We start from the raw sequence: 127,739 nt of genomic DNA on the forward strand, positions 1-127,739 counted from the left end.
AAGATATTATATGGATTACAAGCTTAAAGTCTTTTTAAGAGGATTTTATTTACATAAGGGAATAATTTCTAGTGGATTGGGCAGAAGAACAAAGATATTAAGAATTATTAAGTATGGTAGTCTTGTAGGAAAGTGGGTGGAGACAGGTTAGTTTTTTTATTGTTTAGTTAAAGAAAAGGGATATTATGTTTAGATATGAATATATGTAAAAGATTTGAGTTAAGAGATATAACGATGGGGGTGAAGGAAATGGGTAGATTATGAACTGAATAAATGTTAAATTAGGATTTATTATATAGTTTTATAGCGGAAGGTCGTTTTGAAATGTTAGATTAATATACATAAAAGATTTGATTTACTATTATGCTAAATTAGGAGTTATTATATAATGTTATAGTAGAATGTCATTTTGAAATGTATAGTATAAGGGGCAGATAATAATCTTATTAGAAAGAAAGGGTCAGCATATGGGGATGGAGTAAGGGGATGGTAAAGTATTATATAATCTGTTATGTATTTGGGTTTTATTATGAAGAAGTCACAGGGGGAGGGGAGGGGGAGGAGGGTTAGGGAGGAGGGGGGAAAAAAGGGGGAAAATTTGTATTTGAAAAACTTTTTCAATTAAAAAAAAAAGGTAGTAGAGGGTAATAGGAAAAAATGGAATCAACAATTGCAAGTTCTGCACATACATGATGAAAAATAAAAGCAAAAGGATTAATTTGTTGACCATACAAAATGTTTACTAAAGATACCTCTAACAAGACAGTTACACTGTCTGAAATCAGAGTGCCAATAGATGCATCACTGGAAGAACTGAAGGACCACATTGGGAATAGAATGTCCTGGAGAAAATCTCTCAATGTTGTGACCAAAAATCATCAGTAACTTGATGGCACACAATTAGATATACACAGCTAAACCTGTAGGTTGGAAGACTAGAAATTTAAACTTCTACCTCCAGAAGCCCTTTTGTTCTCCATATCTCGGTCCCACAGTTCAGTTCTGAACTGAGTCAGAACTGAAAAAACTCCTTGGATGAGAAGTGAAATGTTTTCAAGAAAAAAATCCAATGCCTTTTGAAAAAAGCACCTTTGGGATATTGCATCTAAGATAATCTAAAAGGTTTTGAAGTATGAAAAAGTAACCATTTATCCCTTGAAGATATTGTTTAGATTCCACCTTTCCAAAACAATAACTTTGAGATCCGCTGAATTTCCTGGGAGGCTGAAATGTCCTAAAATTATTTTGTCCTTGTTTTGAATATAGATGTCAAACTTTAGATTTGATTATAGATGTCAATATTTGTTTTATTTATCTTAAATAGAATCCAGAGGAGTGTTGCTGGCACATGACAATGCCTATCACAATGGAAGAAAATAGTAGAAGTTATTGAGGTCATTTAATAAGACATTTATTTCTAGGATCCAGTTGATTAAAATTTCATAACAAACTCTCAAGTAAAAGAGGGGCTTCAGGGGGTGAGAGTTAAGAAAGCGTTGTTCTAGGTCAGCCATGAAATTTTTGGTATATTTAGGAGCTGTATGTGCCATGGCTATGTCTCTGACTTGCAGATACAAAGGCAAAGTAGATATGGGCAAATAAACAATCACATTATATACTATGTTGCCATCAATGATGTTATTGATTGCTTGAAATCCATGTTTTTAGGAAATGTTTTTTAATATATTTTTTTATTTTTAAATATACATCAATATCAATACATGAACAGTGTGGTCCTTGGGTATGATTCATTTTGATACAAACATCAGTAATTATAATTGTAATAATGATTATATTAATCAAATTTATATAATCCTAGAATTGATATACATGATTTTTAAAGGAAATTTTTCAATATTTCATTTTAATGCCAATAATGTTATAAACGTACATGGTAATACCATCTTTCACCCTCTAGTCTTTCCCATCGAATTGTTACTTATATTCTATTATATAAAAAGAAGGGGGGAAAATTATATCTGCTAATATTCTCCCTAAATCAGATCACTATTACTAATCCTAATATATAAACGTGTGTATTCTTATTTCTTCCTCTATAAAATTCTAATCAGGCCATCATTATATTAGAAAAAAAAAGAAGAAGAAAATATCTATAATAATTTCTTTCTATCCATCGTCTCTCGCCCGTTTTAATACTTTAATTCTTATTGTTTTTTTGGCTTGCCTCCCTTGGTCCTGTCTTGGATCTTTATCTCTATCAACATTTGTACCTTCACCATTTAGACTAAATATTTCTCCCATCTCTATCCTCCTAACTGCCAGGTTTCCAGAATATCCACCCAAATCTCTTAAAGTGCTTTTCCCTTGGTTTATTTCATCAGTCATTATTGTCTTTATCATCTTCTCCTTCCCATCTTTTGCTTTTGTTTGCTGGTTTGTCTGTTCTGTCTTTTCTTCCATTCTTTCTGCTATCTCCTCTTTTTCCTGGACTCTTTGATCTTCGTTTATCATCAGTTGTATTTTCCCATGTATGCCTTACATTAGGTACTTTATCTCTCTGTGATTCTTTTCCATAGTACTCCTAATGCTTTGAAACATCAATGCAATTTCTCTTGAAATCTCACCTCTTTCCCCCGATGAAGCATCTTGTCTTAATTTAATGTCCCGCTCTTACTCAAATCCAAAAGCAATATTTTCCAGTCCAATATTACTCCTCAGAAAGTTCAGTAATCATAGCCCTTTACACCTCAGAGTTGTTAATCAGTTCCATTTAAGTAGTCCAGGAAGCTTCTGCAAATCAAAAATCACTTTGCTTTACCTCTTATTCTCATAATAGGATCTCCAGTAATCATAAAGCAACTGGTTATAAAACAGTAAGTGTCACCACAATCCTCCAGATGAATGTTATTACTCTCATCAAAAAGTTTTTCTAGACTTGTAGGGGTCTGATATATTCCATTCATCAGTAGATGAAACCCTCAGCTTAGGTTTCAGTGTTGTTTCATGTCTTATAGATATAACTGATCCAAATTTGGTTCAGTTTATGTGAACAAAGTCCACTATTCAAGTAATTTCAAGTAGACAGTCCAGCATTTTTATGCCTTTCCAAAACAACGCCTATCCAATTAAAAACCCATATTTTCTATGTTTTAAAAGGTATTTTGCTTTTCTCCCCTTAGTTCCTTTCTTTCGGGTCTAGGATTTTTCTTTCTATGGTAGTTTGCCACTTTAAAAATAGTTCTAAGAGTCTCTTTTCCTGGATTTTCCTCTTTCTTTTTTTCTTTTCTTTAATTTTTAATTTTCTTTTAATACCATGTTTCCCTGAAAATAAGATGCTTTCTTATTTTTTTGAACCCCAAAATAAGCACTTTCTTTGTTGCCTTGGCTCCCTCTTCTTTTCATCGAGGGAAAGGGAAGAAGCCCTGAGTTCAGCAGGAGAATTGCTGCTCTCCCTGAAGTACATGGTGCCCCTCTTTTCTCTACCACCCCTACATGGTGGCTTTATCTCCTTTTGGAGCCCTCCAACAAGGATAAGTCAGTGTGGGAGTGCGGAGACCTGCTCCTCATGTCCGATACCACGGTAATGTCAACCGGAAGTCATTTTTGGGAAATGTTGATATATAGCCATGATGGTGAATCTATGGCATGCATATCTGAAGGACACATTCTGGCATGCAAGCGCACATGACGATCAACTAGCCTTTGTGCGTGAAGCAGTGCTGGAAACTGGAAGAGCTGGTCTTCTGTTTTCCTGCATGAGCATGCACGCTGGCCAGGTGATTGTCACACACGTATGTGCACTAGAAACCCAGAAGATTAGCTGGCTGGTACAAATGCTCATGGCGGAAACCAGAGGTTTATTTTTGGGCATGCGCATGTGCCCTAAGGCAGGTTCTCTTTTCAGTTGCGGCCCAGACAAGGACATGCACGTGCTCCTTTTTCGGCACTCAGTGCTGAAAAGGTTCACCATCACTGATATATAGTGTTTCAATATCCACAATGACTAAATTGTATTTATGAAAAAGTATACAGGTAATGCTCAATTTATAGCAGTTTGTTTAGCAATCGTTCAAAATTTCAACAGTACTGAAAAAAGTACTGTTTTTACAGTTATGACCAGTAGTGGGATTCAAGTAATTTAACAACCGGTTCTCTGCCCTAATTATTTCTTCCAACAACCAGTTTGCCAAACTGCTCAGAAAGTTAACAACTGGTTCTCCCGAAGTGGTGCGAACTGGTTGAATCCCACCACTGGTTATGACCATTTCAGCATCTCCATGGTCATGTGATCAAAATCAATGGGGAAGCCAGATTCACTTAACAACCATATTACCAACTTAACAATTGCAGTGATTCACTTAACAAGTGCAGCAAGAAAGATCATAAAAAGGGGCAAAACTCATTTAAATGTTTCATTTGGCAACAGGAATTTTGGGCTCAATTGTGGTAATAATTTGAGGACTATCTGTAGTAGTTTGATATGTTCATTGCTATCTGTACAGTTCAATATGGGTGCAACCATAGCACATCATTCACTAGGGATATTGAGGCATTACATATATCAGAAAGCCTATATTAAACACCGGATTTCATAAATAACTACAAGATGAGATTTGGCATCAGTCAGAAATGATGCAATGTTGTGTGTTTTTTTTTTACTTTTTATAAAAAAAATCCAAACCCTGCAAATTTAAACCTAGACATTTTATCTCTTTCTATAGAATAAAAGTCATCTGAATAAAATGTCCTTCCACTTTGATCCGGTTTCTCCAAGTTCCAAGGAGATTACAAGGGCAAACTATGCCCTTTTTTTAGCCTCAGTTCACACGTCACCTTGTCCTCAGTTTGTTTTAAAACCCTAACCCCTAGGGCAGTGGTGGGTTTCAAAAATTTTTACTACCGGTTCTGTGGGTGTGGCTTGGTGAGCATGGCATGGCTTAGTGGGCATGGCATGGTGGGCATGGCAGGGGAAGGTTATTGCAAAATCTCCATTTCCTTCCAATCAGCTGGGACTCGGAAGGCAGAGAATAGATGGGGGAGGGGCCAGTCAGAGGTGGTATTTACCCGTTCTCCAAACTATTCAAAATTTCTGCTACCGGTTCTCCAGAATTGGTCAGAACCTGCTGAAACCCATCTCTGCCCTAGAGGGGTAACCCAATTTGCATGTGACCATGAGACAAGTCTCAGTCTTGTGGAGATCTATAACATGTACAGTGTGATTAAGCCTATATCCAGGAGTCAGGCAAACAAGTACATTCGCATCAATAGGAAAATGGACAGAGAAATGTTAGGGCAAATAATTTATAGACTACTTACTACAATCTGTTGAAAAAGATGGATGCTTTGAAACTTACCCTGAAGATTAGCTGTTGTGGGATAGGGCATTTTGCCTAGAGAATTTTAACCCATCTTGTAACATATTTTTATCCAGCTGGGTCCCCCTTTTCCCTTTCAAGTGCAATTGTTCCTTTACCTTAGAACATCTCAGTTCTCAAACAGAACTCCCTCTCCTTTCTTTCTGCTAGAAAAAGAAAGGAAATTTGTGCACATTTCTGTATGTAAGAGTTTTGTACATGCTTGAGAGAGAGAGAGAGAATGGTTGACAGATGGAAGATCAATTAATTTTATAAAAAGGTACTTTTTAACTACAGGCACTTTATTATAATCAATTATTCATTTTCCCCCTTCTGACCCTGGCCCTTTCTAGAATATAAATTTTGCAGATATGTGAAACAAACATACAAATATGATATATATGTTAAGTGTCAACACATTTACTGGATGAAGAAAATCTCACTGATTTGTTTCAGCTGGAATTAGCAACCTAGATTGTAGAGATGGATACTGTGCAGAATTTTTTTCTGTATGTATGTATGGTAGGTATGTATGTGTATATCTATCTATCTATCTATCTATCTATCTATCTATCTATCTATCTATCTATCTATCTATCTCTGTCTCTGTGTGTGTGTGTGTGTGTGTTGTATGTATATGTATACATATACCTATATAATTTCTATGAATGGAAAGATGGTTGTAAATTCAGGGTCATCGTTCTTTCAGGTACTGTGTTAGCCCCAGAATTTGAGATGTAGATTGAGCAAACACCTCCCCCTCCCAAAGCTAAAATAACAGATAAGAGAGCACAGTTCTTGCTGGATGTAGCAATGGTAGCTGTCTCCCTCCCACTCCTTTGCTATTTGTGAACACTTGTGTTGCCTAAACTCTCTCTCTCTTTCACTTCCTAACACCTACTAGGCATCCAGATTCAGTGTCTACATACACCAACTGCCAAGTTTATATTCTATCTGGATCTTCCCTTGTTCTCCACCAGCTGCTCTTCTGCTGGACCTTCTTTCTTCCACACTTTGTCTGTACCAGGGTGGAGACTCCCTCTCTTAAATAAATGTGCCCAGATTCTATCAGCAGCTGATCCTTTTCAGGAGTGCTGATTTATTTGCTGGTGGCAAGGTGCTCTGAGTACCATGGGAAGAAGGCATCCTGTCATTTTTGTACCTCTTTCTGAATATGTGCTTTTCCTGGTAGCTATGATTGTGAAGATACCAGCATAGCAGCAGTATCACTATTTCCTACCTCAGTATTATTAGGTTGCCCTTATGTCCATACTGGGATTTCACTCATTGAAATTTGATTTGTTAACTGAATTATAATACACTATAAATCTGGACAGTTTATTAGTACACTCTTGTTGTGAATGCCAGCCAACGTGCAAAGTAACATAGAGAATTGTTTAATAAACCAACACCTGTAGTCACTTCAGATGGAAAATATACTTTCTCTCTTTTAAAAGGAATCAAAATGTTAAAAAATGTCTGTGTCATTTACAGCTCCATCTTGTTTTCAGATTTACTTAATCAATTAAGTATAAACTAAAGCAAAAAGGGGATATTGGAGGTTGAATCATTTTCTATGAAAGTGGGAATTTGGTTGGAGCAATCCATGCTTTATAGCAAACAGATTATTTATTTACAGGATATAAAGTATAGGAACGGGCAAAGCATACCACCTATCTAATGATATCCTCTCAGAAAGAAAGTCTGTTTGTGTGGAGGGCTCTACTATTGGTTAGCAAACTTTCTCAGAGAGTGTGACTTTTGGGAAAAGACATTTGCAATTATGTTTCTGTGTCTTTGAAGGGAAAGATTTTATGGCTGGTTGGTGAGACGGTTTCCCAGATATGGTAGAAATATAGCTCAAATCAATAAAGTTACATTAAGGTTACCATTAAGATAAACTAAGATACATAAATCGCTAGCATACTAGAGGAAAAACTGAATCAAATACCTGATCAGAAAGGATCAGATAGATATAAGGGCTATTGTATTTAATCAAGGCACATAGTGGTGTAGTTGCTTATTAGTAGAATATCACACAGCAAAACAACTGAATAATGTCGCAGACATGAGGCTTTTGTTCCTTGTTATGTTGTTCATATGTCCTATCAGAGCTTTTCATACTGGTTGAAGTGCGTATATCTATCTCACTTGATAAGTATTCTGGTGTGAGCTGTAATTATGATAAAATCCACAGAGCTGGAGTGTGCTAATTTGGGTGAGCTGGTGGTGGTTATTTTAATTTTAATATATTGTAATTCAACTTACAAATAAATTCAAATTCCATTTCTTGTCTTGTTCCTCTACACTTATTTTAGATTGTATAATTTTAGATCATAAATGTCCTGAGCCAGGAATATATCTTATATTCTTGTATTCAGTTAATGTGATGGTAAATTTTGGAGAAATTAGACAAGTATTCCCAAAGGTGCTTTTTCAAGAGGCAACTGGACTGATTTTTCTTTGAAGACATTTTGCTTCTCATCCAAGGAGCTTCTTCAGCTCTTCTCTTGGATGAGAAGCAAAACATCTTCAAAGAAAAACCAGAAAGTCCAGTTGTCTCTTGAAAAAGCACCTTTGGGACAACCATGACCTCAATGATTGAGAATCTCCATAGACATACACAGGTATTCATTCTCTGAACAATCCATTTTTCTATTGGATTTCAGAGATGGTGGAAAGACTTGTGTTGTGCATTTTTACTTGTGTTGGTAAGCGATTTCTTTTACAAATAACTGGATTTTTATAGACAGCAACAGACTTTTAAAAACAATACAGTGTAGTGGTAAAGGTGTTGGGCTAGGAACAGGAAGATCCCGATTTAAGCCCTCCCTCAGTCATGGAAGGTGATTGGGTTGCAGGGTGGGGAAAAATTTGGAAAAGGATGTGCTAACTGCATATATTTCCTTGAGCACCTGAAAAATATCAATGAGACTATAAATCTAACAAAATAAATAAATGAGAAAAGGTTACAGGACAGTGATTAAAAGTCCTGGGTATCATGTCCAGAAGGAACTGTTTGGAGACTCCCAAAGGATGCACCTTTAGTGAGACCTATGGATTGAGCAGCCACTGGATATTGTAAGTCAACAGATAAATCCTTTGAAATAACCTGTTCAGAGAGACCGCAGCAGGCGATTTCAAAGCATTAGATGCCCCACTCCAAATCCTTGCTGGGCCTCCGCTCTTTGTTGGGGAGCTTCTCCAGGGAAGGGCATCTGATTGACCAGATTCGGAGTTGGACTTCAAGAACTTTTGACTGCCACCACTGTTTCTCAGAGCGACATTTGATCTCCACGACAGGCAACCAAAACGGTTGGTTGCCTATCGCGGGGATCTCGATCTCTCTCACGCATATACACACTCAGGCGTATCCCCCGACCGCGTCCCCTTTGAAGCTCCGCGCCCTCGCATTGATGGAGGAAGAAGAAGGCAATAACCAGTGGGGATTCAGCGGAGCCGGAGGGGAGAGACAGAGGTGGGGAGAGAAAGAGCGAAGTAGGATGGGAAGCTCGAGGGGCTGAGAGATTGCTGCGCGCGCACTCGCACACAAAGGAGACGAAGGAGGAAACAAGCAGTGCCGCGCTTTGTGTGTGCTGAGGGGGGCGAAGCGCCGGCGTCTCCCACTTTCCTTGGAAGCAGTAGCGAGCAGAGGTGCGCCGGGAGATCGGCCTCGTTGGGACAGTTGGGGTCTCGGCGCGCAGCGACGCCCTTTGGTAAGTGGCGAATGTCCGATTGCAGCGGCCAGATGCTCTGGGCTGGCGGGCGCGGCGGATGCAGAGAGGGCAAGATGCAAAAGAGGCCTTGTTTGGGGCTGGTGGGGCAAAAGGCTCGCCCGGTAGGCTCCAGGTTTCGGGAAAGAGAGCGGACCTGTAACTTTGGCTTCGTTCGCCTGCTTGCGTGCACTAGCGCAAAGAGGTGTGCCTACTGGTGCGCTGTGGAGAAGGAGAAGGATGGGAGAGGTGCTAGGCTAAGAATAACTGTTGCATTTGTGCTTTCAAAGCGAAGAGATGGCGGCACCCCGGCTGCTGAGCCCTATGGTTCTTGAATGACTTGTAAAGTGCTCGGTGCTGTACAAAAGCCCGGCGTTCACTCTAAGACATCTGGTCCTTATCTTAGGAAGCGAACCGTCTAAGTCAAATGAATGACGGTGTTGGTAACAGGGGGCACGACATCAAAAGTAGTTTCCTGGGCTCCTTTGGGATGGAATTGGCCTTTCTAAGGCTTGATCCCGTTATATTTCACTTGAAGAAAAAACTCCGTGGGAATTTTGCTGTAGTTTGGTGATTCGGAAACAGACTATTGGCTGCTCAGACTTGTCTTGAGTGCCAGTATTTGGTTCTGAACTGGAATCCCTGCTTCCCAATTGAAGCCTAGGATGGGGGATTTGGCTGTAAACAGGATATCCTATGGCTATAGTTGTACAATATATTGAAACTGGCCAGCCACATTTTACCCTGGTGTGTTGCAACGTCTTTCCCACTTGATTGATTTAGTATTCAATGAGTATTTGTAGGTTTGCCCAACCACCACATTTTTAAAAGCACAGGTACACAAAACAGATCAAGTAATGGAATCTAACAAGTCAAAATACTAGCATTTTAAAAAATATCCAAAAATCTGTTCAACTTCATACTTTTTTTGAGGAGTCATATTATTGCATGTTTCTATTTCAAATAAATAGAAAGGTTCTGATCTGTACAAAACCAATTTAATCTGATAGTTATGGCACCAGGCAAGAAATCAGGAGACTGAGTTCTAGTCCTGCTTTAAGCATGAAAGCCAGCTGAGTGACTTTGAATCTGTCATTCTCTCTCAGTCCAATTAGTCTCACAGAATTGTTGATCTCACTCCCTAGTGCAGTGGTTCTCAACCTTTTCTTCATCACAGACCCCTTTAAATATCTTTTGTGGCCACAGACCCAAGATTTAAATCATAATATTTCTTCAAGCCTCTGCGGACCCCCTGTGATGACATTGCAGGCCCCCCCAGGGGTCCATGAGCCATAGGTTGAGAATCACTGCCCTAGTGAATTCCCTTGTTTCCTAGAGAGTGTAGGAGCAAATCCATATTCACTAACATTTTATAAAATATTTTATTGATACATTTTTCTTTAGTAAACATAAAAACTCAATATCTATGTGAACAACGTTGTCTGAGTACAGTTAGTTTTGAAAAATAATAATAGTAAAAATAACAATAATATTCATATCATTGATAATAATCATAATCATAATATTAATATTAATAATAATAATAATATTTGCTTAGCCATACTAATAAACCTTCATTGTATAGTTAATCATTTTCTTAAACTTTTGAGTTTCTAACTTCTGTTTCTGTTAACTAGCTATTGGTAAAATGAATCCCATGTTAAAAAAATATTATGTTTCTTCCTTCTCCTTTATTTTGAGTGTTAATCATTAGCATTGATGATGTTACTTAGTTGAGTAAAGAAACGTTTGCAGGCAAACAATCAAATTGAGAGATCCAAAGACTCCATAATAGTTTTTTTTCTGACAAGAAGGACAAGAAAGAACTGAATGTAGAGTAAAGCAAATGAAAAAAATGTTGACAGTTTTCAATATTTAACATTAAAAAATCTTGCTTAGTCAGAGACAATAAGCAAAAACTTTAATTTTTGATCAATTAGCAAACAAATATTCTAAATATAAAATTAGTTTATAACTTACTTAGTTATAAATGACTTATAGAGAGATGATGTTACAGGATCCTAGAAAGATTTAGCTGCAAAAAAAAAAAAATTGGAAGTCAATTCTGTTTTGTAATAATCAAGGAAATTCAAAATACATGCTAGTGTATATATAATCTACCTTAGAATAAATGGTTCTGCAAAAATATTACAGGAAATTGGGAGAAATCATGTGATAGCACAGTTGTAGTTAAAGGACAGTATTGATCAGGGGTCCTCAAACTTTTAAAACGGGACCAATTAATGGTCCCTCAGACTGTTGGGGGAGGGGCAGATCAGCTGGGTGGGTGTGGCCAGGAGGTCATGTGATTGGGTGGGTGTGGCTAGGAGGTCATGTGACTAGGTGGGCATGGCCAATGTAACAGTTCATTAAACAATGCATACAAATTAAACTTCAATTTGTTTTGCTCCTTAGGGGTGTTTTATTTGCTTTTGTTTGCATGTTGCTCTTTTGGATTACTTTTGTTTTTAATAGATTGCTTTTTCAATTGTTTAGGACTCTAGTAGTCCACTTCAGGAAACTCAGTTTTGCAGCAGTTCTTCTCAGCCCCAAGGAGCTTACAGTCAACAAGTTTCTCTCTCTCTCTCCCTCTCTTGTCTCTTGTCTCTCTGCCTCTTTCCCTCTCTCCCTTTCTGTGTCTATCTCTTTCTCTCTCTTGTCTCTCTTTCTTTCTCTCCCCCTCTCTCTGTCTCTGTCTCTCTCTGTGTCTATCCCTCTCTCTGTCTCTCTCTCTCACTCTCTGTCTCTCTCTCTCTCTCTCTCTATTCTGGAGGCAGGGGAGGTAAAAAATGGGACAAGGGGACACCCCGTTTTTGGCCTGCAGAGTGCTACTGGAGGTTCCCCCCAAAACAGGCCCATTTTTGGCCTCCCAGGGTGTTGGCACACCCCATTTTTCACCTCCCCTGCCTCCAGTAGCATTTTGCAGGCCAAAAATGTTGGCCTTGCCTTCTAGTTCCAGCCTGTGGGGCTCTTGAAGGTAAGTCCTGTGCTCGGCCAAAAGGTGGGGGCTGGCAGGTGGGCAGGGCAATGTGGGCACAGCAGCCTCATGGTCCTGCACAGGCCAGATTAATTGCTTCGGCAGGCCATATGCAGCCGGTGGGCCTTAGTTTGAGGACCCCTGGTGTTGATGCTTAGAAGTACTAGCTTTTTTCTCTATGACATAATATTAAAAAAATTGTAAAATAAAAGGCTCTCATTTCTGAGGCTATGAATGGGATTCTGGAATTCAGCATTAGTGAGTTTAATTTTAAAGAAATTCTGAAATGTTGCTCTCTTTGCTGGCTCCCTTGGGATGTCTTGCAAGATTATGGGCATCCACGGAAGAGGAAGGGAGAACATATGATGCAATATGTCATGATGTAAGCCCCATGACATCAGCTATCAGGCTTTAAGAACATAAGCATAGTAGTTATAACAATTGTCATTTGAACGTCATTGTGATTGGTGAGGTTGCTATGAGTAATATCACTGGTGAAGCCAATGAACAGGCTATTTGTCTAGAGATTAAAAATATGCAAAACAGTTCCTATGAAGAAAATTCAAATTCTCTGTTGACAAGAAGAATGAAAAAATAAAGGAAACAACAAAGTCCTTACTTCTTGAATCTCTGCACTGTGTTTCTTTCCAGTAACTCTTTCTTCTGTTAGAAGAATGCACTTTAGTAGTAGTATCTTTGATAGTCAGATATTTTTTCTGCTCCCTTGGTAGGGACCAGCTTTTCATTGCTTTTGAATGATTTAACTTGGAGCATTTATTTGGCGTTGTAATCCTTTACTTGTAAATGTTTTTATCTTTTTAGGCAACTCTCTGGCCACTTATTTGATGGCTAGAGAATCAGAATAATAGCTTTTGGGCAAGTTATCATATAACAGCTAAGCTGTCACTTCCTCTTTAGCCTTACATTGAGCAAAAAAGGTTCCTCTGCCAAAAATTGACCAGAAAAGGGATTATCCCAAGGGTAATAGGGTCCTCGTGAAAGGTTAGCTTTCACTCCAGTCAAGTTTTAGCCTGGAAAGTCTCCCCTGACTCAGGTCACTAGAGATACCATGCCATGAATATTCACAGGGGAAAATGGTTTGCTGGACATTGTAATCTATTCAGCAATGTGTCTACAGTGGTATCGAAGGGTGCTGTGTGATCAGTTCATCTTATAAATTATTGATATAAAGTAGTTACCATATATTATTTTGGATAGGCTTATTGCAGATAAATTGGCCCTCAAAACTTCAATTAAAGTATCATGAAAAATATACCTCTTGTGGATAAGACGAGCCTTGAATTTTTAGCCATAGCGACAGGCGGGAAACTGCAAATTGTTATAACGTAATTTATAAAAACCACATAATTTTAAGGCTGTGATGGGCTTTAAAAAAAACTGAACTCTGAACTCTGATAACCTGAACCCAATTTTGTGGGTGTATTTTTGAACCTATTTTTTTGGGCTTATCTATGAGTATATACAATACAATATTGTTGTATGAACTAGTCAACTGAGGGTGTTGTAAACCTATACATGATAAGAGTGCTAGATTAGGGAATTCAGCTAGTATAATTCTTGTTCTTAGGAACACCATTTAGATTTAAGTTTTTTCACAATACTATGTGATGGAGGTGAAGAAAAAACCCTTGCAGAAGACATAAAAAGAATCTTCACTAGTGAGGAAAATAAATTATTTGGGTTATCCAATATCTATCTCAAATAGGGATATGTAATAGGAACTTGTAATTTTGTGCCTTAAATTTCAGAAAAACTGTGGTAATGAAGTCGTTGCTTCCCTTTACTTAAGGGAGAAAAGAGAAAATGAAAGAGGCTGATGGCAGCACACATTCTCATACTGATCACTCATTTAGTGACTATAGTTGGAACTGGCAACTCCATTGTTAAGCAAGTGCTAAGTGAAACTGTGATTGCTTATGAATTTATTTCAACTTTCCTTTGCTTTACAGACCTGCAAAGATAGTAAATGTGGATTGGCTGCAAAGTTACTTTTTCATCACCATTATAACCGCGAATTCTCATTGTATAAGGCAGTCCCTAAATGAAGACTACCTATAAAATGCCTTTAATAATAAAATCTGGATTTTGATACTTTAATTTTATAACAAAAGCTAGGACTTCAAAGGGTTCAACAGAAAATGAATAATTTTCTTATAAAGAAGAAAACCTTCAATCACTATTATCAAAATTGAATGCCTTTATATCTGGGGCTAAAGCCACATAGGAGAATGAACAGACACTTCTTTTAATGGAAACCTCATTCAGACCATCCCCAATTATATAAATTGGAAGGTACAATCTGAAATTCAAGTATATCAAATGAAAGTGAAATATCACTCGCATAGATACCAGTACAAATACACAAACAAATAGGTACCAGTTTGCCCAAGTTCTCCGTGAACCCTAATTTGAGAAAAATTGACACGAACAGATCATGGAAAAAAGACCATTTATCTACATACTATTATACATGAAATTGTTGTCAGTTATTATAAAGTTTAATGGTTATAAATCTAAAACCTGGAAAAGAGCAATTAAACTCAATTTTATCTAATTATCTAACTTCTATCTAAGACTGAAAAATTTAAGCTATGTAAATTCAGGCTATGTACAAAAGGAAAAAAACACTACCCTTCAGCTGAACAACACAAATGTCTTTGAGTTCTTGATAACTAGCTATGTAATTACATTCCTAGGAAGTCCACAGTAGCAGTTAACGAGTGACCCAAACCTTGGCAGTTTTAAGTCAATGTAAATTCTGCAATGTATGTTAAAAAGGATAGCACATTACCTTGTTGTGCCCGTCATTTTGACATCACTGAGTGTCACTGCTGGAGGCCAGCCCCCCAAAAACGGGCTGCGGGGGGGGCGCATGTGGCCCATTTTTGCTGGCAGAGGCACCGCGGGCCAGTCTTTTGATATTTCCAGGCCGGCCCCTGGGCTGAATTTAAGTACCCCGCCGACTGGATCCAGCCCACGGGCCTTGAGTTTGACACCACTGTTTTAGAGTCTCAACATCTAATATGTTTAGGATAAGCAAAATGCTAAAATTCATAATGTATTTGATTTTTATTGAAATGGCACAAAAGGGAAAATCGGCCGTGAAAAAAAAAAATTAATTGTTTGGTCGGAACCCGATTTGGTTGTGGTCAGAAGCGTTTGAACCAGAGGTTCTTCTGTATTTCTGTATCTTTCCACCTTTATTCAAGTTATGGTGAAAGTAATATTTAGTTAGATTTAGTGAAAGAATCCTTTGGTATATGTAATACTGATTGTTTTTGGGCAGTGAGATGGGCAACATATAAATTTAATAAATAAAGTGCATTTTTAATATAATAAAAGAACAGAGTGGGTTTGTTGAACTGTATTATTTAATTGTTTTGTGACTCCTTTCCCATACTTTTCTCAGTTTTCTTGCCTTTCTGCCATGTCTGAATGTGTGGTTTGTTTGTTTATTGATAATATGTTGACATATACCTTCCTGATAGCAGAAGAAGTTGGTCAGCACCTTTTTAAACTAATATATTTTATTAAAAGCCATACGCTTTTGTGAGCTGCATCTTACTTCATCAGATGAATAAACTAATTTAACTGATATAGAAGTTAAGTTGGGATGAGATGGAGAGAGAAAGGCGGGAAAGACAAGTTGGTTATGCAATCCTTTGTCGATCAACAATTATAATGAGTTAAAAACTGATTGTGTGTCTTGAGACCTTCTGAGATTGCATGAAACCTTTGGATGTATTTGAGTTTAGCACTCTCTTGTTCAACAATGTACAGGAAGTCTAGTTTTTCCAAAACAGTTATGTTGGGATTTATTATATAGAACATCTTGGAAGACAGGATTGCTTTATATACCAATGTGTCCTTGGTTTGCCCCATATCTGCACCAAGACCACCATCATACACCCCAACAAAAATATATACAAGATTAGAGATACTTTAAATTCTTTTTGTCCAAAATGATATAAGTCAGTTTCCAGCAACACTTTTCTGGATTCTATGTAAGACAAACTTTGTTCTACATTGTACTACGACAAACTTTGCACAAAGGAATTAATGGAGACAAATTTGACATCAGGACTCAAAACAAGGGCAAATCATTTTAGCATCAAATCATTTCAACTTCCCAATACACTCAAGTGATTGTTTATAACAAAATTATCATTTTGCTCTATTTTAGAAAACCTAATTCCTGATGCACTGTCAGTTTTCAAAATAGTTTTAATGGTAGTGTCAGTGGCCAGATATCTTGCAGTGGCTGCCTTGGTGCGAATTCAGGCATGTCAAATTGGGGAGGACATTTTGCCCTTTGCTTATATGGTTCTAGAATCTAATATGAAAATTTTAACTCTCTTATGGGTACCTGGCATGTCCTTAAATGGAAAAAGCAGGAAATAACAAGCTAACCACAAAGCGGAACGGAAATGAATCAGGGCCATTTCTTTAAGCAGCACACAGGGTTTGCAGAACCAAGAGGCAAGAGTGTTCTAGCAAGTGTAAATGTCCATGAACAGGAGAGATTCGAGTGGCAGTGAAGACGCAAACAAATTGAAACTAGGTAGGAGAATCCAACAGTTTTATTTTTCTGGGCAGACAGAAGGAAAGCTTTGGGGAGAATTGTCTATGGAGATTCTGTCATCTCGGTCACAGTTGTCCCAAAGGTGCTTTGTCAAGAGGGAACTGGACTTTCTTGTTTTCTTTGAAGATGTTTTGCTTCTCATCCAAGAAGCTTCTTCAGCTCTGAGCTTTAGGGGAAAATGTGAATCTCTCTAATACACATGTACAATCCTCCCCCACTGCATACGTACATATCTTATATATATTAGTGATTTAAAGAACATAGGTACACTAATTTATTTTGTCAAATTATATTGATTATTAAGTTATATTGATAGCTACTATTTCAAGAATAGTTTTTGTAAAATATGTTTGTTAATGACTGTATTAAAATAGATAAGTTACATACTGAGGTAAATATATTCATGTTCTTATGTTTGCAAATATACTAAAAATAATGCCATCTTAACACATTTCTACTATGTATGAGATTGCATTGAGAATTGTTTTTTTATCTCTTGATCTGCAATTAGTCTAAAAAGTACAATAAAATAGTGTGTGTGTATGCTAGCAGTATTTGTGCACGATGTTTTGGTCATCTGGAATTTACATTTCAGAAAAATGAGAAATATTCTAGTATAGAAGACTTAATTTTTCCCTTTTCTCCTCAGGTATAAGCCATATCCATATTGAAGAATTAGCCAGCCCAAACAAGTGAAGATATAAGCCTGTGTGGGTGATAATATAGCACTATGTTTCAAGCTAAGGGACAATCCAGTACAGCCTCTTCTAATGTACGTACAGAAATGAGTATCTTTAAAGAGTTACTGCTACTTCATAGGAAGTAGCATGGGGAAATAATATTGTTTGTACATTGCACCATATCATTTATTTAAACTATGCTTTTCAGACAGGATTATTAAAGCAATGGCTGGGATTGCATGCAGCAATAAATTGCAGTGCTATTGGTGAACTTTTGATTTAGCATTATATGTGAACCAAGCAAATTTATGTTACTTTTATCTGAGTGATGATATTAATTATGCAGATAACAAACTTCTCATGGTACCTTAAATAACAACATGTTCATCATGGCAGAAAACTTAATGTATACTGTAGAGTCTATTGAAGAAAATACTTTTCTCATTGGGAGGAATATAGGTGTAAAGAAAAAAAAATTACAGGATCAAATCAGGGTTGACCCTGGGACCAGAGGTTTTTCTTTTTCAGACTCATGCAGGAGCCCATCTTCAGGGAACTTCTCTCTAGCAGAATGTGTGCTGTTCTGTGTGTGGTATTTATAATGCCTGTTGTAAGTGGCTTTTTAGATGTTGGTTGGGGTGTACTGATGGCTGGCTTTTAAGTCATTCTCTTTCATTTGCTTTTGCTGCTCAGCCCTCGCCTTCTAAGTATTTGATAGGCTGGTGGTAAATCAGCACTCTTGTTGACTGACAAGGGACCTGTTTCCCAGGCTTCAATCACTTTCCTGACTGTTTCTATACCTGCTCATCCAACAGTCTTAGTAGCTGCAAAATTGAGTGTGTGTCCTTGTTCATTGCAGTGTCAGGCTACCAATGGGTATGGGTCTCCCCATCTGACTACTTGCTTGTGTTCTTGCAATCTGGTGGTTAGTTTTCTCCTTGTCTGTCCTTCATAGTCACAGGGACAATCCATGCAGGGGATTTGGTAAATTACATTGGAAGTATATCCCACCTCCAAGTGATCTTCTGCAATGCATAATTTGTCCTCATATGATAGCCCCTAGGCGGTGTGCGATGCCCACTTGCAGAACTCGGAAACTGCATTCTTCAGCTTCCAAATACTTTTGATGTATGGCAGGGTGTGCCATGTGGTTGATCTTGTACTGAGTTTCTTCCTTTCTCTCCCTACCGTGTTGGGCAGATATCTTGTGACAAATGATTATGGGTACCCATTCTGCTTGAATTGTTAATGTAGGTACCAGCTCTCCAACTGTTTGGCTTGCTGGATACTGCAGTGGATTCTCTCCTTGCCATATAGTGTTCTGATGTAACTCTTTTTGTGTGATCATCCACTGTCACGCATAAAGAGTTGCATCAGAACGCTATACAGAATATATCACAAGAGACTATCGATTTAATTCCATGTATTTTGTTGAGTTATTTGCAAACAATTCATTTGAAAATAATGTGATTATACAGATTCACCTGAATACGTTCTTCCACCTTGTAATTTGTGGATATAGTAGCTTCTTTCCCTTCTTTCTTTCTTTTTTCTTTTTTCTTCATATTTTATAAAGCAGTAGAATGTCTCTCTGAAGTTCCTGAATCTTTTTTTTTTGCATTATTATTGTTGTAGATTGATTAACAATATTCAAACAACTAAAGAAAGAGTTCAAGAAAAGTACTAGCTTTCTAACTTTTATCAGTAAATATAATACAAGTAAACTGCAGTTTGTATTCAAATCTATAAATATGATTTGCCATGCAAGAACAACATTAATTTTTATTTCCCCTCCCCCTCCTTTTTTTAGGAAGCAAAGAGCAACACGGCGACATCTATTGTACAGAGATCCAAGGTATTTATCACTCCTTTTTCTTCTTTCTGGCTTCTGTTACTTGAAAAAATTGTGACTACAGGTAATCCCAAGATTACGAGCGTTCCTTTAGTGAACATTCGAAGTTACACAATCAGCGTCCCCTAATGTTTATGAACAAGCTCTGAACCTATGAATCTTGCAGCACCATGGCAGTTGTTCGCCCTTATGAACAACCACATAGACTCTGCAACATTCGTCCTGCACTTTGCCAGCCAAAATGGAGGTTAGAAGGGGCGAGTCTGTCCCTCCGATGCTCCGTTTAGGCCTGCGCAGGCCTCACCTGGCAGTTTGAAGACCAAAACAAAGGTTTGGAAGGGTGGGATTTCTACTTGGAAATCCTACTTGGAAGCCAAGTAGTTCTATTAGGGTGTTTCTCAATCTAATCAATTTTAAGATGTGTGGACTTCAACTGCCACAATTCCCTAATTAGCATTCTGGAAGGAGACTTTATGCTGGCTGGGGAACTCTGAAATACTATAGGAAGTCCACACATCTTAAAGTGTCAAGGTTGAGAAATACTGCAATTGATCCTTGGATATTCGGTGTATTAATGAAATTGTTTCTGCTAACTTTTCTTTAATCCTAAACTGAAATATTTAAATAAACACAGATATTAAAGAAATAACCAGAGTTTTGCTTGAGTCAAAATACAAGTGAGAAGATTGCCGCTAACTGCAGTTTCTCGTTCTAACTGCTCTTCTTTAAGAACAGTGCCATGTACGATACACTGCAGTGGTTTAACTGTGAAATGATAACTCTGTAAATCACTGAATCACTGTTACTAGGCTATCCTGATCCTAAAAGACTGAGAATTAATGTACCTATCAAAATTGAGCAGAGCTGTCAAAGGCAATGCCTATCTTCTCTTCAGAACGCATTCTTGTATTCTGGGGTGCAACAAATTTATAGAACATACGAAAATAGCAATAAAATAATTCACCCTCAGATAGAAACTACATTTTATGTAGAATTTGTAATCATTCTCTTTATTATTTTTAAACCTCAGTTTTGAAAAGCAAGTTGATAGCTCTCTTTTTAGATGTATTTCAAAAGTATCTTCCCTAAATGCCAATTGAATTCAGAACGTGGATTTCCATGTGTGTTTTAAAATTAAAAAAAAACCACAATGTGTGAAAATTATGGTTGAGGATTATGCTTGTGATAAGTCCTTTAAAATGATTTTCAATAACATTTTGGTTTCTACTAAGTAAATATTTATAGTGGATTATTATTAGTCTGATTATAGGTTGGAATGCAGTATTTCAGATTGACTCTGCCCACCACCAGGAGTTCGATCCTGACAGGGCTTGAGATTGACTCAGGCTTCCATCCTTCTGAGGTCAGTAAAATGACCCAGATTGTTGAGGGCAATATGCTGACTCTGTAAACCAGTCAGAGAATACTGTAAAGCACTGCAGATTGATATATAAACCCAAATTCTATTGCTATTGTTAAATATTTCATTCTGAATTCCGGTGTCCTGAAATTTTTAGATTTGGAACATTCTCCGTAAGCTACTGCTTATTCCAGCTATTAAAGTACTTAATATTAAACCAGGGTGCCTCTTAAGACTGCTTTTATTTATTAGTAGCTAAACATAGCTGAAGTTAGGAAGCTTGGCAAACGAGTCAAGTATGCTGTATTCAAATTGCTTTGAAATTGTATCTTCACAATTAAATCACTGGTAATTGTACATTGTTCTTTTTCCCTTTCTGCCTCCTCTATTGGAATTTACTTTAACCAACATCACCTTTTATTCTTGTCACCCAGTCATTCAGCATGAAGGCCCAGGTGAAAGAGACATGCAGTGCCTGCCAGAAAACTGTCTATCCTATGGAGCGCCTGGTGGCTGATAAATTTGTCTTCCATAACTACTGCTTTTGCTGTAAGCATTGCCACACCAAGCTAAGGTAAGGGAAAAGTGAGAAGCTTTCCTCTTTTGCTTCAGGGAGGAAGCAACGCAAAGGGAATATATGGGTCTATCTCCTGGTTGTTGGCTCTGTATCATTCCCAATTGGCATCATTAATTACAATTCCACCCATCCCATTTAGCAGCCTAATAAAGAACTGAGAATAGATTCTGTTTTGATACGACATCTCATATTTTTTTCAGCCTTTCTACCATGTACTGAATGCTACCCAGACTGTGCAAAATATGGCTGGCTTGAATCAGAGCAGTGGGGTTTTTTTCCCCCCTTAAAGGGCAATCATATCAAAGTTCCTTAAGGTCCCAATTCTTCAGCTTTAGACACTGTTTAACATTTAAAGCACAGGGAGAAAGGCATTAATCTTTTCTCAGTCTGCTTTTAAAACAATTGCAACAAGAGACTTCACTATAAGAAAAAAAAAGATCCACTTGCAAATAATCTCAGCTGATCTTGAAAAAGTTAAGAAGCAGAGTTGGGCATGCTTTGTACCTGAACGGAAATCGAAGTTGAAAATTATCTCAGAAAAAAGTAATGGCAAAGTAGTTCTGTGCTGTTGCCAAGAAAACCATTTGGACGTTGAGCTTGCATCAAATAAGTCTTTACTAAGTTTAGTAGGAATTGTAGAAAAAACAGGACTAAATTAGGCTTCTTTCTGCATTCTGTAGAAACATAAGCACTTGTGGCATTTAAACATTTAAATTACTTCAGCTGTTTTGCCTGGGTACAGTACAATAATTATGCTTCCTCTGTGGGGTAGGTCTCATGCTCCTATTAGTACACAGGATGGCAAAATTTGAAAGATGCCATGTTGCAAATTCTCAGGAAGGACACAGCAGTAAACTCATGGCTTTGTTTTCATAATATAACTGCCATTATATTAGTTTTCTTCCATTTTTCAGCCTTTTCCTAGTAAGCCCTAACATGTTCTTGTTTCTATTCAGCTTGGGTAGTTATGCAGCTCTCCATGGGGAATTCTACTGCAAGCCACATTACCAGCAGCTGTTCAAGAGCAAAGGCAACTATGATGAAGGTTTTGGGCGCAAGCAGCACAAGCAACTCTGGCTGCAGAAAGAGGTGGAAAATGGTACAGATACAGCATGACCCATAGCCTGTAGTTCCCCACTTTGAGATCTTTGATATGGGGATGAACTGAGCTGATGGAGAGCAATGGTAATTGCAAGATGGCTAGGAGCAGGAAAGACTAAGCAAGAATGAACCACAGTTTTAATGGGCTGTGGAAAGAATTAAGCATCCAAAAAACTACACACGTTGAAAATGGGAAATTTTGCTTTACTCATGGAAAAGCAGGAATGCTATAAAAAGGTCATACTAGTTCTAGGCTATACTAGGTCATACTAGTAATGGAGTTGCAATCAGGATTGTAGCTAAACAGTTTGACTAGCAAGCTGTAAATGTGATATTTCACACCTCTACATTTCCTTGGTTAAAAGTCTGACTACACATTATTCCATACAACATATTAAGATACAACCAGTCACCCTTTTAGGAAGTCAATCAGCATCCTAATAGGTTGATCTAGATGTTGCTTTCCTTGCTTTTGACGTTCAAGTAGAAGAAACTTTTTCAACAGGCTTTAACCAATTTTTAGAAATTATTTTTACATCCAGTTTTGAAGGAGACAAAGCATTATCTATTCCCAATATCTGGCCATTTGGATGAACAAATTGTGCAAATAGGCAGCAATATGTTGAATTCCGACTGTGAATTTACTTAGAATCCTTAACGTAGCCTATTACCCCTTTTCTTATGGGGAGGCTGTGTGCTTCTGCTGCAAACACCATAGACATATCTAGGGTAAAGATGCATATATTTAAGCTTTAGAAATTCTAAACAATGAAATAGAAAATACAACTTTTGGAATTTCAAGGAGGCATATAAGAGATCCTGGACATTAAGGGTTCTGGGGGTAGAATTGGTTTAAGTTACAGAAGCATGTATATTAGTCCAAAACCATGACGAACGTGGGTCTGAAAGGGAATAGCAAACCTTGCATCCTAGTTCTCATCAGCTCTGTTCTATCCATTCAGCCTTAAACTCTGGGGAAGAATTCAGTGTCTATCTTTTATATCTGCCTTTTCAGTGGTACGTGATAAGCTGAAGTACACTTGTGGTGTTTGTGTCCAGAGCTGCACTGTCTTATTTTTGTAATATAGGTTTTCTGAGCTTTTCTTCTTTGATGTCGTTTATGAAAGTTTTGAGAGATGAAAATGTGCAACTTCTATTTCAGTTTCCAAAAGATTTCTTGCTGAACAAGAAACATGTTCTACATGGGAGAACAATTCAGTCATCATTGTATGCATTAAAAAACCAGGAGTTTAATATCACTGGCTAGAAGAAAAGCTGTGGTTCACACACAATTCATATAGAACATGTCAGATGGCATGTTCAGCAACTTTAAAACATGTCTTCCTTAATAAAAGGTAGTGTGTTTGGTGCCTACATTCCAGAATATGCAGAAAAATGTGCTTAGCAGGCTATGAGAGATGATAAGCATCTTTTAAAGTGCTGAGTGTACCTTTCTCACATTTAAACAAATCCCACAATTCACAGCCATATAGGATTGCTTCACTTCCCTGGTTGTGGATTTCAAAGAGAACATCTGATAAAATAACTTGTTATTAATTGAGTTTAAAAAGTGTGAGACAATTTTCACTATCCCACTATGGCTATGTTGAGAATTCATAGTGTGTTTTTGCAAAATGGAGCTATTGAAACTTTCACTTCAAGCAGCCTCCAATAATACAAGATATAGTAGCACACGTAAGTAGCTGAAAATTATATTTTATTGTAAATAAAAGTTACACATTGGCCTGGCTTTGCACTGCAAGCCTCAGTCATTATAGAAATTCATAAAAATTAGAAACAGACAAGTACTTCAAGGTCTTCTGTATACTCCAGGTCCAAATGATAAATCACAGAATGTTCTACAAAGCTCTCTGAGTTAAATTAAAATTTTTGTTCTAGCACTGGCAGTGAAAAATATACAGAAGGCTGCAAACTTAATTACCCAATCTCAGTAATTTCTTGGGTAAATTTGGTAAAGTCAGACATACTATCACATTCAAAAGTATAAATTCAAAGATCTGATGTGATCTCAGATTAGCCGTGAAATCTTGCAGAAATATATCACCAAACAAGACAATCTATATTTTTTGCTATCTGTCAAACTTTCAAATCATATATTAAATTAGCCCACATATAATGAGGCAATTCAGGAAAGATAATAAGATATATGTTGTCTGAAGGCAATAGCTTCTATACAAAAGGTATTTTAAATGTATGCTGTTTAGCAGAAAAGTGGCTGGTGAAGCTGGAGTATACAGAATCGTCGTACCAAGCCTAAACCCATCTTTGTTTCCTTGCTTATAATTACAATTCCGTGAAAGAATTTGCAAAATATCCTTTTTCTCTCACTCTTTCATTTGCACTGATGAGAATCAGAAACTTTCCAAAAGCAAATCTGCATCATGAATTCCTCAGGAGGCCATAAAGCGTTCACAAGAGAAATTCCTAAGGGGTCTTTTATAAAGCAAAAATAATGAAAGTCTGGAAATAGTTGGCATAAAAGATAATTTACAAAAGAAAAGAGGCATTTTTAAGGCTATAATTCCTTATGCATTTACCTGGAAGTAAGCACTCCTGAATTATTTGATGTTGTAGAACTCCAATGAATATTATCTAGATGAAATTTCAGGAACAAATTTATTGCACTGAGTAGCAGTATATCAATGTTAGCAATTCAGATATTGCAAAGACTTTTTCCCACTTCTCAGATTATTCGTATGCTATTCACTCACTATATATATATATATATACACACACACACACACATACATACATACATACATACATACATACATATATATATATTTGTCTATGTAAGTTTTCACGGGTATATATGTGTGTATAGTTAATATTTCGGGTTTCTTCCCGTGTAATTGTGAACATATCCCTAAAAGGGTAGAAGCGACGTTTCAACAGAATCTCATTATTACTGCAAAAGACCCCTCACATAAGCCTGATGATGGCAGATGAGATTCTGTCGAAACGTCGCTTCTACCCTTTTAGGGATATGTTCACAATTACAAGGGAAGAAACCCGAAATATTAACTATACACACATATATATATATTGAGTGTATATATTCTATCACAAGTAAACACAGCATACAATAAGCCATTTCTTGTTTGTTTAAAAAAAGAGGTTTAACTGCCACAGAAATGCAGATATACAAAAGTTGTGAGACCAACATGTGAAATCTATCTTAAAATGAGATTACATTGGAACCGTGCAACCTCACTGTTGCACTGTTACACAACAGTGCAGATCACTGTTGTTTTGTGAAGAAATGGCAATATGCTCAATCAAGACTGTGTGTGTTGTATCAACAGGAACACATGAGGCTCTAATACATCTGATTTGTGGCTTTCTGTTATTCCAAATTGCCATTTCTATATTGCTATTCTATTACGCTTACTTTTTTCTCCCCCCAAAATTAGCAAGGAAACAAAAAGGTATTTTGACCTGATACATCTTGTAATAAACAGTAATCAAAATCTTTGCAAAACCAGCTGCTTCTTTCCCCTTTTTTAAAATTCACAAAGATGTCAATTTCTCCCTCCCCATTCCATAATAATTGCTGTACACGTATATAAACATAAACAAGTATGGCATAAATAAAAAGTATGAGACATCATAATTTCTTTACATGAAGTAAAATGCTTAATAAGAAAGTGATATAAATATATTTATAAAAGTGCACTGCTGACCATATGAATTAACACTTTGGCTTATTTCTTAGCTTATCCACCCAGTGAGGAGCCAAGGCAACATATCATATTCTCAAAGACAGATGAGGGATCAACTCTGTTGCTGGTTATTTGCTAAAATCAAAGGAAACACCATAACTCAACATTATTGTCTTGAAAAAGAATATACGTGTTTTTAAGGCAACAAACCCAGACCTACAGATATGTTGGCAAATGAAGTAAAAAAGGAAATCATGATAGCATTTTTAGATCCGTACAGATACTTTATGTAATTTTATTTGTTATAAACCCATAGGCATTCTTAAGCAAATATGACAGAAAACTTGAGCACATCAAGATAGTTGGTCTGGCCTTTGCCACAACTACAAGGCTGGAGACAGCAGAAAAGAACAGCTTTTATCTGCATATCAATTGCATTCTGCTTTAAAAGAAGTGCTGCTGATTAACTGAAAGCATGGCTCCCCGACCTGCTTTCATTAACATGTGAGGCTGGTAGGTAGCTTGCAATATTGTTACAAGCAACCACATGCAACTTTGTATAAAGTGACAGATGAGACTGAATCTCAGTTTTGCAGAATGGCAAACACTTGACAAGTTGGGGGCTACAGCAAGGGTAGATTAATATATCTTTGCAACGTTAAGAGCAAACGCCTGAAGTGTCACAAGTGGCAGAATGCTCTTTGCAAAGCAGCATGTGGGTCACATCCTTCATCTGTCCTAACGCTCCTGGAGTGTACATGATTTGCTACATAATGAATAACGGAGATACTCAGGGTCTCATAGAGGCCCTGTCTGAGTGTATCTGGTTCTAATCCAACATTTTATATAATAAAGGTATGCTGTTGGCAACCAAACATTTGAGAGATCAAGAAGTTAGCTCCTTGACTGTACTCAATTAAATCTGACAGAAGTGCCTCTTAAAAAAACAAAGTTTCTTAGAAAAAAAAATTCAGAAATTTAGATTAACAAACTGCAGCTCTGCAGAACTGTGGGAAAACATGGTCTCAAACTTTAGAAGCTGTTTTTTTAAAGATCAGAAAAGCATACGGGGAAACCCAGAATGAATAAAGACAGGTGAGCAATATCACTTCTCCTTGCCCCAATTTTTCCATTACAAGCACGTGGAAAAGGTAGTTCTGTTCAGTATGAACAATCCTGTCTAGGCTCAGCAGTAATACTTTGCCTCTCCTTGAAGAATAATCTTGGCAGCAATGAAATAATCTTTGGTTAGAAATTTGGGGGAGAGAGGGATTTGGATGGACGAAGCTATCTAATGGAGGTATATGAGACTGAATTTCTCACAGTAATTAAGATATTTTCATATCAATTATAACTGTAGCATATCTTAACTGTGTATAACTCTACACAAGGGAATTTGTTATCCTATCAACTAACAGCCATCTAAAGGCAGCACATTGATACCAGGCTTTCTCACAATAGTTCTCACCACAATCTATTTATTGCATGATATCCTGTGCAACACAATCCATAAAATGGCACATTCTACAATCTGGATAAATTCTGCAAATAATGTAAAATTCCATATACATTCCTCATTTTATTTACTGACTTTTGATACTCATAGAAGGAGCACCATGCCTTGCTCAGCTCCCTCTAATTTCTAAAAATTCTTAATATCTCCCATATGAATTCCTAGTTTCTCTGATGCCATAAAGACTAGACAGTGCTTTAAAAAAAATAGAAGTTAAAAGTGTCGAGTCCCACAATACTTTTTTTTTTTTTTTTTGCTAGACAAAAATTGTGTTAGCCCGTGGTTACTGCATAGACACAGAACACACAGTTCTGCATTGCCCCTTTAGACAATCCTGCTGGAATGGAACTCGATTTCCTTATTTCATTCAGGGAACCTTTATTCCAACTAGATTCCATTGTACTTTTGATCCATGGGAATCCCCTCCCCCATTCTCGTCAACCAGGAACATGGACATAGGAGAGGGCTAAAGAGAAGTAGAAACAGCACCCTGCAACCTGAAAAGCTGTAAAACAGTGATAATACGAGCCCAATACACATTTTTGTAGTTTTTAGCAATTCTCAGAGTCCATTTCCTTCTTTTTCATTGTCACAAGTTTCAGAGATAGATCTATATTCAAATGAAGCATTTGAGATTGTTCCTAGCCACATGCCAAATGCCATGTCAGCACATGGGTAGTGACAGAGAAAGCATCAATCCCTCAAAATGAAGATACCAAAATGAAATTGGCTGACTTTTGCATTTCCCTTGCACACTATCTTACTAGGCAAACAGAATGTCTATATGCCAACATTCTGGAGTGGATTCTCTGATATAGGCCACAACACTTCAGACAACAGTATCATCTAAAAATGGAATGCTATTTCAGGGATGGTAATTCAGTAGGAGAGTTGGGCAAAATGATGCTGGAGCAACTCTTCGGCTGAAGGTCTCTTCCTGGCTTCCACAAAGATCTGCCTTAAGAAGTCCCGGCAAGGTTCTGATATGTGAGAAGGAAGCTGGGGGTTAGTAGGCTGTGTAGCAATCTTGAAAATGGCTGCCATAGCTTCATATTCTGCCCAGGGTGGTTTCTCTGTTAACATTTCCACAACAGTACAGGCAAGGCTCCTGGAAGGAGAAAACACAGGAAAAAAGAGTTCAAAGCCACTTAGTGAAAAGTCCCTTTGTAACTCACTATAATCATTATTATAATATGAAAAGATACTGAAGACTGAGAGGACTAATGGTGCCTCTTAACTAGCTATCTTATTTATTTTCTCAAAACAGCATTTGACCCATTACAGACTCCAGCATAGTTAGGACTCCAGAAAAAACAAGTGCAACCAGTCTGTCTTCCACAGAAAACCTGTATATTGTGTGGGTCAGAAGGAGGACTGATAAAATATCTACAGACTCCTCACATCCTTGATATAAATTTTTTAAGCTCCTACCCTGCCCCCGGCCCCTCCTAAAGGGAATCACATGCCAAAACAGCTAGACACAGAGACAGTTTCTTCCCTCATTCTATTACTCTGCTGAGCACTGAGTAAATATATAAGTATATTTACCCATGTTGTATGATAGTACTATTATTATTATCCTTCCCAAGTTTTTTACGCTCTCTCTTATTGGTATCATTAATTCGATTATTATCTTGTTGCTTTGCATGTCAATAAAGTTATTCTATTCTTCTACTCTTCTATCCCATCCCATCCCATCCCATCCCATCCCATCCCATCCTATCCTCCCAGTCCTATTTCTATTCTAATTCTAATTCTGTTCTATTATTATTATTATTGTAGCATGTACAAAAAATTAAAGCAAGTTTAGTCTTAAAAAAAAACTGAGATGGGATATAACAATATTCATGAAATGGCACACAGAGGTGGTCAAAATCTGCTCTGCATAATTCCAGAATAATTTTGATATCTCCATGAATCCGCAGGTTGCTTATCTGTAATTATAAATACTTTTGAATATTTTGTGGATTCAGATGCATGCGTTTACTATGATACATCCATCACAGGAGGCAGAGAACAAAAGGTGACATCTGATCAGATTTGAGCTATAATGAAGATCCTGACAAATAAGTACTTGAAGTCATATATAAAGATAATATGAAAGCAATCAGATTAGTTGTAATGATATATAGTAATTACCTTGAGAGATGGGAAAAGAGATACTGTCTAAGGAATAATCAGAAAAAACATGGTATACCCCAGAGTTCCCCATCCTGCTTGTGCAAATGGAGTGTGTGCGCCTGCACTTGCGCACGTAGGGATGCGTGCACACACACTCCCTCCACTTCCGTGGTCTACTTCCAAATGGCTCAAGGCCCAGTAGTGGACCATGGCCAGGGGGCTGGGGATCCCTGGTATAGCCCATAGCTGCATAAATGACAAAGAAAGAAACTCGTAAGTGAACCTATCTAACTAGTCAGGCTGTAAGAAGAATGGCAGGAGATCAGTACTATCAGACTTTTAAGATTCTATTGCTGAAGCCTTAAAATAAAGTACAATTTGGTCATCTAATTCTAATATCTGATTTACTGGGGAGAGCCTGACACAGAGAGGTCAATCAAGGCCATGAGATTCAGAAGACATTTCATTCAACGAATTAGCAGCAGCATGCAAGATGTATGGCTACCATTATCTTTATTCTGTCCTTGGGTGAGAATGTCTGGCAACATAATGAATCCAATATCACTTCTATAAAAGGAGGCATTACATGGAACGGAAGTTGAACCTGCCCCAATTTACAGAGAAACCCAGGGTAGAGAGAGAAGTGTAGGCATGTGAAAATGTTGTTTGTAAAAACTGAGTCAACCTGAAGCCACTCATCTGTGTAAAAGATTCTGAGATGAACAAATACCACTGCCACACCAATGATTAATTCTCTTGGGACTACAGGTCTGTGTTGCGGAACTGAGGAAAGGAGCAGATGTTCTTTCAAACAACCAAGTTTGGCATCCTTTTTAGTGCAGCAAAATTGAATAGGAATGAAATCATTCAACATTTTGGAATGGTGATGTAAAATGTTAAGTTCAGATACTAAAATCTAAAAATGGATGTAAGGCACCAGCTTTTTTTTCTGGACTGTAGTATGATTTAACTTGTTATATACTTTACTACTGAAAAAAAAAAATCAACTTGCAAAGAGAAAATCTCCAATAAGGATTTGAACTTCTGCTGAGATCTTGGAGGATCATAACCAAGAATAAGACTTCAATATGTTACTTCCAGCCAGGGATTCGGGCAGCATAATGCAGATTATGCTGGGATGTGCTGAACTATTTTTGGCTAGTTAGCATAAGCGCTTTTCCAATATAAAGGTGGGTAGAATATTTTTGAGTACATTCTTCAATCCTGAAGATCTATTAAGGAATTGGACAATGATTCCTTCTTATTTGGCCAGTAGTAAGTGTAACAGAAGTAACAGAAGCTATCAAATTTCTTGATACTCTGAAAACTGAAAAAGCACTAGCACTCACTGAATTAATTACAAGGAATTCAGATTTAATATATCTGTATCCATATATATACATCTATACTGTGTTGTACTATTTCCAGAAACTAAGTAAGAAAGCACTAATGGTCCCAATTTATTACATAAAATTGGGAATGGGCCCCCTCACTTGGGCCAGTAAAAGAAGTATGTAGAAGGATTCCAATAAGATTGGGATTGGCCCACCTCACCTGTGCCAGTAGAAGTAATTCTGGCTAGCAGTGCCAGGAGAGGAATCTTTTCTGCTGTGGCTCCTGCCCTCTGGAACATTATGCTCCTTGAGGCGAGATCTGATCCCACCCTTTTGGCCTTCCAAAAGGACATGAAAACCTGGCTCTGCAAATTGGCCTCAGGCCCCAATTGGAGCGTGTTATACTGGAAGTGGTTAATGGATAGAAATAATACTCTTTTCTACCCTTGCTCCTTTTCTTGCTATCTTTGTTAATTCTAAGTCAATTATAATGTTAATATCTTAAAAAAATATTTTAATGTTTTATCTTGCTGCTTTTATTTTGTTATAAGCTGCCTAGAATCACCTCTTGATGAGATGGGTAGCATACACATTGAATAAACAAACAACTTGTCGGACCTGAGGAAGTAGGCAGGGTCCTCAGGACTGAGTAGACCCCCCTGGTCTTTAGATCCATGCCTGTCCTGGCTTGTTAAAGAGGCCCAGAGGTAAGATGCTGTGTGAGTGGGCTGTGGCAATGATTAATTCTTGAAGGAAGGGATTGTTCTTTTACCTCTTATATTCACCCTTCTTCAAGAAGCAATTGCTGAACCCTACCATCCCAAACAATTTTCATTCAGTAACAGTATTGGAAGGGACCTTGGAGGTCATCTAGTCCAACCCTCTGCTCACGCAGGAGACCTGTACTAGGGATTCAAACCACCGAACTAACAACCTTTTTGATCGACAAGCTCAGTGTCTTAGTCACTGAGCCACCTAGGCAGGCGTATATCACCTCTACTTTCAGGGAAAGGTAGTTGTGTAGCAGCTTCAGAAGACCTTGAAAGAAGTGAATTTACATCTCTTTCAGTCATGATTAAGACCTGGGTATGGACGAAAACAGCACTGCTTGCATTTCTGAATGACCTCTGGCTTAGGTGGGATGGGGCTAATGTATCCATGACCTACTTGAACCCTTAGCAACTTTTGATACCATTGGCCATGGTACCCTTCTGGATCAGTTCAGAGGATTTGGGGTGAGGGCATGTTTCCTTCCGGGTTGATTCCAGTTGGTGGTGATTGGGAAGGAGAGGTCCCTCCCTCAGCCTCTGCTTTGTAGGGTGCCATAAGGTTTGGTATTTTCTCCTCTCCCTCATAAACTTCTATATGTGGTTGCTGAGTGAACTCATCCATCCCAGTGGGTGAGATATCATCAGTACACATATGATACACACTTCTGTACCTCCACCCCTGGCAAATAAAGCGAAGCTGTGAATTCTTCCCAGGTTCCCTGTGAACCACCCAGGTCTGGGTGGCTTGGCAAAACTGAATGGCTGGATTTTGGGGGCCATTGTTTCAAGGACTATGCCATCTTTGGTGCTGGATTGTGTTACATACATACAGATCTTATGTGCAACTTGGATAACCTAGATTCATGACCTCTGATCAATGAGCAAGTGGCAGTTGTGGCTAGGAGGCCTATGCTGCAGGTACAATCAACTAAGGGCCTACATTTGGTGGGCTCCTGGAGTTGTGCTTTCTCTGCCCTAGTGCCTGCCTTACGAAACATTATTCCTATCCAAAATTAGATTGGCTCCATCCATATTACCATATATTCTGAAAGGATCTCAAAACCTGACTATCTGACCAAGCCTGGGGCTCCCAGGAACCAGAGATATGCTTAGATGACTCTATTGATGTACTCATTGCTTTTATTCCCTTTTTGCCTAGGTTTTGTATTTCTGTTTATGTAATTACTGCTATTTGATTTTTATTTTTTATATTTGTGATTTTGTATGTAGTTTTACCTGTTTGTTGTGCTCCTCCCAGAGCCACCTTCAGAGGGGCAGCTATATAAACTTGTTTATAAATAAACTAAATAAATATTTGCTCATCCATGCTAACACTCACTGTGAAACGTAACTCATAAAAGTTATTTCAAAATAAATACCTATCCTGAAAGTGTTTCAGCCAGGATCCACTTTGGCACCCATTAACGTCTATATTAACTGAAGCCTTAGAGAAGCCAGATTTTCATTGTCCCTCACTTGCAGGCCTCAACGCTCCCATCTTGCTATATACCGATGAAGTAATTAATTCATATATTCTAATTAGCCTTAAGAGAGTCATAAAAGCTATAGTCCAATATTGAAGGGAGATTGCATTACTGGATATTAATTTTATAAAAACCAGAAATTATGGCACAATAAAGCTATGGAGATGGATTACTGAAAGAAACAAGATCAAGCAGGTCCAGAACTTCAAATATTGGGAATAATTTTCACCATATGAAGATCTGAAAGGCTCTGATCTTTTTAAAATTTTGTTAAGTAAAGAATATTTGGATCCTCAATGGCTATTAAGCTTCCATGGTTCAAAGGCTAAACCTCAATAGCTATTAAATTATTAAAATGGCTATTAAAAATCTTCTCTAAAAGAGGAAAATTGATCTCAGCAATTTTAAATCGCTTTCAGCAAAAGAGTTAGCCCCATTTCTTTATGGGGTTTACATGAATACAAAAGAAAATCGAGACAGTGCAAGTAAAGGGTATTCTTTCTGCTCCTAGATATATATCTTAGGCAGCTAGACTAGGCAATGGAATCTGCCTAGAAGAGCAGTGAGGTCTTAGAAACAGACACTTATTGGCTCAAGTTCCATTGGTTCCTTTCAGGTTTAGTCCTGTTAGTTTTGGCAAATAGACATTTCTGAAAATGGAAAGCCAAAAATGAAATGAAGTTGCTATCATATGGGCTTTTGATAGAGTTGCTTATTTCTCTAGAATATGACTTGGCTAATCAATATCTCCTGCAAAGAGACAAGGATATAAAACACTAAAATGAAGTAAACAGGATTATCACAGAAAGCTTTGTTTAAAATTTTTACCTGGAATCAACAAATTAATCACACTCACCATTCCAGACTTATAAGGGAAATTATTTACAGCTAGATACAATGTTCTTCCATTTGCATTTTTAAAAGATAAATATTTTAAAATTCCCCTGGACAATAAGAATTGGGAAAAATTGAAACAATAAACCTCATTTTATTATATTGCCTTTCCTAGAAGGACTTGCATTTAAAATACATTAGCCCTGTACTTCTGGATTATCTAGGAAAATTGGAAGAAAATTAAACTACCATATTTTTCGGAGCTTAGTTTTTGGGGAGGAAAAAAATCTGCCTACTAGGTATTCATCTGGCTAGTGTCCTTAGTCTGGTTAGCTTTAGCACATTAGTTTGCTGGATTTTATCCCCTGCTTGGGGATAAAAAACAGCTTCTAAAGCACAACTGATCTTTGGAGAGAGAAGCAATGAAAAAAGCAGGCAAACCACGGAAATCGCTTCACTCGCTAGTGCCTCGTTAGGGCTGAAAAAAAACTTCACAGCTGAGAGTCAGAAGAAGCAGGCAAAGCGCTTCACTCGTTAGCGCCTCCTTAGGGCTGAAAAAAAGCTTCTAAAGCACAGCTGAGAGCCGGAGGGAGCAGGCACACCGCGGCATCTCGTTAGGACTGAAAAAAAGCTACATTCGGAGTCGCACCCAAATTTTCAGCTTCTTTTAGGAGGGAAAAAAGTGCATCTTATACTCCGAAAAATATGGTATTTTGCTACTTTCAGATGCGAAGTATCACATAATTCTCAGAATAGTTAACTTGTGTTGTGCTACTTTGAAAACATGACAACAGAATATTTAACATTTTAGATGGGACAGACTCTCATAGAGTTTAACTGTATTTTACGAAATTTTTGTTTGATCTTAAAACATAAATAAAGATATGTGCTGAAGATCCTTGAATGTAGCTAAATGAAATGCTGAAGGAAAAAAAAAATAGGGAAGGAAGAAAAAGGCTCTGATAAGACTATAGTCAGTAAAACCAAAGGAGGCACAAGAATGGTGTTTTTTACAGAAGCAGAAGTAAACAGGATCAGAAGTGCTAGTCACAATGAAATAAATTGAAACTGTTTGTACTATGGCAGCTTGTTTCCAGAAAAGTATGAACACAGCCCAATAATGCAAGCCTTCTTGAAGGAAAAGTTTTATGAATTAAGCATTCTAACACAGATCAATAAAAGTGATTTATCTTCTAAATTACTTTATCTTAAAAAACAACCTTGTAAAGATGCTGTAAGCAAATGCTACTCAATAGTACAAATACATACATGAGTGCACATTGTGTTATAAAGCTGTTTTTAAAATTGATTCTTTGTCAAAAGAACTTCTCTAAACCATGAGAAAAACTACTGCCCTGGAATGTCATTCCTAATATACTCTTTTATTAAAAGCACATCAACTTGCAAGAACAGATTTTTTCACCACTTCTGTAAAAATATGACCCATAGCACACCACATTGCATAACTAATCTTTTCAGGTTAGTGGAATATTAGATCCTTGAATATTGGTGTTTATCCATTATGTCCTAATCTCTGATTGAAAAAAAAAGTTAATTAGAGTTTGTTATTCTGCAGTTGCAGATGCCTTATGATAATGACAAGTTTGTGTGCCATGTTTGATCAGTGAATACAAAATCTGTATTTCAACACATCACATCACAATTTAGGAGATAATATTGAAGTGTTTTAAAGCAGCTATCCCCAATCAATTGAAACCGACAGAGTAAATACAAACAGTCTAGAAAGCTTGCAGGCTTTCAGATTAAAAGACTATATAAAAATACAGTTTATGATGGGCAACCTGTGATTGCATGCAGTCCTGCTTCTTTTTGGCAACCCTCACTGATGAGATTGCAACATTTCTAAATCTGTGCTTCTTAAGCATGTTACATTTAATAAACCAATTTTATTTATCATCACCGGTTTGATTCCCTGAAACAGTTTATTATTATGACTGTTGCCATCTGTGCCATGAACATATCACCACCATGATCCTTATTGCTCCTAAAGACTGGTTTATTAAAACATAGCCTGTTCTGCTTATTTAGTGTGGGATCTTTTGTGCTTGGATACTGAGGAAACAAGAAGCAAACATTCCTGTCCACCTCTGCAACTCCATGACACATTTATTATTTAGAGATTTTGTAAAGTACTCGGAGGACATTAACCAAGAGTTGTTGTTCTTGCTGTTTTAATCTCTCTCCTTTTTAACTAATAGGGATATAGAAGATTCTTATTTCAAAGGTAACCATCCAGAAAAAGCTTTGATAAGACAACATGCTTTAGTGATTAAAAAAAAAGTCAAGTTTAAGTTCGGTAATTACACAGAAGGTTAGGGCAACTCTCATCAGCATTTCTTCTTCCAATAATAAGCCGGTTGAGTGCTGACAGAATGAGCCACTGCAAAACTAGAGGCGGGGAAGAGAGACATCCACATACTTGGATGATTTCTGAGCTATTACAAAAGAAAGCAAAGTTGTGCAGAAAACCAAAGCAACATCCAGGAACTCAGAACATAGAAAAGCAATGGGGAAGACAAGGGAAAAGGGGGAGAGGAGAACAATAAATTACCCTGTTGAACCCATTACAGTTTACAGAAAAAAGATTAATAAAATGCCAACTGGTTCAGAATATTGTGGCAGAAAATTCCTTTTCTAGAAAGTAATCCTTTACATTAAGCAAGCTGCACGAAGCTATTTCTCACCAGATGTCAGCTTTTCTTCCATAGCCCTCTCCACTGATCACTTCTGGACTCATCCAATAAGGAGTTCCCGTGACAGAGCGAATACCAGTCCCAGACATGCAGATTGTCTGCAGTCGCTTGCTAGCCCCAAAATCTCCAAGCTTCACGTTGCCCACAGAATCTCTGAGAATATTGGCTCCTGAGATGAAGTGAGTGTAGAAACAGAGAAAAAGAAAAGAAAAAGAAGCTGCTCAAGTATACAACTCAAAGTATAGATTTATAAACCATCACAGCTAGAACCTAATTTAAAACGACTTGAGTGCCATACAAATTATCTTGCCACTGCAGCCACCTACCAATGTTAATTTCTAAAGATGAAGGTGCTTCTTTTTAAAGATACATCCAAGCCACCATTTTCTCAGTATATTACTGTATACTATGACCCACAGAATATCACATTGCATACTCAATCTTTTTAAATTAGTGGAAATATTTAATCCTTAAATGTTGGTGTTTACTTTAACAAAATGTCTTCCCAAAGGTTTAGCTTAGCTAATCATAAAATAGCTGCAGTGACCATTTTAGCCAGTCCCAAAACTCTAAAGAAAGCCGATGAGATGTTCTCTACCATATTCTTTAGACCCCTTTCCCTCTTTCCACATGCTCCTTGCCATGCTACAGCTTGATTTTGTCTTATTTTTTGCAGACTGCAATTGTGAACCATTTTTATTTTCCAACCGTAACTATGTTCCTAACCTCTAAAAAAAAAAAAAAAAAAAAAAAAAAATTAAAATGTCAGATGAGTAATATACCAAGGGAGCTACTTGTTACACTTTAAAGCTGACATTTTTAATATCCCCAAATCTAGTTTGAGACTATAATATGAAAAATAATGCCTCCTGTAGTTTTCCAAGTGAAAATAATATGTTATGCTATTACTTGCCCTATAGATACTATTCACTGCAAACTATACTTTTGGAAACAAAGAACAGCGACTGGGTAAAGAGTGGAGGATTTTGACTAATAAAGGTACAAGAGGAAAAGATAAGTTTAATTCCTTATTGCATTCATAATATAATATGTTTTATTTCCAGATCTTGTCACTGCTCTTGCACTGTTCCTTGATCTAGTCAACATGTCTTCAATTTGTCATTTCTCAATATGATTATTATACCATGTAATATATAGTTGTCGTTTTCCCCATAAATAAAACCAAGTTTATCAGAAAATAAATTTTGGGGAGAATTATATGCTCATGAATTCAATAGCATCTCATCTATTGTTAATAGTATTCGTTCATTTATTGAATAGTATTAGGATACTGATACTAATGCTACCCTGAAAACACAATATTTATTTCCTCTCATCTATGGCATAAATAAGCATAATAGAACATATAGAAAATACGAACCCATATGTGGATTTGGGTGGATCTCTTACCTTTAATATCTCTGTGTACAATCATGTTGCTGTGAAGATAACAGACTCCTTCAAGAATCTGCCGAGTGTATTTTCGAGTAACATTTTCCGTTAGTGCACCATAGGCTTTCAGCTGATCCTTGACAGAACCCTTCACAGGAAAAGCAGGATATATATATATATATATATATACACACATATACGCACATATATTACATCTATAGATTTGTGCCTCCAAGTCTGTTTTGATTCCTAGTGACTGCCTGTTGCCTAGTTCATCTAGTGCTCTTAGCAAGATCTTTGGCTATTACTTTTTTCTCAGAACAGAATGACTGGCCCAAAGTCACCAGTTGGCTTTGAGCACAAGGCAGAACTGGAACTCATTGTTTCTAGGTTTTTAGCCAGGTGCCTTTAATCATTACACAAAACTGGCTTTCTAACAAACTGAAATCTGAGATGGATTAAAACCACTTCCTAAAGAATCCATAGATCTCTTACCCCTGGCATGTACTCCATGAAAATGCTCAGGGTCTTTTCTGCTCGGTCTCTTAAACATCCATAATACTGAACAATCCGCTCGTGCTGAAGGTTCTTCAGTAGCTGAATCTCACATTCCAATGCACTCACTTCCTACAGGCATAAGAATTGCCAGATTACCTTGAGAAAGACATAGGACAATGACCTCCACATAAATGCTACTTTTTAGTGGAGGTAAAATTTAGGCAACCTCAACCCAATGAATGATCAGACTTCATCTCCTTTTCCACATCTCCACATTTGAAATTAAATATAGTAATATTGCTATTTTTTTAGAGGACAATAAACTGACATATCTGACATGAGACCTTAAGTTCTATTCTGCAAAGAGGATAATCTATAATATAACTGCAAACATGGTCATTTCTAGGTAGTTGCTGAAACATTAAACTTTGGATTCTAATTTTTGTATGGCATAAAACGTCATTCATCTATTCCCTTGCTGATTCATTTCTATTAGTGATGTAACCATTAACACTATCCAATTGCTAAACTACAAGATTTTTTCACTTCTTCACTTACAACCCAATTATTTCTCTGCAGATAACTTTTCATTTTAAAAATGGGGGAACATTACATTCTAATGAAAGTTTAAACTATACTAACAGTAGGCATTAACAGTATCACCACAAAGCAGTTAAATTAGAGATTCTTAGAATTCATTTTAGAAATATCCTAAACTTCAGAAAAAACTTTAGGAGAATTTTGTGTCCCTTCCTCCCCTCAATTACTTTTTTTATTTTGATTTTACATCTCTTTGAAACTTAATAAAGTTGAATAAAAAAAAGAAAAGAAAAATCTTTAGAACATAATGATTGTGTTGGTACCTTATTGAAAATGCTGTTTATGTCTTAATAAATCAGAATGTTATCAGATACATGCAAGTTTTTCTCTCCTGTTTTGCTGCCATTTTTATATATGAGTCCAGAATTCACGGTGCCCAAATAGATCAGGATTTATACCACACACACACTTGTAAAGGTAGAACTATGATGCTGGCTTCTCTGGATATAATAAATCACAATCCTAGAACTCAACATCATGTTTATACTGGTTAGATGTTTAACAGTGACATAAAAATGCCACCTTCTCTATAGCTACACTGTTCAGCCCTGGAGCAAGGGTGCTTTGAAGAAAATCAAGCAAAGAAAATAGGCCTACAAGAGATAAAGACATCATGTAATTATTTTTGTGGTGACTGCCAAGTCACCATCAAAGCATGGATTAAAACCTACAACAAATTGTGTCTGTCATTATTTACAATTCAAGAAAGGTTTAAATTAGATTTAAAAAGTTATGGATTTGCCTTTGCAAAAAATAAAGGAAGCTTTACTATGTGGTAATGATGAACACATTATTGCTAATGTTTATAAACTGTTATTAAATTTGGAGAACGACTACATGAAACATTGTATGATCAAACGGGCAACATTTTTTGAATATAATGCTTGAACAATGGGAAAATACATGGAGAAAGGGTTTAAAATTTACATTAAATTATAATTTAAAAGAAAATTTTTATAAAATGATTAAATACTACTGATATTTAACACTGAATAAATTGTCAAAAACGTATATAGGTATTTCAAATCTAAATGTAAAGAAGGAACTTTTTACCATCTAGGGTAGTACGATTCACATCTTAATACTTAAAGTGAACATAAAAGTAAAGCCAGAGGCTTTTTTCTTAAGCTTAATGGACAAAGATCTTGAAAAAAATGGAACTTTAATGTTATAGATGCTGACACCAGCAAGAATGCTCTACACACAAAAATGGAAAATATTTTGATTCTTATAATGGATGACTGGTTGTAAAAGCTGATGGAGTTAGCAGAGACAGCTAAATTGACTGCTTTAATTGAAGAAAAGAATACAGCTAACTTTGTTTCCAATTGGAAACCACTTCTACACTTTGTGCTTGAGATGGAAAAAAAAATGAAACTGACTTTTGGTTTTGCTGATTAGACAGATTTGTTGTTATAGAAATGGCTAGTATATATTATGTAAAAACAAAAAGTTGAGGCTATGTGTTATCTTATTCTACTGCGCTAAAAAGAGTAGGAAATCAATGCTTTTTTCCCTTTTACCCTAACTTCCCTTTCCTCATCCCCTTTTCTTCATTTACTTTCCCATTATTTTTATTTTCTTTGTATTTTATATTTTGATAACTAATAAAAAATTTAAAAGGGAAAAGAAGTACAAATGTCCTTACACTTTGTATTGCATTTCTTTCCTAAGCAAATTGTTAGCGTGTTCCTTTCTCTCTAACTATAGGAGGCCTGGAGTTAGAACACAATAATTAGATGCAAGTCAACATGCTTAAAAGTTTGTGAACTTTTTAATTTTGATGCCCCCCAAATATGCAGCTTTGCCTCAATAAATATATGAAGAAATATATTTTTGATTCATTTGTTTAATTGGGTTCTCTTTATCTAGTTTTAGTGCTTGGGTGCTCATAAATTGCGTTTTAGCTCATATTTATGCAGAGTTATTGAAAATTCAGAAAGAGTTCACAAACTCTTAAGCACCTCTGTAGCACTGTTTTTATCCTGCTCTCAATGCATCGGTAAGTATCAGGAGAAAACAGGACTAAATGCCATTGCTAAGAAAGGCAGACAGGAGAACAACTAAGAAGCCAGTAATTCTAACAAGAAATTCAATTTAAAAAGCTAAGTAAATGCCTCAATTGTGTCATGAGTAATTGTACCCTTGGGTTGCAGAGTTTCCCATTATAGATCAGGAAAGTGGAAACTGAGGAATACAGAGGCATTTTACTATCAGTGTTTAGCCATGGAAATACCTTGCTTGTTTCAGGACTCTCTGGGTCAAACTGGACCTGTTTAGCTGCAAGTTCTCTGCCTGTATCTACATCGTAGCACAAGTATACCCGACCAAAGGCACCTTGTCCTAGGAGCTTCCCTCGACGCCAGTTGACTGGAGCACTTGGAGCTGTCAAATACAAGTCATTTTCCAATTATATAATTCTATCCTAACACTGGCATCAACAGTACTGATTTATATCAGATAATTTAATTGCTAGAGCAGTAAGAAAGATAAAAATGTTTCCCATATGTAAATTACAAGAGTCTAATATATCAGCTGAAAACTGTGACATATAAATACAGAACTTAAAATAATGCTGCAATTAATTGATTTTTGCTACTGCCCGGGAACAGAATCAACATCAGCATTTCCCAAATTTTCTATTCCAACATCCCCAAAGAACAGCTACATCATATAAATGATGATCTAACTTGGCACTCTTGTTAATGACTACCATAGCCTTTAAAAAAGCTTCTAAGGTAGGCTAAGCTGCCATTCTTGATTGCTTAGGGAAAAAAAAGAGGAAAATTCTGAGAGCAAGAAAGACAGAAATAAACTTATCCACATAAGTAAATTTCCAGAATTTCCTTGAGAAAAAAGAAATACAATTCTAATCATTTAGAATTGCAGCGGAAAGAAAAATAAATAGAAAATAAAAAATAAAATAAAACACTGCTTTTTATAAGGCCTTCAATGAAGTCTTTGCTCCCTGTCCCATGTTTAAATTTCTGGATAGTAACAATGACTACAAGTTGTCCTTGATTTACAACCATTCATTTAGCAACTGTTCCAATTTACACAGCAGTGAAACAAGTGACAACAGGTCCTCAGACTTACAACCGTTGCAGCATCCCCATGGTCATGTGATCAAAATTCAGACACTTGGCAACTGGCATGTATTTATGATGGTTGCAGCATCTCAGAGTCATGCTATCACCAGCCAGCTTCTGATAAGCAAAGTCAATGGGGGAAGCTGGATTCACTTAACAACTGCATGATTCACTTAACAACTACAATGATTTGCTTAACTGTGGCAAAAAAGGTTGTAAAATTGGGCATGACTCACAATAATTGCTTTATTATTATTATTATTATTATTATTATTATTATTATTATTATTATTATTATTATTATTTATTGAATTTGTATACCGCCCTACTCCCGAAGGACTCAGGGCGGTGAATAGCCAGATAAAAGACATATAATACAAATGTTAAAAAGCATTAAAATACAATTAAATAATTTGGCCTGGAAAACGAAATTTAAAACACCCCAAATTCTTAAGACAAATTTAAAATTTAAAATTTTTTAAAAGTTTAAAAGTTTAAAGAGAGGTTAGGCCAGGCTGGCCTGCTGAAAAAGAAATGTTTTGATGGCACGGCGAAAAGCTCGCAGGTCCGGGATCCTCCGTATCTCCAGGGGGAGCTCGTTCCAGATGGCGGGTGCCACCACAGAGAAGGCTCTCCCCCTGGGGGCCGCCAGTCGACATTGTTTGGCCGACGGCACCCTGAGGAGCCCCTCTGTATGGGAGCGTACTGGTTGGTGAGAGGCCACTGGTGGCAGAAGGCGGTCTCGTAAATACCCCGGTCCTAAGCCATGGAAGACCACCGGGAGCTAGTGCAGTTCGCGCAGGAGGGGGTCACATGGGAGCGCCCCGTCGCTCCCATAACCACCCGCGCGGCCGCGTTCTGGACCAGCTGGAGCCTCCGGGTGCTCCTCAAGGGGAGCCCCATGTAGAGAGCAATGCTTAGCAATGGAAATTATGGTCCTAATTGCGGTCTTAAGTCAAGGATAGGATATAGGACATAGCAGGAATCCCCAACCTGTGGTCCATGGCGTATTCGCAACTGGGCCACATGAATGGCCAGCTGGTACGCACATACACACAGCCCCTCATGCAAGCAACAGGTGCTGGCACTCACAGCCCCACTCACATGGGCACCTGCCCTCAGTGGTGGGTTCCTCCTGGTTCCGCTGAGCCAGTAGTGGTGATGATATGATGTTACCGAACAGGTTCTCGCCCCCCCGCCCCCCCACGTTATTCTTACCTTTTATTTGGCCCCACCCCAATCTATTGCTGCCTCCTGAGTCCCAGCTGATGGGCTATAAGGAAAAAAACTGTTTAAACTCTTGCCATGGGGCTTCAAAGGGCCGCCCTACAGCTGATCAGTGATAAAAGGCAGATTGGTGGTAGACCGGTGCCTGCAAAAATAAATGGGTAGACCAGTGTCTGCAAAAATACATGCGTAGACTGGTGCCTGCAAAACTACATGAGTAGACTGGTGCCTGCAAAAATAGATGAGTAGACCAGTGCCTGCAAAAATAGATGAGTAGACCGGTACAGCTCTGCAAGCAGTTAAAAGCCTGGTAGACAAGTACCTCTGCTAAATCCTAAAGAATTGTCACATGACCATCAAGCCACACCCACAAAATAAGCCACAGAACCAGTAGTAAAAATTTTTAGAACCCACCCCTGCCTGCCCTTCACATAAAATCATCTTCTCTTCTCCTCCTTCTTCCCTTGCACCAGGCTGCCAACCCAGGTTTGGGGAATGCTGGGATATAGGACAGGATAGAATAGGATACTTTATTGGCCAAGAGTGATTAGACAATGAAGAATGTGTCTCCGGTGTAGACGATCTCCGTATTCATGAAAAGCAACAGAGCAATAATAACCATAATAATGATATAAATAAGAGGAGCCAGTAAAGAAGATGAAAAGCATAATAACAATACTGCAGTCATACAACATGAGCATGTGATGTGATGCATGTACTTAGACATAAGACAGTATGTAGGAATTAGGTGTTCAGCAGAGTGATGGTATGAGAGAAAAACCTGTCCCTGTGTCTAGTTGTTTTGGCATGCAATGTCCTGTAGCAGCTTCTTCACCTGTAATGTTCTTACCACTGCTGGGATCCACATCTGATGGCAAGATTAGGGACCATTTCTAGTTTCTTGAAATAAGCTTTATTGTTACCAGAATTACCAGTGAATTAGCATATTCAGTAACAATGTTTTGTTTTTCTATCTCTGTTGCATAGAATTTAAAGAATACGTACTGAATTTTATTTTAATTTTACCTGATAGTTTCTGTATTGATGTACTGGCCATTCCAGGGATTTGCATTTATCATTTTTTCTGGTTTTATGCAATCCTACGAATACTTACCTGAGAGTAAATTAGTCAGAGGATCTTGTTTTGAGATGTGTAAGTTTTTATTGTAAGCACAAAAGTGTATTTTGGCAAATGTTCTATTTTATTTAGGAAATGTCCTTACATTTTTTATCCTAGCCATTCAAAATCCCTTTCCACACTGGAATATGGTTGAAATAAACTCCCCATTCTGAGTCTACAGAACACACAGCAATTAACAAAAGTGTGTAATTTTAATGAACGTAACCTTTCCATAAAAAGCTTTGTATCCATTATTCCAAAAGAGAAAGCACTTCACACAAATGTTGCTTTTCCAATCATACAAAATTTCCACTGTAAAAGTTTTAAAAAAGAGGAATTCTCTATTTTCTTCCAGACCTTATACCTGTTGCTTGCAATAATACCTGTATTATTGCAAGCAACGTAACATTTGGTGGTAATCCTAATGGTTCACTAATGCCAAATATTTACTATGGTCCATTTTGAAAGAATTAGTAAATATTCCTGTATTTGGAAGCATCAACTTACATTTAGTTGGGATGTTTCTCTCCTGCACAGTGAGTGAATTCTCACTTTCAGCACTCCACATACGTCCACAGGTGTCTAGATATTGCATCGTCAGACCAAGGTTCTCCCCATTGGTGCTTAAGGAACGGCTTGATGGTACCAGTGTGAAGAGGTTGCCCTGTTGGCGCCGAATGCGGGGAAATGTCCTCCGGCCTGAATAGTTAAAAACTACCATGAAAATCAGCTAAATACTCCACTCAAAAGACAATACAACAAAACAGAGGTGGGATTAACATTTGTGAGTTCAATGAAACATTGAATTTACGGAAGTTCAATGAAACATACAAGCAATCAAATGTAATTATTTTCTGTGCAATAATAAAAATGAACAGACACTGAACAATTCTACGTTAAGAGTGTGCAGATTAATCTTGTGTTAATCTTAATAATGTACCATATATATTGGCAGATGCAGGAGAGAAGGAGAGGAAAACCAAAGTCTTTTTGCTGTTAAAAATGGGTTTCCTCACAGAATGGGCATTGGTCTTACCTTAAATGCCAGATTTCTTGAGTGGGGTGACATTGTCCAGATGAGGGTTGTATCAGTCGGATCTGATGCTGGCTGAGTCATAATTTTTGACCACTCCCCTTGCTCCGCCCCTTTCATGCTCAGTTTTGACGAAGGAAGGCCACCAGAAGTATCTCCAACAGGAACCACCGTTATCAGGAGGAAGTAAATCGGTCCAACGGGACAACTGGAAAAAAACTACTGAACAAGAACAATAAACTGTACAGGCACTGAGACAGAGGGAGGGGCTGGACAATGTCACCCCACTCAAGAAATCTGGCATTTAAGGTAAGACCAATGCCCAATTTCCTTGATGAGGGTGTGACATTGTCCAGATGAGGGACATACCAAAGATTTGGCTGTCTCAAGGGCGGGATGTCGAAGGGCCTGGAGAGACCCTCGCACGATGCACCTGCTGCAAAACCCTCCTGCCAAATGACGCTTCAGCAGAAGCAAAGGTATCTATCTTGTAATGACGAATAAATGGCGAGGGGGTAGACCAGGTGGCTGCCCTACATACCTCCTCAAGGGAGGCCTGAGTCGCCCAAGCTGCTGAGGTAGCAGCACTCCTAGTGGAGTGGGCAGTAATGCTATTGGGAACAGGAATCGCCTGGGCCTGATATGCCGAGGCGATGCAAGCCCTGATCCATCTACCAATTGTGGCAGAAGAGACTTTGAGCCCTAGGGAGCCTGGCAAAAAGGAAACAAACAAAGCCTCTGACTTCCTGAAGGGAGCAGTCCTTTTGATATAAATCTTTAGGGCCCTCCGTACATCTAAGGTATGCCACCTTCGTTCCAAGGCATGAGAGGGCCGGGAACAGAAATTGGGCAAAATAACCTCTTGGGCCCTGTGAAAGGGGGAATTAACCTTGGGAATAAAGGAAGGGTCCAATCTCAAAATAACTGTGTCCGGCCGGAAAACACAGAGATCCTCCCTAACTGAGAGGGCTGCCAGCTCCGAAATGCGACGGGCTGAAGTTATGGCTATAAGGAAAACCACCTTAAGGGTGAGAAAGCGAAGGTGAACCGTGCGGAGGGGTTCAAAGGGAGTCTCAGTTAAAGCGTTAAGGACCTTGGGCAAATCCCAAGTAGGGTATCTATGAATCGAGGAGGGCCGCAAGAGCCTGGCTCCTCGCAGGAACTTTTTTATCACAGGGTGCTGAGTGAGTGGTCGGCCGGATGGACTGGACAAGGCCGTAGACAGAGCCGCCACATGTCTCCGAAGGGTACTATGGGCCAGACCACGGTCAAACCCATCTCTGAGGAACTCCAAGATCTGGGCAGGTGAGGCTGAAACAGGATCTATCTGCCGGGAATGGCACCACCTATAAAAGGCGAGCCAGGAGATATTGTAGAGTCTGACTGTGGATTTACGTCTGCAGGCTTGAACAATGTGAATCACCCTATCTGAATAATTGTCCTGCCTTAGACGGGCCCCTTCAAGCGCCATGCAGTCAGTTGGAGCCACTGAGGGTCCGGATGAAGAAGGTTCCCCTGACGCAGTACAATCTCGTCTGGTGGAATCCTCCAAGGGTGAAATGTGGAGAGACTGACCAGGTCTGCAAACCACGGACGGCGTGGCCAGTGGGGAGCCACGAGGATAATTTCTGCTCTGTCGGCGATGACCTTCCGAATCAGGGCCGGAATCAGAGGCAGCGGCGGAAAAGCGTAGTGAAGACCTGGCGGCCAGGTGAGACGGAGAGCGTTGACCCCTTCCGCCCCTGGCGTCGGGAACCTCGAGAAGAAGCGAGGAAGCTGATTGTTCAGGTGTGTGGCGAAGAGATCTATGGCTGGGATGCCGAACCTGTTGCAAATCTGATGAAATATGTCAGGATGAATCTGCCACTCGCTGTTGTCCACCTCTGTCCTGCTCAGGAAATCCGCCTGTGTGTTTTCCGACCCCGCAATGTGGTCCGCTCTGATGGAGAGGAGGTGTTGTTCTGCCCACTTGCCCAGGCGAAATGATTCCTCCATGAGGCGCTTTGAGTGGGTGCCCCCTTGACGGTTGACATGTGCCTTCGCCGCCATATTGTCTGTCAACACCAGAACATGACGGTGTTGCACAAACCGGTGAAAGTGCGTGAGAGCGAGACGAATGGCCTTCAGCTCCAGCCAGTTGATAGGGTTGGCGAGGTCTGATGCAGACCAACGGCCCTGAGCCACGTGTGATGCAAGATGAGCCCCCCATCCGTGAAGGCTGGCATCTGTAGTGAGTACAAGTCGGTCGTGATTCATGAAGAGACACCCCTTGTCGAGAGAAGGCGATGTCCACCAACCTAGCGATCGCCTGACTGAGAGTGGAACTTTGACTGTTGACATGGTGTGAGCTTGGCGTTTCTTTTGAAAAGGAAGCAGGAACCACTGCAAGTGGCGAGCGTGAAGGTGTGCCCATGGGACGATCTGGACGCAGGAGACCATCTTGCCTAAGAGCTTGGATAGAGTGGCCAATGGAACTGATGGAGTTCTGCGAATGAGAGCTACTAGGTCCCTGATGTCTGACCGTCGTTCCAAGGTTAGGTAGACGGTCCCCTGGGCTGCGTCTATGATGGCGCCAAGATGGGTGATCCTGGTGACTGGCACTAACTGACTTTTTTTGTAGTTGACCAAGAACCCATGGTCGTTCAGGGTTTGAATCGTGAGGTGTAGGTCGTGTAAGGCTTGCTCTTGAGAGTGAGCCTGAATCAGAATATCGTCCAGGGAAGCCTGGATCCTTACCGGTTGTTGTCTCAGGTGAGCCGCCACCACCGCCAGGACCTTTGTGAAGACCCTTGGTGCAGATGCCAGTCCGAAGGGAAGAGCCCGGTATTGAAAATGCTTTCCTGCATAGCTGAATCGGAGATACTGTCGATGCTTTGGCAGGATGGGAATGTGAAGATAAGCCTCCATGAGGTCTATGGAAACTAGAAAATCGTTGGGACGAATCCCTTGAAGAATAGAGGTTAGTGAACACATTTTGAATCTGCGATACACTATGTATGAGTTGAGATTTTTTAAGTCCAGAATGGCTCTCCACCCCCCTGACCGCTTTGGAACTACGAACAGGATGGAATAATACCCCTGTTTCCATTGATCGTGGGGGACCTCCTCTATGGTGTGAATCTGTAGTAGGTGCTGAACTGCTTGGTTCATTAATTGACATCTGGATTCGCTTTTGGAAGTTGGACATTGAAGAAAGCGGGTTGGAGGCCTGGAGAGAAATTCCAGGGGGAGGCCGAATTTCACAACTGAAAGAACCCAAAGGTCTGAAGATGACCTTTCCCACCTGTCCGCAAAGAGGGACAGGCGACCCCCTACTGGAGGATTTGGTAGTGAGTCACTTACGACTGCGGGACTGGCGGAAACCAGAACCCCGAAAGGACCGTTTGGGCTGGAATTGTCTGCTCCTGTCCCGAAAATATTGACGGTCCGAGGATCGATAGGATCCCTGAAGATATTCCTGCCTGGAGGGGCCTCCCTGGGGGTAGGAACGAAAGGAAGGCCTTCTGTAATATGGAGAGGGTCTTCCTTCAGCCCGTTTGTATGTTGAGGGCAAAATTTTTCGCTTATCCCGTGTCTCTACAAGAAGGGGTTCAAGTGATTCCCCAAATAGTTTGTTTGCAGAATATGGAGCTGCAGCCAAGCGCCATTTGGCCTTAAGGTCAGCAGGCCATTGGCGAAGCCAGAGCATCCTGCGGGCTGAGACTGTAGAGGCTAAGGCTCTGGATGCAAATTTGGCTGAATTCAAGGTTGCATCAGCCGAAAATTGAGTGGCAGCAATGATTTTATTAATATCCTGATGAAGGCGAACCTCACTGGGGGGTACCCTTGCCTGTAACTGTTGAAGCCAAAGGATGGTAGTTCTATTAAAAAAAGAGGCTGATGAAGCTGATTGAATTGCCCATGCCGAGGCCTGATGGTTCTTTTTAAACAGAAATTCTAACTTTTTGTCTTCTGGCCTTAGACCTTCAGAAGTATCCCCAGTTACGTATGAAGAAGAAGAGGAAAGGGCCGCTACAGGGCTGTCTACAGGTGGAACTTGCAAGAGTTGAGCAAACTTTGGAGCAACAGCATAATATTTCTTATCTGAACCATGTGCAGATGCCATGGTTGCAGGCCCAGCCCACTGTTTCTTTACCACGTCTATGAACAGTTGTGGAGTTGGTACATAACAAAGTTCAGGGGGGGGGTTCAGAAAAAGGTCCCTGTAGTCCACCCTTTTGAGCCTCCTGCATCTCTTGAAAATATTCATCTTCCTTTAAGGCGGCTGTTAAGCGAGCCTTATGCAATAAAGACTTGAATTTATTGGGGGGAAATAATCCTGTAAAGGCAGGTTGATCTTGGATTATCCCCTCATCATCTGATAGGTCAGAATGTCTCTCTTCCTCAAACACAAAGGCTTCACTAACTCTGGAGGCTGCAGGAGAATGAGAGCCAGTAAGACTGACTGCAGGAGAAATTCTAATACGGGCAGATCGCTCTGAAATAGCAGAGCCAGAGTGGTGACCATGAATATTGGCTGCCATTCTAGAAGCAATGGCCTGTTCAATCAGAATTCTCAATCCTTCTGGCACATTTTTTAAAGGATCTTCGGGGGTTAGCACAGGCATAGAGGATTCACCTGTTGAAGCAGCTGCAGCTGCATGCCCACCAAATACAGGAGTTGCAGGGGTCATTAATTGACTTGCAAAGGGGTTTTGCAAATTGCTTTGGTCTTGTTGAAGAACATTACCCTCTCCCTCCGAAGACCAGGCCTGGCTAACAGTTGAAATGGGAGGAGGGGGGGTAGATGGGGGGGGGGTCCCCTTACCAGGCTCAGTTGCAGGCACTTCACTAGCTTGCTTTTCTAGAGATTTATGCCTCTTTGTTAAATCCTTCTCCTCAGGCTTAGAAAGGTGCTTACGTTTGGAAGTTGATTTCTTCCCAGTGTACATAGTATTTTCCTCCCCATGGGAAGAGCGATCTGCCATCTTTAGTATACTCACTGCGACCACGATGTCGACTGGAGAAATAGCTTTTGGTTTCAGTTTCGCCACGTGGTTGAAATTTGAGATGGCAACGACTCTGGCGTTAAGCACGATGGCTGCCAGGTCACACTTGAGCAGGAGGAAACTCTGCTCTGGAGGTATCTGTCTAGTCAAGCCTAGAAACGGACCTCCTCAGCGCCCCCACAGCCACGAAGAGAAAAAATAAAAAATACTGGCTGGAAATGCCACAGGGAGAGGCAAGAAGAAGCTTGCTGCCCCCCCCCAAACTTGCAGACTCGTTGGTGGCAAAGCGGCAAAAAACTCCTTTTAAAATTGCCGCGGCGCTTCAATTAACCGCTCTACAGCTGATCAGCGGTTTTGGGATCACTGTAGCGTGGGCGGCGGCCCGATTTGGCGATTTCCCTTAAAATTAGGGAATCGCTATTATTGTTGGTGGTATTGTGGTCTAGGGCCCCTTAAACAATCGTTGGTGGGATAGATCAAAAAAATCCCCCCCAAAAAAGACAGGAAAAAGAAAAAGGAAAAAAGTTCCCTTTTAAAATGGGGCTTTCAAAATGGCCGCCGCCAGGAGCGAAGCAAAGCCTGGCAGCTTAGGACGCTCTAGCAAGGCAAAACCGGCAGGCTACAATAGAAGGGGGGAAAAATATATATATATATATAGCCTGGTAGACCGGTACCTTAGGAAAATTTAAAGGGGAAGTAACAATTTTAAACTAGAGAAATAAAAAGGTGGTCAAAAAGACTTACAATTCTGTGATATTGAACAGACCTGGGCTGTATAGCCAGATCTGTAGGAGATGTTTCTCTCAGGCCGACTGAGTCTAAACTGGGCATGAAAGGGGCGGAGCAAGGGGAGTGGTCAAAAATTATGACTCAGCCAGCATCAGATCCGACTGATACAACCCTCATCTGGACAATGTCACACCCTCATCAAGGAAATTCATCTATGAATTTGTTTTTACTTGCCCAATTAATTATGAATATAAGCACTATTTTAGAGATAGCAAAAAAGGTTGCTTATAAGGTATTGCTTTCATCCTCTTATAACCCTGGAACAGTCAGAATCTCAAATTAACATAGTCCTCCTCTTCTAACTCTTTCTCTCTGTCACACTCTCTTTTTTAAAAGTAAATTTACTGCAGTAAAACAAGGAGACAAAGCTATTTTATTGGTACATTTTTGCCTGATGCCTCCTCCTCCTCGTATTTTCAAGCTATTTAAAAAAGGATGAGGGGAGAAAAGGGGTTGGCAACAGGTGAAACAGAAAGCTTTTATAGAGAGTGTTGTGAAGTAGTAATCCTATTATTAAGTTTAAAAAGGCATTGCACACCCACCATCATTGTAATCTTTGTACTGCATAGAGACATGGTAACGCCGAGGGTAGGTCCCACCTTTTTCAGCTTTATCAAAGATTTGATTCTCACGATCTACAATAAAGAAGCAAAAATGTTACACTATCAAACATGCATCCACACAGAGACCCTTTTAGAAAAATATATTTTGCCACAGGTGGTATGAAGAGAGAAAAAAAGGGAGAAATAATTAACTTCTCCATGGGAAGAAGACCTCCAAAGGAGGTCCATGGGAGGTGAAGTGGGAGGCTTGGCGTCGGAGAGTTCAGGTTTCACACGTCTGTCTGTCCACCTATCCACCCACCCATCCATCCAACTACCTATCTAAGCAATGAACATATCCAACACACTTTCCTTCTCCAATTTTCCCCACAACAACAACAACCCTGCTCAGAGAGTGACTGGCCCAATGCCCATAGTCAACCACCTGGCTTTCATGGCTAAGGCAGCACTTGACTCAAGGTCAGAATAAACAGAATAACAGAATTGGAAGGGGTCTTGGAGGTCTTCTAGTCCAGCCCCATGCTCAAGCAGGAGACCCTATATCAGGGGTGTCAGACTGGATGGGGGGAGAGACGGGATGGACAGTCTTTTCTTAAAGATCTCCCTTAAAAAAAACTTGAAAGGTTTCCCACTTTCTAGTCAAGTGTCTTAACCACTAGACCAAAATGATTCTTAATCACTAGATTCAAACTGTTACAGTAAAAAATGAATCAGAAATACAGGAATAATTTAGTTTTTCAACCATCTCTGTTACTCTATTGCAGGTGGTTGCTAACATCTGATGGAAACATACTAACTGCACATGTAAACATTTTTGTTTAGCAAAAAGTAAATGCAGTAAACCTACAACTGAAATATGAAAGTTCTCTAGTTCCTTTTATTTGCCAGCAACTATCAGTGTAGATAACATCTCACCTGAGAAATCTTGCCTATTATCTGGAAAGCTCTGGGCTCTGGACATGCAGGATTTTCGGAATGAAAGGCTATTTTGAAAAATGGAATAGAAGAACACAATGTTACGTGTTAGAAAGGCATGATTTCCAACGCGTTCTGTCTGTGTGATGTTCTTGTTACATTTTATTTTATTTTTAATTATGCAAGTTTTGGTGTATTCAGGTCTTTTCCCGTGTAAGCTTGATAGTATCTTGGCGACGTTTAGACGAGGTCCCACTCGTCATCTTCAGGCTGGTGTCTTCGGCTTCGTGCTAGTGCGAGGAAAGCGTGATCGGAGCTGCCGTCTCTCTATAAATACTGGTGGAGAGGTGTGGGGTGCTGGCTTTGTTTCTGTGAGCGGATTGGTTGGCTGTGTTGTTACATCTTGATTAGGTGATGGAGTTGATATTTGCAGATTAGTTGGCTGTTTCGTAACATCCTATGTGGGTGAGGTCCTTGATGTGTGTCCATTAGTCTTTTGTGTTTTAACGACCTGGGTAATGGGGTGTGTGTTAACATCCTGAGTTCTAGTGTTGTGATATCCTGAATTTTTTGATGTAATGTCCTGAGCAGATGGCTGTGATGCCACATCCCGAGCTTTGGTTTGGCTCTGAGTTTGAAGTCTTGTCATGTGTTCATGGTGTATGTCAGCCATCACAACCATCTGCTCAGGACATTACATCAAAAAACTCAGGATATCACAACACTAGAACTCAGGATGTTAACACACACCCCATTACCCAGGTCGTTAAAACACAAAAGACTAATGGGCACACATCAAGGACCTCACCCACATAGGATGTTACAAAACAGCCGACTAATCTGCAAACATCAACTCCATCAACTAATCAAGATGTAACAACACAGCCAACCAACCTGCTCACAGCAACAAAGCCAGCACCCCACACCTCCCTACCAGTATTTATAGAGAGACGGCAGCTCCAATCACGCTTTCCTCGCACTAGCGTGAAGCCGAAGACACTAGCCTGAAGATAACGAGTGGGACCTCGAAACGTCGCCAAGACACTATCAATCTTACACGGGAAAAGACCCGAATACACCAAAACTTGCATACCTCTACCCGTGAAAATCTACGAAAACAAATATATATATATATTTAGAAGAACACAAAAACGCAGTGAAAAAAGAAGAGCGAACTTCTTCCTTGGTACTATACATGAAGGCCACAGGACATAATATCGACTTCAACAATACTAGAACAGTGGTGAAAGAAGAACATCTTATTAAGAGAATAATTAGGGAGGCTATTTAAATTGAAAAGAGGCTGCAGAATATGAATAGACAAGATGACACTTCTAGGTTATCAAGTATTTGGAGACCTGCATTGAGGGAAACTCAAGTTTTAACATCAGAGGATAGGCAGAGATCCCAACAGGCAACCAGTGGTGTTGTAATGCCTGCCAGAGTCCTTCCCTCTTTGCAGATGATAGCTAGCAATAGGGAGAGAGAGAGAACCGAGCCAGAAGATAGGCTGAGATCTCAACAGGCAATCAGCGGTGTTGTGATGCCTACCAGAATCCTTCTTTGCAATTGACAGTTAGTAATAGGGAACCAGAGAAAGCTGGGCCTTTAACACACAGTCAGGCTGCAACTAGGATAATGAAGCAGGAGAAAAAACTGCTGCCCTCCAATCAGGACACAGAGTTGCAGGCTAACCGGCATACGTCAATAGCAGCAAACATAGAAAAGCGACAACTCCGATCTTGCAACATACCTACAGTTTCTAAACTGAAACTGGGGCCCGATGATGACAAGTTAGAGAGCTTGTCGAAACATTGCCAAAAAGAAAACTTTTAAAATGTTGGTTAGGATTTTAGCCAGAGTTTCAAAAGACCTTACAAAGTGTTTTGTTGGGATTTTGGAGGATTTTAAACTGGGATTTTAGCCAGGATTTTAAGTATTTCAACTAACAGACTTTTAATGAAAATAAACATAAGAATTCAAAAGTCTGACAAGGATATGTTTATTATGTTCTATCTTATTTCCCTCCTCTATATTTTCAGCCTTACCATATAGGCAATATAGTTAAATATTAATACTTTAGTATTTAAAGTAATGGAAAAAAGTTGAAATTACTACAGAATTCCTATCGATAGTTCTTACTGTCAATACCTTTCTCCTGACTGGCTCAAGGACTGACAGCTACCAGATAGGGAGTTTTCAGCACTGCTTAAGGGATCCAACATCTAGAACAGAAGATTACAAAAAGCTAAATTAAATTTAGCCTACAGCTGAAAGGACAGAATGCAAAATTGAATTAAGAGATTTTTAATTAATTTCATTAAAACTGACAAAGATTAACTATGTGGGACTTTTTTTTAGAATCAGCCACATGCTCAATTGATAGTATTTCCATCTATTATTAATAGAAATATCACCATAAGAAAAACTATAGCCTGTAAGTAGCAATCAATTTGATACCCAAGTCAAAACGTTTTTTCACTGGTTCCTGAGGGGAAGGGGGTAGACTTATGCATTCCCATCCATTTCTTCAACATATACACATTTTTCCAGTCAATGGTGCTAAGAGACAGGAAGAGGAGAAGGACTAAGTTTCTTCTTCCCTTCTAACAACTTAAGCAGAAGTACTGAACTGATGGGAAGAAGAAAGGAGACTTGTGGCTTACGTTGTCTCTCAACAACCTTGAAGTAATGTATCTCCTAGCAATGGGAGAGAAGTTCTCTCCTAACAACACTATGTAATACTGTCAGGTTTAAATGACAGTCAACCTCAGAAACCTAGAGATTTTCTTCTTCCTGATATCAATGCAGTTTATCTCTTCAAAGCATACTGAATAGGATCACAGGGAGAAACAAAAAAGGAGATCACAGAATCTTAATATGTGAACCCAGCAATTTTTGGCATGTCATCCAGAGGGATGAAGAGTCTCCTGAATTTTGCTATCAAATATAGAGTGACATTTTCCCATTACAGGTAATTGTAAAAACTATGTTGACTCTTATCTCCGATTGATAATATTGATCACTTGGCTTAAAGGGAAAAGGGAAGAAACTGGAGCTTGGGAGGACCTCCCTAATGATATATGAATTTCCTAGTTGTATATAACCAATACCCTCCACTTGCAATATACAAATGATCCCCAGCATGTCAACATTTCTATGAGAAAACAAAGAATCAATTCCTTAAGCTAAGATTAAAGCATGTTTAAAAAGTTAATACTATATAAAATGAAGGGCCTGTAGCTCTCTAGTAAGACAATTATGTAACATGCAGAAGATCCCATGTTTGAGATTTGGCATCACCACATAAGATAGTGTTTGCTCTGAAGCCCAAAGCCTTATATGGCTTCCTAAAAATCTGACTGTAGTTTCCACTTTCCAAAGCTGATGCTGAATTATAATTGTTACTGTAAATATCTAGGACATACTCACCTTAATTGCATTTAAGTAACCAAATCCAATCTAATTTTAATCCAAATTCAATCCACTTTCTGGAAGTAAATGACTCCCAACACACTATCAAATGTCAAATGTAGCCACTGGTATGAAGAAAAAGATACATCCTTGATGCAAAATAAGAGAAACTCAATTGATATTGAGAGAGCTATTGCCAATTGGCATGAGTGCTAATATAGTATGGAGGAAGAAAGATTACTGGTTCTCTTTGATCTGTTTGAATGTAAGACAATTTGCTATGTAGCATATAAGAAGCTCAATTGAGGAAATCAATGGAAATTGCAGGCTTTATTTTTTAAACATATTTTTAATCTCACTTTTTATGTTGGTATCTGTATATTGTATAAATATTTTTATACTGATAAATTCTTTGAGCTTTTAACTTACATTTTGTTCATTGGTTTCTGGTATAAATTCTCCTTCACTGTTTATGCTGGTATAGGACCCCTGGCGAGCAATTCGCTGCTGTCTCTCTGGGACATATCCTGGCGGGGGTGAACTTCGGCCTGTATTCTGAGAGCCTGAAGATTTAATGATGCTTATTAAATGGCTGCACAAGATAAAGGACAGCTGAAAAGGAAGTGATACATTTTACTGAAGCATTTCAAGCAAAATACAAGCACGACTGTTAGTGGATAGAAGATCAGTGGGCCAACATTAGGAATATGGTTTGAACAATGGATCTTACAATAAGAAAGACATTTAAAAGATTTTGTATGTGTGATTCACCTGATGATAATTTAAGCAACATTCTGACAATGCAGTGTGTTGTGACTTTGTAAATGGAAAAAGGGGGAAATATGACAATAAAAATTACATTTAAGAAGCAGAGGGACAACTCCCTTCTTCAAGAATGAACCTCCAAGGTCCATCTCCAAGGCAGTCTTAGTCAACAAAGAGGAGTATAAAGCTTAAAAGTTTTATGTTCAAGTTCATAGACATAAGAGCTCTGTCCATTTCCTCAGGTTCAATAGGTTGGAACTGTGCCCAAATAACAAGGCAGGACTACACTCCTGGTATCTCCACAAATCTGACATGTAACTGAATGCTCTTCAAAGGGCATTATAGTTAATGATTTAATTGCTTTATATTTTTGTACATATGCTATGGATGAGAGATATGATATCATACGAAATTAAATAAAATTCACAAAGCTAGCACTGGAAGACAGGAAGTTATGAATAGAACAGTAACTGCAAAGGAAACAGACGGCAAGGAAAGGAGTTGTTCTGTTTTTTGAACTTTTATGGATGCAATTCAGAATGGATATGGATGGAAATAGCTGCATAATTTTTAGTTCATATAACTATTAATTTTTAGTTCATATAACTATTAATAGTAGAGATGCGAAGAAGGAAAAAGTGCATGTATATATAGAATGAAAAAAGAAAGTTAGAATTTATAGCATAAGGGGGGGGGGGACTAAGAAAAGGATTATATGCACACAGTTGTCCAGGAGCTGAGTACAGTTCGGTAGCTAATAATAGGACATGAAGATAACAAGCCACAAATCAAAGGTTTGCAGAGCTCAACATTATTTATGGTCATTAATACAGTGACAGATTAATACACTCACTAATGGACAGGTGTCTGCTTCGGGTTTCAAGTGGCTGGTAGGCAGTGTTTACATCTCCCGTAGATTGGGAAGTTTTGATTCTGACTTGCTTTGGCATCCCTGCATGGGATGAGAGACTGATCTGTTAAAAACAAAGTGAGACCAGTAAGATTTAAACAATTTAGGATTTGAAGATTAGAATGTTTTAGTTTTAAAACAATGACAAGAATGAAAAAAATAAGCAGAATGGCATTATTAATCTGTGACTAAAAGTAAAATCAAAATGGTTATTCCTATCTGTACCAGGGGGCTAAATTACATCATGGTAAATTCAGAATATTAATTTTGAGCTAGACAAATACTGGATAGGAACCAAAACTAGAGTGCTATGAAAGTCTGGATCTGAGTTATAGCCTACAACTTGTTAAAGACCTGACAAGACAATGCACAAAGTATTTACAAAAGGCCTTGCACATTCTGAGTGCAGAACTAACTACATTTACTAAGGATTCCTCACTATAACATTAAAATTAATGAGGGATATATTCTTAGCAAAGATCCCATGATATATCTGCAAGTTTATATATTTTATTTTATTAAGTATAAATAAATTCAAACTGAGGTTCAAAGGTATTCTAAAACAGAATTCTCCGTATTTTACAGTCTAAATATTATCTGAATTTGGAAGGCACTAGTAGGAGCAATTGGTAAAATGCTTGTAGCCCTTATAAGTAAAAATTGCATTTTTCAATAGCAAGCAAAAATTACTTTTTTAAACAGAGAGATATGTAATCAAATGCTAGATTTTAAATTATTTTAACATTTATATTGCCAAGTTAATTCTATTATGATAAGAGGAATTTATCTACTATCCTCGAGATTTTGGAGATTATAATTCTCATAAATCCTAAAATTAATGTAATCAGCAAACAAAAAAGTGAATGAAATCAAACAAATGCATTCTACAATATAGAATTAACAGTTAAATTATTAAGAGATTCAAAACTTAATAAGGCTTTAAATATATGTATGTATGGGACTTCCGGTGGCACCGCAGACACCGAGGACGCTCTTCCCTTGAGCGCCAGCCCTGCGATCTCGTAAAGCCGCTAGAACAGCACAAAGCAGCTGTCTAGTGGCTTGAAAACTTTCTCCCTGGGAAAAGGGGAGGAAGAGAGCATACGGGCGTAGGTAGAGCTCCCCAAGGAGCCCCAGGAACAATTCTGGGGCTCGAAGGCTGAGAGCTCCCTGGAAGCCCGACAGAGCTCCGGATCAGGGACATTTCTGCTTCAAGCAGAAGAAGACACCGCAACCACCCCTGCAAACAACGCTTGAATAAACATAATTTGGAAGCAGGCTGAGCAAACTCAGGAGAGATGAGATCTGCAAGTACTGAACTTTAACTCCAAATGTATATTACTTCCTTCTGATTTATTAAGGGGACTAAGTGAAACCAAGATGGCGATTGTGCTTTAATGGGGCGTGAAAGCGAAAGTTAAAAAGGAAAGTTTCTTTTAGTGTTGGCAGCCCCTGTCTAAAATTAGAGATTTGTGTTTTTTTTTTTAAAAAAGGAGATGATTAGAGATTACAGCAGTGATCCTTAAAAAAAAAAAAAGGACTGATATTATTTAAAGACTGATTTCTGGATTTGGTGGATTTACAGTTCTGGCAGTTGACTGAATTTAAATTGGAAACTAAAAATGGCTTCAAAACAAATTAAGACTATTGTCCCCAAAAGTGCTGGGACTTCACCAGCTCAAACGTCCAGATTGCAATCTCTCTCTGTTCCAACGGAACCAACAATATTAACATTTGAAATGTTGCAGGAAGCCCTCAAAACACAAGCCTCTGTTACAGAAACAAAAATTGCTTCAATGTTTCAGGAGCAAACTCGAGAAGTTGCTGAAGAAATTGCACAGGTCAAAGAGACTATTCAAAAATGAAACCAAGAAATTAGAGAAGATATTATTATGGCAGTACAAGGATTGGCAGAACACATTGAAGCAATAGATGAAAAAGTGGAAGAAATTAAGCAGTCTAATGAGAACTTGGAAAATAAAATGGGGGACAAGAGGGAAAGAGCAGAGGCGGATGTGATAATGATACAATATAGAGACATGGAATTTGCTCTGAGAATAAGAGGCCTCAAGGAAAATAAGCAAGAGAATTTGAGAGAGATCTTTTCAGAAGCATTTGCACAGATAATGGAAGATCAAAAAGCAAATTTAGAATGGCAAATTGACAAAATTTATCGTGTCAATTCATGGGTGGCCAGACAGAAACATCTACCAAGAGACACTGTAGTTTATTTTACAACAAGGAGATTACACAATGAAATCCTACAAGTCACTTTTAAAAACAAACTTCAAGTGCAGGGGCAGGAGGTTTTAACACTGAAAGAAATTCCCCCCAAAATGTTGAGAGCCAGAAAGGGTTATGCCTTTCTGGTGGAAGAATTGAGATACCGTTAGATACAGTATAGATGGGAAGTTCCAGCTGGTTTAGTGGTGAATTATTCAGGAGAAAGATACCGTCTCAATTCAGTGTGGAAGGCAAGAGATTTTTATACCAATGTATTAAAGGCTGGATGCCCTCAGTCCCAGGAAGCTAGAAGGAAGACGGAAATGGATGGGGCAAGAAAGGGGAGAAAGAAGAATTGTTGGTACAGGCCCAAAAGGGTGATTTGATTATTCAAGAAGAATTAATACAATTTTCGACTACTGTTCAAGCTTTGGAGATAGAAGAACCTAAGGATCAAAGACAGACTCGAGCGGCAGCCAAACGTCAAGAAGAATTAAGAGTGCAGCAACTTCAAATGATTCAAGATACTACAAAAACAGAAGCAGTGGGAGGAGCAAAGCCAAAAAGTAAAATGCATGGAGATTTCCAGCAGATGCTCCAAGTGCTTCAGAGAGCCAAGAATGGCAACTAGATTTTTGACCTGGAATGTTAATGGCCTAAATTCACCACAAAAGAGGAGAAAAATATTTCATTATTTGAAAGTTTAAAAATGATGTAATTTGTTTACAAGAGACTCATATTAGAAGTAAAGATAAAAAATATTTAATAAATGCAAGGTTAGGTATACATTTTGTTGCATCTGCTCCTGAGAAGAAGAATGGTATAGTTATATACCTAAAAAAAGACTTAATTGCCAAATTAATTGAAGCAGATGATCAAGGAAGATTTTTAGCAATTGAACTGTTAATAAAAGGAGAAAAAATACTTTTAATTGGAGTCTACGCACCGAACCAACAACAGGAAAAATTTTATAAGCTTTTACATTCCAAGTTATTACAATGGGATTATAAATCATGTATTTTATTGGGCGACTGGAATGGAGTTTTGGGCACTAAAAAAGATAAGAAGGGGCTCTTGCTGAACATTTCAATACGTGCTAGATTGCCAAAATCGTTTTTTGAAATGATGGAGGACATGGAACTGAGAGATATCTGGTGAGAGACAAACCCCGAAGAAAAAGACTTTACCTTTTTTTCTGATAGACATCAATCTTTCTCAAGGATTGATTTTATATTAATTACAAATGATTTCTTTTCCAGAGTGAAGAAGATGAAGATTTGTCCAAGAGTTTTAACCGATCATAGTCCAGTCTGAATGGAATTAGAGTATGGAAGGGGCTCTAAGAGGTCTTGGAGGTTAAATGAAAATTTGTTTAGATATGAGGAAAATGTAAAAGAATGTAAAACATTTATGAAAGAATTTTTTATTATAAATATGCATAAGGGTACATCTATGGAAATGGTATGGGATGCAAGTAAAGCATATATGAGAGGCATTTTGATATATCTGAATAATAAATATAGACATAAACAGGAAAAAAAAGGAAGGACTTAGAAGAGGAAATCAGGAAAAAAGAACAAGCTTTGATATTGAATCCAGCAGATAAGAAAATAAAAGAGGCAATTAATTTATTGCCTCTTTTATTGGGCAATTTAATATGTTAATGGCAGATCAGGTCGCAACTAATTTGCAATATGCTAAACATAATACTTTTTGTAATGCTAATAAACCAGGGAGGTAGTTAGCATATTTGTTAAGGAAAAAGCAAAAGTCACGGACCATAGAGAAAATAGAATATAAAGGTAAAGAGGTTTATCAGCAAAATATGCTTAAAAAAGCATTTTTAGAATTTTATACGAGTTGTATGCTGGTGATAAAATTCAAGGTACAGATATAGATAGATACCTACAGAAAGAGTATATTCCTACAATTACAAAAGAGCAAAGGGAGGGTTTAAATCAACCAATAACTACTGAGGAGATTATGTCTGCAATTAAGCAGTTGAAAATGGATAAAGCTCCTGGGACAGATGGCTTGACAGCTGCTTATTATAAACATTTGCAGTTAGAAATGGTGGGACCATTTAAAGAATTATTTACTAATATACAATCTGGAGGAGATGTATCCCCATCTTGGAGGACAGCTTATATTTATTTGATTCCAAAGGAGGAGCAAGACCATACCCAGCCAAAAAATTATAGGCCCATATCACTCTTAAATACAGATTACAAGATTTTTGCTAAAATATTAGCAAATAGGTTAATGACAGTCATGCAACAAATGATTCATAATGATCAAACTGGTTTTATAAATGGTAGACAAATGAAGAGTAATGTAAGGTAAGTTGTTAACCTATTGGAGTATTTGGGGAAGAACAACCAAATCCCTGCGGTGCTGATATTTCTTGATACAGAGAAAGCATTTGATCGATTGAATTGGCAATTTTTATTGAAAATAATAGAAAAGATGCAGTTTGGGGAACATTTCACAAAATCTATTAAGGCAATATATCAGAAACAAACAGCGCAAATAATAATTAATGGTAGTTTAACATACACTTTTAATATAGAAAAAGGAACAAGACAAGGATGCCCTTTGTCTCCATTATTGTTTATTCTGACTTTGGAATTTTTGTTAAGTAAGATACGTGGGTCGGACAAAATAAGTGGAATTATGTATGACTATAGATTACGAGCATTCGCAGATGACTTGGTTGTTACTTTAACCCAACCATTACAGTTGGTTGTAGGTCTAATTAAATTACAATTATCCTTGCTAGGAAGAATAGCAGTAGTAAAAATGAATGTTTTGCCTAAATTTTTGTTCCTTTTTCAAATGATACCAATACTTAAAGATGAGAATTTGAAGATATGGCAGAAGGGTATTAATAATTTTGTTTGGGCAGGGAAGAGACCGAGAATAAAACAAAAAATAATACAGGATACACGTGAAAGAGGAGGACTCAAAATGCCTAACTTAAGACTTTATTATGAGGCAGCTGTTCTATCAGCAATGAGTGATTGGATGAATTTAACAGAAGAAAGAATATTGAATATTAAGGGATATGATTTGGTTTACGGGTGGCATGCTTATTTATTATATGATAAGAAAGTGGACAAGACTTTTAAAAGTCATATATTAAGGAATGCTCTATTGCGTGTCTGGAAAAAGTACAAGTATAAACTAAACGAGAAGTTACCATTGTGGGCAATACCCAGACACGCGATAGAGAATATAAGTGTAGAGCAAAGGCAGGATGTGATTACATATAAAGAGCTTCTTAACAAGGAAAGAGGTATACTACAATTAAAATCTCTGAATCAAGTAAGAGAAGAAAGGACAATTCGAACATGGTTTCAATATGTACAGTTGCAAGCTAGATGAAGAGAAGATCAGAAAATTGATTTTCTGCAAAATGAGGAAAATTTGGTAAAACAGATTAGAGATCAAAGTCAAATGCATATAAAAAGGTTGTATAATGCGTTGCTAGAAATAGATTCAGAAACGGAGTTAGTTAAGGACTGTATGATAAAGTGGGCACAAAATATTGAAGAACCAATAATGATGGAAACATGGGAAAAAATATGGGTCAGAAATGTGAAGTTCACGCAAGCCCAAAATTTAAGAGAGAATTTTTACAAAATGTTTTATAGATGGCATCTGGATCCTAAAAAGCTAGCCTGTATGCATCCAAGTGTGCAACCTAAGTGTTGGAGATGTGAATGTGATGATGCTACGTATTATCATATATGGTGGACATGTAAAAAAATTAAGGCATTTTGGATAAAAATATGGTGGATTATTCAAAATATTCTCAAAAAGAAGATAAAATTTACTCCACAGTTTTTTCTGTTAGGCATAATTACAGATTGTACTGTTATAGATACTAAGTTGATTTTAAATTTAATAACAGCAGCCAGACTCTTGGTGGCACAGTACTGGAAGAAGGAAGATTTGCCTACTATTGAAGAATGGACGCTAAAATTAGCAAATTTAGCAGAAATGGCCAAAATTTCAGCGTATTTGAAGGACCATACAAATGAAAGATATATATCGGAATGGAGAAGATGGATTGACTATATTCAAAACAAATATCGGACAAAAAAGTTACAAATAGCTTATGAATGAAACCTATATTTCCTTTTTGAATATTTTAGTTAGTTGAAGGGGGAGTTAAAGAGCAAGGGGGAGTTTGGACACTACAGAAAATTAGATTATTTTAGTTTATGTTGTTATGCTATACCTGTTTTTGCTCTGGGAAGTCCGGGGTGGGTGGGTGGGGGGAGGGGGGTTGGAGGGAGAGGGGGGATGGAGGGGTGGGATGGGGGAAAATTGTTGTAATGATTGTTAAAACTTTTTAAATATATATATATATATATATATATATATATATATATATATATATATGTGTGTGTGTGTGTGTGTGTGTGTGTGTGTGTGTGTGTGTATGTATATATGAACTGAAGATCACAACACAACACATGTGGAAGATCATGGAAAGAAAACTTTAAATCAATCAATCAATCAATGCAATATTTGTCGTAAAAAGTACTTTCCTTGCTTTCTAGCCAGGAATTCATACCATGCCAATATTTGGGGGTTTATCACAACCTGTAATTTCCTTACAAACAACTTCAAGATGAACATTCAGTGATGGCCAGAAATAGGATGGAAGACCAAGAAATTATGTGATACTTTGTTTCTGCTTTAAGCAGTGTAGTAAAGAATCTTTTAGTAAGTCAGTAACTAATACCAGTTAATGACCAATAATTTGTTGTGACAATCACAACAAATGTGAAACTGAAATATATTATATTGCTTTTACTCACATGATTTTTATCCTGAGACAGCAGTAATATTCTAAGGCTTTTCACATTTGAGCTTCGGTCTAACAGATCTATTGCCTTATCAAGGTCATCTTGATTTTTCAAAGGAATAGATAACTGCAAAGAATAAATAGAGACAAAAGAGTTCGTAAAGGTTCATTCCATTTTAAATTCTGAATAGCAACAAGGGACCACTTGTTGAACAAGGGGACAGCAAAGCAATACTGACCCTTAAACTATGCTATATGGATTTGCAATAACAGAATTTATGTAAGGAAAACATATATAAGCTATAAAATAGCGAAACTATTCCTTCAGATATATTTCAAACTGCATTTATTTTGCATGAAGGAATATTACCTTTTTAACAATTATTTCTACATGCATTTCCCTGATATCCAGAAAAACTTCTATTCCTTTGAATTTATTGTAAGAACAGTGAGAAAGAAATGAAATTAATTTTAATACTAAAAATCAGTTTAGTAATTTCAAATTTTCAAGTTGGTTTCCATGTATTATCCAATTATACTTTTTTTCCCCAATAAGTGAAGCAGACTTCTTCAACTTGACACTTTCTGTATTATCTGAACTATATATGCTAGAAGGGAATCTGTTTCATAATAATTTTATTAAATTTTACAAAATGTAAAAAGCAGATAAATTCCCAACACATTTGGAGGACATTCAATATAGGCAGGCAACTGCAAACTGATTGGTTCCAATCACTCCTATTTCCTGAAAGGATAATTAATGTAGTGATCCTCTCAATTGTTCCATTTATTTGAAAATTAATTATTCTCTTTAGTAAAATTCCCTTTAATGAAACAGAGTATCTTGTTTTTGACAGATACTGTAAACATAATTAGTTATCTGTCTGAAAATTAGGAACTGAAATTATTTCAGACTCAGACTCAGTTAAAGTCAATACAATTTTTCAGAAAACTGGAGCTGTAGAAATCATTTTCAAGAATCACAAATACTATTTGGAGGGGTGGTTTTTGGTGCCACAGTCTTACACTTTCTGAGCAGGCACTTGCACGTACAGAAGATACTTTTATTGTGATTGCTCCTGAAACAAAAGCATTTACTTCTAAGTTGCTTGCACAGCCTTTTGTTTTCCTTTTTTTTTTTTGAACTAAACTTAACCCTTTTAGAAAGGAATAAAAACACACTATATAGTGTAAGTTACTACCTCATTATTCATGTAGTAGAGATCCAGTGGCTGCCCAAAAGCTGTTTTCACTTTCTGCTGAACATCTTCATAGCGGACAGGCCGGGTAAAGGGAATAATTCTGGATGGGACACCAAAATACTGATTATGGCAGCAAAGTGGGCTCTAGATAGTTCATGTAACAAAATGGTTTGGACAGTGTATCAAACTTTTTTCCTCCTTTTTCTTCCTTCCTTCTAAATTGCTAACGTAACCATCCTTTGCTAATATTCATAAATTCTCACTACTTTATTTTTACAGGCAGTCCCTCCACTTTGGATTCTGTTATTTATGTACTTTTTAATTATTTAATTGTAAAGGGAAAAAAAAACAAAAGTTTCATTACAGATCCGACACAAGATAACTGCAATAGTCAGGTTAGTCTATATTAGGACACTGAAAGGGTTTTTTTGGCATTTGGTCTCTTGTACTCCACACATTGAATTTGAAATGAAACACTCAAGATGTGAGCAAAGTGAAGACTTTCAGCTTTAATTCAAGAGGCCTGACAAAAGTGCAACTGTTAATCATTGAGAAATCACACACACACACACACACACAATCAATATGCGGTTCAAAAAGAGGTCTATGCAAGTAAAAGAGGTTACTGTTAGGCTGAAAGAAATAAAATGAATCCAACAGAGAGATAGCAAAAACATTGGGAGTGACCATAACAACAGTTTGCCGTTCTTAAAAAGAAGGAATTAATTGGCAGGCTCAGCAACACTAAACAGCAGTGGTGAAATGCATTTACCTTTGCTACCGGTTCGGGAATGTGAGCGTGTGTGCTATGCTTGTGTGAGCTTCCTCTGTGCATGTGCAGAACCTTCTGCGCATGTGCAGAGGGTAAAAAATGGGATGTAATGGTGTCCCAGTGGGTGGACGGAGCCTCCCGTGCTGGTGCTACCGGTTCGTGCGAACCAGATAGATCCGGCCGGATTTCACCGCTGCTAAAAGGCCTGGAAGACCACTAAAATGGATGACCACAGAATTCTGTCAATAGTGAAGAAAAATGTCAAGCCAAGTCCAGAACATTCTTGAAGCGACAGGCACATTATTGTCAATGTCTACAATCAAATGCAATGGTAACACTCAAGAAGATAAAGGCCAGATAAGACTTTGCCATCTAAAAAAGCTGCCCAATTCTGGAATAAGATTCTTTGGACTAATGAAATGAAGATTAATTTGTACCAGAAGGAATGGGAAGAGAAAAGTCTGAAGAAGAAAAGGAACAGCTCATGATTCAAAACATACCACATCATCTGTCAAACATGGTGGAGGCCATGTTATCACAGCGTCACGTATGGCTGCCACTGAAACCAGGTCACTGGTATTTATTGATAACCTGACTGCTGATAAAAATAGGAGCATGAATTCAGAAGTGTACAAGGCTATATTTTCTGCTTAGATTCAGTCAAATTCTGCAAAACTAATAGCATGCCGCTTCATATTGTAGATGGATAATGACACAGAATATATAACAAAAGCAACCCAAGAGTTTCTCTAGGCAAAAAAGGGATATTCTTCACTGGCCAAGTCAGTCACCTGATCTCGGTGCAATAGAAGGTTCACTTACTGAAGGCAAGACTGAAGACAGAAAAATCCACAAACAAACAACAGCTGAAGGCAACTGCAGTAAAGTATCTCAAAGGAGAAAATTCAGCGTTTTTCATATGCTTGGGTTCCAGAAATTAAGGCATTTATTGATTGCAAAGAATTTTCATCCAAGTATTAAAAACAATCCTTGTATTTGTAGTTATGTTAGTTTTTTATTTATAAGCCACCAAAAATGGGAGTGAGTGTATTAAAATAGCTGTAATTTCTCAAGAGTTAATGCCACACTTTTGTCAAACCCCATGAATTAAAACTGGAAGTTTTCCCTTCATTCATATCTTGAGGGTTTCCATTTCAAACACAATGTGGTGGCATACAGAGCAGGGGTGGGTTCTACTTACCTTTACTACTGGTTTGCAACAGGGCCGCGCGCATGCGCAGAAGTTTCTGTGCATGCATTTTGATGACGTCAGGGTCGGTGGGCAGAGCCTCCCATCAGTTTTACTACCGGTTCTATAGAACTGGTGTGAACCAGGGGCTAACCCACCACTGGTACTGAGGCCAAATGCTAAAAAGCTTATCATTGTTCCAATATATACAATCCTGACTGTATATCTGAATTGCAGTAAGGTATGTACAAAAGAAACAAAGAAACAAAAAAAAATAAATCAAAATCTTACCGCCTTTCCCCATTATGTTCAAACTTTATCCTGATGTCACTCTGCCAAAACAAAATGATTCATATTGCCTATTAAATACTTTGATATTTTTTTATTCAGTTTATAATAAAAGTATCTCAGAGGATATTTTATAGTTTACATTTGTTACTAGTCGCCCAGCATAGAACCCAATAAAAACAATTAAAATCATATACAAACAGGCCAGGCTAAAACAATTGTAATAACAAGAAACCACAACAGGGTCCCCCAAAATACATTGTTCTAGACTTGAGACCAAAGCCAGGTTTAAGAGCCTTCCAGAATGCCAGGAGGAAGATTACTGCCTGTGGGATCTACTTCAAAGGGCAGGGATTAAAACAGAGAAGGTTTACTTCCTGAATACCTAAGGTGACAATGTTTAATAGTAGGGATGTGGAGCAGACCACTCTTCCGGAATGCACCAAGTGGGCAGAGATAATTGGAGACAGACAGACTCTCAGGTATCTAGACTTTAAATCATGCAGGGCTTTATAGGTAATAAGCAGCACTTTGAATTGTACTAGGAAGTTGACTGGCAACCAATGCAGATTTCATAGCAGCAGTGACACATGGACATATCCAAAAGTGCCTGGATACTGTTTGCACCATTGCAGAAGTTGCAGCTTCTGGATGGAAGAGAAACTCCATATAGAATACACTGCAATAATCTAGTCATGAAATCACCAGGGCACAAGTAACTGTCTGAAGGAGTTCTGATTATTTATTAATTAAATAATTATTTATTTATTAAACAACTAATTCCCACAACACTATCAAACTATCTAGAAAGGCAGTATTTCCATCATTATTCTCATCTTCTCTATTCCCTATCTCCTTATCTTCTCATGACTCTAACTTTGCAGCAATAGCACTTAGATTTACATACCGCTTCATAGTGCTTTTACAGCCCTTTCTAAGCGGTTTACAGAGTCAGCATATTGCCCCCAACAATCTGGGTCCTCATTTTACCAGGCTTAGAAGAATGGAAGGCTGAGTAAACCTTGAGCCAGTGAGAATCGAACTCTGGCAGTCAGCAGAATTAGCCTGCAATCAGCCTGCAATGCTGCATTCTAACCAAATTCTACAATATGCTCTAGATGCGGCTGCTCTTAAACAGTATCCAGAAGCTATAACTGGTTCAGAATGTAGCAGTGTTGGCAGTTATGTATTGTGGTGCACTCACGTTACACTTTTACAATTAGCTATACTGGATATCAAATGTGTTTCTAGGTGCAATCCAAGAGTCTGTCTGTCCCTCACAAAGCTTGTCATGATATAGGGCCAGGTTATTTATAGGACCTCTTTTGTTTCTAACCATCCTGTAGATTTAGGAGAGGCATGGTACTAGCCCATGAATTAAAAAGTATCACCTTGTGGGATCCAGAAAGCAGGTCTTTTGTGTCATGGCCCTAACCCTCCTGCTTTTCAGAAAACCTTAAAGACATGGATGTGTTCCCAGGCATTAGAGTCAGCCTGTTAATTAGAGTCTGTTATTGTTTCATACATATCAAATTGGTTTTGTACCCTGGCTGTCATTAATGTTTGATGTTATATAATAATGTTAACTTCCCAGAATTCCTGCAGTGATAGGGGCAGCCACATAAATTGAATGAATGAATAAAACCCTGCATTCTACCTTTAATAATTAGTTCTATCAAGACAGAGCCCTCGTATATTTACTTTTGGCTATAACAAAAGATATGAAACTAAGATATGCTTTTCTATTTGGAGAAATTCAAATGCTGCTTTTCATTTTAGTTCTTTCAAATTAATGCTATTTGCACTATTGTAAAAGCTATACTACTGGCTGAACAGTCAATACTAGAAAACTTTTTTTTTTTTACCTGTGACTTTTTTTCCTCTGCTGCAAGACTGTTTTGTTTTCTTATCATAAGGTTGTTTAGGAGACTTGGGTTGCTGGCACTGTGTTTTTTCTTAAAGAGGGAAAAAAACTCAATTATTTATTTAGAAGAGAAAAAAATCAAAGGTGTATGATATGTGAATGAGAAGTGCAGGGGTGAGTGTGTAGAATGGATAGAGTATGTTTGTGAAACAACCTTGAAAGTATACTGGTAGGAAGTATTTGAGCATGGAGAGGGATGGAAGATATTTGTGTGTCTGTGGAGGTATTCATGGGCAGAATGGAGTAATTAATATCTGGAATATTTCCCATCATGGCAATATTCCCAATTTCTTGAGCTTTATAGAGCTCTCAATGTAGAATTTATTGGACAATTATGAAAAGAAGATCAGGACATCAAAACAAAAATGGCACAGCTGTAACTTGACCATAGTACATGCTAGTAGTATTATCCATCTCTCTTGAATTACTTTTGATAACACACACCATCTCCTCCAAATTGAAAACAAGTATGATAGAATCTTTGGGTTCTCCAAGGCATTGGAGCAGAGTAAAATATGTTACTGAGATTGCTAAGAACTCTGGGTCTAGCTGCTGAAAGGTAATGTGACTGAAGGAGTTAATTCCTGAGTAATGTTTCTACTAGCCAAACATATGTATGATAAACAAGATTCTACTTATCAGGAATATATTACCTGTCTATTGGAATGTGGGGTATCTTTGTTCTTCATGCTATCAAAACCAGACAATCTGGGACGCCGGCTCATTTGGAGGGCAACCAAGTCCTTCATGATAGAATTCAAAGCCTCCTGTTCATCTGAAACAATAAAAGCAAGGATTTCTAATGACTGGCCTATTTTTAGAAAGGAAAGTTTCCTACCCTCACTTTATTTTGTATATTATTTATTACAATTACCGGTATTTATATTATGACTTTAACAATCTCCCCCAAACATCTGGCAAGTAACATAAAGGATAATAAATATTTTATCATATTATATTAACAAAACCCCTCTCTTAGGATGTCCAATAAATTACAATGTACTAATCTCCCCTCCCTTCTACTGCTTGCATTGGGTCTAGTCATGGCTAAATTACACAGGCAGTCCTCAGTTTATGACTGGTTGCGTAGCAGCCATTTGAATTTACAACCTACCTGAAAAGGAGACTTATGACCTGGACCAGAGGTTCTAATGCTCGTTGCTCCCCTGCAGCCGTGTAATAGCACGCTTTGTCTGCTCACAAACACAGCTGCATTTACAGCCATTTGCAGCATCCCATAGTACGTGACCGTGTTTTACAACACTTTTGTCGAAAACCTCCAGTTTGGCAAAACTGTACTATAGTAAATCATAGTTTCTCTTACGACCACGGGGTTTGCTTAATGATCACCATGTCCACTTGACAGGTTCAAAAATGTTATAGAATCAGATTGATCACATAACTGATCCATTTTATGACCATTACAACTTGCAACCACAATCAATGAGCAGACTCCTTTACAGTTATAACTCAAGGACTATCCATACTGCTTCCTCTTCAGTACTATAAACTTCTGTCCTTTCTTGAATATATTTTATCTAGTTCAGGTGTAGAAGCAAAGACCCAAAACAATATTTTCTAATATTAATATTATATCAAAAATTGGACTATTATAATTTTTGAAAACATTCATAACTTGGAGTATTGAAAGATAAACATCACATATTTATAGAATATTGATAATAATTCGCTTAACAAAATTTGTCAATTTTCAGTCTTGAAATTAACTTTTTACTGAAGGAAAAACAAGAAAGAGAATTAAAATTTAATTCACTTATTCATTAAATTATTAATCACAGCATGTAGATCTAACCAAAAAGAGGATGGAAGCTGCACCTGCCCTTCTTTTAAATGAGAAATTCAGCCATAAATTAGTGGGCAATGCCTGTTCCAACCACAGAAATTTAGGAACACTGAAAGCAGATCATTTGCTGCTTATAAGAATGTCAAATTAATTTATTCTAATTTATAATACTTGCAACTTGCTCCACTCCCAAGAGTCTGTATGATGTATCACACCAACAGCTTTGTTCCTTATGCCATCTGTCTTATAAACTCGCAGGATTCTTTTTCTTTCGCCATGTATATGTATACATTCGAACTAGACTGTTACATTGCTTTGTGTCATATACTATATGCATGTATATATTGGTATATGCATAATGGTTATTTTTTGAGAGCTGAATGCAACAAAATTTCATTTTAATGTATGCTGATGTGTATATTTAAACTGACAATAAAGTTCTGTTCTGTTCTGTTCCACTCCACTCCACTCAACAGAAAGCAGAAGTTAAAAATAGTTATATTCAAATCAATATATAAAAAAACAACAACACACAGAAGGTTAAAATTTTTAATGGATGTCTATAATCAGTCATCTGATACCAAAAGCCCAAGGAAATAAAACAGCTTTAACTTATTTATAGAACATTTCATAAAGTGAAGCTATTAAATATAAGATATGCCATTCTTACATTTCATGAACCTTAGGGGGGAGGAAACTTTAATCAGGATCTCTTTCAGACAGGCAGACTCAATTCTTGCAAGACATTGTCTGAAATATCTTGCTGCAATACCATTTGGGGTTTTAAGTAGGTTTCATACCTACTGTATGAACTAGACCCAAAAGTCCACCAATAATCAATGCAATATTTTGCAAAAGTAGCTTCCAGATCACTTCCAACTGAGTGGTGATCAAAATATGAATTCAAAAATTGAGATCATCCTGTCCACTTAAGCTTCAACTGGTGCATAAATGAAAGCTGGGCAAAGGATCCCCTAAACAAATGTTCCAAATCACATTTTTTGTGAGGTGGAAGCATGAGCCCATCCAATATAACTACTATACTGGGGCTGGGGCTATTAAAATGCCCAAATATCTACTGACCACTAGCAATTTGGTCTTTCTAGGATTACATCTGAACTTTTTTGATCCATTCCATGTCATCACAATCTCGAGATACCAGTTCAAGATTTCATTTCTAATATCCTCATGTCATGGTCCCATCAGAGCCTGGTTCGGAGTAGTAGTAGTAGTTGGAACTGGGACTATCCAACGGGGATGGCACAGCTCCCTTGGGATGCTTGAGAGGCCAGGGTCTGAGGCTGATGCTGTCCCAGGCCTCTCAAGCATTGGGGGAGATGGTTGACTGGACAGACAGTATAAGCAAGCTCAGAGAAGGACTGTGTGGCTACTTGGGAGAAGGTTGCCCCATCACTCCTCACAAGGAACACCTGGAGTGGATTGACTTGAGAAGCCATGGGGAGTTAGTCTGTCAGGAACAATTGTTTGTTTTGGCTTACGCTCCTTTGGCTTTTGACTTGTGCCTTTTGCCTTGTCTTGCTTTACCTTGTCTTGAGAACTGCCTTTTGTCTTGTACCTTGATTTTGCCCTGTGGACTACAGTTTGCCTCATGGACTTACTTAGCCCGGTGGACGGACTTGGGACCCTAGACCTTGCCCTGTGAGTGTGCTCCTATGCTGTGGACTTTCTTTGTTATATACAGGCTGTTGTTTGGGGAACTGAGGGTGGCTCCACCCTACACTACCCTGAAGATAGTTACCTCCAGTTCCCCAAACAACAGCCCATACATAACAAAGGAAGTCCATCAAAAGTTTATGGCTCCAATTATTGGGTAAAAGACATCGTATTATCTTGATTTATTAAGAAGTTACTTATAGATGTAGATTATATGTTGACAATTATAAAGAAATATAGCCCTTCTATATTGAAATTTTGTATACAATTTTATATACATAAACATTTACTTATATAATTGTATTTTATTGTTTTTTTACTTTCACTACTATTTTATTTTTCTTCTTTGTTCTGTTTATGTATAAATAAAAGGAAAAAGAGAGATCAATGTCATTATTCACTTGGTCCAGAGTAGTGATGTATATTTGAATGCCATCAACCTATCAGCAATATCTCATTCAAAACAAACAGATAAGTGATTACTTCCAGTAATTTTATGTAATGTTAAACAACATGAAGGAAAATTCTGCAGAACTGTATACCAAAATTCCTGTAGAGACAAGTACATCTTTGTAAAAAATGTAAAACAGTTGTAACTAATTAATATTCAGTTAATTTAAAAGGAAAATTTAGTTATTATTTTTTGATTGAAGCTCTTGAATTTTATGAAGTGGAATCTTTTAAAAATGTATTCTGAGAAACAGGGAACACAAGGCAATTAAAACATTTTTAAGAGGATATAGCAATAATGGTAGGAAAATATTTTAACTTTTTAAATCGAACTAATAAATCGAACTAATAAACTGGCATTTCATACTTTTTAGAAAATTCTGATCTTGATGATAGTTTATGACTCCTAATTCATATAAAACTGAATTAATATTAGCATAATAAAATGTAATTTTGAAAAATATTTCCTTATGGAGGGTAATTGGATTATGTGTTATGTATTGCATATGACTCATGAAATACCATGATATAATTCAACTTCTAGAGTAAAACTTATGACTTTGGAAAGTTAATTAAGAAATGACTATAAATGAATGCTTGGCAACATTGAATATTGCTGAAAGGCAGTTTTTCTATAAAATGTTCAATAGATCTAGGGAACTACTTCTGCTTTTGTGGAATGCTGTTGTCCAGGAAATTCTTATGTTTTAAAAGCCATGCTCAACTTTATATTATTGAGGAAAAGGGAATTAATACTTATGAGAAAGTTATAGTACAGTATCAAATGTTTATTCTGAGAGTTAGATGGGCAGTACCTAAATCTGATTAATAAATAAATAACATTTTACAAATTAGTATTTGTTTTAGATAAGTGCTAACCAAATTAAACAAGTGCTACTTGTAGAATTAAAGTTGCAAGAAAAAGTATGTGAACCCCTTGGGATTACGTGGAGTTTTGCATGAATTGGTCATAAAATGTGTTCTGAACTTCATCTAAGTCACAACAATAGAAAAACCCAGTCTGCTTAAAATAATACTACACAAACATTAGAAGTTGCCATGGTTTAATTGAATATAACGTGTAAATATTCACAGTGCAGGGAGGAAAAAGTATGTGAGCCCCTAGCCTAATGACTTCTTCAAGAGCTAATTGGAACCAGGAGTGAGCCAACCTTGACTCCAATCAGTGTGATGATATTGGATGTGTTGCTGACAGCTGTCCTGCCCTTTAAAAACACACACCTGTTTTGGGTTTACTGGTTTCAAGAAGCACTGTCTGATGTGAACCATGCCTCGCAGAAAAGAGGTCTCAGAAGACCTACAATCAAGAATTGTTGACTTGCTGGAAAGGGATGAAGCTGGAAAGGGTTACAAAAGTCTCTCCAAAAGCCTTGATTTCATGTGTCCATGGTAAGACAGACTGTCTACAAATGGAGAAAGTTTAGCACTGTTGCTACTCTCCCTAGGTGTGGTCGTCCTGTAAAAATGACTGCAAGAGCACAGCGCAGAATGCTTCATGAGGTAAGGAAGAATCCTAGAGTGTCAGCTAAAGACCTACAGAAATCTCTGGCACATGCTAACATTTTTGTTGACACATCTACAATAAGGAAAACATTAAACAAGAATGGAGTACATGAGAGGATACCACGGAGGAAGCCATTGCTGTCCCAAAAAAATATTGCAGCACGTTTGAAGTTTGCAAAAGAGCACCTGGATGTTCCACAGCACTACTGGCAAAATATACTGTGGACAGATGAAACCAAAATTGAGTTGTTTGGGAAGAACACACAACACTATGTGTGGAGAAAAAAAGGCACAGCACACCAACATCAAAACCTCATCCCCACTGTAAAACATGGCGGAGGGAGCATCATGGTTTGGGGCTGCTTTGCTGCCTCAGGGCCTGGACGGATTGTTGTCATTGATGGGAAAATGAATTCCAGAGTTTATCAAGACATTTTGCAGGAAAACATACGACCATCTGTCCGCCAACTGAAGCTCCGCAGAGGATGGGTGATGCAACAGGACAATGACCCAAAGCATACAAGTAATTCAACAAAAAAATGGCTTCAACAGCACAGAATACGCCTTCTGGAGTGGCCCAGTCAGAGTCCTGACCTCAACCCGATTGAAATGCTGTGGCATGACCTTAAGAGAGCGATTCACACCAGACATCCCAAGAATATTGCTACACTGAAACAGTTTTGTGAAGAGGAGTGGTCCAAAATTACTCCAGATCGTTGTGCAGGTCTGATCTGCAACTACAGGAAATGTTTGGTTGAGATTATTGCTGCCAAAGGAGGGTCAACCAGTTATTAAGTTCAAAGGTTCACATACTTTTTCCTCCCTGCACTGTGAATGTTTACATGTTATGTTCAATTAAACTATGGCAACATCTAATGTTTGTGTAGCATTATTTTAAGCAGACTGTGTTTTTCTATTGTTGTGACTTAGATGAAGTTCAGAGCACATTTTATGACCAATTCATGCAAAACTCCATGTAATCCCAAAGGGTTCACATACTTTTTCTTGCAACTGTATATAAAGAGAAAGCATAATGCCAATATGTTAGTATATGAAAAAAATGAACACATTTATTCGTCTAATCTAAATTTATTTAAATGCACCTGGGAAATTATTGTAATTTAACACATTTTAATCATTAGTATTATAAGAGACTGAATTATTCATAAACAATCCAATATATATTTACTTACATTGTTCCTGTACATGACCAGGCCTTCTCATCCCACCCCCAGGACTTAGCTCCTTCACAATAATCAGCTAGTCTAGTTAATACATTTCTAAAGCCAGTCTTGGATAGGAAATAAGAATCATGTCATCAGCATATATTAACTTGGAAATTTTCCAACCATTAAGTGAGGGGGAGGAAAAAAAAACCTAAGTGACAATGGCCACTACAATATTATTAATATAGAAGTTAAATAAGAAAGGAGCAAGTAAACAGACCTATTTGATTCCCCTTTCCAACTAAATAGGGTATGACAAAAACTCTGGTACACCCATTCTTACATTGGCTGTAATTTCAATATGTAATTCAATTATTAATTTAAGAAGGTGCCTATTGATGTCTGTCCTAGCTAGTGTCTTTCAAAGTTGAGATCTGTCAATTGAATTAAAGGCAGAAGGAAGAACAATGAGGGGAATACAGTGTTGTTTTGCTTGTCTACTGGTATATTTCTGAGTAAGAACCTTCAATCTTCTACTGTGCTATGTCCTTTTTGAAATCCTGCTCTGGATGGAAGAGTTTTGTTTCTTCTTCCCATTGAATAATTTATTCAAAATATGCCTGGCATAAAGCTCAGAAATCTAATTGGATGATAACTGGAGGTTTCCCATTAGTTGCTTTTTTGGGGGGTGGGGTGGGGAGAGAATTGAATATATTATGCTTTGCTTCCAGTGGGGCAGTACTACATGTTTTATCCACTTCTAAGAAAAAAAGTCTAGTCATTTTCCAAATCCCAGAGTTTAAATCAGCAGAAAAGATTTCTGAAGTGGTGCAGGGTTTCCTGCCTAAGCAGGGGTTGGGCTAGGAGACCTCCGAGGTCCCTTCCAACTTTGTTATTCTATTCTGTTCTGTTCTGTTCTGTTCTGTTCTGTTCTGTTCTATGAACACTCTGGTAGTAAGCTTAATTCAATAGAGGCTATTATTGGCTCAGTATGAGCAGCTGCAGTAGAGGAAAAATACTGAGTTCAATTTTGGACTGGGACATGGTATTGTGTGTGAAAATATCATTAGCTACCAATTCCCAAAACTTTACATTTTTAAAAAATTAAACTGAGACCAAGTTCTACACACTAATCCATATGAAAAGATGACTTCTTAATCTTTTTAATAATTCCTTGTATTAAGATCAGGATTGGATCAATAACTAAATCAACGAATCTGTCCTTTTCTCTCTCTATAGCTTTCTCAAACTTGTCTTTTGTTACTAGTTTTGGTCTTATCATTCTTTCCTTGTATTATTTCCCCCGGGGTGACAAGTAGTGCTTATTTGTGAGCACATTATTAAAGTAAAATGTTTACATTAGAATTAAATTGCAATACACCTTTGATTCAACATCTATGGGTTATTTTAAAAAGTAGAAATTTTCTTGCTAAGGTTAGTGCTCCATCCAAGATGGCATTTAACCTTTATCAAGATTATATTATCTCAGGCCCATTCAGTCTCAACTGGTCAATACCTATCCTTCTATATCCCTGCCATTACAACTGATGAAACTTCTTGGATGAGAAACCAAACATTTTATTCTTCTTCCTCAAGGAAAAAGAAGCCCAGCTGCCTTTTGAAAAAGCACCTTTGAGATCTGGATTGGAACAAAGCAGCCTGACTGGTCAGTTTAGATGAGAGCTAAACACTAAAAGGAGTTCCTCAGAATTTAGATCAGGTTTACATGATCCTCGACTCATGTATGGAAGAAATCAATGCCAGTTTGGGCAACAGAAAAAAGCAAGCTTGAAGTCTCACTATTGGGCCTTCTCCCCACTCATGCTGGCTGAGACTGAGTTGGGTGGAGAGGAATCCATGCAAATTAGGGATGGCAGGTGCTGAGAAAGACACAGGCACAAAGAATTAGGGCTTTGCTTTTTCTGCAGAAAGTCTACCAGGCCAGTCTTCCCTCTCCCCGAAAAGAGGACAAAGACTATCCGGCCAGGCCTTAGGAGAACACCATACTAAGCGCAAAGTAGAGGCCAGGGAAAAGACAGCAGCCCCTCTTGCAAGAGCTCACAGGAGGGGCTACTCAATCACTAAGTAGGTTTGATTCCATCCAAATCAAGGTACATTGCTGAAAATTTCTATTATTCTGACTTTACCCAATAGACAAAAAGAAACACTCAAGCCTTTACTGGACTCTGGAGCAACTGCTTTGCTGATTTCATAGAATTAGCAGCAGTTCTGAAGCATTGCAGATTCTGTAAGGCTTACTATTCCTGTGCAAGTAGAAACAATAGATGGTCAGCCCTTAAAAACAAGTCCAATTAAACAAACTAGTCCCCCTGCCAACTATCAGTTGCAAAACATATAGAAATTTCCTATTTATATCATGAATGCACCACCTTCACATCCTAATCATATTGGGATTGACACAATCCTGCAATAATCTGAGAGACTATGTCTTTTCCTACTTCATTGTGTGTAAGCAATGGCCCCTTTGAAACAAGCAAAAGAAAACCCTGGGTTGAAGAGGCAAAGTTGTTAGCTAAGTACAGAGTCTTTGCAGACTTTGGGGAAGAGGAAGCATCAGTCTTTCCCACACATACAGTCTATACTTTAAAAAAAAAATCTGATTTATAAATATAGAAAATAGAACACCATAATTTACTAACCCCAATCGTGTATTTTAATTTATCAAATGCTGTCAAAAAATTAATCCCCCTCCTCGACTCTGATGTGATTATATGCATTTTGAAGGATCAACTTGGTAAATATATGTGTACTTTGCAATCTATCCAATAAGTCCAATATGACTGGTACTAGATAATGGTCTCTCATTATTATGACATTAAGCACTTTGTACAGTAGTTGGGACCCCACTGATTGGGTTTGGGGAATCAGGGTCTTGCTACTTATGGACAAAGAAGTTGGTGACTTTAGGAGTCTAATAAAACCTTTTTGCAGATTAGAATTGAAATATTGCTTCAAAATTGACAGCTTCTTAGCTGACATGGGATATTGCCTCTTTGCTGGGATTTTAATCCCTGGGATCAAATAGATCACAAAGTATTTGCAACAGTTAGATTTCTTGGGTTACTGCATTTCCATAGATGGAGTTCAAATGGATCCCCAGAAAGTACACACACTGTTCTCATAGCAGGCTCCCAAAAATGCAAAGGATGTTCAGTGTTTTTTAGGCTTTGCGAACTTTTACAACTTTTATTCCTACCTTTGCACATAAAAGTTAAATCTCTAACTCAACTGTTAAGAAAAGAGAGTTCAATTTGCTTGGACAAGCACAGAGCAGGTGGCATTTGAAGAGCTAAAACAGTTACAACAGCCCCTTCTTCAAATACCCCAACCCATTCAAGAGATTTACAGTTTACAGTTTATTGGAGTTCTATACCGCCCTTCTCCCAGGGGACTCAGGGCGGTGTACAGCCACATTAAAACACATGAATTTATAAAATTTAAAACCAATTAAAACAAATATGTACAATTTGGCCCTCAATTAAAACACACATAAACCCACTTAAAATTCATATCAGGCCAGTCTGGCTTGCTGAAACAGGAAGGTCTTTAGGGCACGGCGAAAGGTCGGGGCTAAGACGAAGCTCTAGGGGCAGCTCATTCCAAAGAGCTGGTGCCCCCACAGAGAAGGCTCTCCCCCCGGTTGTCATCAGTCGGCATTGTTTGGCTGACAGCACCCTGAGGAGCCCCTCTCTATGGGAGCGTATTGGCCGGTGGGAGGTTGTTGATGGCAGAAGGCGGTCTCGTATGTATCCCGGTCCTAAGCCATGGAGCGCTTTAAAGGTGGTGACCAACACCTTGAATCGCACTCGGAAGACCAACGGGAGCCAGTGCAGCTCGCGCAGGAGGGGTGTTACATGGGCGCGTCGAGTTGCACCTGTAACCACCCGCGCGGCCGCATTCTGGACCAGCTGGAGCCTCCGAGTGCTCTTCAAGGGGAGCTCCATGTAGAGAGCATTGCAGTAGTCCAGACGGGATGTGACGAGGGCATGAGTGACTGTGCGCAGGGCATCCCGGTCCAGAAAGGGACGCAACTGGTGCATCAGGCGATAGAAAGCTCCCTTGGCCACGGCTGTCATGTGCTCTTCCAAAGACAGCCGTGCATCCAGGAGAACACCCAAATTGCGAGCCCTCTCTGTGGGGGCCAAGATCTCACCCCCAATAGTCAGCGATGGCGCCAGCTGACTATATCGGGACGCCAGAAGCCACAGCCACTCAGTCTTGGAGGGGTTGAGTTTGAGCCTGTTTTTCCCCATCCAGATCCACACGGCCTCCAGGGACCCAGACATCACGTCAAGGGCATCATTGGGGTGGTTTGGAGTGGAGATGTACAGCTGAGTGTTGTCAGCGTACTGATGGAATCTCACTCCGAAACCACGGATGATCTTGCCCAGCGGCTTCACATAAATGTTGAACAGAAGAGGCAAGAGGACAGACTCTTGCGGCACCCCACACACAAGGTGCCTCGAGGTCGACCTCTGCCCCCCTGCCAACACAAACTGCGTACAGTCGGAAAAGAAGGAGGAGAATCACCGCAACACGGTGCCCCCCACTCCTAACCCCTCCAATCATCGCAGCATGATACCATGGTCGATGGTATCAAAAGCCGCTGAGAGATCTAATAGGACCAGGACAGAGGAACAACCCCTGTCCTGAGCCCTCCAGAGATCATCAACCAATGTGACCAATGCCATTTCCGTGCTGTGCCCTGGCCTGAAGCCCGACTGGAATGGGTCTAGATAATCAGCTTCATCCAGGTACTGGGGCAGTAGCTACCACAGTACTCTTACAGAAGGCCCTGGGGAGAGGGGGGAGAAACCGTTTTTTGCCTTATGCATTTTACTCCAGAGCATTCACTTCCCCATAAAGAAATTATGACATTTTAAATAAAGAACTGTTAGAAGTTAAAACAGCTTTTGACCAAGAGAGACATTTCTTAGAAGGGGTGTGTTGGTCAATACCGATCATAAGAATCTGGAAATGGTACAATAAACTAAGCCAGTATACCTGAAGCAAGAAAGATGGAGTCATTTTTTTTCTCTTGCTTTGACTTTACATTATATATGTACCAGGCTCAAAGAAATTGATGCTGGATGCAGTGTCCCATAAACCTGAGTAATATTGAACACCCCAGACCCTGGTTACTGCAAGGATTTTACAACCCTCTAATGTTTGGCAAGTTCCTGCAGAAGCAGCTATCAAGGTATACCCCAGGATTTATTTGCCAACAGCAATCTCTTGACTAGTTCATGGGCCAAATGGATACTCTAGAGCAGGGATGTTAAACTCACGTTGTCACGTTGTCATCACATGAGGTATCTTGACTTTTCCTCTTCACTAAACCAGGGCTGGGCATGGCCAGGCTGCAACGCATCTGGCCCGTGGGCCGCAAGTTTGGTACTCCTGATCTCGGGAGTCCCAGTAATACTATATCCCTTGTATTCCACTATTTTCAATGGAAGGGATTTGAAGCTCACAGAATAGTGGTGCCTGTCTGCATCTTGGAGGGAGGGAGGTTTTGCTACTTTACCATGATAACCAGACAGCAGGACACGGGTGGGTGTATTCAAGATGTTGCCCAGAACATTAAGAGACTTTTGGGGACATACAATAGCAGCGGATATCAAGGATTTCCCCTTCCCTGAATTCAAACGTTCCTGGGAAAATACCAGATATGTGCATGTCCCTGACTTGGTGTGGCAATTCCATCAATGTTTCCCAGAAAAGCCATAGCCTCCCAAACACCCAGTTCCCTTCCATGCACAGGAACCGCCCAAGGAATCAAAGTGAAGGAGTTAACTAGACAGAGTGGGACCCTCTGGAGGGAGATATGGCAGTTGATGCAGTCCAACTATCCGCTTCCGGCCTTCACTTCCTGAGAGAGATGGGAGAGGAACATGCTGATCATCTAGATATTTTCCAGACAGCAGCACCTGCTCCAACGGATACTTCAGATATGGGGGTGGATTCCTTTGAACTGGCTTCCTTTCCATCCCTCCCAGTTTCTTGTGCGAACTCAGACAATGAGGATGCCACAAAAGAAGGGGAGGGCTGTTTTGAAAGGGGGGTAATGTGGGAAAATACTAGCAGAGTCAGGAGAGAAGTTAAATGGCAAATTAGTCTGATATTCCTACCTGAGCGCAAGAGGATGAAGTCTGACCATGGTTGAATGCCTCTGAATCTTATCTAGTCTTACCCGTGCAAACTTCTCAGTCTGAGAAGATTTCTGTGTATAGGCAGCTAATTGAACTCTTCACGTGTGAACCTGATTGTTCATGCCTGACAATTACTGGTATTCAAAATATTATGCTCTGCCTAAATGCAAGAAGACATACTGATGATGTTGTATCCTTCTTCCATCTTGGATATATTTAAAAAGCATCAAGAAAATATTTTATTTTAAGTAGAACGCAATGGAATGGTTAAAAAAACCAACAATAGTAAAATTTCTTTGCATCCTGTCAATACAAACTGTAAATTTTACCTGTATTTGGTTGTCATTTCTAATCTTAATCTGATCTCCTTGGCAATCTTGTTTTCTTTGGCTGTCCATAAACAGATACCCATGTTTCCCCAAAAATATGACCTACTCAGAAAGTAAGTCTGATTTTTACACGTGCATCCAATATAAGCCCTACCCCCAAAATAAACCCAAATCAAGACCCCGCCCACTCCAGGATGCACGGGTAAAAATTAAGCTAGGGTGGGGATGGGGTGGGGAACTGTCCTATTACTTACCTTTGGATAGTTGCAGCCAGTTCTTGCACATCTCGCCCACCTCGATCTCTGTTATCGACTACAGAGGCTTTCAAGAAAGCCTCGCTGGTTGCAGAAGAAATGAGCTCAGGTGTGCGAGGCCTGGTTGCAACTATCTGAAGCCGAAGAAGTTCCTGAAGGCCTCTGACAGTGAAAAGGAGGCTGGGGGTGATGTGCACAAGTGAGGTGAGTCAGTGGACAACATCCTCCCCGAAAAGAAGACCGTGTGTCTTTTTTGGTGGCAAAAAATATATAAGACAGGGTCTTATTTTCGGGAAAACACAGCATTAGTGCCAATATTCTGAGTTACTATAAAAGCTGCTAACTTTTTGTATACTGTTTTTACGGAATCCAACTTTGTATTTATATAGATTAAACAGTCAAGCATGGAAATTACAGTTTATGCAGTTAATAGACACTGTTTAGCAGCAAAGGCTGTTGTGAATTCTTCTGGCAATTGCTTCACTTACTTTTCCCCCAGCAGAAAGTATTAAAGGGAGACTAATAAAGCCAAGATTCCAATCATATGATTCAATTCCTCATGCAAAGTACTCTAATAGTTGTTGTCAATTTTGTTTCTAAATCCTAGTTCAATATATTATAATATTAGAGGTAGGAATCAAATGGAAAGGATTTATTTTGTTATTATGTTTACTTATATGTTCTTGTCTATCATGTAGCCATCAATTTTTGGCTACTTTATTGGTTTAGATAGATAAGCCTAGATTTGTCCTGTTGCATTTCTTGTTCTTCCCTATTGCTTTAATATCAATATATCATATCTGAAGGCTTTAGTAACTTGTTTAGATTTAGAATATTTCTCACAGAAAATGTGTTTATTAAATAAAAAAGAAAACTAAGATGTATAGGTAAGATATTTATCTATTTTTATAGCATAAGGAGCTCATAAGAAGTTAATGTTTCACTGCCATCCGAAGTTCCATTCTGCTCCAGAATATGATAAGGATTATTTGAGAAGTGGAGACAAACACTGTAATTCAACAGTTTTGTGTGCTGAATCCAAAAGTAGAGATATATTTAATGCAAATTAATTATGGATGATTGTAATAAATTATGGATTTCATTTATTGATATTTATTGCACAATTTTATAATGTAGGTAAATAAATATAAGCTCTATGTGTCTTTGTTTGTTTTTAGCTTTCTTTTTTACTTTTATCATTTTATATATTATTTTTCTTTGCTTTTTGCATTTTATTACAAAATAAAAAAAATCCTAGATAGCAAATAGAGAACATATCCTCTTTTATACAGACCTGTTGCTGTGAAATCAAAAACTGATGAAAACAATAATATGGGCAGTTAAACAAAAACTGCTATAAGTTACAGTATGTAGAACTCATAGGTGGTTAGATGCTGCTGCATGGCCGAATCACTCTACACCACATTTTCTTTCACATTCTTAAGAGGAAAAAAAGAGAGCAAATGTTGATATCCCTTAGTTCAGAATCATTGGTAGTGGTTCATATATTAGAATAAAGGCAGGAGGACAAAGGCTGAAGTCTACCTTGGTCATGGAAGCTCACTGGGTGATTTTTGAGCCAGCCACACCCCCTCAGCCCAAATTATCAAAAAAGTAATAGTTAAAATTAGGGAAATCAGACAGATCCAAAAACTGATAGGTACTTTTGGAGTAAAAGGGAAGAAGAATCTGCTATTTTTATTTGCAATAGTGAAAGCAACTTTGGTTAAATAGTTTCCAAGTATCAACTACCGTATTTTTCGGAGTATAAGATGCACCGGAGTATAAGACGCACCTTAGTTTTTGGGGAGGAAAATAAGAAAAAAGCTGATTGGTGGGTGGATGGGCCTCCCAGAATACCCCCAATCAACTGTTCCCAGAGGTGAATTTTAGCAACAGGTTCATTGGTTGTGAGCTCTGTGCCTTGCTTTTTTTTCCTGCCTTTGAAACATCTGAAACTTTGTTTCAGAAAAAACTTTTTTTTCTGCCTCTGAAAGCCTCTGAAACAGAGCTTCAGAAAAAAAGGCAAAACAAAGTTTCACAGGCTTTTTTTCTGAAGCTTTTTTTCTGAAGCTCTGTTTGGAGGCTTTTTTTTCTGAAGCTTTGTTTCAGCATCTGAAACCTCTGTTTGAGAGGCTGGGCAGGGCTACATTCGGAGTATAAGACGCACCCAGATTTTCACCCTCTTTTTTTGGGGGGGGAAAGTCTGTCTTATACTCCGAAAAATACGGTAAGAGGTACCATCTAAATCTGCAATGAGGCTCAATTAAAATACAAAGCCACTGAATACATACAATTCAAGTATGCTAGAATTCCTCTGCTAACATTTTGATTCAATGCTTGGAATATAATCACATTCATATATTTATATTCTCTACAAATATAAAGTGCACATTTATCAGCAGAATTCTTGTGGTTATAGTAAAAAGCCAGACTGAAAGATACATAGCTGCAAATATATATCAGTTCAGAAGTAATGCTATGCAACTTTCAAGAAACTACTTATATAACTATGTTTAGGTTTTGAAGAGTAAACCTCAAATTACAGATGATCCTTGCTTAACAGGGGTGGTGCAGTGGCTTAACTGTTAAGACACTGGGCTTGTCAGTTTGAAAGCCGGCAGCCCAGATTCAAGACCCAAGTGCCACATGAGCTCCCGTCCTTGCCCCACTCCTGCCAACCTAGCAGTTCAAAAGCATGCAAATGCAGGTAGATAAATAAGTACCACTTTGATGGGAATGTAACAGAGCTCCATGACTTCATGCTAGCCATGAGTGCGGAAATGTCTTCCGACAGCGCTGACTCAATGGCCTTGAAATAGAGATGAGCAGCGCCTTCTAATTGGCAATGACTAACGAAGTAAAATCCACAGGGACTCATTTACCTTTTTACCTTGCTTAACAATCACCCCTTCAATGAATGTTCAAACTTATGACAGAACTGAACAAGTTGTAGTTACAAGTTGGCCATCATACTTACGTTTGCAGGTGGAATAGCTGCATTTGTTAGCTGCATCCACCAGTAGCTAACAGCAATTAAGGAACATGCATAGCATGTTTGAAAGGAACTGAATACTTTAAAATATTACAGACTAATTAATTTTAGTGTCTTTTGCAAGTATATTGTTTATATTTATTTACAGTATTTTTACAGTGACTAGTCAAATGTGTCTGATAAGTGATCAAAGAATCTGAAATAGCTGAAAGTAAGAAGCAAAGAAACTCTCCATCAGCAATATATTCTATAGTTTAGAAACCTTAACTGGGAAGATCTGCTTTTTATCCCATGTACTCTGCACTTCACATGTAGCAAATTTTAAGAACTTTATTCTCTCTAGTCTAATAAAGTGGGCAGAATAATTTTACACAAGATAGTGTCTCACATGGAAAATATGATTAAAAACAGAAAAACACGCCATAGAAGAAAAGTCTTGCTGCAGGAAAGTAAGCGTAGTTTCTGTAAAAGAAATTCTAAGTTATTAAATTTTTCTTCGATCAATTACTGAGGAAAAATGTTGCAGATTTGATGTAACAGACAATATTACAACCTGACTTTTAAAGACCTTTGACAAAATGCTTCATCAAAGATTCCAAAATAAACTCAGAATGAGTAAATAACTAATTAAATGAGAGTAGAAAAAAAATATAAAGTTACACATAAAATGGGAAAACTTTATTTTGAGTTTAAAACAAATAGCCCCATTAATGTTTATCTGAACTGTCTGAATTACTTCCACAAGAGAAATCTGAAATTATTTAAAGTGATGTGTCCTGAAAAACAACAACGGGAACTTATGCTAAATGTCTTGGTCACTTGTTTTTACTCCAAGATCAGAAGTATAGATGGGATAGTGCTATATGTATATTTGCCATCTAATTTATAGAAAAAATATCTGGGAAAATGCTTTTTAAATGCTTTTTAAAATGCTTTTTTAAAAAAAAATTATATTTGAATGTTATAAAAGAAGATGCACATATATAACCCACACACGTGGGCTCTCCAATTTCTATAGCAAATAAATTTAAAACTGAAGGTAAGTTACATACTAGATAAGCAATCCAGGGAGATAGTTGCAATCAGTGCTCTGTTCAGAAAAAGTAGCAGAGTCCACAATAGCTTTTCAGCCATGAGCAATATGGTTATAAAACATTACTTTGCTCCAGCGCTTTGTGCCATCACCTCATCCAAACTAAGTAAAAGCAGCAGGAACACTATCAGTTCTTGCTAATGAAATGGCTAGGCTGAAAAGATTTAAGCAATCACCAGCCCTGATACTAACAAACATAATTTTCAAAAGGGGATTTATAAGATTAAATGATGCAAACTGGAACTAAATTCACTACAACTTTATAAATGGAATGTGTACAGGCACTGACTATGAAATAAGTGGATTCATATCTTCATATCTAAGAAAATGTTAATTGGATAGTAAAGTCAAAGACACAAAACAAACCCATGGGGGGGGGGAGGAGAGAGAGAAAGAGAGAGAGAGAGAGAGAGAGAGAGGGAGAGAGAGAGAGGGAGATACTCTTGATTGTACAGTTGCTGAAATTTTTCTTCGTGAATCTACACTCAGTACTCCATAATGACAAAGTGAAAACAAAATTTAAGAAATATCTGTAAATTTATTAAATAGAAAAAATGGAAATATCACATTGGCATAAGTATTCAGACCCCTTCCAACACTACTTGAAATTTAGCTCAGGTGCCTCCCACTTCTCTTGATCATTGCTGACATGTTTCTATACCTTGATTGGAGTCTGCCTGTGATAAATTAAATTGATTGGACATGATTTGGAAAGCCATATACCTCTCTGTAGAAGGCTAACAGCTGACAATGCATACTGTGACTGTAGCAGAGCAAAAGCAATATGGTCAAAGGAACTGCCTGCAAAGCTCAGAGACAGGATTATTGCAAGGCACAGATCTGGAGAAGGCTACAATAAAATTTCTGCTGCACTGAAGGTTCCTAAGAGCACAGTGGCCTCAATAATTCTCAAATGGAAGAAGTTTGGCACAACCAGGACTCTTCCAATAACTGGTTGCCCTGTCAAATTGAGCAATAGGGGGAAGAAGGATTTTAGTAAAAGAGGTGACAACCCCCCGATGGTCACTCTGCCTGAACTCGATATCTTATGTGAAGATGGGACAGTTCCAGAGGACAACTATCACTGCAGCTCTCCATTGATCTGGGCTTTATGGCAGAATGGCTAGATGGAAGTCTCTCCTCAGTGCAAATCACATGAACATCAGCATGGAATTTGCAAAAAAAGCACCTGAAGGACTCTGACTGTGAGGAACAAGATTCTCTGGTCTGATGAAACCAAGACTGAACTGTTTGTCCACAATTCTAAACCAGGCACCGCTCATCACATGCGTAATACCATCCCAACAGTGAAGCATGGTGGTGGAACATCATGCTGTTGGAGTGCTTTTTAGCAGCAGGGACTGGGGGACTGGTCAGGGTTGAGGGGAAGCTGAAGGGAGCAAAATACAGGGATATACTCAATGAAAACCTGTTCCACAGTGCTCAGGACCTCAGACTGGGCCGAAGGTTCACCTTCCAACATAATGATCCTAAACATACAGCCAAGACAACATAGGAGTGCCTTAGGAATAACTCTCTGAAGTCAGAATCCTGATTTGAACCCTACTGAACATCTCTGGAGGGATCTGAAAATGGCTGTCCACCAACTGTCACCATTCAACCTGGCTGAACGTGAAAGGATTTGCAAGGAAAATGGCAGAAAATCCCCCAATCCAGGCATGCAAAGCTTGTTGCGTTGTACCAAAAAAGACTCAAGGCTGCAATTGCTGCCAAAATTGCTTCAACAAACTATGAGTGAAGGGTCTGAATACTTAAGCCAATGTGGTATTTCAGTTTGTTCTTTTTAATAAATTTCCAGAATTTCTAAAATTCTGTTTTCACTTTGTCATAATCGGGTACTGAGTGTAGATTAATGAGAAAATGAATTTTAACAACTGTAGAAACTGTAGGCTGCAGCATAACAAAATTGACAAAAGTGAAGAGGGCCTGAAAACTTTCTGGATGCACTGTGTGTGTACATACATACATATACCGATACATATACATATAAACATAAAGAGAGAGAGAGAGAGAGAGAGAGAGAGAGAGAGACAGAGACAGAGACACAGAGAGAGTGTCTGTGTTGGTTGTTAAAGAGAAGGACAGCAAGTCATTCTGAGTCTGAACCAGGGGGTGAAATGCTACCAGTTTGGACTGGTTCGGCTGAACCAGTAGCGATGGCGGCGGGTGATTCGGAGAACTGGTAGCACGAGGCTCCGCCCACCTGCCTGGTCGTCATTACTTCCTGGTTTTAACCAGGAAGTAACCTGTTTTTTACCCTCTGCACATGTGCAGAGAGTCTGCGCACCGAGCGGTGCATATACTTCTGAACCGGTAGGGAAGGTAAGTAGATTTCACCCCTGGTCTGAACTCACATCTGTATAAACTAAATCAATTCTTTTTTTTATTTAAAAAGGATAACTAGTAGGGGGAAATAATATAAAATTAGTCAGTATATGGAGAATCTCATTACTTCATGAGATTTCATCCAATTTATTTCTAGTTAATTTGGGGAAATTGTAAATGCTATCACAAGTGTGCCAGGAGTGCCTTAGCAACCACTGATGTCTGATCTCATTTGGTCATTGCACATTTCAATAATATAAGGTCCCCATCAAAGAAAGATTATAAACTGATTTTTTTTACCCCAGAATATGAAAACAAGCACAGCTGCTCTTCTGCACACTGAAGCATCCATATCCCAATGCCCATGTACAGAGTAGAACAGGGCAGATAATTATGATATATCAGTAGATCTCTGGGCTATTTTCATATACTCAACTTTTTTTCAACATTAAAAAAAGAGAAAATATTTTCTCTGTCTTCAGAAGAGGAGGACCTGGCATGTATTTTGGGTGAAAGAATTATGAACTTGATTCTGTTATGACACTGAGAACAACTCCCAAGTTTAAAAAGCACCAAACATATTTTTGCATCAGTTTCTTGTTAATGGGTTTTGGAATGCTAGTACAAACCCAAATCTGGCCCCACCGCAAGTTCCCAAAGACTTTCTAGGGCTGCAAGCCTACAAGCCTCGACTGAACATACCAAATATCAAGCAAAATATTCAGCAAGCACCCCCGCCCCTGCCCCCCCCTCCGGCAAATCTCCCATCCATGCACGATTCAAACGCTGGATTGCGATTAAAAACTGAAGGTTGTCAGACAAAACCATTCCTATGCAAGCAGCACTCTGTGAACCTCCTGAAGTTTTATCAGTGCTTCAGGCAAAGCTGCTAACCCAAGGCAGGACTATACATTTAGATCGCTCCCATGTACGAAGCTGCGATGATGATGATGATGATGATTATTGGTTAATCTTTGATGAGATTCACAGCCTTTGAGGCTGGTTAATAACTCAGCAGCTCGAGTCCTAACCAAGGACCTAGGAACTGTTAAGGTATCCTCGGGGAATGTAAGCTGTTCCGAGTAAGGTGGTTTTTTGTAGAATCAAAATGTTCAGGTCTGGTAAATTTAGAATTTCTAAATAGCGGGGTAGCCCTTTGGGTATTGCTCCAAGGGCTCCAATTACAATCGGGACAACACAGGATTTCTTTTTCCACAGTCGCTCAACTTCAATTTGCAAGTCCCGGTACTTTGTGATTTTTTCTTGCCTCTTATCTTCAATCCGTGCATCACCAGGTGGTATTATTATTATTATTATTATTATTATTATTATTATTATTATTATTATTATTATTATTATTATTATTATTATTATTATTAAATTAAACTTTCTCCCGCAGAGAAGAACCCGCACAGCCAGCAACAAGGCCAAACCGTTTAGCACCGTTAAAGCTTTCTCCTCTTTTGACGTCAACACCCAGCTTTTATCCAGCGGGGTTGACCAGATGCTTCGACCCTCCGCCAAGATCAGCCTTATCCCCCTTACCCATTTTGGCGGTCGGGGCGGCGGGGCTGGGAGAGGTGCACGCGTCGCTCGGCTCTCCTCCCTTCTCCGCTCTTCTTCCTTCCGCCCTCAAAGCAGCCACCTCCGCCGCCGCCGCCGCCTCCTCCTCATACCAAAGCTTTTGCCCAGGTACCCGCTTCAGCCACCTCCTTCCAAAGGCCCGAAACAAGCGGCTCCTCCTCCGCTCGCCTTCCGTCGATGTATCCTACTTCTTCCTTCAGCGACAGAAACGCGCTTAAATTCTATGCAAGTCTCCGGCGCTCACGCAGGCGCAGTTCCTTCGATGGAAACTACTAAGAGATTCCCTCGCGGCGCAAAACCACGCGTGCGCACTCTCAAAAAAAAAAAAGAAGAAGAAGAAAAAAAAAAGAGGCGGGGCGGCTGAAATTTTCAGCTGTCAATTACTGTAGCTGTAGCAGGAGCGAAAGAAGGATCGTTCTGCCAATCGTGGCGTGATAGACTTCTCCAGGTAGTAATCCGGGCCTGCGGGAAACTCTTCTCGGAGGAGTGTCTATGGAGATTCTCGGTCACTTTGGGAATGAATGGTGCGGGAGTACGGACTGATTTCCAGAAAACTTGCAGGCTACAGGAACCTACCCTTCCATTCCCCCCACCATCCAGTCATAACTAATGAAGCTTCTTGGGTGAGAAGCAAAAAAATCTTCCTGAAGGAAAAACAGTCCAGTTGCCTTTTGAAAAAGCACCTTTGAGAGTTCTCAGAGGAGGATCTTACAAACACTTAAATTAGTTCTTGAATGCAAACTTCATGGACTAGAATTCGGATCCCGGTGACTACCATGTAGTTATTTTGACAACACTGAAAGGTCCGTTAGTGCCTTCTGGGACCTTGTTCGACTTCCTTATGTAGTTTATATTTTGAGGATTCCTTTATAATATTTTGTCTAAATTTGACCTGGATATCTTTTATGGATTATAACTTTGCAGATAATTTTGCGCTAAAATCTGGCCTTTTCTTAACCAAGGGTGTAAAATAAGATCTTGCCTGATAATCGGTAAAGCTAGACCATCTGATTCTGAGGTTTCTTATCATAGTTTCTTTAGATTTTTTTTTACTCCAACTTTATTTTATAAATAATTCAAAGTAGTGAACATAGAGTACTTGACACTCATCCCTATTTTCCTCACAGCAACTGTGTGAGATTAGTTTGGCTGAAAGTAATTGGTCCAAAGTCTCCCAGCTAATTTTTTCATGCATGACTAGAATTCAATCTCCTTGTTTTCTACCCTTGTATCTTAACCATTAGTGGTTTTCAAGTGCTAAATTGATGCAAGATCATTTTTATATGCAATATTAATATGTTAATAAGTTTTACTCAGTTTTATATCGCTCATGATTTTATTTCTATTTTTCCTTCTTTATTTGGTTAATAAATCTTGGTTCTGCTTTCAAATATATTTTAAATAAAAAATTAAGTTGCAAATCTGAAAAAAGCAGTAGCCAGACCCAGCCTGCATAAACATTTCAAATTTGTTAAGTGCAGAACAGGACAATGGTACTGAAACTGTTTAAGGAACACATACTGCCTGGCAGAACAGCATTTTAAGGATGCTCTGTCAACTTTTTCCCTAATATCTACTGTTTACCACCCTTGACAAAAAAAAGCAATGTAGAATCAATTCAATTCAGAATAGAGCTGGAAAGGACCTTAGAAGCCTTCTAGTCCAACCCCCTGCTCAAGCAGGATACCCTGTACCATTTGACAATTCTGATTTAAGTGAAGCTCAAGTTGTAGCATCTAGTTCACCTTGGTACTATTTTTATTTTTTAGATTTATATCCCACCTTTTCTCTCTTGAATGTGCAGATATTCGGGAAATCCTTCATTACCAATCTATCCTTGTATTCACGTTGCAAAAATAAGCCAGAAGTATGCAATGATCACTAAGACATCTTGGAAACTCCTTTCTACCTGCTTCTGTTGGGGATGGAGCTATCCAATTGATTGTAAGATGGATATCCAGGTGGTTTTTAACTGAGAGGCTCAATAGGTTGTAGATATTTGAAAATCTCAGAGCCAGAGAAAACCCTGTAACAACCTAAATGATTAAGGTCACAGAACTTTTCCAGGTTAAACAGTTTTCAGTTAATGCCCAATTGGCAGAGGCTCTCTGATCTTTTTGTTGTTTAGGTCTTTAGCACTTTTTTTTTTTTAAAAAAATAACTTTTATGCATGTACATTAAAATTTGACCTAAAAAGAGTCACAATGAGAAAATTCTTTTGAAGCTGGATTTTCTGGTAGAGATAAAATAACCCATAATCCAAACTAAATTTTTAAGTGGATTGGTACATCTCTTAATGAATTCATACAAATTGAAACTGAGTTGGTCTCCACCATAGCAAGTGCCATAGCCAGTGCCTATATCCTTTGTCTCAGTTACCAATTTCAGTTTGAATCTTAACATGGTGCTAAGTTGTCATGAATAGTTCTATTTTTAATGTTAAAAAAGGCTTTACTAAAACTTTAACTTTTATTTATGCAGCTTTATTCAGTGTAACTTTGAGGATTTTGGCCTATTTCTGAATAGCCAATATCTATTGTGTTCTATGCTGTCTTTTCCCCCCGACAACCAAATTTTATTCCCCAAATAAAATGGTTATATATATTTTAATGTCTTTTTTCATTTTATACCATCATGAATAATTTAGAAATGTTCCATTTTATTAAAACGTAAGAAAGGCAGAATTCACATAAGGAAGTAGGAATGGAACAAACCAAAATATGCAGAGGAAGCAAGATTGACAATTTAAAAATTCCAGTATTCTACTTCAAACCCTTTAAAAAACTGTTTAAAATTTGTACAGCATGTCAATACAATTCAGAAATGGGTGTCCTAAATCAAGATAAAATCCATTTCATGTATTTTTCCATAAAAATCAAAATATTGCAATATTAACCATTGTCTGCCACATAAAGATAAGATTAGTAACAATTTTGCCTAACAATATTGTTTAGAAAATATATGCAACACCTGGGAGTGGAACATAAATCAGTGCTATTGCTCATTGAAAGAACAAGAAGTTTGGAACTTTATACAGTCATGCTACAAATTTCACACCTTTAAGAAATCATCACACTGGGAGTACATAACATGTTACAGTTCAGAATTGGTAGTAAAAACAAAAGCCCATATTATTTAATATCCAGTACAATAAGAACATTGTTCCTTGTAAAAACAGATATCACAAATCCATATTCATCACTTGACAATCCAACACTGCATGTTAGATCTGCATGTTTTGGCTCCTTTACTAGATACATCTTACGTCCATGGTCTAAGATACATCTTATGCCCATGGTGTTTAGACCAGTATAGGTATGTATATATCAATTATATTTTCTCTCAGCTGTACTATACTCACATATCAGACAAATAATTAATAGTCTTGCCACAATTGATCTTACTATATACATGATTGGTGGTTACATCTGAAAAGATCTTCTGATCATGCCTCCCTCAAGTTAATGTGGAAAAATGCTGTCTGATATGAAACTATGACCTCTTCTCTAAAATCTAAATAAGTTATTTTTTTGTGAAGGAGGAAGAATCAATCACAAATACACTCATTTTAGTGTAACAGAGAAGAGCTATCATACTTATACTATCGAAACAGCTTGATATGGGAATAAGAAGCAACATACTAATATACAGAAAATGCTTGAACATTTTGTTCTGTAAATTACATGTATCTGATAATTTTTCATGTTTTCAGAAAAAAGCACCATCCCATATTAACATATATAATTCTCAACATTTTAGTATGTGTATAATAGAGCTTTGCTTCCTTATGGAAAGATTTTTGTTTGTTTTGCATAATTGTATCACTGCTAAGAAAAGTGATATAAAAACTGATGTTGAAAGTTTAAAGCAAAACTCAAGAAAATGCTCATCTATTAGAACACTAAAAACCATTAGTTGCTGAAGTGTTTCCTACATTTTAGTAAATAATATAATAAGGGCACCCACATGTTCAATTTAAAACTAGATGCACTTTTGCAATCAGATACTAGGTATATATCCAAATACCCAGAGTTTTATATACTTCGATTACATTTGAAGAGTCTTTAGTTGTAGAGAAGGGACAACAACATATAAATGATTATCTAATGTAGCACATTAAATTAAAGCTTCAATCTAAGACATTTTTGTAGGAGCAAAATGTATTCTCCAACAAGTCCTGCAAAGGACAAGTCCTTGCTTATAGGCAAAGAACAATTTTAACAAAAGTAGAGCTTAGTTGCATAGAAGCCCTTACAAACCGATAATTATGATGCCTCATAACTGGTATCAAACAAATTGCCTGGAAACAGGGAGGGAGAGAAAAAGAATATAATATTTAATAAAAGGTACTGTTATAATGTTATAACAATGAATAGCTTTTAGGCATCTATTACAAATTATTTCAGGTAGAATGTTAATTGGCATTCAGTGCCACTGCAATAAAAATGCTCAACACAAATGGCCATAATATATACATAACTTTAATTGAACATGTTGATAAAATCTGAGACGATCTAAAACACCAAGGATATCCCTGCATTTTTAAGTCATTGGCATGGAGTGGGGAAGATAAGAGACAGAAACGATGGGTAAGAAGTTCATCGTATATACTCATTAACTCCAGTTGTAAGTCTTCCTGGAAGAAGTTAATAAGAGCTAGTGACACTGTTTCAATGCTTTGTTCTTAACTTTAGAAGACTGAAAGACTACCATCCTGCTTCATTATTTCCCATAGCCTAATTATTTTTACACTCTCAGGATTTCTAGACAGTTGTTATAACAGATAGCTATCCAGTCTGGTTGGGTTGATGCCCACTGAACATTGTTAATTTCTCCTTCTGCTGTGTAAGCCAGTATTGGGTCCTCAATGGCACGAGGCATTTGCTGGATATCCCAAATGAGAGCTTGATGGTCATCAGCTGTCAAAGGTAAAATACAGATTTAGTTAAATTTTCTTTGCAGTTAATTTATTTATCCATGTATTCCAAAATAGAGGAAAAAAGCCTTGAGAAGTTGTGGGTAACATTACTATCAAATATGTGTGATAACATCTGGCTAATTCTGAAAAGCATTTTTTGTTGGTGGTTAGATATTTAAATATTTTTACTAGATAAAATATTAAATTGCTTTGTAACACTTCCATTTTTATTTTAGAACAGTAAAAAATAGGCATCCTTAGTGTGTATCAGTACATTGCATATATGTTATTGTTAAGAGGTCCTTGGTACTCTCTGAGCTTGCTTGTTTTCTTGCAGACATTTCATTACCCTAATTAAGTAATAACATCAGCGCTAGTAAGGAGTGCTGTTTGCTGTCAGTTTATATTCTGATGGCTTGCCAGTCAGTGTTGGTGGGGGAGGTATTAAGAGTTTTTGGTTGGGCTGTTTGCTGCTGGCTTCTTTGGCAGTTTCTTGATTGGGATATTGTTTACTTGATTGTTGGTCTGCTCTTAACCTTGGAGTTAATCTATGCTGATCTGGGTGCTGATTGCTGGTGGAGAGGTGCTTGGGTCTTTTTGTTCCTTTTTTGCATAGTCTACAAATGCTGTGAATCTCTGTGTGTCTATTGATGGCTGATTTGTCAAAGTGCCAGGCTCCTAGAAGTTGCCTGGTGTTTTTGGACTTGGTCTAGGATGGCCACATTTTCCCAATTGAAACTATGGTTAAATCTGTCTATATGTTGCAAAATTAAAGAATTTTCATCATGTCTTCTGACTGCTAGTGGGTGTTGGTGGATGTGTTCTGCCAGTCAATAAACTGCCAAAAAAGCTAACAACAAGCAGCCCAATCTAAGAAATCTCTAAGACCATCCCCACCAACGCTGATAAGCAAGCCACTAGAACATAAATTGACAGCAAACTTCACTCCTTACTAGCATTGATGATATTACTTAATTTGGGTATTGAAATATCTGCAAAAAACACAAGCAAGCTCAGAGAGCACCAAGGACCCCTCATGTCAACCCTGAGTATGTTATTGTTGGTTTACAAGGTAGTCCCTCTATCAGGACACTAGCTTGCAGAGAATAGTATTAGCATGCTGGAGTAAAATGACTTTGATTGTACCCTGGGCATTCTATCCCAAATGTGTCAAAATTGATCAGTATTTTCCTTATTGTTATGAGGGAATATTGCATGTTGCACAAATAAGGCTGGTAAAATAATTTACACCCACTATAATGCATTATATGAAAGTTCTGAGAGCCAAAGCCACCATTGGAAGTGAAAATCAATATATATGAGCACTTTTAATGATGCTCATGATATATAGAAGACTGCAAAGTAGAATATAAAATGAATAAATGGTACAAAGCATTAGTTAAGGAAATAAATAAAAATATGTTGCGTGCCTATAAAACTTAGCAAAGATGAATGATACAAAGAGGAATGAAGAGATCTGAAAGAAGGTGAACTAATTTTTTAAAGGATAATTGAGCAATATAATCAGGGAAGTGAAACCCTAGGCTTAATTAATATTTATAAAATTATGATGTATGTCAAAAAATACTGCCATCTATGTTGTGGGAGTGCATAAAGTATGGAATCCATTGGTTGGTGATAGTTCCATGTTATGCTCTACTAAATGTTGATAATAAAAACACCAAGGATGAGATTTAGGGGAAAAATCAAACACTGTGAATGAATGTTATTCAAGGAAAAAATAATTCCTTAGGTGAGTAAGTTGGAATGAATAACTACGAAATTACTCATTGTGAGAGCATCTGACCAGAAGTGAGCATATGAGCTAAAGAATAGGAATAAAAACAGCAGTAGTTCATCCTTGGTGCGTGCTTGTATGATTGCATTTTTATTTTTAGGATGTCTGGATTACTTCAGTGTAACACTTGTTTTGCAGCTGTTTTTCATGGTACTCTTTTTAAGTTTGGATACAATTCCTATTTATATGCAGATTGCGAGTTTACATAGATTGATTGATTGTCCAGAATGTTCAGTTTGTGCTCTTCAGGCTGAAATTAGGTGGCTGACTCAGTTGGTGTGTTCTGTTGAACTGCCCCACTATCAGCCCCCCTTCCACAAAGATCCTTCAGGAGAAAGGCCATATGGACAACTGTGGGATCTGTCAGAATGAGAGATGCAGACCATAAACATGATGCCGTCTCCTGTGTGAGCAGGGGGTTGGACAAGATGACCTCCAAGGTACTTTCCAACCCTGATACTGTTACTGTTTCACTTAACAATTGCACTGATTTGCTTAAAAATTGTAGAAAATAGTTGTAAAATTGGGTGTTAGCCACTTAACAATGGCCTAGCAATTGCTTAGCAATGGAAATTCTTGTCTCAATTTTGGCTCTAAATTGAGGATTATGCAGCTATGACTTGCTTATGGGGTTGCCATATGATTTGTTTAATTTGTACATGAAAACTACATCTGGGCCTGATTACTGGAAGAATGTCATTATTACTTCTTTATGTAAAAGAAAAGATCAATCATGAATGCCATCTATAAAGGAATTAATTTGTTGAGTGTGCCCAGGGAAAGAATTGACTAAATTCTGATTGAAAAGTACAAGAGATCATAATAACCAAAAATTGGGAAGTATAGGTGCAAGCATTGTGCCAGACACAGGATATGCATTTCTGCTTTTCACTGGGTCATGAGTAGTACAGGACTGTCAGTAAGGAAGAATATTTGTACATTTGTTAATTTAGAAAAGTGTATGATAAAATGAACAACTTTAAATTATACTATATCTTTGCACAAATATGAAAGTTAATTACTGAACAAGAAAGAATTGTATATTATAACAGTAATACTTACACAAGAATAAATGTAATGTGTAGGTTCCTATTCTAAAATGTGTGATTAGTCTTTATATGAATAAATCTATAATGAGTATTGTGTTTATGTTGGGGGTGCATTAGGGATGTGAACATAGACCTCAGCTGTCAGTCGTGCTTGCAAGTTTGAGAACTCTTTTTCATTTTCAATATTTCTGCATATATCATATAAAAGGTAACTTATTCTCCACACAGGTCCTAAAACCAGATAAAGAAAACTCAATTAAATAAACAAAGTCAAAAGTTACATATTTATGTGTGGCAAAACTATGTGAATCTGGCTTATCAGTCCATTTGAAGAGAAAATAGAGTCAGATGTTTCAGTCAATGAATGAGAATAAGCTGTGAGAGTGGGAAATCATACCTTATTTAAACAACAGAATTCTGGGTATATACATTAAAGTCTGATCATCACAACACAGGTATGTGAACCTGACTTGAACATTTCTGTAGACCTCTGAAGAGTTGTTGATGTTCTTCAGGATGGAAAAGATTACAAAGAGTTTGGATTTTACTAGTTTATGGTCAAGCAGATTGCCAAATGGAGGCAATTCAATACCACTTATACTTCCCAGGACAGATTGACCAATCAAGGTCACACCAAGAGCAAAACATTTAATATTCTGGGTATGTCTCAAAGAATGTATGAGAAACTAAATCTCTTTTCTAACAGTTAATGTCAATATTCATGACACTACCATCAGGAGAACACTGAACAACAATGATGTGTATGACAGATTGGAACTTTTTTTTAAAATTCTGCCCTTATTATTTTTTATAATTAACTCAAGGTAGCAAATGTACCCAATCCTATTTTCCTCACAACAACCCTATGAGTGAGAATGATTATTGCAAGATCACTGACCTAGTTTTCATGTCTAAAATGGGACTAAATCTCATATGGTTTCCTTCTTTTTAGCCTGGTGCCTTAAGTTTGCAAATTGCAAGAAGACTAGTACTCTCCAAAAAGTACATTGTTGACCGCCTTGTGAAAGTTCACATGCATAAATCAGAAGGCTAGTGAAAGAATGTAAAAGATCATAGTGGAACTTTGGTGCCTGAATGAAAAAACGTTATGTTTGATGAAAGAAAAAACGCTGCCTTCCAGCATAAGAATCTTATTCCATTTGTGAAATATCATTCTGGCAGTAGCATGGTTTGCTACTGTATCTGAACCAGGATGGCTTGCCATAATTGATGGAAATATGAGTACTGAATTGTACCAGCAAATTCTATGGAAAAATATCAGGGTATCTATCCGTGAATTGAAGCTGAAGGATATGTGGGTCCTGCATGTAACTTATACAACGAAGAATGACAGTTTAAGCAGAGGAAAGTTAATGGATTAACTTTCAAGTCGAAGTCTGACCTTAATCCTATAAAAATATTGTGGAAACAACTGAAACAAGAGAGAGGATGAAGAATTAGTAAGTGCTGAATGAATGTGAGTTGACTATAGATCTAAGTACAAAAGAAGTAAGTTAAGGTAATTTGGTCATACAAAGAGAATGAACTTGGCGCTGTGGTTAAAATACAATAGTGCAAACTAACTCCACTCACAGCCAGAAGTTCGATCCTGACTGGCTCAAGATTGATTCAACCTCCCATCCTTCCCCATTGGTAAAATGGGGGCCCAGATTGTTGAGGGCAATATGCTGACATTTGTAAATTGCTGAGAAAGTGCTATAAAGCACTATGGAATGGTATATAAGTCTTGCGGTAGCAATTGCTATTGGCGTTTTGAAAAACATTACCTCAAGAAAGAATGAATAAGTCAAAGCAAAGATGAAAACCAAGAAAGCTGTGGTTGAATAGAGTTAACAATTCACAAAAAACAGAGTTGATTTAAGAAAAGAAATCTACAATAAGAGTTATATTATGTGGAGGAAGCAAGGAGTTTTGCCAGAACAATTTTGCTGATGCCAATGAAATGGCACTAACAAATTACATATTTCCTTTTTGTTTTATCTCATGCCTTTGATTTCTTTGGTGTATTATTTATTAGCCTTCAAGTTACAAGAATGTAAATACTGCAATCCTATGTTCACATATTTGAAAATGATAGTAAATCCCAATCACTTCTTAAATGCCCAAATAAAAGATGGGAGGAATAAAAATAATCCATCTTTACCTGCTGTACAGATATGGCAAGAAGAATGTGGAGCCCAAGCAATACCATTTACACATGCTCGATGATTGTTCAGCCTGGCAACTGGTGTACAAGGAACTCTGACATCTAGAATCACCACCTTAGAGGGAAAAATAATTCTAAACATTACTTTGAAATACATTATTTTAGATTTTATTTTTATCCTTTCATTACCCAGTCTTTTATATGCTCAGAGCATTCACACTGCAAACCAGATGTCAAGTTAACATATTTATTCCATGTGTTGGAAAAATGCATTTGTTCTAATAATGAATATAAACACGTCACAGTATCTCCTGATTATACACTTTTTGCAAATAATTCTAGACAAATCACAATACAAAATGTATAGCTACTCATTAATGCAATTCACATATTAGACTATCAGTATAATTTTTTTTTTAAATTGAGAAACTAATACAAGTAATTCATTATTTCTAAAAATAGGTTCTGCTTATAGAAATATTACAGCAATCAAAGACAGGTTAGCTCATCTCACCAAACCACCATAAGGATTTCTAACTGTCCATTTCATTATACTATGCTAGTATCTTCTAATTAACATATTCATCTACTTGATTGTTTTGCTTCGTGGAACTATAGGCCAGTAAGAAAATTTTCAGTAATTTATGTAGCAAAAACTGTAGTCCCATTGCTTTCACCATGTAGTTGGAAAGCACAGTTTACCATACTCACTATATGCTCAGAAACAAAGTGTACTAGGCATTCTCACATAAGTGTCTCACCTCCATACCATCCATTGCCATTGTCGCAAGGTAATTAGGATCTTGTTTATTCCAGCAAAGGCGAAGCAAAGGATGGTGCTGAGGATCCTCATAGATAATAGTGCTATGTTCCAAGTGCCTGAGGTCAAACATCCTCACTGAGCCATCAGCACCAACAGAAGCAAACATGTCTCTCCCACCTCCTGCACGGCTGAATGCAATATCATAAACCTGTTCAGATATCAACAGCAGAAGGTGATAAAATACGATGCTTACCATACTAAGGATTCCTGTTCCACTTTAATTTTTCATGCAAAGGCAGAAGTAAAGAAAGTATGACCAACGAATTATTCCTTTACCCTAAAAAAGGACAATGCTTACCACAAAATAGGGCTTTAGGCATAACACTCTCTCCTTCTGAGCAGAATGTTTCTTTTGCAAAATATTTTACTTTGTTGTATTGATTCCCCATTATCAATGAATTACTAAAAGGAAAATAAACGTATTACTAATAGCAGCAACACAGCCCGCCTTGGCTCCTAGATGACTATTTCCAATGTATAGATTGTATTTTTAAAAACTTTTAGTAACTGCAGAGATGTACAGAAAAAGAAAAATAATACACCATCACCTCTTTGTCATGGGCAATCAACTGAGTCTTGACATGGCCAGACACTAAATTCACTCTTCCCAAGACCTGACCAGTTTCCAAACCCCAAATAGTACAAGTTGTGTCAATGCTAGAAGTACCTGGCATAGTTTGAAAGGAAAGGAAAAAAAAAACAAACATATATTAGAGCTATTTTTTCTTAAAAGCAATACAAATATGGGTCATTACATAAAATTTCTAATCCTAGACCTCAAAAAAGTGAACCTCTATCTCCTTAATTTACAGAAAGCAACATCAATGTATCTTTTAACTCTTTTGTAAAAAGTACTGTAATCCTTGGATGCTCTATGGCAGTCAAAATATTTAAATCAAACTATCAGCTTTTTTAAAATGTATTTTTCTATACTCTGATTAATCAATATTCTATTTATTACTATGGAACTATGACTGCCTATATCCGTGATGGCGAACCTATGGCACGTGTGCCCGAAGTGACACGCAGAGCCATGTCACCTGGCATGCGGGGCATTGCCTGTTCCTCTTCTGGGTTTCTGGAGCGCATGTGCACACGACAATCAGTTGGCCTTTGTGTGTGCGGCAGTGCCAGAAACTGGAAGAGCTGGTCTTCTGTTTTCCGGCATGAGCATGTGTGCCGGCCAGCTGATCAGCGTGTGTGCATGTGTGGCAGTAACTGAAAGACTTGCTGGAAACCGGAAGTACCTTATCCAGCACGCACATGCCCCCTGGGCAGCTCCTCTTCCTGGTCACGGCCTTGATGAGTGCGTGAAGTGTTCCCTTTTTGGCACGGTGCTGAAAAGATTTGCCATCACTGGCCTATATGATCAATATATTTGACCTGAACTAATATGCATTAGTAAAAGTAAATTTATTCAACAATAATCTATAACAGAATAAAATTACATATATTCATTTTATGCATCAATGCAATTTGCTAGTATAAACTTCAATTTTAAAGCCTTAGTGAGAATTCAAATAAAATGGGAAAAAAGTATAAAACCAAGAAGGTCCTAGCTCCTTAGCTATTAAAGGAACTCATTATACAATTATAAAAGCAGATCACCAAAATCACAAATCGTTTTTCTGCTTAATATTTGACGATTAAAAAAGCTGGTACTTAATTATTTTGACTGACTAGCTGATAATTGTACCGTCAAAAAATTGCCAAAAGAAAAGAGTGGTTAGAATAAAATTATTCAGTGTTTTCAGGTCTCTTTATTGGATAATGTAATTTTAAAAAGGTTAACAGTAAAAGATACAGGTATCTGCAAAGGACAGCTCCATGTCAACTTAACCAATCTCATAACTAAGCGAAGTACATATAGGTAGTCCTTTACGGTTTGTTCAGTGACCATTTGAAATTAGGACAGCATTGAACAAAGGCACATACAACATTTACTGAAGTTCTGACTGCTGCAGTTTTAAAATCTACAACACAGGTATGTGACAAAAATTCAGATGTTTGACAGCATGTCCACTCTTATGATCATGGCAGTGCTGCAAATTCCTGCTGCCATGTGCTGAGAGGTCTCAGCTGTCTAAGCCCATCCATGTGCAGGTCTCCCATCCATCCCCTAATCCTGGAGATCCTGGGCCTTCTCCCTGCCCAACCGCATAAGTCCATTTACCTTCCCTTTCCATGCAGGTGCTGACAAGCACCTCCAGCTGATATGAAGGACAGTTATTGTAGAAAGCTAGCCAATATGATATTTCCAAAGGTTGAAAGAAACTTAGAATATTACAATGACTGTCAATCATCTCACAATGTACTGAGGCTTTTTCTATGTCAAGGAACATCATAAGATGAACACTAGCCCTTGCGATGTTCCTGAAGGCTAGAAATAGCTTCAAAAACATCATAAAGGCTGATGCTCATGTGGTGACATTTCCAAAGGTAGAAAGAGTCTCAAACATTACATTAGTTAGATTTTTATAGCACCTGCACCTTGCATCAGCTGAGCACATTTGTTAGTAGCTGAACAGAAAGGGGAAGTAAATGGACTAGCAAATTTGGGCTGGGAGAATGCCCAAGACTTCTGGGAGAGATGGAGAGGAGGTCCATATATTGATGGGCCCAGCTGTTCAAAGTCTCCAAACCCACAACAGTTTCCACATGCCAGTGCATGCTGGGCCTCCACCACATTCTGAGTTATCCCCATGCAATAATTTAATGACCCATATGATCACTAAAACTATGGCAGTGATGGAAGCTAGGATGGGGATCATTCAGCAAGTGGATGCCTCAGTTAATGATCATAACAACTTACAATCCAAATTCTAGGATCAATTGTAATTGTAAGTTGAAGATTATCTATAGTAAACCTCTCCAGTATTTGTCATGGTCAAGAGCAATCTTTTTATTTCATGAAGTTTTTACTGTTGAACAAAAAAGTCATAATGTCCAGTGGAAGCTCTTCCAAGTCTGGTTTAATGCTGTAATGGTAAATCTTACACTGTTAACTTTTGGATCTTCTCTGGCCATAATTCCAAAATTGTTGGTGTCTTTTTTTGGAATTTTGAGAACAGATGAAAATAAGCCTAGTCAGGGGAACAAAACCCAAGAAACTCCTCTAAATCTTTCTTTCACTTAAATCCGTGATATATCTCCATCCATTTGCAGCTAATCACTCCACCCAATATGTTAAAGGCCACCGGCCACCAAAAGATTGTCTACTTCTTATCTAGAAAATAATTCAAAGCCTACCTTTGGCTAGTTTTTGAGATATGTCAAAATTTTTCTTATCTAAATTTATAAATAGAATTTTTAATTGTTTTAATCACCTTAGCATCATCATTCTGCTACATTAGTATTTGGACCTTACCTAACAGATAAGGATCCACTTCATTCCAATCAAAGGAGGTCAGTGGAGCACAAAAATCAGAATTCTTATTGTTGTTCAGCAGACATTCTAGCCTGGTCTCTGTTTCACCCACCTGAACAAAAAATATCAACAAATACTAAGTTAATTTACATACCGGTATTTAAAAGAATATGGATTCCCTAAAACTAGAGAAATGGCCATTCTGTGTTTGTCCTCCAAAGTCTCATGCTTTTCCATAACTCTGCATGCATTTCATTGCATCCAGAGAGCAACAGCAGAGACAATATATAGTTTTCCCATTGCAATTATTGGATTCTTCATTATATTAAAATATACAATTCAGGAGAGTTTTTTAGTTAAGTTGGAGAGAATTCCTTACAGCAACAGAGTCATACTTCTCCTTGAACCCTTAAATACATTTTGAGGGGGCACAGAAAAAAATTCAACTGCATGAATACATTTATTTCTTGTAATTTTAGATTTAATTAGAGGTATCAGCAGAAGCAATGAATGCAGCTAATGACAAGAACAGTGTTGTCTCTTGCACAAACAAAAGGGACTTGCATAATGGTGGAATGCTGCTTTCATCATTTTGACAAAATGTCAGATCTTCTTGGCTATAATTTAATCTAAATCTGATTTCCTTTTTAAAGTTTTTTATTCATTTTTAATTAAAATTTATACAGGTAGTCCTTGATTTACAACAGTTTATTTAGTTCAAAGTTACACCATTGAAAAAAGTGACTTACGACCGTTTTTCAGTTACAACCTTTGCTGATTCCCATGACCATGTGATCAAAATTCAGATGTTTGGCAACTGGTTCATATTTATGACCATTGCTGTGTCCCCAAATCAGTGACCCCTTTTGTGACCTTCTGATAAGCAAATACAATGGGGAAGAGAAGTTCACTTAAGAACTGGTTACTAACTTATCAATTTCAGTGCTTCATTTAACAAATGAGGCAAGAAAAGTCATAAAATGGGGCAAAATTTTCTTATCCAATGTCTCACTTAACAACAGAATTTTGGGGCTCAATTGTGGCCATAAATTGAGGACTATCTGTATACCACCCATTTTGCTATTTGGGGCAATTCTAGGTTGCTTATAATATAACAAAAAATAGAGATATAAAAAGCCATTATAAATATAGAAACTGATTTAAATAACAAAAAATCAGTCACTGCAACAACTGTAGAAGATGACCTCAGACCAAATCTGAGGGTGGGGTCAAATAGGTCATCAGTTTGTAGCTTTGAACTCTGGCTACTGGTTTCTTGTGCCTGACATCAATCAACTACAGCCTACAGCTTCTCCATCAGGGCCCCGTACCGACCAGCAAATCTAGGTTTTAAGGCTCCTTCTAAAAGCCAGAAAGGTGGGGGTAAATCTCATATGTTGGGAGATGATGTTCCAAAGGGCAGGAGACATAACAGAGAAGGCTCTTCTCCTAGACCCAGCCGAAATTCCTTGGCTAATGGGGTTTGTAGTAGTTCCTTTCTGCTAGAGTGAGACAGACCAACCGCTTTGGGACAAGACAGCTCCTCCTATGCCATAATGAACTTCAAAGATCATTGACCAACAATATATTCAGGTTATTATTGATAGCGATTATGATAAATTCAATGTTTCTTTTTTTAGGTGGAATTACTTCTGATTTATAAGGTACTATTTGTAAGCAATCTTGTCCTAAAATCTTACAAGAAACTTAAACTTCAATATTTTTGAAGCACATTTTTATGGGTTTTTTATTTCACAGATACAAGAAATATAATCTCAAAAATATAAATATTATTTGTGCTATTCATTCATGAGATATGGACAAATATCAGACTTTCAAGATCTACCTTATTTTTTTAAACAGATCATCAAGATCTACCAACCAGAAGCAAATAAATAATATTTTCAGTAGCATAACTTTGCACAATGCTTTCACACAAAAGCCCAGAGCAGAGATGAAAGAGTTGCAAATGCTATGTGAGATACTCTGGTAATGTTCAGAGATGCAGCTTCATATGTAATGGATATGAGATGCCATTGGTTGAGTTGGGCTCTAGAGAGCAAATGGAATTACTGCTACTGTAGCAGATCTCTGTTGTGTAACAACCCATCTACCCAAGATCCTTGACTCCATGGCCTGACTGGTCATGAACTTCCCCAGGCTTATGGTCTTAGGGGACTTCAAACTGCTTTCTCTTGAGGGCAATGTCTGAGGTGGTTTGGGAGTTCATGGCCAATAGGACAGTCTTGGCTCTGATGCAATTTGTCAAGGGTTAACACATAGTGGTGATCATAGACAAAATCTAATTTTCTTCTCAAGGCAGTAGCTTGACAAATTACTCTCCCTGGAATTGGAGAAGATTACCACTTCTTCCCTGTTAATGGTCAGATCTCTTTCTGATTGCTTTGATGTTGCTCTCTACTATAAAGGCTGAGCCTATTTGAACATCACCACTGATTGACCTTATTTGGTTCCACAGGGAGCTTGGAGAGTATTCCCGCAGGTCTGGTGCATAGTTTGACTGTGGCTTCAGTCATTGCCTAGAAGAAGAAGGTGGTTGTGAACTGGGATCAGATCATGCCTATGTGTCTTTTCTCCTGCTGTGAATCCCAGGACTCCCTTTAGTTCTTAGAGGAGTGAAGGAGATGAAAATATGAGAAGAGACCCTGAAAGCAGTGCTGGAGGACAATGAGGAACAAACTCAATGAAGCACAAGCTACAGCCATTATTAAGATCTATATCGTGGAGATAAAAGTGGTAAAATACTCTGTGGATAATTGTCCTGTTTAGAAAGGCTCAGTCCTTCCTGGAGAACTGGAAATTCTCTTTCAGAGCTGCTGTAAGGAATATTCTAGGCATCTTCAGAAAAGGTTATTTGGATTGGCTCCAAACTAGACTCTGGCATTGAGGCAAATTCCATGAAAATAATCAAGACTTGGTATAGCTCTGTTATTTGGAATGAGTGTGATCCTGTTAGCTCTTATGGAGTGGAGAGGAGTTTTGGAATTGAAAGGTTGCCACCTGTATATTAGAGCCATGTACCTGTTGCATTGCTAAGATTTTCTGGGAAATCATGTGCAGCTAGTCCTAGTTGTGGTGAATCTATCACTGAGGGAAATCAATGTCCTGCCAGTGTTGAAAGAGGTGTTGGTTTATACCCCAAGAAGCCTTCATTGGAAGCAGCCAAATTGAATTACTTCTTCCAGTGCCTAAACTGCACTTTTTGGAAAAAATGTGGAGAAGTTGATCACACTATAGCTTCAGAGGATCCCTAAAGAAGCAGATCCCTTCAGCTGGGTAGAAGACTGAAACATCACTGACTGTGCTTGTGGATTTATCTTTGGGAGGACCAGTAAAGATAAGTGTGCCCATTCTGGCTCTTTTTGAAATCTCTCAGCAACTTTCAATATTTGGATGTGTTCCCAGGCAAGGGGTCAATTGGAGACCATATAGCATTTTTAGTTTATTAGATATGTTTTCCCCCCAGGGGTCCTTTCAGGTTTTATATTTTAGTTAATTTTGACTATTATTTTATAATAAATAATAAACTAACAATAATCCTATAGTTAGCTACTCAGAGTTATTTGTTAACATATCTCATGTTAACCATTTTTAAGGGTAAAGCAAAAATAATAATTAAACAGATTCAAATACATATGATCAGTTGCATAAACAGAATAATTAGTGTATATAATCATGTTATAAAATGATAGCAGTAATTCATATATAGCAATATCAAAGAAATCAATTTCTCCAGTATAAACTAAATTAAGTACGGAGTCAAATGTTTATTTGTAAACCATTTGAAAACCTACTTTATTCTATGGCTTGCTGGATGAATCCAGTGAATTTAATCAAATTATGGTTAAGCAAATAATAACTTACTGTAAATTGTGAACAATCTAAGCCCGTGAAAAAATGTCCACAAAATCAAAGTCACTCTGATTCTGTTCCTTTCTATCCAGAGCTTGACAGTCCCCATGTACTAGATCCCTATTTCTACTGCATCACTTGCTTAGTCCATAACCAAGATGTGCAGCTGCACACCATTTGCATATCTATGATATCAAACTCTGTAACAACAGATGAGCTCCACAATTGATTTCCGAGATGTACAAAAGAAGCGAAGAGAGTAGAAAGATCTGAAGCACTCCACAAGGTCTATATTGTCCACAATAATTTAGTTATTAAAGCAGGAGGTATATTATATCATCTTATGGTAATGGAACATTCCTTCAATCAAAGAAGCATTAATGCTTGAAATTTAGTATTCTGCCACTTTACAAGAGGCATCATGAGGGGCAGGGATCCAAATGAAAAGTGCAGAGCTGACATTATAGAGAGCCATAGTCATTTCCTTAGGATTCACAGATTCAAATCAATGCCAGAACAATTTATAGGACAAAGTTGCAATCACCTCTATTAGCACCATCCAATTAGAATCTAATTCTATTAAAATCTGAATGGTTATATCTACCATATTGCCCCTTTAAATATTCTTGATGACCATCTTTTCTTAAAAGGGAACAAATCAATTTAAAAAGAGTTGCTGGGGCATTCAGCAGATGCAACAGGAGTGATAATATTAGTTTCTTTTTATTGCTTGATTTGCTACTGTGTTGGGTTGACATGAGCTCTAATTAAATATCTAGATTCAAAATAGGTCTTCCAGCAACGCTCTAGGCATCTCTACTGCTGCTCCATATCATTGAGCTACTCATAAACCAAGGAGCTACAGTGGATTTAAGGAGAGACCACCCAAGTGCAACCTGTTCAAGCACTCTATTTATCTCTTTATTGCATTGGGCAACCATGATCTCAACTGAGCTGCTCATAAGATTCTTGGGCCCTCTGGATCCATTTGGTGCCCAATGTAGGCCAATCTAACAACTCCTTCTCCATTAGGGGTGGGTTAGTTGCAACATAAAGCTCTATAGCTATCATGATGATCTATCCACAACAAGGAGCTAAGCTTCATCCTGCCCCTTTTAAGATCATGCTCTGTCTGCCCCAAGATAAAAACCAAATCTACCATATGATCTTTTATAGATGTTAGGTCTTTAATACGCTGGGTCAGGTGCATTGTCATGGCAGCCAAGAACTCTTGAGCTGTTCTAGACCCTTCAGCCAGGACAGGCAAGTTGAAGCTCCCTAATATCAGTTTGGCAGCCACGTTAGGGATCCTGCTTTGCAAGAGGGGGAATGATATACCAGCAGCTAGCCCAAAGGCCCCTTCAAGTATAATCACAGTAACAAGTTCTCACATCTGTTATCTATAGTAGTATCCCTTGATGCCAGCAGAATTTCAGAGATGACAATAGCTACCACCCACCATCATCCTGGGACAAACTGAAAACCTGGAGGTGGGGGAGGAGATCTTCGAGAAATGAACTTTCCTTTTCTCTATGCCACCCAGATTTTGATAATGCAAACCAGATCTCTCCTCGCATCCACAATTGTGGGGGAGGATGATTATGTTACAGGTCTGGTGTTCAATATTACAGCAGGAGTTTAATCCCCAGCATCCCAAGTATTTCTGCACTATTTCCAAATAAAAGCCATATATCATTACATTAGGGAAGACAGATTTTCAGGTTATTTGTAACATATTTCTCATGAACTGCCGAAGAATTCATTCTTTTTACTGATAACTGAAGAGCTTACAGGTGAAAATATTATTTCTTGAATCGTTATCAGTCTATTGAATACAGTGCTATATTTGAGATACTGCTGTGGTCTTACTAAGATATACCCAATATATTGTGAAAATATTCTGAGAAATCAGAATATTGAAAAACTGCAAGTTACATCCTTCAAAAGTCAAACCTTTTATACTTGGATATGCTGAATATAATGCTTCTTTGTAGTTTTTTAAATTAAAGCATAAAATAATTATTTTTTAAATTGTCTACTTACTCTCCACACACGCAGATAGTCACCACTGGTTGCCAAAAGGTCTGGATAAACTCCTTTGGTATCTGGTATCCACATGAGCTTGGTAGTAGGATAAGGGTGATCAAAAGTATTTCTGCAAATGAATTCAGAGCTTTCTTCATCCAGCCCAACAAGTTGAACCTATGAGAAAAAAAAAGTACGTGTCTGAGTGTGTGTGCCCGTGCGCACACACACAAACACATTCATTCCTATTCCAGTACATCTTTCACCTACATGTTCAGAAGTTCCAAAATGTAAGGCTTTCAGGACAAAGACTAAGACAGCTAAAGAAAAAATGGTTACAAGTGAAATTGATCAAGTAAAACTAAATAAATCCCAATGTCCAGATGGTATCTATCTAAGACAGGGGTGTCAAACTCAAGGCCCATGGGCCGGATCCAGCTCGTGGAGTGCTTAGATCTGGCCCACAGGGCTGGCCTGGAAATAGCAAAGATCAATCTGTGGTGCCTCTGCTAGCAAAAATGGGGCGTAACCTGTTTTGGTCACCAAAGTGATCCAGGAGGCCTTCCAGGCCCAAAACAGGGCCTCCAGAATGTTGAAGGAGGCCGTCCTTGACTCAGGAGGTTAGAAAAAGGAGGAAAGGTAAATATTTTACCTTTCAAGCTTGCAGGATTCTGCTACTATAGTCCATGGTCAATAATTTATAGCTCTAGTCTTCCTATGGAGTCAGTTTATTGATCTGGTCTCTCTCTCGTAAGGTAATCAAGTAGATCAAGTAAGTATTAAAAAAAACAAAATCACAGAAATGTACGCCTCTTTATTTTTATAAGTGTATAAAACTATGTATGTGGAGGTGTGGTCCCGTGTCATGCCCACCCCAGCAACCCTCACCCTGGTCATGATCACTCTGACCACCACCCGCCTGGTGATCATGGGCGGGTGGTGGTGCCTAGCCACCACCACCCGCCCTCCGAGGTCAAACACAACCCTGATGCGGTCCTCAATGAAACTGAGTTTGACACCCTGATTTAAGAACTCTTGAAGCACTTAAGTATAAAATTGCCAATTTTTCACAAAAAATAATACAATTCTTTTAAACAAAGGACTGGAAAATTGTGATTTCAATTTTTCTGAGAAGATTGAGAGGCAATAAAGGAATTTAGGAATGGTTTCTGGCGGTAAAATTGAAAGAATTGTTAAAGAGAATATAATACATAGGACTAGCCTTGTTGAAAAGGAACCAGAGAAGTCTTGTCTCACTAAACTTCCAGCTTCTTTGAAAATGTCAAAAAGGTCATGGAGAAGAGTACTTCTCCAGGAATAGTTCTCCTGTCAGGAATTGGTGTAAGGACCGGTACTTTTTATTTGCATAAAAATATCTGGAATTAGGGTTGATCATTCAAGTTACCATGCTGAATACATAAATGATTACATATCAAATTATTCATATCTGCTTTTAAATCTAAAAGTAATTGTGATGTGCTCCAAAAGTAACCTTCCAATTTGGATGAATGGATTTCAGAATGATGAATACAGTTCACTAAAAATAAATGTAGGGTGCATGTTGGCACATAAAATTTCAAATGAATTCCAAAAATTAATTAATACATACACACACATACATATGTACACACACACACACACACACACACACACACAGAGTAGTCACTGATTAGAAAGAGTATCTTGGAGTCAGGGTGGATGGCTCAATGAAGATATTAACCAAGTTTGTAGCTGTTATAAAAATATTAAATTCCAACTTGGAGTTATTAGAACTAAACATAGAATTGTCAGTATAATATTCCCTTTATATAAACTTATGGTAAGACTACACCTTAGCTATTGTTTTGGACACATTTTGAAAATGATATTATAGAATTAGATAAAGTGCAAAATAGGGCTACTACAAACTGGGTCTCTGTTTCCTGATTGCTTATTTGTATGCTATGACTATCATTAAGTGTTGTACTTTATGATTCTTGACAAATGTATCTTTTCTTTTTATGTACAGAGAGCATATGCACCAAGACAAATTCCTTGTGTGTCCAATCACGCTTGGCCAATAAAACTATCCCATCCCATCCCTATCCCTATCCCTATCCCTATCCCTATCCTGGAATAAAGTAAGTCTAGGGGACATAACAGAAATATGTATGATATAAATAATATGGAAGTGAACACATTTTTCTTCTTCCAGTGTGTAATTATTGAAATTAAATGCAGAGATATTAGGGGCCAACAGAAGGAATTGTTTTTGTTTTTTTGTTACATAGACCCAAGAATTTAATGTCACAATTGTGGCAATGGCAGTCAATTTGGAGAGCTTGGGGCTACTATTATGATACTGATGACTGTTTAATAATTCCTGAAAGAGAATACACGAGTTAAATAACCTTGTAAATTTAAATTACAAATAAACGCTCCTTGTAGAAAAAAAAGCAAGGGAGGGAGTTATAGACCTCCAGCTTCAGCCATGTGAGTTTCCCAAATGAATCCATTTGGCCAATATTGGAATAAATTCAGCAGGGCTCTTAAGGCTCAACTAAAGCTTAACTAAAATACTGAAGGAACACGAGGGAGGCATATCTCAAGCAAACTTTACACCGTGTCCTTTATCAAGCAAGGGGTAAACGTAGTAACACAACTTCTATAGCTACCAAGATTGAAAAATGAATGTATTCCCTTTCTCGCTTCCCAGAGAGGCAGAAAGTGCGCAGATGCAGTTTCTCCTCCTCTTTTCATCACAGCAGCAGCAGCAGCAGCAAAACATCCCAACGGCCCGTTGCCCATCGCGCAGCCAAGCAGCCTGACCGCCAACTGGAAGGGGCAAGAGATGCTCCGAGCGAGGGCAAAACCTAACCGAACTTCCCCGAAGCAGCTCCGCCTCTCGCCCCCTCCCCCTCCCCTCCCACCCTTCCCGACGCTCGCTGCCATTAACTGGGCCGCTGGCGGCGGTGAGGACCGACTGGGGATACGCTGCAGTGCGGAACCTGACCCTCAGCCTGGCCTCACCAGGGGCTGCTTCTTCACGCCCGCTCTCACCTTGTTATTGTACTCTTCTACGAAGCTGCCTAGGGCAAGTCGAAAGCGCTTGTCGGGCCTGACGCTCCAATTCATGGCGTAGACGGTCCATGGCGCCTCATACTTGTAGATCTCCTTGCGCTTCCCGTGTAACGACATGGCGGGCGGGAAGGCTTTACTTCGTCAGCCTCTCACGACCTCCTCCCGAGGTATCGCTCCCGACAGACAGCCTTTCTTCACCTCACACAACGACGACGGCTAACCCTACTCCTCCATTCACCCTATTCAAACTCTGGCTTCTCATTGGTCCTGGGCCACGCTATTCCTCAACTCCAAGGCTTCTCATTGGTTCTGCGAAACGTCCACCTCGCTCAACCTCCGAAAAAGATTTACATATTGGCTATCGTGGAATTAACCATTAGCGGAGAAAGTTGTCGTTCTTGGATAAAGCCCGCCTCTTTCATGACATCTGAGCGTATCAAGTCTGATTTAGTTAGTCGCTCTCATAAAAAAAAAAAAAAAAAAAACCCCAACAAGAAGAAGACGACGTAGAGATAGAAATGTAGAATTGGTTTCTCTGAATTGTTTTGGTTTGTTCCGAGCATTTGAGACGATCTAGGAAGTTTCATCGAGAGTCGGAAAGGTCCGCCTGATGCGAGACTCATAGTAACTGGCTAGAAAAAGGCAGTAATGATAGTAATTAAATGGTGTTTTTAATACAAGTGTAATTTCTTGTGCCGAATTGTGCTTTAACCTGGGTATGTATCATCCTTTGTTGTTGTGCTACAGCATGGTTGTCCAACATTTTAGCTTGCTTGGGCTGCATTGAGCGAAGAGGAATTGTCTTGGGCCGCGTGTAAAATATATAATATTGTTTATTTATTTATTTATTTATTTATTTATTTTTCATATTTGTATACCGCCCTACTCCCGAAGGACTCAGGGCGGTGAACAACCATAATAAATACAAATACATATAGAAGTTAAAAACTATTAAGAAACAGATTAAGTAATTTAGGCTCAAAGATTAAAAAACATCCAAATTTATCTAAAAAGGTTTAAAACCCAATTTAAAAGCCAGTTTAAAAGCCAATTAAAAAGGGAGAGTTAGGCCAGACCAGCTTGTTGGAATAGAAATGTTTTCAGGGCACAGCGGAATATGCGTAAGTCTTGGATGTTTCGTAACTCTGGGGGAAGCCCGTTCCAGATGGTAGGTGCCCCCACAGAAAAGGCTCTCCCCCTGGGGGCCGTCAGTCGACATTGTTAGGCCGACGGCACCCTGAGGAGTCCCTCTCTATGGGAGCGAACTGGTCGGTGAGAGGCTATTGGTGGCAGGAGGCGGTCTCGTAAGTACCCTGGTCCTGAGCCATGGAGCGCTCTAAAGATAGTAACCAAAACCTTGAAGCGCACCCGGAAGACCACTGGGAGCCAGTGCAGCTCGCGCAGGAGGGGGGTTACATGAGAGCGCCACATTGCTCCCATTACCACCCGCGCGGCCGCATTCTGGACCAGTTGGAGCCTTCGGGTGCTTCTCAAGGGGAGCCCCATGTAGAGAGCATTACAATAATCCAGGCGTGAGGTGACAAGGGTGTGAGTGACCGTGCATAACGAGTCCCGATCCAGAAAGGGATGCAACTGGGGAATCGGGCAAACCTGATAAAAAGTCCTCCTGGCTATGGCCGCCATATGCTCTTCAAAAGACAGCCGTGAGTCCAGGAGGATGCCCAAGTTGCGAACCCCATCTGTGGGGGCCAACGACTCGCCCCCAATAGTCAGAGATGGCGCCAACTGACTATATCGGGACGACGGAAACCACAGCCACTCGGTCTTGGATGGGTTGAGTCTGAGTTTGTTCCTCCCCATCCAGATCCGTATGGCCTCCAGGCACCGGGACATCACCTCGAGGGCATCATTGGGGTGGTCTGGGGTGGAGATGTACAGCTGGGTGTCATCAGCGTACTGATGGTACTTCACCCCAAAACCACGGATGATCTCACCCAGCGGCTTCACATAAATGTTGAATAGAAGGGGCGAGAGGACCGATCCTTGTGGCACCCCACATATAAGGGGCCTCGGGGTCGACCTCTGCCCCCCTGTCAACACAGACTGCGACCGGTCAGAGAGAAAGGAGGAGAACCACTGTAGAACAGTGCCCCCCACCCCCAACCCTTCCAACCGGTGCAGCATGATATCATGATCGATGGTATCAAAAGCCGCTGAGAGGTCTAATAGGACAAGGACTGAGGAGCAACCCCTGTCTCGAGCCCTCCAGAGATCATCGACCAATGCGACCAATGCTGTCTCTGTGCTGTACCCGGGCCTGAATCCCGACTGGAACGGATCTAGATAATTCGATTCATCCAGGTACTGAGGCAGTTGTCGTGCAACCACACTCTCAACAACCTTTGCAACAAAGCGAAGGTTGGAGACAGGACAATAATTTGCTAATACAGCTGGATCCAGGGAGGGCTTCTTGAGGAGGGGCCTCACCACCGCCTCTTTCAAGACGGTGGGAAAGACACCCTCACTCAAAGAAGCATTTATAATCTCCTGGAGCCAGCCTCGTGTCACCTCCCGGGAGGCCAGTACCAACCAGGATGGACACGGGTCCAATAAACATGTGGTCGCATTTAGTCTGTTCAGTATCCTGTCCACGCTTTCGGGAGTCACAGGATCAAACTCTTCCCAAATAATATTCTCAGGACTTGCCCCTGTCATCTCCTCTGGATCAATCCAGTCAGAGTCTAGCTGTTCACGAATCTGAGCAATTTTGTCATACAGATATTGTACAAAATCCTCAGCTCTACCCTCCAAGGGGTCTTCCCGCGTCTCTTGAAGGAACAGAGAGCGGGTCACCCTAAACAGGGCGGCTGGGCGATTATCTGATGATGCAATAAGAGTAGAAAAGTAATTACTCTTCTCTACTCTTATCGCCACTAGGTAATTCTTAGTATGAGATCTTACCAGTGTTCAGTCGGATTCAGAACTGTGAAAGACCCCTCAAACTGTCGTGAGAGGACAGTGTATTTACCGGTGGAGCCGCATGGCTGTGTGATACATCTGATTTTGGGATTACCAAATGGACCCCTGATTATGATCTTCGCCTCCCTCGCTGTAACCTAAGATGTATACTACCTATGAACTTCTTGCGCTGCGAGATTCCCCCCTCTCGCAGATCTGGCCCTCCACATTATCGAGGGCCTACCTCAAGGACGGGTTTTGGGACCCAGAGAGGTGGCATGTGAAAACCAGGGGGTTGAGGGGTTTTTTATCAAATTTTTTAATTAAACTTTTAAGGGGTCCCAGGGAGGGGGAGGGTCGAATTAGAACTCGGGTTGTGGGTTTGGGGGAAAACCCACAAGGGGGAGGGTTGGGTCTGGCCTCGAAGTGCGGCGGGGGGGTGGGGGACCTGGGGTCGAGGGGGGTGTTAGAGCTCATCCGGATGGTGTTTCAAACATCAATACTGTGAGTGGGAGGGGTAGATATGGCGGGAGCAGGGGGCCATATCGTGTTAGGGGAGCGCGCACCCGCTGTCTACGAGCGGTGGTGTGCTCCGGCCCCCTAGGCTCCACCCGTTCTCCAGGTTGCATAGACCCTCAGGGCCCAGGCCTTCGGCTGATGCTGTGCAATGCCAGGTCCGTAGTAAATAAAGCCCCCCTCATTTGTGATCTTATTCAGGAGGGGGGTGCGGACCTGGCAGGTATTACGGAGACCTGGTTGGGCCAGGAGGGGGGGGGTTCCCCTCATTGAAATGTGCCCACCAGGTTTCCACGCATTCCATCAGCCAAGGTCACAGGGGAGGGGCGGGGGGGTAGCGGTTATCATTGAAGATGGCCTGAGACCGAGGGAGGCCACTGTTCCTCAGGCGGCTGGCTGTGAATCCCTCCTTGTGAAATGGGGTCACGGGGTTCAGAGGGGTTTGCTGATCACGTACCTTGCTCCCTGCCACGTGGCAGCAGCCCTGCCTGAGCTACTCAACGTCATCGCCGCGGTGGCGGTTGATACCCCTAGGCTTATGGTCATGGGGGATTTCAAGCTGCCGTCCGTGGATGAGGCGTCAGAGGTGGCTCAGGAGTTCATGGCTTCCATGACAGCCATGGACCTGACCCAGTTAATTCATGGCCCTACCCACACGGGGGGGAAACACGCTGGATCTGGTTTTTGTCTCTGGACAGTGGTTGAGTGATCTCGAGATAGGGGATATAGTCACCAAGCCCTTGTCATGGTCTGATCACTCTCTCCTTTGTCTCGACCTTCGAACCGCTACACCCCGCCGCAGGGAGGCGGAGCCGGTAAGATGGTTCCGCCCCAGGCGCCTGATGGAACCTGATAGGTTCCAGATGGAGCTTGGGCCATTCCCTGAGGCTCTGGCACACGCCTCGACTGGAGACCTAGTGGCCGCCTGGGATAGGGCGGCCGCTGGAGCTCTGGACTGGGTCGTGCCTTTGCGGCCTCTGACCCGGCGCCGATCTCATTTAGCTCCTTGGTTCACTGAGGAGCTGAGGGAGTTGAAGCGCTGGAAAAGACGCCTAGAGAGCAGTTGGAGGGCCAGTCTTTCTGAATCTGACCGGACACTGGTAAGATCTCATTACCTAGAATTACCTAGTGGCGATAAAAGCAGCGAAATGTAGCTATTTTGCTGCTCTTATTGCGTCATCAGATAATCGCCCGGCCGCCCTGTTTAGGGTGACCCGCTCCCTGCTCCACCAGGAAGCGCGGGAGGACCCCTTGGAGGGTAGAGCCGAGGATTTTGTTCATTATCTGTATGACAAAATCACTCAGATTCGGCAAGATCTGGACTCCGACTGGGTAGTCTCAGGGGGAGGGACGGGGGCAGGTCTTGAGAATGTTATCTGGGATGAGTTTGATCCTGTGACCCCTGAGGACGTGGACAGGATTCTGGGTAGACTGAACGCGACCACTTGTTTATTGGACCCGTGTCCCTCCTGGTTAGTGCTGGCTTCTCGGGAGGTGACACGAGGCTGGTTCCAGGGGATTATAAATGCTTCGTTGGGTGAGGGTGTCTTTCCTGCCGCCTTGAAAGAGGCGGTGGTGAGGCCTCTCCTCAAGAAGCCTTCCCTGGACCCGGCAATGTTGGTAAATTATCGTCCGGTCTCCAACCTTCGTTTTGTGGCGAAGGTTGTTGAGAGTGTGGTTGCGCAACAGCTCCCCCAGCACCTGGATGAAATGACGTATCTGGATCCGTTCCAGTCGGGCTTCAGGCCCGGGTACAGCACGGAAACGGCATTGGTCGCGTTGGTCGATGATCTCTGGAGGGCTCGGGACAGGGGGTGCTCCTCTGTCCTGGTCCTGTTAGATCTCTCAGCGGCTTTTGATACCATCGACCATGGTATCATGCTGCACCGGTTGGAAGAGTTAGGGGTGGGAGGCACTGTGTTGCAGTGGTTCTCCTCCTTTCTCTCTGACCAGTCGCAGTCTGTGTTGACAGGGGGACAGAGGTCAACCCCGAGGCCCCTCATATGTGGGGTGCCGCAAGGGTCGGTCCTCTCGCCTCTCCTGTTCAACATTTATGTGAAGCCGCTGGGCGAGATCATCCGTGGTTTCGGGGTGGAGTACCATCAGTACGCTGACGACACCCAGCTGTACATCTCCACCCCGGATCACCCCAACGATGCCCTTGAAGTGATGTCCCGGTGCCTGGAGGCCGTACGGATCTGGATGGGGAGGAACAGGCTCAGGCTCAACCCATCCAAGACTGAGTGGCTGTGGTTTCCGACGTCCCGATATAGTCAGTTGATGCCATCACTGACTATTGGGGGCGAATCATTGGCCCCCACGGAGAGGGCTCGCAACTTGGGCGTCCTCCTGGATTCACGGCTGTCTTTAGAAGAGCACTTGACGGCTGTGACCAGGAGGATTTTTCATCAGGTTCGCCTGATTCGCCAGTTGCGTCCCTTTCTGGATCGGGACTCGTTACGCACGGTCACTCATGCCCTCGTCACCTCCCGCCTGGACTATTGTAATGCTCTCTACATGGGGCTCCCCTTGAGGAGCACCCAGAGGCTCCAACTGGCGCAGAGTGCGGCCGCGCGGGTGGTAATGGGAGCGACATGGCGCTCCCATGTGACACCTCTCCTGCGCGAGCTGCACTGGCTCCCGGTGGTCTTCCGGGTGCGCTTCAAGGTTTTGGTTACCACCTTTAAAGCGCTCCATGGCTTAGGATCTGGTTATCTATGGGACCGCCTACTACCACCAATAGCCTCCCACCGGCCAGTACGCTCTCATAGAGAGGGACTCCTCCGGGTGCCGTCAGCCAAACAATGTCGGCTGGTGACCCCTAGGGGGAGAGCCTTCTCTGTGGGGGCACCTACCATCTGGAATGAGCTCCCCCCAGAGATACGGAGGATCCCGGATCTGCGCACCTTCCGCCGCGCTGTGAAGACCTTTTTATTCCATCAGGCGGGCTTGGCCTAATCTCTTCCCTTTTTAAACATGTAAATTTTAATCTGTTTTTAAATTATTGGGGTGTTTTAAATTTGTCTGGGCCAAAATGATTTAATCTGATTTTATCTGGTTTTTAAATTTTTTTGTATCTATGTTATTTTATTGTTTGGCTGTTCACCGCCCTGAGTCCTTCGGGAGTAGGGCGGTATACAAATCAAATAAAACAAAACAAATAAAACAAACAAACAGAACGACTAGCCCTCCAACTGCTCTCTAGGCGTCTTTTCCGGCACTTCATCTCCCTCAGCTCCTCAGTATACCAAGGAGCCAGGTGAGACCGGCGCCGGGTCAGAGGCCGCAAAGGCACGACTCGGTCTAAAGCATCAGCCGCCGCCCTATCCCAGGCGGCCACCAAGTCCTCAGCCGAGTCGTGTGCTAGAACCTCAGGAAATGGCCCAAGCTCCATCTGGAATCTCTCAGGATCCATCAGGCGCCTGGGGCGGAACCACTTGGTCAGTTCCGCCTCCCTGCGGCGGGGTGTGGTGGTTCGAAGGTCCAGGCGAAGGAGGGAGTGATCTGACCATGACAAGGGTTCAATCACTATATCCCCTATCTCGAGATCACTCAACCACTGTCCAGAGACAAAAACAAGGTCCAGTGTGTGTCCCCCCATGTGAGTAGAGCCATAAATTAACTGGGTCAGGTCCATAGCCGTCATGGAAGCCATGAACTCCCGAGCCACCTCACATGTCTCGCCAACTGATGACAGGTTAAAATCCCCCATGACCATAAGCCTGGGAGTGTCAACAGCCACCGCGGCTATAACATCAAGCAGCTCAGGCAGGGCTGCTGCCACATGGCAGGGAGCCAGGTACGTGACTAGCAAGCCCAACTGCACCCTATGACCCCACTTCACAAGAAGGGACTCACATCCAGCCATCTGAGGAACAGTGGCCTCCCTTGGTCCAAGACCCTCGTTAATAACAACCGCCACCCCTCCGCCCCTCCCCTGAGACCTTGGCTGATGGAAAGCACGGAAACCTGGTGGGCACATATCAACAAGGGGGGTTCCCCTTCCTGGCCCAACCAGGTCTCCGTAATACCCGCCAGGTCCGCACCCCCCTCCTGAATAAGATCACAAATGAGGGGGGCTTTATTTACCACGGACCTGGCGTTGCACAGCATCAGCCGAAGGCTTGGGGCCCGAGGTTCCGTACAACCTGGGGAACAAGAAGAGCTTTGAGGGTCGGAGCGCGCCACCGCTTGTAAACAGCGAGGACGCACTCCCGTAGGATGATGTGGCCCCCTGCTCCTGCCATATCTGCCCCTCCCACCTACAGTATCGATGTTATGGGCATCTGTATCGTAAGATCTAAACATCTCCTTGACCCCAGAGTTCACACCTCCCATGCCATGCCCTACGGCTGGCCCAGATACCCTCCCCCGCGGGTCTTCCCCCGAACCCACGTAATCTACCCCCCCTCCCAGAATCCCTTAAAATCTTATTAAGAAATTTCCCTAAAAAAACCCATAACCCTCTTTTTGCTGTATGCCATCTCTCCGGACTCCAAAGTATATATAATATTGTTAATGTATATGCATAACAAACTTCTTTTATCTTTTATATTTTTCATTATCTTGGGGGGGCCGCATTACTAGCTGTCCAGGGCTGCATGTGGGTTGCGGGTTGGACACAACTATTATAAAAAATAAATGATAATAATGATCAGTTAATTATAAATAGATTCAAACAGTTGTCTTGACTATAATGTATATTTCAAGAAGGCACAGTGTATTAGTCCTGGTGGGCCCTGTTACACGCATGTTGGTCCAGGTTTTGACCCCAGGCTTAGTACCCATCACTGGCTAATTTCTTGGCCAAGATGGCCTGCAAACCCTCTGTGTATTCTGGTTATTTACTGTTTTATATGTCCATCACTTGATCTTGTAATTAGATTGGATTTCTAAAGCACACACACTCAAATAAAATCAAATTAAAATAAAATAAAATTAAATTAAAATAAAATCAAATCAAATCAAATTAAAAAAAAAAAGAAAATGGGGCAGTAGTTCATACATATACCCTGTTTCCCCCAAAATAAGACATCCCCTGATAATAAGCTCAATCGGGCTTTTGAGCGCAATGCAATAAGGCCAAGCGCTTATTTCAGGGTTCAAAAAAATATTTTATATTTTTATCTTCTTATTTTATCGTCTTATTTTGGGGGAAGCACAGTAGATAGCTCAAAATTTCTGTTGCTAAGTAAAATACTTAAGTGAGTTTTGCCTCATTTTCTTGCCACAGTTGTTAAGTGAATCACTGAAGCTGTTAAGTAGTAACACTGTTGTTAAGTGAATCCGCTTTCCCCATTGACTTTGCTTGTCAGAAGGTCCCAGAAGGTGTTCAGATGATCCTGGGTCACTGTAACTGTTTGAGTTTTGATCACATGACCATGGGGATGTTGCAATGGTCATAATTGTGAAAAACTGCCTTAAGTCACTTTTTCAGTGCTGCTGTAATTTTGAATGGTCACTAAATGAATGGTTTTAAGTCAAGGATTATCTGTACAAACCCAACGTGGTGGCTCCCTTTTAGGATAAATACTGTTAGACAAAGCTCAGAAATTTTATTTATTTATATTTTATTTTAATTAGATTTTTTAAAAATCCTGCCTTTATTACTTTACAAATAACTCATTGTCATTGGCCCCCTCAGAGCCCGGTTTGGAGGAGGAAGAGTTGGAGCTGGGACCGTCTGACATGGAAGGCACGCCAGGGGCTGAGGACGATTTTGTCCCAGCCCCTTGGGCACTGGTAGAGATGGTTGACCAGACAGAGAGCTGCCTCCCTGCACATACATGGGAAGATCGGCTGCAGACTGGCAGTGGTCCTAATAGGCAGTTGATCTCCTTTGATGAGGAACAGCTGTCTACTCCACATATTAGTTGTGTCCCTCCAATTGTCAAGCCTGATATAGTTTTCACAATTATTAACATTTCTCTAATTACCCCAAATATATTTTAAGGCTTACTATTTTTCAGCATTTGAATAACATGTAATTACTTTCTTTTCTTCATTTGTTGTTCTTGGAAACAAACATATGTAGCATGTGTTTCAGTTTCCTTTTTTGACATGTCATTATTCCTACAGAATCTGTACAATACTCCTTCAAGCATTCCTCTTCTAATTTTAGATCATCCTGGGTTTTGATTCATTTCTTTTTCATGTCATATACAAATAACTGTAATTATGAAGGATCCTTCGTTCATAATTAAATCTACATCTTTGCTTCCTTGCATGTATTTGTCAAGTCAACTCTGCATAATCAGATCACCTTTATTCAAATCTACTAATGCTGCAGAGTGTACCTTATTCCCTCAGAATTATTGAAAAATAATAAGAGTAATGGTTCCAATATTGGCATCATTTTGCACCCATATTGATACCACTCGATGCTACCCCGAGGACTGGAGCCCTGGCAATTTTAGCGCCAATCTTTAAGAATAGAAAGAGATATGACCCTGCTAACTACAAGCCAATTAACTTGATTAATGTCATCAGCAATCTTTATGCTAATCACCTCCATGAAAAGCTTAAGGATTGGCTGGATCAGGGAAATCTGATAGCAGAAGAGCAGGTTGGCTTTGTAAAAGGTAAAGGAACCATTAACCAATGTTTGGTCCTACAGCACTTGATTAAAAATTATTCAACTAGCAGTGCTGTATTATTGTATGCTGCCTTCATTGATCTTAAGGCAGCTTTTGATTATTCATCCCAGACCAAATTATGGGAAAAGCTGAAAGTTGCATTAATTAATTGTTGGTTTCTTCATTTAATGTGTATCCTAAACACTAATATACTTTCAAGGTCAGGAGAAATATGCAAGGGTTCTTCATGAACCCAGTTACAGCTCAAAAATGGATAAACAGGGATGTATTCCCCCCACACTTTTCAATTTTTATATCAACTGTACAGTGAGATGTCTAAACGATCCACATTTCCATCCCCTAAACTAGGAGACTATAGCATTCCGCTGCTGCTGTAGGCAATTGATACTGTAGTACTTTCCAGAACATCAATAAATCTCAAAAGAGCTCTAAGAATTTTGTTCCAATATTGTAACAATGATAATCTGGAAATAAACTGTCAGAAAACCAATATTATGGCTTTTGCCAAAAGGCTGAAACTTCATTTACAGAGCATTAATGGCTCTAAAATAGAAAAAGTGACTAGCTTTAAGTATTTAGGAGTAGCTATACATATCACTGGCTTAAGGGAAGCCCACTGTGAATATGAAAATATAAAAAAGATCTGCCAATGCCATCCTTAATTTTTTTTCAGTCCAAGGGAGAATATTATGTTCCAGTTCCTAAAACTGGTTCAGGCTGAACCTCTAGTTCAGTTCCTTTATAGGGCTCTGGTTGGGCCCCCAGCTTTGTCTTTCACCTCTCTGGAAAGGGTAAAATCTAAATTAATCAGAGCAGTTCTCCACATACTACACTTTGTCTTAAATAAACATCTGCAATTGGAGACAGGTATGATAAAAGTTGAGTTCAGAGTGTATCTAGCTTCTATTAACCTTTGGCTAAAGTTCAGCTTCTTTCCTCAAGGCTTAGCACAATTAATTCTTCAGCACAACTTTCAGTCCACATGGATCAAGGTTGTTAAATTTAATCTTTTAAATGTAAGTTACTCTCCTTCCATAGTTTTGAAGATGGAATATGATCAGGCAAAACAAATCATGAAAAGGATATAGAGAGGCAAGCAGATCTAGGGAATGCTTCCAGTCACCAATACATAACAGATATCTTGTCACTGCTGTCAGGTACCTTACATTAACTACAAATACCTAGCCATTGGAAAACTTTCTCTCTTGCCTAATGACTTATCTCTGCAGTATTGATGGTAAAAAAGTTTCATTGGCTAGAAAACTATAGAACAAGTCCTTCATTGCTTCTTTTAAAGAGATATCAGATCTAGTTTCATTCTTCCTCTAATTAGTAGATATCCTGGTTACTCAGATTCAGCCTATGTCCAGATGCTGCTTATATACAATGTACCTCTTGTTACAGTGCATGTGGCCAAGTTTTTAAAGAAGCACAGAAAACCCCTCAAAATATCCCATCCTGCAACGTGTTTTCTATAAATCATTCAAATTTTAGATATGATCACTTCTCTAATATTAATGGTTTTAGATACATTTGCTTTGTTGTAATTTTAGATATCATATTTAATATAATTTTAATGTTTACATTATAATTTAATATAGGCTACATTCTAGATCTCACTTATTAAATGCTAGTTGGGTGATTTTACAAATGTATTTTTAGCCATCTTAAATTTTGTTTATTATCTGTATTGGTCTTTGACTAAAATAAATTGAAATGATTGATTGAAATCTACTAGTATTCCCCCTCTCTTACTTTCAAATATATATAACCTGATTTTCCCCCCTTAACTCATTTAATTTTATGCTGTTTAACATGCACATATTTTACAGATAAAACAACCTAGAACTAAGGAGAAATTTTCTGACATTTAGAACAATAGAACAGCTTGTCCCCAGAAGTTGTGAATGTTGCAACACTGGAAGTTTTTAAGGAGAGATTGGACAACCATTTTCTGAAATGATAAAGGGCTTCTTGCCTCTGTTATACGTTTTAGTACAATTTGCCATATCAACACATTGGCCCATAGATACTAATTTCGGCATGATATTGGATAATCAAGGGTTTAACATAATGCTTTAAACGGAAATGTAGATTAATTATCAGTCTTGGTTGCACTCTTGTCATACATATAGAGCATGGATTGGGAGAAAATCAAATGGAGTAATATAGTTATCTGCTGTTTGCTATAACATATAATGTGTGTTGTTTGGTTATTCCTTTAGGAAAGGGTAAAAATCTGAATTAACAATGACCAAAATTTATTAAAACAAAATAACACCATTTTAATAATCAGGTACACACATTTAGCATAGCAGTAGAAGATGTGTGGTAAATTGCTTGCTTTCAAATTTTCCCCTCCAGTTCCTTTCTATCCATTTGGGAATAAGAAAGAGAAATAAGATGGGAGTTGAGAGCTTGGATTTCTTCTGACAGAACATCAGCAACCTTGCCCCAAACTAGAAAGTATAGAACAAAAATTCCATTAAAATAATAGAAAGGGTGGCTGGAACCTTGCCCATCATTGGCTGGAACTACAACAGTAGGTATAGAATGAAAGACAGAGTCATATTCCAACCAGTTGGACATTCCTCTGTTCGCAGTTGAGAAAGAATAGCATCCTCATGTGTTCACATAGCCATGAGTAAAAAACTGGTAAAATCTCTGCAATAGGAGCTTGTGAGATAAATCTGTATACTACTAAAACATTTGTGTCTTTCCCTTTAACTAGGAGACTATCCTCTCCTCTTCAAACTCTTTTAGAAATTTTGTTTTCTGTGCAGGTAAGTGCCAACAGTTCAATAAATGCCCAGATATACCCATTTTTGGAATGGGCAGCCCATTCAGCGGGGACTTTATTCTGAATTGAGTGCCAAGTACAGTGGCTA

General features: G+C 38.9%; 3 protein-coding genes across 7 annotated transcripts; 1 reads left to right on the forward strand and 2 right to left on the reverse strand.

The window, feature by feature from the left end:
* The first annotated feature begins 8,716 nt into the window (after positions 1-8,716).
* Positions 8,717-32,937, forward strand: LIMD2 (LIM domain containing 2). Of its 4 annotated transcripts, none has more exons than XM_060691735.2 (6): positions 8,717-9,031; positions 17,258-17,380; positions 19,099-19,143; positions 20,935-21,074; positions 22,034-22,176; positions 30,264-32,937. In XM_060691735.2, exons 2-6 carry the CDS (start codon positions 17,339-17,341, stop codon positions 30,344-30,346), a joined length of 453 nt encoding a protein of 150 aa, XP_060547718.1. In that variant the 5' UTR covers positions 8,717-9,031; positions 17,258-17,338; the 3' UTR covers positions 30,347-32,937. The 4 variants fall into 4 exon arrangements, with proteins under 4 accessions (XP_060547718.1, XP_034272047.1, XP_087748407.1 ...); XM_034416156.3 differs by lacking the exon at positions 30,264-32,937 and adding an exon at positions 25,915-29,750 and having other exon boundaries at positions 8,813-9,031; XM_034416157.3 differs by lacking the exons at positions 8,717-9,031; positions 30,264-32,937 and adding exons at positions 16,485-16,587; positions 25,915-29,750.
* MAP3K3 (mitogen-activated protein kinase kinase kinase 3) lies at positions 27,323-92,025 on the reverse strand. 2 transcript variants are annotated; one of them, XM_060691733.2, is made up of 17 exons: positions 91,702-92,025; positions 71,002-71,123; positions 70,290-70,379; positions 68,428-68,468; positions 66,176-66,275; positions 64,987-65,100; positions 57,878-57,998; positions 56,689-56,822; positions 54,997-55,070; positions 52,846-52,913; positions 51,910-52,002; positions 45,065-45,256; positions 41,358-41,506; positions 38,519-38,650; positions 38,042-38,171; positions 36,623-36,800; positions 27,323-28,482 (listed from the first exon to the last, which is right to left on the reverse strand). In XM_060691733.2, the coding sequence occupies exons 1-17, from the start codon at positions 91,703-91,705 to the stop codon at positions 28,254-28,256; spliced, it is 1,971 nt and encodes a 656-aa protein (XP_060547716.1). In that variant the 5' UTR covers positions 91,706-92,025; the 3' UTR covers positions 27,323-28,253. The 2 variants fall into 2 exon arrangements, with proteins under 2 accessions (XP_060547716.1, XP_060547717.1); XM_060691734.2 differs by lacking the exon at positions 38,519-38,650 and having other exon boundaries at positions 27,954-28,482.
* A 2,354-nt stretch (positions 92,026-94,379) lies between these two features.
* On the reverse strand, positions 94,380-115,284 carry DCAF7 (DDB1 and CUL4 associated factor 7). The gene is made up of 7 exons (XM_034416159.3): positions 114,800-115,284; positions 111,779-111,937; positions 105,863-105,974; positions 103,044-103,162; positions 102,434-102,643; positions 101,670-101,787; positions 94,380-96,659 (listed from the first exon to the last, which is right to left on the reverse strand). Exons 1-7 carry the CDS (start codon positions 114,935-114,937, stop codon positions 96,487-96,489), a joined length of 1,029 nt encoding a protein of 342 aa, XP_034272050.1. The 5' UTR covers positions 114,938-115,284; the 3' UTR covers positions 94,380-96,486.
* Positions 115,285-127,739: the final 12,455 nt, after the last annotated feature.

The sequence above is a fragment of the Pantherophis guttatus genome, chromosome 4 (assembly GCF_059756535.1).
Source record: "Pantherophis guttatus breed Tessera chromosome 4, ASM5975653v1, whole genome shotgun sequence".
Lineage (NCBI taxonomy): Eukaryota > Metazoa > Chordata > Lepidosauria > Squamata > Colubridae > Pantherophis > Pantherophis guttatus.

Bases quoted from the DNA above. Each gene is read 5' to 3' on its own strand.
- MAP3K3 (XM_060691733.2), bottom strand. The intron at 65,101-66,175 runs GTAGTAACTTAC...TATTCTTTGCAG, and splicing joins TCTACTACATGAATAATGAG to TTATCTATTCCTTTGAAAAA. The intron at 41,507-45,064 runs GTAAGTTGATGC...TGTATTTGACAG, and splicing joins GAGAAACATCCCAACTAAAT to CTCCAAGTGCTCCAGTCAAC.
- LIMD2 (XM_034416156.3), top strand. From the start codon at position 17,339: ATGTTTCAAGCTAAGGGACAATCCAGTACAGCCTCTTCTAAT. The intron at 19,144-20,934 runs GTATTTATCACT...CTTGTCACCCAG, and splicing joins CTATTGTACAGAGATCCAAG to TCATTCAGCATGAAGGCCCA. The intron at 22,177-25,914 runs GTACAGATACAG...CTTATTTCTTAG, and splicing joins GCAGAAAGAGGTGGAAAATG to CTTATCCACCCAGTGAGGAG.
- DCAF7 (XM_034416159.3), bottom strand. From the start codon at position 114,937: ATGTCGTTACACGGGAAGCGCAAGGAGATCTACAAGTATGAGGCGCCA. The intron at 101,788-102,433 runs GTGAGACACTTA...TTTCCCTCTAAG, and splicing joins TGGCAATGGATGGTATGGAG to GTGGTGATTCTAGATGTCAG. The intron at 96,660-101,669 runs GTAAAGATGGAT...TACCTTTGACAG, and splicing joins TTGCCATATCTGTACAGCAG to CTGATGACCATCAAGCTCTC.